At 28.8% G+C, this 144,179-nt stretch overlaps 4 protein-coding genes across 7 annotated transcripts; 2 read left to right on the plus strand and 2 right to left on the minus strand.

Annotated features, from left to right (window-relative positions):
• Positions 1–25,147: 25,147 nt before the first annotated feature.
• LOC119666201 (transcription factor SPT20 homolog) lies at positions 25,148–42,336 on the plus strand. The gene is made up of 3 exons (XM_038075485.1): positions 25,148–25,776; positions 33,646–33,992; positions 40,313–42,336. Exons 1-3 carry the CDS (start codon positions 25,740–25,742, stop codon positions 42,293–42,295), a joined length of 2,367 nt encoding a protein of 788 aa, XP_037931413.1. The 5' UTR covers positions 25,148–25,739; the 3' UTR covers positions 42,296–42,336.
• Positions 42,337–42,703: 367 nt separating this feature from the next.
• On the minus strand, positions 42,704–50,941 carry LOC119666196 (transcription initiation factor TFIID subunit 2). The gene is made up of 12 exons (XM_038075481.1): positions 50,817–50,941; positions 50,703–50,757; positions 50,479–50,642; positions 49,786–50,407; positions 49,199–49,726; positions 48,691–49,139; positions 48,378–48,627; positions 46,913–47,075; positions 46,618–46,828; positions 46,169–46,561; positions 45,548–46,112; positions 42,704–43,012 (listed from the first exon to the last, which is right to left on the minus strand). The coding sequence occupies exons 1-12, from the start codon at positions 50,864–50,866 to the stop codon at positions 42,776–42,778; spliced, it is 3,687 nt and encodes a 1,228-aa protein (XP_037931409.1). The 5' UTR covers positions 50,867–50,941; the 3' UTR covers positions 42,704–42,775.
• A 3,595-nt stretch (positions 50,942–54,536) lies between these two features.
• LOC119667429 (type 1 phosphatidylinositol 4,5-bisphosphate 4-phosphatase) lies at positions 54,537–68,112 on the minus strand. Of its 2 annotated transcripts, none has more exons than XM_038076719.1 (6): positions 68,008–68,112; positions 67,230–67,522; positions 58,329–58,510; positions 58,062–58,271; positions 57,821–57,985; positions 54,537–54,915 (listed from the first exon to the last, which is right to left on the minus strand). In XM_038076719.1, the coding sequence occupies exons 2-6, from the start codon at positions 67,336–67,338 to the stop codon at positions 54,799–54,801; spliced, it is 783 nt and encodes a 260-aa protein (XP_037932647.1). In that variant the 5' UTR covers positions 67,339–67,522; positions 68,008–68,112; the 3' UTR covers positions 54,537–54,798. The 2 variants fall into 2 exon arrangements, with proteins under 2 accessions (XP_037932647.1, XP_037932653.1); XM_038076725.1 differs by lacking the exon at positions 68,008–68,112 and adding an exon at positions 67,715–67,856.
• Positions 68,113–70,458: 2,346 nt separating this feature from the next.
• On the plus strand, positions 70,459–80,897 carry LOC119667441 (nuclear distribution protein nudE homolog). Of its 3 annotated transcripts, none has more exons than XM_038076737.1 (7): positions 70,459–70,559; positions 70,991–71,277; positions 71,349–71,502; positions 75,461–75,734; positions 75,795–75,995; positions 76,626–76,732; positions 80,443–80,897. In XM_038076737.1, exons 2-7 carry the CDS (start codon positions 71,198–71,200, stop codon positions 80,857–80,859), a joined length of 1,233 nt encoding a protein of 410 aa, XP_037932665.1. In that variant the 5' UTR covers positions 70,459–70,559; positions 70,991–71,197; the 3' UTR covers positions 80,860–80,897. The 3 variants fall into 3 exon arrangements, with proteins under 3 accessions (XP_037932665.1, XP_037932661.1, XP_037932666.1); XM_038076733.1 differs by lacking the exon at positions 70,459–70,559 and adding an exon at positions 70,709–70,836; XM_038076738.1 differs by lacking the exon at positions 70,459–70,559 and adding an exon at positions 70,709–70,836 and having other exon boundaries at positions 80,560–80,897.
• Positions 80,898–144,179: the final 63,282 nt, after the last annotated feature.

The raw sequence follows: 144,179 nt of genomic DNA on the forward strand, positions 1-144,179 counted from the left end.
TTCTTTAGGTTTTCATTCATTATGCCAAAATGTTGAGATCTGAAATTTTAATGAAGACATTTAATTTATAAGATCTATCCGAGTGGATTGTTGATAGTTACAAAGAAATTCAGATATTTATCATGTTTACACTTTTATTTCAACTCTTGTAATATCATTAATTTTAGATTGACACTTCATTTCGTGATTTGCAGAAACTACAATTATTACATTAATTTTTTCCTATTTACATGCATTCCGTGAGTCTGAGATATTTTCGTATCTCATATCTTATTTTGACAAAAGCATTTTGAAAGAAACTATGTTTGAATAAAATTAGAGTTTTTACGATTGTGGGAATATTCATATATGTAATTACTTTAAATGTTTTATTAATTACATTCCCGTACTGGCAGAAGGAGCATACGACTCCTTCTAGGAGTTAAAAGAATTTATATACATATATATTAGCATAACTAAAATTGAGGAATTAGTTGGTAATGTTAATGGTAACCAGCTTGATCTATTGTGCACCGCTCTGTATTTTACCAACTAATTCCTCACTTTTAGTTATGCAAATATATATATAAATTCTTTTAACTCCTAGAAGGAGTCCTATGGTCCTTCTGCCAGTACGGGAACGTAATCTCAAAGTAACGAATCCGCTCCTTTGGAGGAAACTTTCCTCTAATTAGTGTGTACCTAAAATTGTGTGTCTTCTATGGCCTTGTGCATCATAGTTGGTGATCGGATGACCCATAAACTCTTCCTTAATTTTTTACAGATCATTTTTTTCAGATAATTTTTTTCAGATTTTTTCAGATAGAAATTTTCAGCTAATATTCCCTACAAAAAACGAACGGAAAGGAAAAAACTGTGATGCAAATTATGATATCTCAATCTATACGAATGACTCGAAAATGTACTGCGTGGTAGGAACAGGAATCTTTGCGCCATCTAAAAGCATAAACAATTCTTTTAAACAACCTAATGAGACCACCGTTCTTCAGGCTGAAATCTTAGCGATTAGAGAAGCATATCCTAAATTACAAGTCACATAAATGACAGATGTAGTGTTGCCATTATCATTGACAGCCAGGCAGCAATCAAAGCTCTTGAATCATTCACCACAAAATCAAAGATAGTGAAAGAATGTTGAGAGGTAATCGATGATCTCAACCGATTGGCTGGCATAACTCTTATAAGGGTTCCTGTACATAGGAACATCAAAGAAGAAATAGGTTTTTAGGAAGATACTTCCTTGACTGTGAAAGACGAAGAACCTATTAAATTATCTTAGTTCAATGGGTTGGATTTAATATATACTCTTCTAACTTAGCTGTTCTTGCGAGGAATGTGGTGGCAAAACGGCGAATACTCGCTAATTGAGGTACATGGAAGTGGCCATTACCTGTCACTGCAACCAACCAACCAACCATATTTAACAATATCCATCTATCTATGTCTATGTCCATATATAGGTTAGTCCTCTTCAGACCTCTTCAATCCTCTTCTTAGGCCACTTTTAGATATTATTGAATTAATCATTCTTTTTAGCATTCACGGCAATAAGTATTATTAACTAAAACTTCGTATGATAGTTTCGCATATTAAATAGATCGCTAAACAATATAAATGCCGTGTATATTAGTATAATCTTATAATTATAATTCTAAGTTTTTTTTTTAAATTAAAGTGGAGATCTCTCATTAATTCAGTCTATTTAAAATAGTTGCTTACAAATGTTAATGCAAACGAGGTGCAGCTGGCTGGGGCTACACAACTTAAGTTCAGAAATAATTTATTACTTTGTAAAAATTTACAATAATTATATTAAATAATCATAGTGCAATTTTTATAATAATTTAAATAAAATTGATTTTTTCATTGTTATTAAATTAATAATCAATATACATTATATTAAAAAAGTAAAAAAAATTACTATAATAAATTATTTAATTGTTTTTAAGCACATTTGTCGCACCCACTCGTATGTGATTTTCTCATAAATTAATTTATGTAAACTTAGCATTTTCATTTACTTAAGATAATTTGTCAAAATACTTATAGTAAAATGTTATAAATAATTTACACTTTTAATGAAACAAAATTCCAAAAGTCAATAATTGCCGCATTCACCATTTAAACAATGAAGAGTTAATTTTTTGTTACAAAGAAATCTCATAGATGTTTAACATAATTTTTAAAAGAAATAATAATAATTTCAAAAAAACAAAAAAAAAAAAATTAATTTTAATACTTGGAATTCACTTCCACTTTCGTTAATTGGAAATTCATAAATTATAAAATTAATAATGTATTACGTGTTAAAAGTTACAGGTGGACTTTGGCGGATATAACTTAGCAAAAATTAGCATTTTGCATTATTCGATTTTTGTTTATTTCTATCTTTTTTACATTTCGAATTTGTATAAACTATTTTTGCAAAATCTCTATTATTTATGTGCAAATTTTTTACGAATCATTAGTAATGGTTTGAATTTGTCAATATATAATTAACACCCTACAGGTGGTGATACTTCCAATTTGAATTAATACCAGTGTTTACATTAAGTATATTGTTCACTTAGCAGATATTTATGAATTTTTTATTGACACCCTTTAAACTACTATGAATACAGGGTATATTAGTTTCAGTAAGATACTTGCAACGTAATGGAAGAGATATGTGAGACAACATAAACTATAAATGAGATAATATAAATCATATTATATATATTTCTGATTAATGGATTGGCCTATATTTGTATTTCTGTCTATTAATTTGCAAACTGGTATTCCGTTTTTTTAATCAAATGGAACAAAACTTTCCATAGGAACTTTTTGTAAGTCCAGATAGATCAATTAATACATTTTATTTAGTCTAAAAAAAAATGGTAAAATAAAGAATAGAGTTAACGTTAGATTACCAACTATGAATCCTCCTCTTACTGTATGAGTTCAATAAGTAAATAATGAGTTAAAGATAAAAGATGTATAAATACTATCCCTTTTCAAAAAGATAATTTTCTTTATCGTAATACACAGATAATTGCAGATAAAAGATTTATAATTACTGCTGCTTTGCAAAAAGATAATTGTCTTTCTCTTAATACATAATATATAAAAAGTGTTGCTATTACTATTTGACTATCATAGTTATCTAGTTAGTTAGTTGAAGTAGAGAGAGGAAAGAATCCTCATCAATTAGCTAAGAAAGCCGTATTGAATTCACAATTCCTTGTAATAGTGGATAGAAGAAGGTCGAACTAGAACCAGCCAGAAGTATTTACAAAGGCAAGAGTCTGGCCAATGCTAATACTAGAAAAATTGCTGAGTGTGTTAAAGATGGAAGCCCCCAAAAGCCTTAGCCAAGTTCTGACCAGGCCTGAACATAGACACAATAGATGTTCTGGTGCCCTTTCTTCGAGAGTAGATAGACATGCGTTGTAGGAGAGGTACCACAGGGTAGGCCGAGTCTAGTTCCATGCCATCCTATGGTCCAGTGCTCTATAAATGCAAGTATTAACCTAGATTTTAGTATCACAGTGTTTATATAAAATATCTAAAATAGCAATTGATTTTATGTTTACAAATATATACATTCTCAATTTTTGAGTTATTAAAAATAATATAAAATAATTAGTTAAAATTAATGAGTTAATAAAATAATATAAAAATAATATATATCTTAAGTAAATAGATTGAAACACATTTTTAACATAATGCTGTATATAGTATACTACCTTTAGTTACCTAGCTAGAGAGGGCGTTGTATGTCATTTATTAAAAATATTTACTAAAGATACAAAATTATTTTTAATAACTCAAGAATCTAGAACAAAAATATTTTCGAATAAAATCAATTAGCTATATCCGCTGGATATAGAACTTATTTTCTGGGAATAAAAACCGATGACTAAGATTTTGGCCTTTCTACAAACCACAAGAGCGTGTTAAAAGAGTGCGGTTTTGATTTACTATATTACTAGAATTAATTTATTTCGTCTAAGGAATTAATCAAATTCGTCTAAAATTATTTAAGATGGAACTAAGGACCAGTTGAAATTAATTTCTGGCTTGCACTCTGGTTGTATTGTACATATAATATATATATGTGCTATATAACATACTGTATCCGGAAAATCTATTACCCTACTAGTGTGAAGTGACACTTTATTTTTATTCTGTTCTATTATTTTCAGGAATTCTAGATATCAATTACATTTAATTTTGTTAATTCTTTGTGTGAGACTATATCTGATCCCAAGTGTTTGTTATTTTTTCTTTATTAGAATACATAGAATAACTTTTAGTAACAGGCTAACAGAACTGGTGACAATATTTGTTTAGCACTTAGATCAAAAGCGGCATGACCTTCATATTTTGAAAGCAAAATATCGGATTAAGTTCATAGAAGTAAATCAAAATTATCTATGATAATATCGGTTCTAAAGGGATCATAGAAAAGTATAGAGCCAGGCTGGGCCTGACATGTACTACTTATCTTTTGTACTATATGTCTATCGACGCTTGAGGAAGCGACACCGAAACTGTTGTTGTGTATATGCCTAAGCTTATCCAGAACCGGGTTCAACTTTTTGGGCGCCCCATTCTTTAATTCAATCAGCAATATTTCCAATAATGGTACTGCCTAGATACTTGCATTTATCAGTGTGTCCGCCTAGTTCTAATTTACCTAACTCTTTACCCACATTTACAATAAATGTGAAATCAAAATCGCTTTCTTAGCTAATTACAGAGGATTCGATCCATTTCATCTATTAGTACAGAGTAATATTAAATCTTATTCAGTTCTAGTTTCACTTTTCGTCTTAGAAAGTGTACATGATATCTTAATATATCAGAGATATGAGAACCTTTTGTACTAATGAGTGTTTTATAACTTTTTTCAATTATTATGTACTTCAGTAATAATTCTTATTGAGTTTGTAATTCTATAGGAGTAATGATTTCGACGAAATGAAAACAATTTCCTTAATTTGGCCAAAAATAGTATTTTTTGTAAACAATCTATAATAATATTTAATATTTGTGTCAGTTTCAACCATTTCCTATTGTACCTCACCGTGGAATATTTATGATTATTTTGATATCGGCATCGACATCATTACCATTTCGATACGCACTACATTCGTTTCGCTTAATTATCACATCAAAAGGTGACAAACAATAGCCGTTGAAATGTGAAAAAAAAATACAAATTATATACAAAAATTAAAATATGATATAATAATAAAAAAAAGTTTAAAATGAAATACATATAATAATAAATAAAAATTAATTGAGCTCATAACTTGAGATTAATTTGAAGCTCATAAAAAAGTATATTGACAATATTTACAATTGAGGAAGTCAAAGTTATTGCAAAAATATTGGATAAATAATTGTATATTTGTATTAAATATTTTGAAAAAATAATCGACTAATTTACTGAATGTTTAGACAACAAACGGCACATTTCAATGTAACTCAATGTTTCATATAATTAACATATATATACAAAGCATATATACAACAATCACATGCCGGATATTGACATGAAACAAAACTCCTGGTAAAACGTACGTCTGCTTGATTCTGGTACAACTGTGGTGAGTGCCTACTCAATCTGATCTCTATCAATTCTGATCTATGATCTCTTGTTTGAGTAAAGTTTTTTTGTGGTGTACCCGAAATCCAGTAAAACCATGGATACCATTACTTATCATTACTTGCTTAGATGCGATACACGTTACCCACGCTTGGAGGATCATCGATCAATGGAGAAATTGTCCCTTATTATTTCACATTCACTGATTTATCTAAATCTATAGTTTGGTCTGCAAACACAATCTAAAGTTAATAATGAACACTCTAAAAATGCTAAATAGCAATATTTCCTTACATATTTTACTAGTGGTATAGCTATCACATCTCCTTCATTCGTTTCAAAGCCGAGAAGCTAGTTTGCATGCAATCAATAAAATACTTCGCAAGTATACTATATAATAATAATAATGCAGATATAATAAACAAAGCAAAGCAGAGAGAAAGAGGGATGTGAATTGAAATCAATAAGTTTATATACACTTTTAATCAACTTAAAAATATACGTATGGAAGTGCGGCCATATATTCATCTCTACAAAACTTTCTATATAAAATACCAACATAAAGGCAGTTGTATTTTATGAAAAGAAAACATACAGTACCACTGCAGTCCAAGACAATGACAAACCTTAATTAATCAATATCTACTACGAATCTTACGTATTTAGTGAAACAATATCCAAAATTGAGCTATAAATCCAGACGAGTCAAACTGGAGTCAGAAAAGGGTTTCAGAAAAGCAAATGGAGCCAAATAAAGCACACTCTTAGAGGACCAAATAGCAATTATTCTTGACAGACACTGAAATAGAGTCTGGATTCCGCAGAATTCCAGACGACTCGGCCGATCATGATGCTGTGGAAATTGACTATGGATGCCATAATTAGGGGATGCAAATTTTTCAATAACTGACTATGCTCATAATAATGTTTAACTTAAGTTGAGGGACTGAGACTGAGCTCGAGAGACTGTAAGATATGAAACAAGATATGTTATCAACTGAATTTAGATCATATCATCTCACTGAGGACTATAAAAAAAGCAGATATTTGCAGATAGATGCCAAAACACTTGTTTGATTTCATTAACAATGCTTTACTATGCAACACTGAAAATAATTAATAATTTTTTGCTGCTACAATAATTTGGAATAATTTCTTTCACTGACCGACTTTTATAATATATTTTTGCGTGTAATTAATAAAACAACTACATCGTCATAAATTCACTCCGCAATTAAATATAAAAATTAATATTAATATTAATATTATTAATATTATTAAATTTAATAAAAAATATTATCAAAATTAAATATTATAATTGTAAATTAAATAAAGTTTATGGCTCTATGGAATTATATGCTACAGTAAATAGCAAGGTGGCTTACTTCATATAGAGTTTGCAAGATTTGTTAATAAAGATCTTTATAGATGACCAAAAACTAGTGTCACTGACGAAAACATAGAATGAGTGTGTCAGATGATGTTGCATGATCATTGGAAAAATATGAGGAGTTTGCTGTGAGAATTTCGCTTGATTGCTAAATCTGTGAGCTTTTCGCTTCATCGATTTTTATCGGCTATTAAGTGAAGAAAAAAACAGGAAATGATCTCCAAATGTGAGAATCAATACTTATATCATCCTTTTATGATGATATTTGTTTTTATGTTACTTTTAAAGCTTTGTAAATATATGTGCTATTTTTCTTTTGCTTAACCAAAATTTCTGTTTTTCAATTAAGTTTGAAAAGGTATTATTTTACCAATAAATATAACAATTAACAAAAGTAATTAACTAATTATTTAGACTATAAGTAGTCTTAGGCAAGACCAAGTACATGTCTTTTGTATAATCTGCAATGCCTCAATATTCCTAGACTTCGTCGTTTTTGAAGTCTTATTGACTACAATGCATAATACAATATTTAACAAAATTTATTTTAATTATTTGCACTTAAGTCTAATTTTTAGTGAATTTATTTATAGACAAATTACTGTTATTATTTCTTTGGCTTGTTTAACTTTCAATGCTTGTCAACATGCTTAAGATATTGTATAATTCTACGCAAAATTTATGTCTCAATGAAAGTTGCGGTATTTGCACTTGCAATTTTGCTCAACATTAATTGCACATTTTACTCCATTCAGACATAGAAATGCATTTGTTAACTCCGAAAATGCAGAAGTTCAGTTTGCAGTTTTGACAACAATAAAATAAAAAACTGATTTGTTCATCTATCACGAAAACAAATTATGAAATTAGATTTTAATTGACATTCAGTCACGCAAGGAACCAAAGCCAAGACGAAGTAATTTCGTTGAATATTTTTAAAGTTGCATTTTGGATTTTGACAATTTAACTTTATATTTTTCTTTATTTCCTCAACGAGTATAAGATTGCATATAAAGGTTATTGAAGAGCGAAAAATATACAAATAAAAAAAAAATTTACATTAGCTTTTGAACATACAATGAACTGTTGAATGCTCCTTAATCTTTGAGATATGTTTCAGAGATCTCTGCTCTTAACAATTTATTTCGGTATTCATAATTTAATAAAAAAAACAATTTTTTTATATACCTTCTGCTCAAAAAGTATTCGGATTTTGTAAATAATTTAAATTTTATTCCAAATTTATTTTATCTCCTTCAAAATATGCTCCTTCTGAAGCGACACACATATGCCAACGCTTAATCCAATCTTCCACACACTTTTGGTAGGCCCGTGCAGATATGGCTTCTTAGTTCATTCGGCGAATTCTCTCTTACCGATTCAATCGACTCAAAACGCTTACCACGAAGGGGCAATTTGAGTTTCGAGAACAGGAAAAATTCGCACGGATCCAGATTTGGCGAATATGGTGCCTGAGCGATGACAGTGGTGCCGTGTTTGGTCAAAAAATCGCGTATAACAAGAATTTTCCATAGTAAAAATCGCTAAATGCACTTGAGGTAGTCTCACATTAACAGCTGCTGTAAACAAACCAATTGACAGATGGCGCTCAAATTTGTACCATATGTCAAGAAAGGGTGTACCAATATAACAAAAAAAAAGGTCTATTACTTAACGACTAATTCATAAACAACCGGATACTTTTTGAGCAGGTGATTCTGCGTCCTATTCTCAAATAATTTCTTTAATCAACTTACAAGAAATATCTACTCACACTCAGTTTTATTTTATTCATATAATTTAAAAACAATTGTTTTATTATCATACTACATTTATTTTTTTATTTGAAACAGAATACGTACAATAATATAAATACATGTTTCAATTGACTACGACTAGTTTAAGGTCAAAGAACTATCCAGCACTTCTATTATATTTCACAATACTTTTTACAATTGTCAAGTTGTCAAAGACTTAATCCTAATAAAGTAGTATTCTAAATTATTATTATTAGACTACTAATTCGGGAGTAGATCTGAAGGCTTACTTCATTTAAGTCTCTTCAGGAGGCCAGATGTATTAGACAGATGTCCCGTTTTGGTGCTGTTGTAAGCACCAAACTTAACCACAAAATTTTATAATACTTCATTCACAGATTCGATCTTCAAGTCCCGATGTAGGTCAATATTCCTAATAAACCACGGAGCGTTGACTAAATTTCTTAAAACTTTTTTTTGGAAATTTTGGATGATTTGAATTGACGATTTTAGTGCACACCGTTATAACTAGATTCCATACGTCCACACCGAAGGTAAGACTTACTTGTATATCATTAATTTGTTGCTTAGAAAGACGGGTGATTTTTTCCCAAGAAACCAATATAATTTTTAAAGAAACGGCTGATTTTTTCCTAAGAAGTCAATATAATTTTTTGTATTTTGATTCTAGTTCAACTCGTTTTTTCTTTATATCTTCTAAGTTCCTGCCAAGGTATTTAGCTGTATTCGAGCACTGGATACAGTTATCGGTAAATACTCGATTTTTTTGTTTATGAAATTTATATGGACGGATTTCGTTTGATTGAGCTTAATTTTCCATTTTTTAGTCCAACTCATAATTTCATTAATAGAATGAATATGACACGCAATAGTTTTAAAAATAAATAAAAGCCATTAATCTTAATGCATATGAAACTCTTACATTTTAAACTTTGTGATGCCCTCAAAATTGATAGCATAGGTGCGATCGAAACTAACCATTGTTTTCACTATAGCTTTATTTGGTATTCTAGATAAAGTTATTATTATTGAAAAATAAGGAATAGTGCACTGCTACCTAACCGATCTATTCGAATTAGAGTGTTTTTCCAGGTCCGATTTCTTTAATGAAAGACAGTATGGAGCCTATCTAGATAAAGTTAAGAAGATCCTTTTCTATCTCTGCTAGGTCAGTAAAAGAGCGTCTTCGCAGACATTGAAGTCCTTACATTTCTCTATATTTCTGGATAGTCAAAGAGATTAGTAAGTTATATAAGGGTTATATAGAGCTTATTCAGAAGATATTTAGTGAATAGATCTCCAGTTTTACAGAATACATATTACAAAAGTTAATCTCTTAATTACAAAGGTAATAAAATACTACTATAGATTACTAATTTAAAATGTATTCAATTCTACCACTTTGCTATGCCAACGACAAAGTCAGTAGATTTAAGATAAATCCGTAAAACAAATTGTTGTTCATCCAACTATGTACACGGAGAGACGTCTCATAATTTTGAGTTATTGGCATTATTATAAGACCTTATCAATTGACTAGTGAGTAGATGTGACAAGTTTTTTCAATTGCCTTTAGTTGATAATTTCGAAGCATTTTTTTTGCATAAGGTTAGGTTAGGTTATACCGGCGATCCCAGGGGGATCCACTTAGGCCAATTGTGCTACTGTATTATTAAAAACCCAAGGGCTAAAACCATCTAGAACTTTTAACAAAGCTTATGATGCTAGTTAAAGGGAGGTCTCAAAGTTCGCCAAGATCCTCAAAAAAGAAGGTCCCTAGGGGAGATTTAGTCTCCTATCATGATTACCTAGAATGCAATGACCTGTTAGTAAACCTACCATAAGACTAATATCTCTGCGGGGCATCTCTATGAATAAGTTCGATTTTCTTTTGTTGGTATGTAGCCATATTGCATACAGATGCCTGCATATCGCGGAGTCTTCCCATCTTTTAGTAAAAAGTTCAGCACAGGAAGAACTCAATCCCAATTTGCATGATGTCAACGAAATGCCCAGATTGTTTAGGTGTTCCGAGTGGTTTCCTGCAGTACGTCGTCTTTTTTGCATAAAGATTTTTTAATATTAATTATGCAGGATTTGTAGCTCTTAATATATATTTAAGTTTTAATGTTTATTTGTTTTTTCTTTTAAATAATTTTGCTTACAAAAATCTAAATCAGTGACGAAATAGCGTTTTTAACAATAAAAATAATTACTGATGGTCATGAATTCTTTGAACTAAACCAAATAAGACGAATATTAATTATGTTGAAATGTATCTAAAAAACCAACAAAGAAAACAGCTATAAGACTAAAAGGTAATCTCTTATGGTATAAAGTAAACATCGCATCGCATTTCAAGTCAATCATTTAAAATTTAAAAGGTGCCTAAATAAGATATTCGCATGAATATTAGTATCGGAATAAAACCGTAACAACCCCATCACCTATGTTCCGCAAAAATGTTAAGGTTGAAGTATTGTATCTGAAATGTTGCAAGTCACTTGCGATTGGATGTGTACGACGTTTCTCTCAAAAATTGCATTTTGCAAAAGTACACGTACTTGAGTTGCTAACATAAATAACACTTAACATGCAAAGCAAACCTAATAAAAACAGAAAAGCTGCGAGACTGAAAAGTGAAAAAGCTAACAAGCCGAATCTAATGCAAATGTCAGTAAAGTTGCTATTATGTTAAACGGACAGCAGCACCAACAATACAGATATTGCAACAATACGGCAACAGTAGCAACATAAACAACCGCACCAACAACAACCCAAGTAGCTAAAAGATTCATTGATTTAAATGAAGTCAACAGCAATAAACCAAGACGAGCAACTTAAACAGTTGCACTTTATTGTTAAACGTACTCGTACTCGTACTCTTGAGTCCAGCCAGCAAAGCATTCGCCGGAGTTTCCATAAAAAACTTTAAAGATACTTTTTATGGACGTCTTTGATTATGCGTTATTGCTCGTTGTAAAGTTAGCGATGAAGATAACCGTAATTACAATGTTACCTTGCCATTTTGCAAATTATTCACAATATCTATGGTGTTAAAATATTAAGAGACTACCGCACTTTTTATTGCTGAATGAAATGCTAAGATGCACTAGCTGGGCGCAGTAATTAATCGAGTTCGGCTCTAGTTACAATATATATATATATATATTAAATCGCTTAAAATATTTTATAAAATTTTTAACACTGCCTCCGCCTTGCACTTATGCATAACAAATATTGCATGATCTTTAATAGCTGAACTGGTCCAAATTTTAATATTTCTTGATGTCTAAAAATATATTTATGAGTAGTTGTTAACTTAAACTAAATGATCTTATCATATACATTTAATATTTTTTATTTAGTTATCTGAATTTACTAGTAAATAATACTTAATATAAATACTGCATATCTGTTTTACATGATTTCAAAAAATTAGACAACCATCACTTAGTGAGTAACTCCTTGGAGGAGCATAGTGCCGCAACAAATAACTTTCACTCGGTACGATTGGTGGCCAACAGCTTCCACTCTCGCCAGCCTTTCCGCATGTGTGACATTTCCGTGCCGGTTTGTCTTCTCCAGTTGTGAGCAGGTCTGCCCCTTCTTCTGCTACCCATCGGGTTTCACTCAATCGCCCTTTTTGTAATGTCACCAGTCGGTCTACGCAAAGTGTGACCGATCTATTCCCATTTACGCTTTTTAATTTGGTTTCTCATAGGTGTTTGCTGAGTTAGAGACCATAGACGATCGTTTGAAATTGTATGACTGATTTAAAAAAACTTGTAGTGCATTGTTGCTGTTTTCCGTAGTATTCCAGGTTTGGCATCCATATAGAAGGCAAGATTTTATGTTGGACTTAAATATTTGTATTTTAGTCCGACGCGACACTAAGTAATTAGTAAAAAAACAATAGCGACGTTAGTCATTAATATCGGTTCCTTAAACGGCAATATAATAATTGCAATACTATTCTAACTTTTCTTTGATTCATTATAAAACGATTTAGAATCTTTAACCACGTTTTGGATAGGCCTTTATTTCTACGTTAGAATCTCATTATAGCTGCTTTGTAGCAGCCTTTTAAGATGAGGTTCTAGTTAGTATAGGCGCATTCTAACAAAAACTGCCATTGCTTCTAATGTGGGATCCAAATTTTATACCCATTTCAAAAAACACTTTTTATTATGTAAATAGCTTTTGGAGTTGTATTTGCAGGTTTAAGGTGTATACTTATACCTATATATACCTTTTATAACATGCGAGGCATAGGCTTAATTCCTAGTGGACTAGGATTAGATGGACTAGGTATTGCAAAGATTCAATTTCTTTCAATTAAGAAACTCGATGTCAATACGCATGTATCTACCTTACCAATTAGCAAGACAATAGTATATGTTATAATGGAAGAGAATAGAGACAGAGGCTTCCAATGAAGCAGAATTGTAACAATAGATATTCTAAAACAATTTTATGTTGAGAGTTCAGTAATTTCGCTGACTTTCAACGAATGTGATGAGCAAGAGACGAGAAACTTAGAAAGATGCCACATGTAATAATGACAACTAAAGATAGTCTTCGCGTTATTCTCAGAACTAGCTAAACCCGCCACAAAAATGGTTCATAAAATTTTTGAAGTACTCAAAAATTCTAAATAACGAATGATCTTTGTATTGTATAAATGGTGTATTTTTCATATTGTTATATATTAGTAGTGTATATCCGTATCATGTATTTTATACCTAATACTAAATTATAATGTATTTTTATCAAATACCTAATATGCAATTACACTATCTGTATAATGGAATGATAAAACATCAATATATCTTAGAAGTAAAAAAAAATAATTTGTAATAAAAATCCCTTCTTAACTACCAGAGAAGCTACTGATAAAATTGATGCCATTTGCATTATTTTCAAATATGAAAAGTTTTGCACATAAGATGTATTAAGCAAAATTTTATAGATAATTGTTAAATTTTGTTTAATTAGAAGTTGCTTAAGAGTTGCTCAATGGACCAAAACTGTATAATTATGATTAGATTCATAATTTACTGTATATACTCCCATTAACTTTAACAATAATGTTCAATCATCCATGTATCGGAATAGTGCTACCTGAAGCAATATGGTACAATGGATTAAGCCAGCTTCTTCTGACTAATTTTTCAATAAGAATATTTGAATCTCACTGCCTACACTTCTTTACGTGTTAGGAAAAAAAATTACTATTCCCAAAATCACAATATTGCATTCTTTTTGTATTCGCTGTCGAATTATACCAAAGTCAAAAATATTAAAAAAAACATTCCTTTCAAAAGTAAAAGTCATTAGATAATTCAAATTCATATATGGAACCTTTTATTTCAAATATTTCTTGCATATTGTATTAAAATATAATACCATTGTTGATTTGATTATAATAGAAATATTTTTTAAAATAAAAACCCAGAATATGTCTGGGTGGGATAGAATTTTTCAATTACAAACTATTATTCCTTACAAGTAGTGTACCAAAGTTTCACCTTCGAAAAACTAACGTGGGTATTCTTTACTGTTTTAAGATCCTGTAGATCTCAAGAAACAACTGAGAGTACAATTTATTTTAAAGATTTCTTGCGTATTTAACAATGCTTGGTGAATAACAGCATCAATGCTGTTTCTACTCTATTTTCCAGACATGACACCGTGAGACTTTCTTATTTCACTATTTTCAAACACAGAACAGTCATATAACAACGTTTTTAATCCATTGAAAAAATATTGATGAAATCGTAGAGTGAAATTAAGACCATACCTGGTACGTTTACCAACAATGTTTCTCAAACCACAAAACTGATTATACCTTCTGGTCTTGGAATTATTTCTTATATTTAATAATTCGTAAATAATTTATTTTTTGAGACTTTAAGTACCAAAGGTTGAAATCTAAAAGCCACTTCTTTGCTTTAGGAACTTTACCCAGCTCCGATCACTGACATAATATCACTGCTTAATGTCATCCAGCTCCCCTCCCTGGATATAATAATCGCCCCAGCAAGGATGTCTCACACTAAGTTTTTCCAGTGCACCAACTGTCAGCGGTATTGTCATACAGCTAAACTCTGCAACCACTCAACTCCAGCTGCCTAGTACACTTCCGAAGTGTAGCAATTGTGGCTAAACTGGTCATCCCGTTAACTTTAGGTACATAAAATTCCTTTGAGGAAGACTGGAAAACCTCCTTATCTTAAAAATTCCTGGAATTTACTGAAAGATCAATGGACTATATGCCATTCTCTTAACTATCAACACAACCTAGCTGGGTGCAGAAATGCATCTTGCTGAACTCTTCGTAAGTCTGCGCCTATCTCACTTCATTCGCAATAGTACCTCACGCCATATTACTTAGTCCATACTTTCTAATTCATTGTCAAATGGCTTAATAGAAATAGGTAAGAGTATTTCCGCAAATCTTTTACTGATAACTTATCAATTAGCTTAAGATATATAAAAAATTCACTTTATTTTAAGAAGTTCTTATTTTCACATCATAGCAGAGAGTCAGCTGAAGTACACACGCTACAATGTTTGTTAATACTAAAGTAGTTAAAAGTAAACTAACGAGTAGTATAATTTGCTTACTATTAGATAATCTCCTTCAATACATATGTGGAATGATTAAAAATGCTGTCCGAAAAGCTGTCACCAATGACTTTTTAATAAGCTTTTGGCTTACATACGATGCACTTTCTTCTAAGGATTTTCAACATTATTTTATTGTAAAGAATTAAGAATGTATGTATTGTTAAATTGTTTCTTAGTGATGTGATGTTTTCCAAGTTAGTGCATCTGGGCACTTTTACTTTTTGATAGCTGGGGGGTTTCTGCAGATTTCCACCCTTCTCATTGATTTATTTATGTAGTCCTCAAAAGCTTCGTGATTATTCAATGACTGATCTAAGATCTGCGCACCACCCCGTGCAGTTAGTGATTATTCTGATATTAAATAGTGCTAAGTAGGGTAGCCAGTCGGTTTTCAAATATAGCTTCAGGGCTCTGTCCCTTAACTATTTTTTGACCAGATCTATTCTAAGGCCTCTTAGCATGTCATTGGCACTTTGAAGAGCCTAACGGAAAGCCTGACTTTGAGCAACTTTTAGCCTCTGCATAGTAGAATCGGCAGCTTTGCTATACGTGACACACCCATAAAGTAATAAATTAATGATTAGTCTCATTTTGATGTCTTTAGATAATTTCTCTTTATGTGAGATATACATAAAATATAATATTTCCGCAAAATTGTCAGTAATGGCATCTTAATAAGCTTCAGGGTTACATACATTTCACTCTCTTTGAAGGATTTTTATTTATTTTATTATTTTAATTTTTTTCAATAATCAACTAGTTTATTATGGGTTTACTAGTACTTTATTTTGAATACCATAAGGCGATCTTTTGCAAGGACTGACATAATAACAATAAAAATAATCGTGGTCTTTCAGTTATGATAATGCAAAATTGTGGTTATCATGTTAACAAGTCTTTTATCAGCTGTTGTGGTCACTTCCACCAAAAAAAAAAAAAAAAAAAAAATTAAAAGTTTTAATTGCAAACATTTACTTTTAGTTCACGACGAAATATGGCAAAACTCATAAAAAATACAAGTTATGTCAATAAAAAATATTTAAGTAGAAAATAAATAATTGCAAAATTGTCTAATTTTGCCTTCCAGTCCAGAGTCCAATAGATAAAGCATCTAATATTATTAAAAAAAAATTATGCTAAGCTTACTATACTCCCTTTTTTGCCCCCGAAGAACTGTAAAAACACCTTACATAACTGAAAAATAAATACTTTCAAATGAAAGAGAAGCAAATGAGGTACTTAAATTAAAAGTTTAGTACCACAACTGCCCACCCGTCGAGTGTAGACAATCGCTTGGCCGATGTTCACTGAGTACATAAATTTTAAATGCTTTTCATTTTTCACTGACTTCAATCCTTCAATACGTCTCTAATTTACAGTATTTGAGTTATGGACTTGAAATTTATGAATTTTTGCGGTTCGCTTCTTATGTTAATAAAACTCCCGCTAAAAGCCGCAATTAAAAATTGTTTTGCTTTCAAGTGATTTGATGAACTGTGGCGGTACATCTTTTACTTGCCACGACTCGACTGTTGTTCCAAAACAAAATGGTCGGACTTGGGAGTACTACCATACATGGGTGCTCCACTGCTCTACTGCTCCAATTATGGTTATGTTTTGTTGTTGGAATGGAAAAGTTTTGGTTTTTTTTATTACCTATGATGATGGTCACATAACTATTGTCATTAAAACAAATTGTTTCAAAATTAAATAGAAAGAAAAACGAAACAGAAACAGACACAGACACAGAAATTGCAAGACATATTGAACAACTGAAGTTACAATAGACAACAGCCGACGACATCTTCACAAGCGGCGGTAACCTGTAATTTAACACGTTACCCGGTATTCGTGCTGACGTGAGGCTAGGCGATCCATTGCGGTGCGACGCGATGTATCTTCATTGCGCAAACCCAGCATAGTGAAAAAAAAAATATTAAAAATAGTTGGAATATAATTGTAATTATGCATTTGAAAAGCTAAAAGAAAAAGTAGAAGCTGAAGCTGAAGAAAAAGTAAATAATTCAAGCTTAATTTAAATCTTATTAAGATTTGCTTGCCACTTAATTTGCTTTATCGTAATCAAATAAAATTTGAATGCAAAGTATCTGCGACTACAATGCGCGAGATTATGTATTCGTCTAATCAGACACATGCCTGGATGCGGGCATTCCGCCGCTTGTTGTGGCTATTGTCTTGGTTGCCACAGATACACTTACTCGTATCTTGTTGATTGGAACTTTTGCTGTTGTTATTGTTTCCATTATTATTATTATTACTGTTGTTGTTGCTATTGTTGTTGTTGTTGTTGTTGTTGTCTATGTGATTGTGATTATTAGTTGCGTTGAATCTAGGAAATAACAACGAAATTTGTTTGTTTGATTGAAAATCTTTACTTCATGCAGCGGAATAAGAGTTCCGCATGTAAAGTCTGACATGACGTCAACTTTGTTAACTGCTTCGCTTAAATATTAGCTAAATTTAGAAATTTACACGTAATCACATAATCACAGATTAAATATTAAAAATTTTAAAAAATTAGTAATAATAATAATGAATTTTACAACTGTTAAATAAATAAACTAAAATATCCGAAAAGATACTAATAACTGTGCATTCAACAAAAGTACCAAATACAATACTTAAGTTGGAGACTTAATGGGAAAGGAATATTCATGATCTCGCGTAATATTTGTTCAATTTTAATTTGCTGTTCAGATCTCCAAATCAGCAGACTGGAGCTCCGCTACCATCATACCTTCTGGCACTGTGTCACCAGCATATAGCTCAGTGCTGAAATTTGTATTCAATAGCTCAATCAATCATAGAAAACTCACATATAGCTATCCGAGTGTGTCTACTTTATCATCACGGGTCACATCCCATCAGCCTGCACAGTTTTGGATATGACTAGACTGAGTGAGTCTTCTAATGTAACTACTTTTTTAACCAGCTGGTGGTTTTATGATCAAACCTAGATCACTTTTCCTCTCAACCCTAGATCATTCAACTCATTCCTGTAGTTTAAAACACTTTTTGATGATAATAACATATGAGAGGTTATGGGTTTCATTGAAACCTTTCTGTACTTACCTATTAACCCTAAATCACTCAACCCTCTCAACCATAGATCATTCAACTCATTCCTGTAGTTTAAAACACTTTTTGATGATAATAACATATGAGAGGTTATGGGTTTCATTGAAACCTTTCTGTACTTACCTATTAACCCTAAATCACTCAACCCTCTCAACCCTAGATCATTCAACTCATTCCTGTAGTTTAAAACACTTTTTGATGATAATAACATATGAGAGGTTATGGGTTTCATTGAAACCTTTCTGTACTTATCCTATTAACCCTAAATCACTCAACCCTCTCAACCCTAGATCATTCAACTCATTCCTGTAGTTTAAAACACTTTCTGATGATAATAACATATGGGAGGTTATTGGTTTAATTGCAACCAGGATGTCGATACATATATTGTCGATTTTATTACTTATGCAGCAAGCGTACCCAGTAATTTTTACTTTTCCTCTCAACCCTAAATCACTCATCTCATTCCTGTAGTTTACAATACTTTTTGATGATGATAATATATACGAGATTATTGGTGTAATTGCAACCATGATGTCGATATATAAATTGTCAATTTTATTACGTGTGGAGCAAGGGTACCCAATAATTTGCACTTTTCATATTAACCCTAAATCACTAATCCCATTTCTGTAGTTTACAACACTTTTTGATGATGATAATATGTATATGCATATATATGAGATTATTGGTGTAATTACAACCTGTCTGTCAATATATATATTGTCGACATATATATTGTCGTTACATATATTGTCGTTATATATATTGTCGATATATATATTATCGATATATTTTTGTCGACATATATATTCTCGATATATTGTCGACTAAGGCTTTAGTAACTCTGCTGCCTTTCACAAAGCGACGATTTCTGCTTGAATGACGCTGCTGTGATTTGACGCTTATATGACTTATATATTTTTATATATTTAATCCCTAATTTGGAGTTGTAAACTACTGCCTAAATATATATTACAGTTTAATGTCAAATTTGGCTGGGTACGGGTTCGACTCTTGATACTTACCGTCTCAAGAAAACTACTTACGAATAATTAAATATAAGAAATAATTCCAAGATCACTGATAATGAGTATTTGGCAATACTTGAAACAGCTGTATTCGAATATTCAGCCAGAAATTTAATTAATTTAAAATAATAAAAAATTTTGTTGTTGCAATTTGACTACTGTTCGTTAAAAACCTCTCTATTGATAATAATAGTTTATATTAAGAAATAAGTTTCTTTAGTCAAAAACGGACGTTAAAAATTAATTTAATATAGTTTAAAATATATTTTATGTAAGAATTTTGAAGAAAATAAAAACAAGTAAATGCAAACTATCATTTTAACCAGGGCTGTCCAAAGCACGGCCCACGTGGCGATCCCCGAGTTGATTAAAAATTAATTTTAAGTTAGACATTTGCGAAATGGATCGCGTTTTGACTGAACAAAAATGGAAAATATTGAAAATATAGATTAATTTGTGCAACGAGTCCATTAAACTTGGTCTCTATTGGATAAAATAAATCATTCACGACCGTATACAATGCATTCAACCGAATTCGCTGGACACGTACGTGGTGTTGATTTTATTGATTGTGACTGAGCAATCATTAAGATCTACTCGTCATAGTTCTCAACAATTGAACATTTCACTCACTTCTTTGAGAAGAATTTTCCATAAAGATATAGATATGAGTTCAATTATTTCAAGAGCCGAAATAATCAGCTCATTATTTTATAGTAATATTTTATATATAATGATCAGCGTATGATCATAAAATGCGAAGGTTTGTTCAGTGGGCGGAAGACCGCTTGGTAGATGATAAGCAGTTTAACCCGAAAAATCATCTTTTTATTTACGCCCATATACATCTCGGAGGTCATGTCTTTAAACAAAATTGTCACTTTTGTTTGTTAGGAAACTCACACGTCGTCAGAAAAAACCCAATACATCGAGAACGATGTTCTGACTTGATGAGTGTCAAGTGCGATTTTCGGTAGGACTCCAACATAGGATCTTATGATCTTAGAATCGAAAGAAATATTATGTTATAGTTAAATAAATTATATGTAATTAAATTTTGAATGTATTTATCAACCTGTTTTTTTAATAATGGTTTCTATATATATTTTTTATATTTTTATTTATATATTATTTATTTATTTATTTTTTTTTTGTTGTATATTTTTTATATTTTTATAAAAAAATTTTATTTCTTAGGTTAGGGTTAGCATTTTATTTCCGCTGTTAAATTTAGTATTTCTGATCTGCACTGATGAAACTCCAAACTTTTGAAAATCTTTGAAAATTTTTTTTTCAAAAAGAAGCACAAAATAATTTAAATAAAAATACGAATCCGAAAACAATTGTTCTGAAATGTTTTCCAAACTAATTTTAAAATGTCATTCAACTGCTGAATTCATTTATTTATGTATACTCGTATAAATGTTTTACATTGAAAATTTGTCTAACAATAAAATTTTATGCTATTGTGTAAATTTTTATTAATTGAACAAATTTTTTCCTCCACAGTAAATATAAATAGAAATAACAAAAATTTAAAGAACAATAAACAATGCAAACATTTCAATCCGAAGAAGCGTTTAATTTGCATAAATGCACTCCGAGTCTCTGCGAGTATCTTCTGGTCTCACTGTATCGCTGTCTCGCTGGAAGTTGCTCGCTTAAGTCTTTTGTTTGCTCAGTTAAGTTATTGTCAATGCTTCAATGTTTTATGTTGTTAACAGTGTCGTAGACGATTTTAGATAAAAGTTTTGTAAAATTGTGCATCTTGCATTTAAAGTTAGTCGCTTAAATAACTTTTGAATTTATTTAAAATTTTATGGATACATATAATATATATTATTTACTTACATATTCGCGTAGAATATGGTTTCGAACAATAACTTTGGCATTTAAGAGGCTTCATTCAATTGAAAATAATATAAAAAAAAACTCATTTAAATATGAACAGTTTAAAACTAAATAGATTTGTTGAAAAAATCTTTTGAAGTTGAAGTTGTTATAACAAAATGCGTGGGCATTCCTTGAAATATCTTTTTCATTCATTTTCTTCAATATTTTTTCGATAATAGAATTTGAGAAAAATTTTCGCACGATGTGTCCGAAATGATGTTTCTATGAAAATTTATTGCACTTTGTGGCTCTGTTAACTGCTTGTCTCTTTATTTTCAGTTTTCTCGATTGCTTGTGACGAAACAATATAAATTATGTTAAATTTAAAGCTGAGGATTTAATTTTATGGAGTACGAATATATTAAAATATATGTCTGCATAATAATTTGTTTTGAAAAATAAATTAAAAAGAGCATCTCGGATATAGTTTTATTGTTAATAAGTTATGTTGATTATACAATTATCCAGCGCTATTCAAAAATTAATTAGTTTTTTTTTAATGAATGCAGAACTCATAAACTTGCTCCACACTTTAGATTTACAATATTTTCAATTTAACTGTGTAAATAATATATTTAAATTAATTTTTATTTTTGATTTCACATATATAACTAATATAAGCCATTTTCACGAATATATTTGCTGTAACTTGTGCAATAATATTTAGTCTATAACCAATCATTAAAAATTTGAAATGAATAAAGTGAAGCGATTATTACTTTAAACTATATAATAGGTATAGTAAAAAGAAATCCATTTGCATGAAATTCAAGACTTATTTAACATAGTTGGGATAATCCAATTTACGTCAAAATTGCGCCATTTTGTTCAATAACTTGTTGGTAATTTTATTATATCACTCTCAGAGAAGGCCTAGTCCTTATTGGCAAAAAATTGAGACAGGCAATTTTCACAAGCCTTTGTTGACGTGAATTTTTCAACAGAAAAATCGTTTGCCACAACCAACCTGACAGTTCTATGAATTTGGCTAAGTTCCTAATATTGTAGGATGACAGCTCAGTCACATCGGTAAGGAAAGAGGTTTCCATAATTTTTAATCTTCTCCTAGCTAAAGATGGACACTGACACATGAGATAAAACACAGTTTCCTCTTCATTCTCAGAGCATAGATTATAAGATGCATAAGTTTCATACGAACTTCCTAACCAAACTCCCGAAACTTTTGGCAAGTCATCGAAGTCATTATTAATGTGTGTGGCCTGGCGTTGTCCTGATGATGGCAACTGCTTCCTTCAGACCGTTCAACTGTTGACAGTACAGTTCCGTATTAAAAGATTTGCCATAGGGTAGCAGCTCATAATAGACGATTCCCTAAAAATCCCATCAAACACACAAGAAGACATACTTCAAACTCCTTTTTGTGTCCAATCGTATGCGAATGGTTCCAAAGGGATTTTGTGCAATCTTTAGCTCTTGGGCCATTGAAACAGTGTTTACATGACTCGAACTGGTCGGACTCGACCAGTGCGTGTTGCGTAGTTCGATCTTTCACATCGAAATTACCAGAAGGAAATCAACTAACTGAGTCTATCAATTACCAAACTGTCAAAAGTTTGTTTAGAACGAAATCTCATCTTTCTAACGCCGTGCAGTGTAACCTAGTCGGACTTATACAACATAGGATACGAATAATTAAAGCCATAGTTTATGACTATAGCGATAGTCATAGTTTATATATGTTATATATATATATTACTGTATATGATTTATGGCTACATATAATGTATGATTATATATGAAATATGACTATATATGATATATGACTATATATGCTATAAGACTATATATTATATAAGACCACATATGATATATGACCATGTATGATATATGACATATGACTATATGTACCATATTTTCTGTAATAATACTGATTATTTGAAATAAAATAAGTTATTTGTTTATTAATAGCAATCAGTTTGTTCCAGATTCGATTACTGTGTTCAGTACGAATAACTTCCCAATAGAGCAGTTCATAAATTCTCAAAATGATCGTGATTTGAGACTACGAATGGCCACCCGAAGTAATTTTTCATATTAAGTATTGATGCTTTTCAATCGTTTTCATAGAGCCTAGTGTCAAAGTCAATGCGATTTTTTATCGGAAAAATATTTTGAAAGTTGCTTTAGAGCCGTGGGCTCGCAAAGATTTCGGCTGTAGACCATGGACGCTCCAACAAGACTCGGCACCGTCTCATAAAGCTCATATGAACTAAGAATGGTTAAAAAGTTATGCTTCACATAATGGTTTTCAAATTCACCAGATGCAAATCCGATGGAATATTCCATCTGAGCCATTTTGGAGCACAAGTTGAGGACTAATAAAATGCCAGTATGGATGCGCTGAAGAAAGCCATTGTTAAGGAATGGGCCAAAATACTGGAAAATCACATTCGTGAAACATCCAACGGATTTTTTAATCGTTTGAAGGCCATCGAACTAGAGTGAATGGATTCTGAAATTTGATTATTTCTACAATTTTTTGTAATTTGAATCAATAAAGAATAATTTCACACAAAAAATATATAGTCACTTGAGAGAGAGAATAGGTAATACTTCACCTAAATCTTTATAACAAATATAATATACTACTTAGTATGTTAATTGTGTTAGCATTTTTTTAACAGATTCCGTTTATTCAAAATTCCTTGCAATTTTCTTCTCGAAATTTCTTCACAGTTTTGCTTATAGTGCGTTCAGATAAAGGATTTTGTTGACCATTACCTCCTAATAATGTACGAAATATAACGACTATAGGCGCATAGCTTTTGTAATAAATTTTAACAATTTTAACGCGTTAACAGTTGTTAAATAATATATATAATAAACTGATAAATATAAACTAAACATTAGATTTTTATTTGACATCAGGACCATATATCTACTACATCAGGACCACAAAATAGATAACCATTTATATCGAAATAATTGATATATTATTGTGTAAAATAAATATCCAATAAAAATTAAAAGTCATGCTTAAGAAATAATGTGTAATAAAAATAATAATGTATGAATAGATGATACTTGTAATTAATACTAAATTACTTTTAATCTGCAACCATAAAATTAATGTCTTTATTAAGTGCCATGAAAAAATTCCAAATATAAGCAAATTCGTTTTCATCACAACACTTACACGATGAATATCGTTTAGAAAAATCTATAAAAAAGCATTGCAAAAATAAAACTTAAAACAAAAGATATTAAAAAAACATAAGCATTAACTAAATATGGTATTTCCTTACAAAAAAAAAATGTAAACAATAAAAACTTTATTTAAAGCAGCACAAATGAAATTCATTATTGTCACAGATTGACGAGGCAATACCTTTTGACGCCAGCTGCGCTGCAAACTGGAAACTGCAGACTTACAAGCACCAGCTACCCCATGCGCAGTCGCATTGAACTGACATAGATGGCCTTTCTCTTTCCCGAAGATAGTAGCACGAAACGTCGAAAACCCAGCTTTGTATCTTCACTATTCAGACTGCTATCTGACTGCTATGAGATGAACCTAACTTAACGCCAACGACAACAACGCTCAGAGCTCCTAAGACAAAGCTTCAACGGCGAGAAAAAAGTGCCACCAACGGCTAGAGTCGGCGCAGTGCACTTTGTTTTGGCGCAGCGTTAGGCGTCAGCGTTGGTTTTTTGGAAGCCAAACAAAAAATTTTTTATAAATGCCAGTGCCGCAACTGAAATCAAAAGATTCGCTACTCGAACGTGCAACAAAGCTGAAGTCTTACTCGGCATAACTCGCGCATTATTAACTCCACGACATTCAGATACTTTGCATTGCAAACGGCAAGCAATTGGTGCACATCGTTATAGACAAATGAACGTTAAAGTCGTAAGAGACTGAAATTAAAATAAAAAAAAATAAATTAAACAATTTATATTAAGTATCTCGGTCAGTACAAAAAAAAAGAAAATCATGACTTTTATTAATAACTGAACTCAAAGAAAACAAAAAAAAAAAACAAAATCATCTGTGAAAGCCAAAACGGTTAAATTCAAATTGCGAAAATCGTCGTGAATTTTTGGAAATTTTCGCTATCGAAATCCATCTTAAGACATCACAATTGTGCAATAAAAAAATCGTTTTGCCCTATAATTTTGGGATTCAAACATAAATTAAATTATGAAAACGTTTGTTGGTAATTTGTGAAAAAAGAAATTAAACGATTTTTACCAAAATAGTGAAATTAACCATTGCACATCATTTTTGTGCTGTATTGCAGCATTTTACTTCGCTAGTCCTTTTCTTCCTTTTACTTGTGGATTAAACTAAAACAAACAAAATGAAACTTAAACTATTTGTACTTTGCTTTGTAATTGGTAAGTGCAATTTAAGAATAAATTAAATAATTAATAAAATATATGTAAAAGTTGATAAAAATACAACTTAAAAATTCAAACTTTCAAGGATTTTCCTTATCTAATTAACTTGTGTAACAGCAAAAACAATACAGAAATACATTATGAAATGCCTTTGTTATATGGTGGACTGAAGACTTGATTTGAGACAATATATTTTTTTAAAAAATTTATAAAATTTATGATTAAGGCCTCAAACACTACTGTTCGCCAGCTAGAAATAGCGCAAAGCCAGGCTCTGAGAAGACTTTTCAATGTACCATGGTACATTAGAACGAATGACATTCTCAGTGATCTGAGTTTAGTTACTGCTTAGCCTGATGAATTGATAAACAATAATCGAATTAAAGCGTAGAAAGGGGTTATGAAGAAACCTTGCAGTTAATAGAGAGTAAAAGTGCTCAAGTACACTGACTCAACTAACCTCAACATAATAATAAATTTATGTTTATGAGTTATAAATAATTTATTAAATTAATGTTTAATTATTAAATTTTATTATTTAAATATTAAATATTATTTAAATATTTTCTAATAATTATAAAATTTATATAAATTATTATTAAAAGGGACAAAATTTAAACAGACAGACAGTATATTTTCAGTGTGTCAGCATGACTATATAATTTGACATAATTGTCCTGAAAAGTCTGGCATATAATAGCTGATTCAAGGATAATCATTCATACAGGTTTCATAATATATTTTCAATTTTAACAGATAACATTTTTTTGTATATTTCAAAGATATTACATAGATCAATTATCTAGTTATCTAATAAATCACAAAGCAGCAAATCACGCTCTGCAAGAGTGTTTCTTTTTTTTTAATATACTAAATACTAAAACAAAAGCAAAATAAAATATTAACTTAAATATTATCTGCTAAATTAGAAAATATATAATGGAACCTGTATGAATAGTAATCCTTGAGCTATATTAAAAAATGTAAAAGTGACTACAATTTTTTTCTGATATATAAAGAAAAATATATAATTAATTCTGTATGAATGATAATCATTGAATTATAATATGTAAAGTAAAAATGTTTAAAGTTTTAACTGCAAAAATCAAAACAGATAGTTAACACTGTATGAAGTATAATCCTTAAGTTATATAAAAAAAACAAAGCTGTACAAAAGCTAATTCTTAAGTTATATTAGCAAAAGAAAAAAAATCTAAAGCCTTTGTCTGGTAAATCGAAAAATATATACTCACTCCAGTATGAATAGTAATCCTTGAATTATGTCAGGAAAACTAAAAAGGCTAGAAGTTTTATCTTAAAGATAAAAAATTTAGCCAACCTCGTACGATGAATAATTTTTGACCAATACAACATAAAGTAATAGTAATTAAATCTCTTACCCAGGAAATAAAGAAAATATATAATCAAACCTTTATGAATAGTAATTCTTGCACTGTACTAAAACTATATAGGTATGAGGAAATATCTTTCAATTATAGGAAAAAGTAAATTTGACAGCAACTTTTATCTGATATATTAAGGAAAACATAATCAACCCTACATAAATTAGAATTCAAGTATTTAATATATCTAATAAATCAAAATAATAATCTATTTTAATAATAATCCTTGATCTATACTAGGGCTGTCCGTTTTAATAATAATCCTTGATCTATACCAGGGCTGTCCAAGCAGCATGTGGCCCGCATCTAATATTTATACAATATTATTATATAAATTACAGTGCCACATCCCCTAATAATAATAATTATATAAATTATATATATTCAAATTATATATATAATAAATATATATATTATTAAATTATATATATTATAAATTATATATATAGTATAAATTATATATATAATAATTATATATTAAAAAAATTAATATATATTATAAATTATATATATTATAAATTATAAATTTACATATATTATTTAATAATATTTTTTTAATTTACGACAATTAGTTAAGTTTTTCTTTATTATATTTTGGTAATATCACATTATTTTAATTTTATGGCATCCCAAATAAATTAATTAAAATGTTTTAAATAATTAATTACACTTCACGTTAATTTACTTAATTGATAAAGAGTTTAGTATAGATTTTTTTTACAACTTATTCAAAAATCCGGTATCGTAAATCACTACATTTAAAATAAGATATTTTTTGTAAGACCACAACTAATGTTAATAATGTTGATATTGAGAGAATTGTAAAAGATAAATTAATCAAGATTTAATAAATGTAAATTTAATATTTTCATTTCACTCCAGCGAAATTATGAACTTATCTATTCATTGCTGCGACCCTCCAACCTATTAGTGATTTGAATTGGGCCGCAATCTTATCTGGTCTGGACAGCCCTAATAATTGCAAACAAAAATAAAAGCAACAAAAACTATTACCTAATAAAGAAAGAAATATAAAATTGCAAAATATTGCTAATATGATCAAGTAAAATATCTACACCCTGACCAAGTTCTCTAATTTTTATGCAACATTCAACCAATACCATCTGATATACATATTCGTTGTTTTCTTGAGTAATGCTAGCTTTTGACCGCCCAGAATGATCTTCACTGTTACATCCAAGATTAAATTCTTGGCAACGAATAATTTTTAAGGAAAAAAATTCTATTATATCAAGATTACATATAATCCCATTTATGTTATAAATACACAGAATAACAGTTTAATGAAATATAATTCTCAGTTAGTTCAATTTAATTTTACAATAAAAATATCAAATAAGGAATCATAAAATACACATAGCATACGCTGAATTTAATATAATATTGGAATAAAATTATAAAATTTTGCACTTATACATTGTTTAAGCACTATCTTTGAATTAAGTATTATATTGTAAAAGGAATTGAAAAAGTTATTTTGTTTCATAGTAAACTTTAAATTATAATAATAATCAAATTATATGAAAACAATTCGTTCGTTTGCATTCAAACCTGCGGCTTCACGTTTTGGAGTCAAGTACTCAGTCACTAAGCCATATCATTCTTAGAATTTCATGCTTTTATTTTTGGATTATATCAAAGGGAATTAAATTTATAAATATTTATATATGTACATAGCTTTATTTTATTTCAATAAGTTTACTTTATAATGGGGACGTTGGCAATGGGTGATTTAAATTAAAAGTAAATAATACTAAAAACTTGGTTTTTGTTGTTTATATAAGTTTTTCTATAATTTCTTTTATATAATTTTATTTATTTAAATAGGTTTTAAATATAAGATCCTTTTAAATCTTTGCTTAAAAAATAAATATTTGTATAATATACTTTAATCATATCTTATCTATTATTCAACTTTGTACTGAGATATTTAATTGAGCCAAGCTTTGCAATCTGTAATCTGCCCTAGTAATTATTTGGTTAATAAAAACAAATTATTACTATTTTATATTTAAAACAATATCCTATTGATATTTTAGCGACAAAATCAATAGAGCAAATATCAATCCTTAAAATATTTTACTTCTTCCATATGCGATATTGTTTTTTTTTTTAAATAATGGTATAAATTCGCCCAACAGCTGATACTGTGACCAAAACAGTCCTATTGTATCAAATTAACTATAATTGCACAAAGCCCTTTAAAGCTTTGCGAACAAAGTCCAGAACTAAATCTGAAAACCAGCACTTAATCTGTATTGGTAACAGGAGTTCCACATGAAACAAGTTTTTTCTGTGCGTTGTTATAGCTCGATAATTACAAAGAATATGCTTAGTTGTGTCCTCATCTTCGAGGCATAATCTGCATTCCGGATTACCAGATAATTGAAGTTTTTGTAGTTGTTATTTCTGGCCATAATGAAACCCGTTAGCAATCTTAAATCACCTCATCAGCATTTGAAAATGTTTTTGTAGGAGTATGGTTTGACCAGTGCTTGTCTGAGTCCAGAAAAATCTTCCTAGTACACCAGACGAAAACGATTCTCCCTATACCTGATCTTTAATAATATAAATACAGCTCAAGATTAAGTATAGTTGTTCTAACAACGAACTATAACCTTTTAAAACTGAGAATTGCAATGTAACTAAAATGAAATTAATAGGCTTTATAGCAAGAGAATGAGTGCGTCAAACTCGGCTGAACATATAACAGTTGGTAAAATATGGTCTCCCAGTGGGTGCACTCTAAACACGAAAATAAAAGTTTTTAACCATGAGTGCTTTCCGTCCTTGGATATTTTTCAATCGCTTCAATCGCACATACTTGCCGAACAGAACTACAAATCGAAAATTGTGTTTCAAGACAAATTTAAGGTTCGTATACATGGATAACCGCAACCGAAAACTTGGATAAATTCGACATTTGTTAAAAAAATCAACACGTAAAATATCAGAACCAACTTTCAAATATAATCCTTTATTGCAAAGTTGGAAAGTTATTGGAAAATTTGATGGGTTGGAAAAAAACAACCTAAAAAGGATTAACTATGAATAAAATCAATTCCTTTCTACAATCTCAGAAAAGAAGCATAAATAATATTACTGAGTTAAAGCATTTAACTTTGAGACATAAAATCTGGCGACTCAAAATCAATAACGTTAAGCAAAGCCTTTTATTTATATCAAAGTAGATTCAATATAACTTAGAGAGATAGCAAATTGGAGATAGGAATTTAGAGAAATTCTCTGAATCTATGAAGGTGACACAATAGATCTCTGGGCCGATGAGCAAAAAATAATATAGACAATATAATAAACTAAGAAATATTTGAAACATTTATAAGGTAGGTAGGTTGGAGTGGCAGCCTTGTTTCCAAATAGTTCTATAAACTTGGCCAGGTCCCCAACATTACAGGCTCACAGCTCAGATCGATGAGAAAGGAGAATCCGAAGATCTTTAATCTTTTGCTAGCTAAAGAAGGGCACTGACACATGAGATGAACCACGGTCTCCTCCTCATCCTCAGTGCCACAATCTCGACAAAAATCATTATAAAAATCATTTTTAATTTAAAATAATAATAATGATAATAAAAATAATTTAATTCAAGTTTTTTATTATGGTATATATATTACATAATTTTTTCAATTTTATATACAATAGTTTATCTTGTTAAAAAATATTGTCAATAAATTACTATCAAAATCACTTCACTTATGCGAATGAAATATGTTTTTATTGAAAATATATAAATAATATTATATAATTTTTATTTTTATTTTTATTGATTCCATATTTCTAACTACCTGTGTTTCTTTTTATAACTTTTATTTTTTATCATAAATCGATTGCGTTATTATATTTTATTGTCAATGCTAAAGGCATTTCGCCAATAACCTCCGGGAATCATTTCTAAATTTTTTTTAGATTATATAGGCATCTTTACACATTTCCTCTATATTTCTAGTTATATTTTATTTATATAAATTGTAGCTGATTTCCTTAACTTAATTCCTATGGAATTAAATTTTTATTTTTAATATTACGTCATAGCTACGGGCTTTGAAAATCGTGTGGTCTTTGTTTTAACTTTTTATTATTTCTAAATTATTAAATCATACTTAACAATTAAATTAGTGAACAAGTCATTAATTAGCAGTACTTCACAAGTCATTAATTAGTGCTTCGCTTCAGTGTTATTCAAACACTATAATTATTAACGACAAGATTTATATTGTTTTAAAATATCTTATAAATATTGTTGCATTTCCTATTTTCATAAATATTCAAAATATCCTGGTAATTATATATTTTCTAGTATTTAATATTGTGTTTATCGTTATACAAACTTACAACAAAGAAATAACTGTTCACTAATGAGACTGAACTATAAAAAGTCGTGGAGCCAGGTCGGACAAGCCCTATTTAGACTCCTGTACGTTGTGGTATTGCCCAGGCCTCTCTTGTTTAAGATTCATCTTTAAGCATCTGAATGCCAAAATGTTTAATTCACACTACAACATCTCCAGTCTAGAAGATTCATCCTTAAGCATCTGAATGCCAAAATATTTAATTCACACTACAACATCTCCAGTCTCCAAAATATTTAATTCACACTACAACATCTCCAGTCTCCAAAATATTTAATTCACACTACAACATCTCCAGTCTAGAAGCGGGCTTATGGTTGGATATAAAACTACCTGCTTTTTTTTTCCTGATATGTGAGGAACATGAAATTCATCAACACATTTCATAACATAGGAGTTGGAAACTGAACACTTTCTGTTGTATGCGAATGTATACGAATCTTGATATTAAGATTATATCAATGTCAACCCAGACAATATTTTGGAAAGTGCTCTAAAGCCGTAGACAACAAAAATTTCTATTGCAGAGAGTAGATATTTTATGCACCATAGAAATTAACAAGCGAATTCCAATTACTGAGTACTAAAGTTCTACACTTTATTTAGACAGAAGAGCAGCCATTCACGCTCACCAGTTGAGAACCCGCTCAAATTTAGGATCAGTCCTAGAAAAAAATAAGAGATAAGCATTGCGTGATAAATGAAATTTTCTTCGTAAAAAAAACTTGCAAGATGAGAGTTTAAAAGATTAACAAATATAGGACACTTGTGATATGTCGAGGCTAATGTGACTGATACTTGATAAGAATATTTCAAGGGATCTACTACTCAGTCTACTAACAGAAACCATCTCTAAGATCGTTGCATGTATAACCGATCACTGAGTTTTAGGCTAGGAGTTACCTTACCTCTTATGAGTATTAGAAATTGTGGATATAAAGAGAGAGAAGCAACAATGGAACTCTTCTTCTGCAACTTCCAGGCTATAGCTAAAACCAGGACAAACTGTTTAAACAAGCAAGTCGCTGGCTCTTCTTCACTGAGATGCCTAGCACTTAACTTAAAAACTCCTATTTATATATAAAACAATTAAGGTCTCATGTTAAGTAGTAGTTTCACAACGGACACGTAGTGTCTAAGTAAAAAAAACAAAAAAATTTTACAATGATTTTCATATACACATTTTTTACAAAAACGTTCGATAATTGTCGAAAAAGAATCGACTTTAAAGCAGCAAAAATCCGATTTATTTTATATATAAATGTATGTTTAGCAACAAAGAATATTTAATGGATTAATGACTCCTTTCATATAATACTATTTTATTTATTGGAACTATGAAACCATTTCAATAAACCACAATTTTATTTGACAGTCTGTACCTCGGTTAACATTCTTTTATACGATTTCTTTGACTCGACTGCTGACCAAAGGTATAGTTTTTATTTTTGGTAGAGATTTGATAGGCTCTCCCTCAATAATCACTGAATGGTTCATTACCTTTCATACGTTTTGTTGGCAGGCTTGATTGCAGGTCAAAGGTAGAGTTTTCTTTTGGGTAGTTTTGATAATCTGTATATCAGTAACCATAGAATGCTTCACTACCTTCCATACGATTTCTTGACTGGCTTGACTGCAGGTTAAAGGGAGAATTTTTTTTAAGATAAAATTTCGTTTAATAGTCTATATTTCATTGAATAGTTCACTACCTTTCATACTATTTCTTTGGCTTGACTGCTGACCAAAGATATAATTTATTTGGATAGAGTTTTGATAGTTTCTATCCTACTGAATAGTTCACTATTTTTCATACAATTACTTAGCTGGAAGTCAAAGGTAGAGCTTTTTTTTTGGTGATTTTTCTTTGATAGTCTGTATCCATCCATACTATACTTGGTCTAAGAATCAGTTCCTGCATTTCTGCCATTGTTAATAATCTCTATAATAAAGTTTTGTGTCGGTTTCACAATTATTTTTTCTTATAATTTATAATAAATCTTAAAATATAATATAATTATATTAATTTATAATCTTATATTTCACTTTTTTGTAATATTTTATTATCATTTTAGGTCTACTAAATACCAATGCAAAAGAAAGCAGTGATGATACAAAATCTACTACAAAAAGCGTAGAAGATAAATCTACTACCCTTAAGGCGTCATCACCAAAAGCAGTTGAACCAACAGAGACAATATCCAAAGACAAAAGACAAATTGGTGCAAAAGAAACTGCAGTGTACCCAAATCATCGTTTGGAAGCAAATATTGATGATCCAGAAAATCCACAAGAAACGATTTATGGACCAAAGCCCAGTCAATTCATAATAAGGCCAATTGCAGCACAGCAGTCACAGTTGCGCAATTATCCGGTGACAATACGACCACACAGCACTCAACTACTGGAACAGAGTCAAGAGGTAAGTCACTCAGGCTGCTTTGCAACGCCAACGACGACAACATAAAAAAGGTTAATGATTCACTTTAAGCTTGAAATATTTTTTACTATCGTTGCAGTAAGAAATCACAAATCACAAGTCACAAACTGCAAATTTAAGTAAATTTCTGCTTAAAATTAAGTAAATTACATTCACCGAATCTTCGTCGTAGTTTATGCGCAGCTGAAACTCAGATGCAGCCACATCTCAGCGGCAGAAAGCTGCTGCATTTAGTGCAGTTTAAAATCTTGCACTTTATTTTTGATACTTGTATAATTTGTTCACGAGGTCGACATCGTGACTTGTTTAGTGTTTAAATACAACCATTTTTTTTTTATTTTTGTTCAGAAGATCTCAGCAAATGACACATTGTTGTGCCTCAAATTCTAATTCGTTACAAACCTCAAAATTTGCAGTTTTATAGCGTTTCACGGAATGTTTATGAGATTTGAGATTCGTATTGCTTGACTCAAATAAATTTTAAATATTTTTGGTTTAATGTTTTATGCAACTAGTGAAATACTTACTTAAATAAAATATTTAAAAAAATATCATCTCTCTTGTAAAAATCTTGCTATGCTAATATATCTCCAGAAAAAAACCATCCCAAATCCAAATTTGACACGTATTGTTGAAATTATTTTGAACGCCAGCTTAAATGAATATTTTGAATGACTCAATTCATCAATATTTTTACAATTTACAAAACTATATTATTAATCTCTTATTTTTTGTAACCAAGATGCAGTCATGGGCGTAATCCGGCAACTGCTCCTTATTTAAAAAAAATAAAATTTTCAATTGCAACAGAACTGCCGACACATACCCTTTCCACCCATCCAATTATCACATTTGAGGGGAATATATATGTCGGGCATACTCTTTGGAAAATCACCATCTCATAAGCCCCTCTTGGATACGACTTTGTATTCAGCTTGTCTTCTCGTGTAATCAAATTCGTCATGTACTGTAGAAGCTAACATACCACACCTAATACTTCTAATTTTATGATTTAATTACTTTAGTCTCAATGTTGAATTTATTTAAATTTTTTAATTTATTTTTATTCAAAATTTTTTTTTCTTTTTTTAAAATTAAATTAAATCTTGTTCTTGTTCTGTATTGCAAATGAGAATTGCAAAAAAAAAACACGTCAAAAATCAAATAACAATGCCAGTCCCTTAGATAAAGTACTTTGACTTCAGTTGAGTTAAAAAATTGATGCAATCTTCTCAAATCTGTTAAGACACACACAAGTCTATTATAAAACTTCTGACGTAATACTTTATAGTAGTTCCAGGAGAGACTTTCCGCCCGGAATTGAGGACATATTTTTAGCATTAACTTAGGCTTTTGATCCTTTTGAGTCCTCATTAAAAAAAACCATTCTAAAGATTTTTTGAAAATAATTTTGAAACTAGTGTTGTCTTTATAGTTATCCGGTAAATAAATATAACAAATGTGGTTGACTCCTTCCTTAATTAGCAGTTGACATACTAAATTCGCTCGGCGTGATACCATATGATCTTAGTAGGACGTTACAAGGATTAAACCCTCGTTTAACCATCATGTTGATGTAATAAACCATAATTGCTTTACGAAACAAATCGCTGACAAAACAATGAGATACTCTCCAGCTAATAAGTACCTAACGTTATCATTCTTTTTTATGATGCGTTGGATAGGGTCATAGGAAGTGTTTGATAGGGATTAATCCAATTTAAAAAGCAATAGAACTGGTATATACAGAAAGTTTAAGAAGTGAGTTAATATTGGGAAAAGATTGAGGACAGGATGTGAAATAAAACTGATGGAAGTACTTAATAGTGCCCTTGAAATAGAATTCTACTGATTTATTCTTGTGTTTTGTTTTTGCAACTCAATAGAAAAAATCCATTGTAGAAATAAGAAATTGGACATTTTATAATACTCGAACTTAATCGAAACTGCGACTTATCAGGCCCATATTATATAAGTAGATGTCACTATCTTATCTTATTCTTATCACTATTTATCTAAATAGTTTAGAACCCTTTATAAAATATAATTTCTGATTTATAAAATTGATCAGGGTTTAGTGAACAAAATACATAAAAATAATGTATTTTTATTTTAAACAAAGAATATTGTTAAACTTTAATTTTGTACTTACTTAATTGGCCTATACAAGTGCATATCGTATTTCGCAGTACCCATTAATCTTGTCATCCAGCCCGACGCTTTGCTTGCTGTCTCCAATTTTACCTAGTGATATCACATCATTATTATGATTATGATTTCCGAACATCACAATTCGACGATGAAGCCCCTCCAGACCACCCCTCTACCTTGGCTACGTGCCTTCCACAACAACTTTTTATTGATCGTTGTTGAGCAATCAATAAAAAATGCTATATTCTAGTTGGTGCCAGATTGCATGTGTAGTGTTTTTTTAATATGTGTAACCAATTAAGAAAGTCGTTAATTATAATCTAAACCCGATATCTGAAGAAGCTACATTCGCATTTAGTTTGGTGAATAAAAATGCTTAGAATATTGAAAGTCACTAAAATCCGTTGCCAAGTTGTGGCATTCGTAACATCCGTAGTTTTATACACAACTTGGATTCATGTCCCAAATTCCATTAAGCTGAAAAATATATCTATAATACTATGTCTACATGTACTTAAACTCTTTAATATTTTAGCATAGATCTAGAAAAATATGATCTTCGATTCAAGTACAATCTTACCAAATACGATAGCTTCTATTATGTGACTAAGTTATAGCTACTTTATTTTTGGCCAGTACTAATTTCTTCTTGATTTCTTAGAATATTATCTTTAGGTTATCAATTTACTTGTTCTCATTGTTTTTATAAAGAAAATAGGACAACCTTTTATCTTTTAAACAAATTCTTCATTATATGTAATGATTTATATTTAGTATCACAACGATTATAAGAACGTCATAATTCACTAATTAATTAATGTTTATGTAGTTTTTAGTTTAATTTTCTCTAATAGGGATACAAATTTAACTTCTAATCGCTTATGTACTTGTGAACATATAGTACTTCTCTCATAATCATAAGTCAATAATTACAGAATTATAAACATTTTATTGTACATATATTTTTATGATATCTGTAGGTTCGATATTATCAGATCCTTAGTAGTTTAGCCAGAATTCTAGTCACTGACCCAAATAATTCCGGGAACAAGAACGGTACCAAAAAATATTCCATTAGTTACATTTTCAATTTTTTTTTAATTTAAAATGTCATAATTTTGATCTAACTTCATTCTATATACGCTAATACAATTTTTTGTAGTGGAAACTCGTGGAACTGCCTTTTTCAATGTCTTCTTTTCAAAATTTGTGTTTGAACATTTACACAATGTCCCTATTAAAAACAGATGTATATATTACTTTCATACAACTAGATCCCTACTAGCCCTTTGTAAATATTGAACTAAATAGTTTTGTTGTTACCATTTTTTTTATTGTACCTCGTGTTGGGAGAGGGTAAGCGATGTTTGGATCTCAAAGGATGATTGTCTTCGGATTGTAGTTCCGGCCATTCTTCGTACTCAGAAGAACATAGAGCTGATCGTTTTATATTTAGATAAAACTCCCATCAAAACTAATAATTAAGCTATATGTTGTTCCATTTTCTTCTTTATTAAAAATTAAACCAGACATTTTTGTTGTTCTTGTAAACCAACTTTAAATGCGTGACAGATTTTTGATCGCTTAAAAAATCGCCTGAAATTGGGCATTGACCCCTACTGTAAACCAGAAGCATTGCCGTTATGCTCGGAAAGTGTGCAATATTTGTTCGTCTGAAAAGATGATTAAATTTGGGACGTAAACTTGCTTTCTTCTGTAAGCTAGTAACCTCACTCTCGCGCGAAAGGTTTTCGAAATATTGCCGAGGTAAAACATGCCTGCCGTAAGAGGTGAATAAAATCCCGGCACCATCCGGCACTATTTAAAGTGTAAATGGTAGTGAGTAAGTTTTGTCTTGCGGCGCCCGACCAGAGATGTATATCTGGCACCACGGGATCAGTGCCCGCAACTTTGGCTGTTCTGACCAACTGAGGTTCGCAGTATTGTGGTGATTGTGGATAAAACCAAACTTACACGGGTAGATATGGAGTTACCCAAAGATTAGCAGAAGAATTTAGCAGGTCTCACTCTTTACCAAGGAGAAAGTTATGCTAAACATATAACTTCAATTCTTACCAGTGGTCATTTCTCGATATTCCAATGTGGCGTCTATTGGCGCTTTGTGTTGATAGGTGTGTTGAGAACAACATGGTGTTGAGCCTTCAAGGCAGGTAATCACGTAAAACCTTTTTTGGGCTCTGTAAGCTAGAAACTTTGCTGTCAAAAGCTATACTCCGAATGGGTGAGCGATACTTGATCGTCTGAAAAGACGGGTAGATTCGGGAGGTAGACTCGGCCTCCCTCAACTACTTGCTGTAAACCGGAAGTATAACTGTCGGATGCTATATCAATCTGATTTAATATTATAACAAACATTTAGATAGGATTCAAATCTAAAGACTTTGAATATTATGAATTAGAACTATGAAAATTTTGAAGGCCAACTTCAACACCTAACGTTGCATATATCTATTTTTTTTTTTTTAGTTAATTTTATACGGTTTTCAGTTTATCTGCAGAAGATAAACTTAAGAACGACCGACAACTATGATTTTGTTACAAATTTAATATTTTTTATGTATATTAAGTAATGTTTCGTCTTGGTTTATACGGTTTTTAACTGGTACATAATTTAAATATTTTAATTTGGGGTTAACCACATGTGTAACGTACATAATTTGAAAATTGTAATAAAAACCGAAAAATTCGACATAAAACCGCATTTAACCTTAGAGACGCCCTCAACAAAATTGAAGTTTGTCGCTTAAGTCTTTTTGGTCGGCTCATTAAAAGCGGTAAATAATGAGATTTGTAAAGAGATATGTGTACTTTGAAATAAATACAATACTAAATAATAAAAGAAAATTAAAATGTGTATTTGCTGTTATCTTAATTCAACAATTATTCGCTAAATCACAGACCTTGACCGCAATCAAAGTAATTTGTTAATCTAAGTACTGCAATTGTTGAGTACAATTTAAGATTAAAAACTAAAATTAAAAGAAATATTAAAAACAAAAAAGAAAAAGAAAAAAGGCCATAAATTAATTAAAAGCCAAACAAAACGAAGTAATATTATTACTTATTTTCAATTGAAATGGGAAAAAATATTGTAATAATTGTACGCAGCGGCAACAGCAGCGGCAGTTGCAAGCAGACAATTAAAGTCTAAGTAAGTCACGATCAATTATAGTAACTGGCGATGGAATAGCACACCGACCCAGTAACAAACTTACAACATTTCCACAAATTTAAAAATATTAGAAAAAAAAATGCTGTCCACAACGTAATGTTTTGTTCGAGGTGATTTCTTCGGCTGCAAAACACGCATTCCAGCAACTAAAAACAATGGCTGACGTGGGAAGAAAGTTATCTGCATAACCATAAATTTTTTTAAAACTTAGCAGAGGCATTGGTAGGAACCTCATTCTCATAAGGGATACCAACAGCGTCACTTATGCGCTTACATGCCACCACCGACAATGCATTGCTATAGTAAAGTTTGTTACCTTTTTTTAATTAAAATTTCCATAATGATTATGTGAATTTGATTTAACATGAAAGAAAAAAATGTGTTTTAAAGAAAACCGCGACGGTAATTGCAACATCTGCTGCAACTGCATAAATATATTATTTTAATTTTTTCACCATACATTATATAATCTACAAGCAGCTGCACGATTCTCATACGATTTGACTTTTGTGCTTAATAAAAAAATATTGTTTGCATAATGCGGCGGTACAGGAGGTGAAGTGCTTTGGCATATTTCAAACATAATAATTAACCGTATAGCATAATGCGAGTTACTGTAAAGGAAACACTTAGACTTCTCACGTACATTGCATTAACATGTCAGTAACCTGCTTTAAGTACCAAAGTCTACGCTTACTCAGCGATTTATTAGTCTGCAATTAAATCGATATTGAAACTGGTACATCCGATTTTGATTTTGTTTATTAGGCTCCGCTGTTGCACAAAAAAAAACCAATTACATTGCATTACTTTTGGTTAAAAAATAGGCAAAAAACTTCAGGCCAAGTAATATTTGATTTGCGATAACGATGTCGTAATTCGGCTCATGATTGACGTACAATAATTATTTTTGATTATTATATCTTATTGATTGCTTTATTTTTTCTTTTTCTTACAGATACAGCACTTTGCCTACTTACAAGATATTAACAGAAGCCAACAGCCAAAGTCTACGCAAGACAAAGTGCAAGCGGCACAATCAAAAAAAATAGCAACCACAGCAGCCACACTAGCACAGTCACAATACAATAATAACGTCGATGAAGCCGAACAACGTTATACAATAGCCATACAACCACAAGCACATCTGCGTCAATATCCATCCGCGCAAGCATTTCAAGCACAAGTACCAATACCACAACAGCAGCAACTACAACAGCAACAACATCAACAACAACAACAGCAGCAGCAACACCAACAGCAGCAACAACAACAATACCAAATAATACCAGAGGAACAATTTCTTAAATTGATTGAGGAAGAATTACAAGCGCGTGCCTATCATGAAGCACAATTCCGTGAACAGCAACAACAGCAACACATACAACAACAGCAGCAACAACAACAGCAACAGCATCAGCAGCAACAACAACAACGACAGCAACCCGTGACTGCAGCAACACATCAAAATGATAGAATTGGTAAAGGTTTGAACGGCTATCGTCAATCACCCATCGAAGAACCGACTCCACAACAATATGTACAATATGTGCCACAGCATCGTGGTGGACCAAAATATTTGCCACTGTCACAAAATCAAGCACAAATTGCTGATTCACAATTAGCAGAACAAGAGTTGGAACAACAAATACCACCACAAATCGCTTACTATCATCCACAAAACTACAAAGCATTGCCAAATCATCCGCTCGCAAAATCATCATTAGAAAAAGAAATAGAAAAATTATTAGCCACTAACAAGCCATCTGCTGCAGCACTACATTTAATACCAAATATAGAACCACAACAACAGCAACTTCATCAACAACACATACAACCCCAACCACAATTACAACAAATTCATCATCAACGCCCGCAACCACAATTACAGTTGCAACAAACACGCCCCGCACCACGACCACACGTACAACCAAAAGCATTCATAGCCACCACACCCAATTCATTACTTGATGCCAACAATCAACCATTCATACCTTCACTATTCAAATTTAGTAATTTCCAAACACCTACACCAGTTTATCCCACATCTGTGCCACAACAAATAATAGATGCCAAAAAGTTAGGTCCTGTTGTTTATCCCACTGAAACCAGTAACCAACAACCAGCACAACCCTCACAGTATTACTATCAGGAAGCCGCACCTAATGCCGTCAAGTCCAAACCATATCGTGCTAAACAATACAGCAACAAGCAATCAACTGCTGCACCAACGAAACCACGTCAAAAAGAGGTCAAGCTACAATCAGCACCACCCAAATATTCCCAACCGCTCATATATGATTTTGAAAATCCAACACATCTTACCCCCGGTCAATTCTATCCAAGTCAACCAGATCCAATTAAACCACAAAGCACACCACAACCAACACATGCTGCACCACCACACAATCAACCACCAACAGATTATCGCCCATACGCCTTACCTAATCCATCACCCTCACAATCCAGCATATACGTATCGCAAGGCACGGGCATTAACACACGGCAAACCACTATAAAACCCAAAACCGTAGAAGACGTTAAACAATTACGTTTACCACAACCTGGTGGAAAGCCACTAACACAAGCCGAATTTCAAGCTTTAGTCGATGCAGGCTATCCAGTAACAGCTGTACCCGTGCCAGTGCCAGTACCATATGAGCAATTCATCAAAGAACATCCCGACTACCGCAATCAACCTATAGACTACAATGCGCAATTGGGACGTTTCGCTCAACAATATGCCCCACCTGCACATGGTCAGCAGCAACGTTCTCTTGCGGCAGCCTCCGAACCAGCTGTGAAAATTATTTCACCCGGCCCAACAGAACAACAAAACGATGATGAGAGTGCTGCATACTTGAGGCAATTGAATGCTCAGCAGAAAAGACGTCCACGCGATGAGAAGGAAACTGCAGTGTCCGGCAAGAAGGAATCATAAGTTATATGTTTTTTTTTTCTATTGCATTTTTTGCATTTCATTTCAGTTAAACTAAATTTAAGTATTGTAATTTTTTCTTCTCGTTAAGAAAAGGATTTTTCAATATTTTCATTTAAGCATCTTGAAAAAATTTCCTTTCATCCTCCTACCCACATGTTTGCATGTGAAGTTTTGTAAATAATTGTGGAATCTTAAAGAAATCATTCCAAATTTCTTTAAAAATACAAACGTACACATCCTATAATTGAAAGTGTTAGTGACACTGACTAACTTAGTAGCTGACTTAGTGTAAATCATATCAACAATCATATCAACACATCGACTAGTTTTGTAATTATTTAAAAGTTTACGGTTTCGTCCGGAGTATTGTAGTTTAATTTTCGTTAGTTGCAAAAATTAGTGCTTAAAATTAATTATTTTTTAACTAAAAAATATAACTAAAAACAAAAAATAATTCCTTACTTTGTGTTTTATTTACGCTTATAATGAGCTTACTAAAAACGGGGGATTACTGTTACTATTGCTGCTATCAGCTGAGCTGAGCGTTTCCGGTGTAGCTTCCTTAACTTGTAGCCTTGAAATATTTGGATCTCTTTTTTCCTTCTTTTCTCGTTCTTTTTCCTTGTCCTTATCCTTATCTTTCTCCTTATCCTTATCTTTATTATGTTTGTGTTTATGTTTATGCTTATGTTTCTTCTTATCCTTCTTCTTCTTTTTCTGTAAAGATTAAAAGTAGAATATTAGTTTATATAAAAATTACTAATATTAATTAAACACTACTTGACTCTCTTTCACACTTTCACTGCATATACATATGTTTTATTTAAAAAAATGATCAATACTTTCTACCCAACCAATAAGTTGATACATTTTATAATAATACCTCCTTCATAATTTTTCCATTTACGTTATTTGTGTCTCTTAAGAATAGTGTGTGAATACTATTTACTAAACCAATAAAATGGTATATTTTGTAAAATCTCCATGATAATATATATATTTAGATTAGGTTGGAAAGGTGTCCTTGCACATTTGAGTCCACTTGAGCACAATAAAAACAATTAACTGATTTGATACTACGCACAAAACGTTGCTTATACGCAAGATCAAGAGATCCACCAAAAGAGGTATAAAGAAAAAAGTAGTTGACACACGGATAACGTCGACGAGAACAGGCACAACATCCCTATTTAAATAGAAATGAACCAATCGCACAAATCTATAAAATTAACTATATCCCCAATATTAAAGAATGACAGTTTTGTGAGATTGGTAAAAAAGAAATAGGACCCTATATATATACAATCTTCTATTGACCACAAGTCCCATTGAATGTCTTCCAAATATGCAGTAATCTATCAGCACCAATACCGTAGTACCGAATAGATTCCGCTTTAATTAAAGCAACTAACTGGAACGATTCTTGTCTAAATGGAACAAAATAAATATTAAAATCTGACAAAATTCCTCACCTACATAGGCTTTTCAGCTACCCTAAATATTTTCGGGGTACATTATAAATAGATGTAAACTCTGAAGTACATTAAAACTTTCACCGATTATCTATATGTCTATCTATATCTATCTATCTATATATCTGTTGTTTAGGTATTCCGAATGGTTTCCTGAAGCACCCCGACGGCAATATCTTTATACTGTGCATTCCTCAAAAATGTTCAGCACTATTCAAAGACAAATTGAGCCATAGACGTAAGCTATGTGTATATCTGGTATCTGGCCATAGAGGTATAGTAGGAAATTAAAAGATTGAGATCTCTAAAATTGCCACTAAACTTACAGAGAACCAAATAAGGGAGATACGTAAACGACTGAGCGATATATAGAGATAATATACAAAATTGTCGGAATAAATCCAATTTAAGTTATTGATAGATCGAAAACAGTACAGAAGCCTAGTTAGCATTTGAACAGGGTGCTGTATGTGCATAAGCTAAAAATCACCAGGAGTGACGAATACAGGAAATGCAAGTATCCGAGCAAGTGTCCTATTTCTCTTTAGTTGGTTCTAAAACTCGAATAAAAACCTTTAGAAATAACAATTTGGATGGATGAACTTCTTCTATAATGTTAAGTAGACTAATTCTTTATAAATTTTCGTTGATGACACACACATCTTAAGCAATGTGTACGACCGTAAGCTGCCTTTAAGAAATCTAATCAGGTATTGCAACGGAACCATCAGTTCTATGCGTGTTCTCTGCCAGCAAACTATATCAACTTATTTAGCTTTTACCAGCATTAAAATAAAAAGCGCGATACTATCTGATATTTCCGGTAATATTAAAGGCTTTGTAAACATACCTACAATTCTTGTTCACAAATAGCAAAATATTATTAAAGACAAATTCTACAAATTCTATTTAATATCTATATATTTACTAACTATTTTTTAATGAAATTGGTAACATTCAACACCAATGAAAAGTATTGGATAATGATTTTTTATGGATGATGAATGTATAATTTGAATATAGTTTCAGACTTCACAATAAAATAATGAGTTAAAACACCACAAAACCAAAAAGTCTTACAATTTCTTTATGTTTTTAGAAAAGGTTTATGTGAATAAAATAATTTATATTTCTTTGTTTTATTTTATTTTTCTATTTTTCTGTCTATTTCTATTTTTATTTTCTATGTTATTTTTCTATTTTTATTTTTATTTCTATTTTTCTTTCTATTTTTATTATATTTTAATTTATATTTTTCTTTCTATTTTTATTTATTTTTATTTCTATTTATTTCTATTTTATTTCTATTTTTATTTGTATTTCTATTTTTATTTCAATTTTTCTTTCTATTTCTACTTTTCTTTCTATTTTTAGTTTATTTTAATTTATATTTTCTTTTTTATTTTTATTTTTCTTTCTATTTTTATTTTATTTTAATTTATATTTTTCTTCCTATTTTTATTTTCTATATTATTTTTATTTCTATTTATTTCTATTTTATTTCTATTTTTATTTGTATTTCTATTTTTATTTCAATTTTTCTTTCTATTTCTACTTTTCTTTCTATTTTTATTTTATTTTAATTTATATTTTTATTTCTATTTTTATTTTTATATAGTCGTCTATATAAATATCGCGGACGTTTAGTTTATTCACATAAACTTTTTCTAAATACACAAAAATATTTAAAAAAGTGAACTCACAACTATTCTAAACACACCATTTGATTTTTTAAAGGTATTTTGATTATTAATCAATTTTGTAGTTAAGAAAGTCTTACCTTAATTGGATTATCTGACTTATGCTTCACTTCGATATCTGTTTTATTTGGCTCATATCCACTCTCATGTTTGTTCAAGATATTTTCACTATTTTCAATTATTGTTACTGAATTCTCATCGTCGCTATAAAACTCTGTTTTAATTCGTTTAGATTCAGGTACGAAAACACCATCATCAACAATGGGATTAAAAACTTTAGTCTCAGTTTCTACTATTGATTCCATTTTTATTTCGTCATTTACTAGAGTTACTTCCTCATTAGATTCAATCTTGATGATATCGTTACCATCAGCAAATGCCTGGGTAGCAGTACGTTTTATTGTAGTTTCAACTGGTCCCACTTCGACAGTTTCAATAACATTTTTGTTGATGATATCGATTAAATTTGGATCAGATTTTATTGGTACTGTTATAGCAGGCTTTTTATTGCCAATTTCTTTAAGTGTTTCTTTGACGCTACTACTTGATTCTGTTAGTAAGCAAACTGGACGTTTCGTACCGTACAATGCGTAATATAAGTCTACCATATCGCAACGTAATTTGGTATCACAACCGAATTTTGTACTATTAAAGGAAATAGATAAGTATATACAAATGAAATATTATCGTAGAGGACTTACTTGATTAAGTCATACAAACGTTCTACCAATTCTGGGCGATCTAAACGGCTTTTTGATTCTTTCATAAATGGTGGATCATCTATGAGTAATTGTGCTAAAGCATGACGTGCAGCTGGATCTGGATCGGTTTCTAATAAAGTAATTAAATGATCTAAATCTTCCCAACGACCATCGACTTTAACGAAGTCAACTAAACACTCCATAGCAGCTATACGCAAATCAATGTATTGCCCATAGGCAGCATAACATCGATAGATTTTCGGCAGCGACGGTAGGTGACCACATTTTTGCAATTTTCTTATAACTTTTAAACATGAAACTGATACCATATATTTATACGATGGTAAATTCTTCTCCAAGTTCAATAATCGGGTGACCTCTTCTAGTACAAGTCTAAAAAATAACAATTATTATGATGTGATGTTTTCATCAATATGTTAAGCGCTTACTTAGCATCCGCTGAGAGACTGTCAGATGTTATGAGTGTACCACGTAACGCTACTGAAACTACGGGTGTTATGGAATTACCCAATGCGTCCACCAATGCTGCTCTATAGTAGACATCGGAGTAATGATTACGTGTATTGTCATTGTATTTAAACAAATCCAATAGAAAACGTATTACATCTGGTGGACATATACCATGTGAAGTACGTAAACCTATAATTAATTAATTTTGAATTGTTATTTATTGAAAAAAAATTTATTTAATTTCATTTTAAATAAATAAATCAATTTTCTAACCTGCCATTGCAACGGGTATAATTTTTATCAGGAAGTAATGTTGAAAGTTGGAAAAATTATTTTGTTTTATAATGTGTGGTGCACTGAATGAACCAAACAATTTGCGGAATATGTTTAACATGGCTGGTGGACCACTCCATTGCGTTACCATTTGATTCGCTACCTATAAATGAAAAGAAATAAATAATTTATAAAGAAGGTAGTTTGTTTGAAGTAAATATTTTTAACCTTTCAATATTACTAAATAGAGAATACTATACACCGCACTCAGACGATCAAATTTTTTAAATCGAAATATCTTAATCGATAATCAGGCTTTTAACGTACGGGATCACCCTATACTGTAGAACAACAACTATGTCACCAACAATAATAAGTTTACTGCTGCTCAGTGTTGGACATTCACAAAGTATATGTTCGAACGATATACAAAAGAAACAGATATTGCTCACTAAGAGGACCGTTTTATTTGATACCTTGAGCAGTATGTCTAGTTTAAAATCCATTAAGAATTGTAATATACTCCCTACTCAGTGCAAGCATTATATTTAAGACTGTCTTGGAGGGATTGAGGTATATGCAAGCATACATTCTGTCTTCATTTCTTCAAGCAGTGGAGAGTAAATTTTAATTTCTCTCATTTCTTAAGTTTTTCCATAATGTTTCTTTCGATAAAATCGATTCATTTAATTTTAATTCGATAAAATATCTTCAATTAATGAACTATGTCGTCAATATTCGTCTTAAAACCCTGTCGTCGGACCAAGTGACCGACGATTTGGGGGTGCTCAGTACTACCAACTGGGAACACCAAGCTACTAAATGGGCTGACTGACGAAGGCTACTCGATGCAGCCAACTAAGTAACTAGATTTAAGCATAGATATTGTTTTTAGACATCAAAAATTACCTCAAAAATAATCTGAACAATCAAAGTTATAAAAAGTATAATAAGAATTATAACTTTTATTCTCAGCATAAAAAGATTTTATAATTCTCACATAGATTGATTAAATTGATTTATAAATATTAAAATTATGTTACTGTTAAAGTGAAAATTCTTTTAATATAATTATTGAAATAATTAAAGGTTCAAAGGTAGCAATGTACCTAATGAATTTTATTTTATTGTAATTTGAGTTTTGAATTAAATACGAACTATCCAAAAGGACCTTATTTGAATGTACTTTCAATATTTCTAGTTTGTTAAACTAGCTTCACATATATAATATATATATAAGTGCAGCCAGTACATTACAACGCGAAATTTTTGTCGTTGTATTAACCCGCTGGGTACTGCTTGTGTAACCTCTTTGCTGAACGGCACTTGGTCGTTGAAATCAAAAATGGCTTCGGGACGTAGACTCAACCGTTCTTGGAACCCGCAAAATAATTAAGTTATCATCCCAGATTGGCCATATAAGAACCCCAATCAATTAAATCAAACAAATTATTTTAAAACTTACCTTTGTTAAGCAAAGAGCTGCATTACACCGCACTTTATAGAAGAATTTTTCGTTTTCTATTGTATCTGTTAAAGCTAAACGAGTAGCATTTGTTGAATAATGTTCCAATGCATGGATAGCCTGAAACTGTGCCGTAACGTCACGTTCATGGCGCAACTGATATTGCCACTGAAAATCTGGTTGCTCAATCAACAAATCACGTATTAAAATCATTTCCGGATCTAAACGTATCCACAACACAGGCGAATCACTAAACAAAACAATTGAAGAATTAGTTACATAAAAGAATAAATAAACCATTGACTTTACTTACTCCATAGCAGATAAATCCATATCCACTTCCTCTCCAGTGCAAAGTGGAATTTTCTTTTTTTTATTTCTCCTACTTTTTGAATGACAGGTAATATCAGCTTTCACCACAGTATTCTCAATCTGTAAGGTGTGCTTAAATGTGCCATCCAACTCCTGCAATTGCACCAATAATGGACCATTGTACTTTTTAACACCGCGTTGATTAACAAAATCTTGACGTATTTCCAATTCAATTGTGTTACGCTTACGATTGAATACCGAAGTTAAAGAAAATTTTGCATGACCACCTGTGCGTACCCATTGATCCATAAATACCGACATATCTTTTCCAGTAACAGTGAAAATTGCTTTTATAAATATATTTGTAGAAATAAGTAGATGAGACCATAAGCCAGCACCAATTTTCGTTACTGCTGCATTTGTGGCTAAAGCCAGTTGTTTATTGAACACCTAATATAAAAGACATTAGTAATATTTCTTAAATATACAGTATATGAACCTTTTAGTACCTGTAGCAGTAACTGCTGACCAATACGGTGCTCCAACATGCGTATAACCAGATGAGCCTTTCGACGCATAGCTTCAACATATTTCGGTGAAACAGTATGTAAACTTTTTATTGGAAAGTGGTGTATGATTTCTTGCTGCTTGTTTGTGGAATTTGCTGGATTTGTGCTTGACACGGGCAAAGGTGCGGGTGGCTGACTACAATCCAGTATTATACCACCATACTGTTCTTCATACTTAACAACACGATCTAGCTCTTCTTGTATCCATGTACGATACTCAGATATACCGAAGCATTTGCGAGAATATAGGCCACACAAATATTCGGCTATACCCTTAGCTAGCCAAGTATCAGACCAATAATGCGATGTTATAAAACAACCGAAGAATTGCTCAGCTACTGCACGCGACATAAGAGTACGTGATATATACGTTTGATCAATAATTGCAATTGAATGCAGTAGATGTACAGATGCGATACTCATAGTAGCGTAGGCACTTATCTCCGTATCTAGTTCATCTACAAAAACCTGTAATATCAACATATATCAATTAGAAAAATATATTACATATATATTATAAATATTACTTGTTTGTAGCAGGAGAAAGGATAACGAGTCGATAGCGTTTCTTCGAAAAATTCAAATGCTTCATGCAAATAACGTACTGTATTCTTTAACAGCGGCATGAGTTGCGGCAAACAGAAATGTGTTACTTCATGCATATGTGTATCCACATATATTTCAAATGGACCTACTGCTAAAGCTATATTTGGCGCACAGACTGGCGTTGATAATGTATAATGATAAGTCTTGGAGCGCAAATCTGGTGTCATTACTATTTCGACTAACTCTCCGCATGACACTGCTGTTAAATGTTTTTCAACCGTAAACTCCAGTTTCCAAGTGCATGGATCTGCAAAACTATCAATGCAAGGAAACCACAGTCGCGACGAATTTTCATATGCATATGTAAACATATGTGCGCTATTTGGCACATTTTCATCTTCACTTGGTGGTGGATTTACAAAATGTATACCACCTGTTGGATTCTCTATAGAAAACTCAATTGCTATACGTAAACCACGACCTTCCTGTATCATATGATACGCTGCTGGTGGTACTATAATTACAACTTCACCTGCATTTGCATCTGGATCTGTAATTTGTGCTGCACGCAGGTGATGTTTCGATATATCTTCTAGGGCACGTCTATCATTTTTAAAGGAAATAAAAATATGTTTAATTATTTAGACAACATTAATGGAGTGTAAAATATATACGTTTTATCATCCTTTTGACATAGATTTAAAAATGCATCATAATAGTAGAAATCCGTATTGCATACGTCATTCAGTACGATGTTGTATATGGTACATTGCTTGGCGTTTAGACGTATAATGCGTAAGTCCTCCTTTGTTGGTACAATTGTCAATTCCACAGTGCCCTGTTGATATATTTTACTTTTTATTAATTTTCATTTATGATAGACTTTTATTATACTTACAATTATGCATTTTCTTTCCAAACTAATGCCGGTGAGACTCACAAGTTGATGCGCCGTGCTGTTCCAAAAAATTTATTAATTTTATTAATCTTTCATATATTTCAGTATACTTATAATTTAAATGGTCGCACTGGTGCACTCGGCTGCTCCAAATTATTATCCATATTATTTTTAATTCAAATTATTTATTTTTTCATATTTACAAATAATGCGTAAACCCAAACTATAACAAAGAACTGTCAAACAGCAAAGCCTAATGTAAACACACAGTGGTGGCTAAAAAAAATGTTGCTTTTATTTATATTCAATTTGTTAATTCACAATAGAATAAAATGTGTGTGTTTGTTTTATTTTTAAACAAAGAATACAGTATTTTTTACATTTAACCCTATATAATACAGTTTGACTTTTATAAATATTTCACTAACATTTTTATTAGTATATTCATACAGCACAAGTAATTATAGTTTTGATTGTTATTTTGCTTTTTGGATTTGCTGCGCTATGTTCACACATAAAATCTTAATTTATTTCAATGCATTTTCTTATATCATTTATTTGTTTTATTTGCTATTATTTATTTATTTATATAAAATTGTATAGTCCTCTATATAAATATCGCCGACATTTCGAAGTGTCTTTGACTTCTTCCTAAGGACGTGGTATTATTACAACTGCTCTTGAATAAGCGATTATTTATATTGGAATTTTTTTACAAATTCAGTTTTAAATAATAAACAATATATTAAATACTAAACAATATACAATAAAAAATATCCAATTAAGGTTGTAATAGTATATATGACGCCATCCTCAGAGCGGAGTATTATTACAATTGATTATGGAAACATGTAAGGGGGCTATTTATACTGGAATCTGTTTCTAGTTCCTACATGATAAACAATACACATTGATAATTTCGTTTTGCTTTAATTTATAAAAATAGTTCAAAAAATCGCTTAACATTTATAAATTACAAATTTTTTTCAACTTAATTTATTTAAAATTCAATTGTATTATTATTATTGTTAGGGAATGTGGTACCGCGATCGTCGGGTCTATTGTGCCTCACCTGGGTTTGGATTAAAAAGTAGTGTAGAACCTACTTTGCAGAGTTTTATTGTCCAAATATAAAAGAGTAGAGAGTAAATCCATCCCGTTAAATAATTTTATAGGTCTCTTGTCTTCATCGATGAACAGTCTGATAGACTGTCAAAGAGTATCTTCCTAGAAACCTATTTCTTCTGGATGTCATTTTTAACTAATAAACATGCTTATTTTCTATGGTTTTAGATTTACTCTTATTATTATTTTGTTGCCCAATCCAACACAATCACATTTTATTTGTCAAGTCATAACAAACAGCTGTGAATTTTAGAGTAATTTTACTACTCTATCAAAATATCTAGAGTGTTATAAATTAATCTTGAGTGTTACACATTTTGCTCAGAACTTACCATCGAAAATGAAAATTGCACTAAAAGTGAGGCTCGATTGAAAAATTTGCTCTAGTTATCAATCGAAAACGTCATTGGTTTGATATTTATTGTAATCATATATATTACTTTTTAGTTAGGTATTCATATATTAATTTTATTTTTATTATAAGTTAAGAACTTATGACTATGGCTATTTTAGCTTATTTCGTATTACACCTTCACTACTGATTTTTATTGGGATGATTGTGGTCGCATATAAATTTCGTTTTGTTTCAACAGTCAATTCCTGCAACACATCAATCAATATCTACAACATATTTCGAATACTGTTTAGTCAGTAATCTTTGTCATTGGTACTTCTACTTTTATAAGGACCACCTTCCGATTTCTGTAATCAATCAGTGTTATGCACGACCTTTAATGTAGTTTGTAGTGATTGGAATAAATTTTTAGATCATTGCATATCTTTACTTAAACAGAAGTAAATCGAAAGTTTTTAAGATATTTTTAGAAGATCGGAAGTTCTTTCTCAGCTTAAGAACAGAGCGATGTGTACCTTTTAGAAAGGCATCGACATCTCATCGGATTGAGACAGCTTTTTCTGCATAATATATACGTGGTAGTTTTTTACATCACACTATACAAATTAGTCATATGGCGCGATGACATTTTACGGCTATTGCGGATACAGATTGATGATAGTTTTTGGTCATGGCAAGCATACCGTCAACAATAATACTTTGTTGCTGCTGTAGGGATAGTGTCATCGATAACACTTTGCGGTCATTGCAAGCATAGTGTGATGACACTTTGCGACCATTCCAGGCATAGCGTTATAAATAAGACTTTGCGGCCATTGCAGACATAACGTTATTAGTGACACCTTGTCGACGTTGTAGACATAGCATTATCAATGATACTTTGCGGCCATTGCAGGGACAGTGTCATCGACGATACTTTGCGGTCATTATAAGCATAGTGTGATGACACTATGTGGTCATTGCAGGCATATCAACATCAATGACACTTTGCAGCCGTTGTAGACATAGCATCATCAATGATACTTTGCGGCCATTGCAGGGATAGTGTCAACGATGACACTTTGCAGCCATTGCGGGGATAGTGTCATCAATGACACTTTGCAGCCGTTGCAGGGATAGTGTGATGACACTTTGCGACCATTCCAGGCATAGTAATAAAACTTTCCGGCCATTGCAGGCATAACGTCATTAGTGACACCTTGCAGCCGTTGTAGATATAGCATCATCAATGACACCTTGCAGCCGTTGCAGGCATAGTGTCATCAATGACACTTTGCAGCCATTGCAGGCATATTGTCATCGATGATGAGACTTTGCACACATGTCATGTAGAACGATCACATTAAACGAAATCAATATGCTTACTGCCTAAGAAGTTGTAAGAACAAATTAAGTTGTTTTTATTTCAATTTATTATTTACAGTGTATGTAATATAATATAATAATGTTCTAATATATATTTAATGTATAATAATTTCCGTAATATTTAATTTAGTTGTAAACATTATATTTATCTTATACGTCATAAATACAATCGCATATATATTGTAAAATAAGAAAAAAAAATAATTTTGAATTTAGTTTTTGCATAATTCGCATTTTAAATATTTTGCGCTTTAATCAAAGACTTATTTATTAATACAAGTAGCGATGGGTGTGTGTGTGTATTTGTTATAAAAAATCATATATAAAATGGAAGAATATGTATGAAGATGAATTAATTGTGAAATATATGAAATAATGAATTAGCAATTAATGCTAAAATACAGAAATTGAGAAGAAAACTATTTATGATTTCTATTTTATCGATTTTATTCCGATGAAGTGCAGATTTACCAATAAAATAAAAAGTGTGAAAAATTAATGCATTTTAATAAAGAGAAAAAAAAAATAATAAATGATGACGTTATTTTATTTATTTATGTTTTCTTCGTACCTAAATAAATCAAACAATTTAACCATATATCATTAGCATATATACTTTCTGTATAAATTTATATATTATATATTAACGTTCATCAATCATATCATGTTTGCATAAAGTAAACAGTACAATTTTATTTAAGAGACAAATCACAAAGTTAAATAAAAAAATATATATATTATTTATATATTATTATTTTGAATATAATCATAAAATGATAATTACATATAAACAAAATCGAAAAACTTAAGGCATTAGGGTCAATAATGCAAGCTCAAATATAGAAAAGTTAAAAAATTTAATTATTATTTTTTGTTTCGAAATTCATAAAATTTTACGAACAAAAATCTTTATAAATGAAACGTTTTTAGATGTACTAAGATTTTTATCTATAATTGCTAACATTTTTTATATCTTTGCTGTTAGAATTTAGCACATAAATTACAATTTTTTTGTATATATTTTGTTTTTCTATATTATTTTTTATTGTTCCAATACAATTGAAAAGGATTTTTGCGTTATTGCGTTTGTTCTTTGTAATGCAAAACTTATGCGTTTTATATTTTTTTTTTTTAGTATTACAATCTTTTATTGAAATATTTTGGTTTGTTACTTTTGTTTTAATTAATTTTTTTTGTTTTTTAATTGATTTAATATCAAAAGGAATGATACAAAAACTATTTGAAGCGTTCTTACATCGGTCCGTCAATAGCGCTCACTTTAAGCCTGAAATAATACACTGAACGACCGAATAAAAATGCTGAAATCAGAAAAATAGCGATGTATCCCAAATAGATTATGCCATGATCCTGAAAAAATAAAACAAAATAATTATATATCAATTAAATAATTGTTATAGATTACAAAAAAAAAAAATTAATTGTAATGTGTCTAAAGTGCGGTGCAGACTATCATTTTTAAGTGTCATTCTAGAGAGAAAGTCATTCTTAAATGACATTCAAAAATGATAGTCTACACTTTTTGGTGAGCACGTCATTCAGTTTCTCGCCAACATGTTGTGAATGATAAGTCTGTCACATGCATTCGTTCACGTGGTTGCACTAACACACTTACAGTTTGCAAAATACATTTACAGCGTGCGTAAACACCCTTATTCTTCAAAAATTTTACTTGAATGACAGCTTTTGAATATGAGCATGTTCAAGTTCGGTCGTTAGAATAAATTTGAATAAGAGAGAGCGCAACTTAAATGACATTCAAAAATAATAGTCTGCACCGCGCTTAATGTCACATACAGACTATCTCATTTAGGCGGTTTTGACCATTATAGCCACTAATGAAAATGATTTACCAATGAGCTAATTATCAATAAATCTACACATTTAGAGCAAAAAATGTCGAATGCAACCCTTAAAAAAAAATTTCCCATAAGGGAAATCCCCAAAATTTGGAATATGTGTCATATTAAACTGTTGTTTTTTAAACCTCTCCCTAAAGCCTTATCTGTGGTTTGTATTTCATCCAAATTAGTGCAAGAATGGAAGGAATCTATCAATACAGTAAAATAAGTGAGAGATCCAAAGTAATGCTAGTTTGGGTTCCTGGAAATGAGCGCACAGACGAGCTTGCTAGACTAGGCGCCTCTTCCACGGATACTCCTATTTCCATCCCTGCACCTGTCAGCATGCAAATAGTAAGTGGTCATCTGGACCTGGCCGCCTCAACAGCCAGGTCGAGCGTACATGACAATTCTATTTCAAATGTAGAACCTCTGACTTAATACACAGAAGCAAATCAGAGATATCTAGGTTAATATATGTCTTTATAGGGCACTGAACCATAGGACGGCATTGAGCTAGACTTGGCTCAACAGAACACCTGATTTGTCTATGTCCAGGTTTGGCCAGATATAGGCCTAAGTTTCTGATAGCCCCCTTCTTCAACACACTGGCGGAATCTGTAGCATTAGCATTGGCCAGATTCTTGCCTTTATAAATGCCTCTGACTGGTTCTAGCTTGACCTTCTGGGTAGCTAGCTATTACGAAGTTTCCTGAATTCAACACGGCTTTTTTAGCTAATTGAGGAGGAGGACTCGTTCTTCCTTCCACCACAACTAATTAACTAACTATGAGTCTCTGTATAGGGCTCAAAATAACGACATACTTCTAAACACACAGTATGAGAAGGTACCAATTACTTTAGTGGAGAGTTATAACATTAGTTATTCGTTTAATTAAGGAGGAATTGATACTAATCATATCTACCTAATGTAGCCCAAAATTAGTAGGTATAATAAAAAAAGATGATATGAATATACAATATTATGAAGTTTTTAGCTTCGACTTTAATAAATAGTGTAAATATTATCACAATAAACCTATAGACTTTGAAATATTATCAACAGTAAGTCTATTACTTACATCCAATAACATTCATTATCTCTAAAAGTATGTATATTCCGTTTTAATCTTTGAAGCATATTAACTATATCATAAAATTGTTTACCATATTAGCCAACTTATCTCATGAGAAATATTTTAAAATTATAAAATAAACGATAGTAAAACAAATATTTTGCGTTGCTGAACTCAGAAATAAACTAAAAAAAGGTAATCAAACTTTTTGAATAAAATTGCTTCTTAGGGAATTTAAACAATTACAGACACCAATTTAAAGAGTAAAAGTTATCTGACCGCTTAGGTTCATTCTATCAGATATAAAGTATATATATGTTGTTGACATTACTTGAAGAGACCAGCATAGCGGGATATGACACCATAAATTTGTGTATGAATGGGAACATATAAACAGTTGAATGACATCATGATGGAAAGAGCTCTAAGGTTCGCAAGTGTTGGAAACTAACATATGTACATATGACAAATTTCTATTTAGCAGATCCCTGTATCTTGAACTCAGGTGTGCAAAAACCTCAAGTAATCGTCCTCAAGTAATTATTCAATGCGTCACTATACCTTAGCCTCAATTGGATATACAGTTCTCACTGTATAGGGTAGATGTTTTTTATTTCTAGAGATCTTCGGTGAGATCTATCGCCCCTATCTTAAAAGGGGACAAAGGATCTAGCAGTGCAAATAATAATAAAAAACAATAAAAAAAATTAACTGTTATTAACTTATTAAGTAATGCCCAAAGCATTACAAAGTAAATATATTTTTGTAGAACTAAGCACGATTAAGCTAGTCACTGATAATCAGAGAAATAAGAAAACTGCGTCGGGACATTCTGCACCTCGAAACGTGACGTCTGGCACTGTTAAAGAAATTAAAAACTTCATTATGCTCTTAGGAATTAAAGAAATTCGTTCAGTGTCATATTCGCTGGACCAAGGTAGCCGTATGATTTCTGGCCGTTTCCAAAAACAAAAAAAAAAAAATAGAGTGAAAGGATCTTCAGAAATAATGAAAAGATAATTAATGTAGTTAATCTCGAAGTTGTAAACCAAAAAAATCTGATTTTGTGGACTGTTTTAGAAAGCGAACTTCTGGCGTCAAAAATGTATAAAAATTTATGAAAATTTCTCTTTTTCTTATTCTCAATTTTTTAAATTCATATTATATGTAACTGAAATTTCATATGTGACGTCACTATGACTCTGCCTGCCTCTCTCTCTCTCTCTCTCTCTCTCTCTCTCTATCTATCTCTCTCTCTATAAATATGGCGTCAAGCAAACTTTTATTAGTCCCATCGTTCACACCCATATTGTCGCATTGATAATTTTTTACACTTACCTCAGCATATTTTATTGTTCCAATCGTTATACAAACACCTCCAATCAAAGATAACAGCCCAAATATGGCGAGTAATATACCACGTCCACAGGCAAATCGTGAACCCACAGACGATACTTTCCGGCAATGTGGACAACGTGCCAACTTATTGTGATAAGTGTTAAACTAAGGAAGAAGTGAAATTATCATTAAATAATTGAATAGAGTAAGAGTAAGAAGATGAAGAAATATGAATGCTTACGAGAAATGTATCAGAACAATGGCCACATGTGACACGGCACATACCAGGCATCGCCGGTACGGGAGGAGTGACCGGACTAGGTGCTAAATTAATAATTCGCTTGCAATTAGAGCGTGGGCAAGCGATACGCTGCGATGAGCTTTTACAAATCAGCAAACAATTACATGGGCAACGCACATACTTTTTACCAGGTGGTGCATTCCGAATGGGCTGTAAAAACTTCCATGAAAATCTATATTGTAGTAATGTAATACATTCTATACTTACAGTTGCTTCATTGCAATGAGTACATTTAACCACATGTTGTTCCCGCTTAGTGGTTATGTCTATCATATTTTGACAAACACGACATGTAACCATGGGTACTCCACCGGCACCAGCACTTTGCTGGTATGGTGGAGGCACTTCGTCTGGTCCAATAAATGGCACATTCGCCTGCGATACACCACCTTTAAAAAAAACAATAAAAACAAATTTTAATAATATTTTGTACACGTTTTATTTACATGTAAATTATTTATTGTAAAAAATGTAAACCTTTTTGATAAAACAGATACATATTGTTAGAAAATCACATTTGAACTGATTGCAGTAGACATAAACCACAAAGTAAATTGTATTAAGCTAAGATGAATGAAACCATTGATCGTGGTAACTGCGGCAAGTCTAGTATTCGCGTTTAATGTGCATTTTTATTGAAAGTATTAAAATGATAACTAAAATATGTCAATGCTGAAATAACAAATGCTATTGCCTTTCATTGCTGTTCATATTTGTTAAGTAACTAAATAAAACATAAGATCTTGATTAAGAGACATAAGATGAAACACCGAAGACCTATTATTGAATGCATTCATTCTTGAGAAATTTCAGCGAGGCTAGAAAGTATAACAAACAGACAAAGCAGCCAACTTTACTCGTTTTCTTTAGACATTTCTACTCCATCTTAACTGTGATTTTATATTTCATTCAAGCATTTTACAATCTATTCTTTAAGTTAGTCTTCACAGGTAAACTGGAATTTTGAATCAAATAAAATTTATGCTAGTAGTACTCACATTGTGAGAAATTCACTCTCCTATTCAACTATAATTATAAATAAAAATTTATTTAAATAAATTTAAATTTTATATGTCGAGAATAATAAAAACAGAAAACCATCCTTGAAGAAAAAACTTATTTCAGAAAAAAGAAGAAATAACTTCTTTTTGAAAAAAAAATAACTTTTTTTTGAAAAAAGAAAAAATAATTTCATTGAAAAAAGAAGAAATAACTTCTTTTTAGAAAAAGAAGAAATAACTTCTTTTTGAAAAAAGAAGAAATAACTTCTTTTTGAAAAAAGAAGAAATAACTTATTTTTGAAAAAAGAAGAAACAACTTCTTTTATAAAAAAGAAGAAATAACTTATTTTATAAAAAAGAAGAAATAACTTCTTTTTGAAAAAAGAAGAAATAACTTCTTGTATAAAAAAGAAGAAATAACTTCTTTTATGAAAAAAGAAGAAATGACTTCCTTTAGAAAAAAGAAGAAATAACTTCCATCTTTTTCAAAATGTAGGTTAGGTAAGGTTGAAAGGGCGCGTGCTGATAAAACTCTATTGCCTAATATAATGCTTTCAAAAACCTAACCATTGTTATCTCGGTGTACTATTCTTGTTGAACCATTTAGTCTTCCCAAAAAAACTAAAAATATTCGACAAATACACTATCATTAACTCTGTCAGATAAGTAAAGAAATAGTCTCCCAGACATTGAAGCGCTTCGTTTCTAGTCCTGCACAATAACATAGAAAGTGGCTAGTGGATTCTACTAATGACTAATAGATTGAATTTAGACACGTACCGTAGGTAGCTGAAGAGGAATAACGATGAAGTCCTCCTCAGTTAGCTAAAAAAACCATTGTCATTCCATATTCCTTGTAACTATGGGTAGAAAGTTGAACATATGGGAACCAGCCGGACGGATTGATAAATGCAAATATTTTAAAACTAATGGAAATATCGCTAAGACAACTAAAGAATTTCGGGAGCGTACAACAGTAAGCCTGGAAAAGCCGAGATATAGACACAATAGATGTTCCGAAGTCTTTTTCTCAAGCGCTAATAGCCACTTAGTATATAATACAACAGTGCAGGCACAGTAATGCTCCATACCTACCTATTGTCAGGCGGACTAATTTTATTATATATACTACGGGTTTACTTTTATGGAATAAGTTAGAGATTCTACATTTGGAGTTTGAAGATCATACCGCTCTTGGTCTGATTGGTGAAAAATGTTAGTTTTGAATTTCGGTTAGTCTGCCGCAAAAAATTATCAAATGTCAACTTTCGACTGCGGCTGGCAGGAGCAGGAAGGAAGAAACAGGAGGTTGGAAATACATAACAATTGCCATTATTCGGTGTTTAATAATTGCTTAAATATGTATTTAAATTATCAACACAAGTCTCTACAACTTATTATAATTTTATTTTTAGCAAAGAATTTCCAATTTTGAGATAATAGTTTCCAGTTTTTCTTTCGACTTCCTACTTAGAAGAAGTGAATATGAATACTTCGATGAATACAAGAACGATAGAACTAACTATTCAAATCACTTTAACAACATTACGACTTCAGCAACAATTTTATTATTGCGAAAAAAAAACTGAACATTTGATGATTGATCGTTTAAATATCAATAAAAAAATGTGATTAATTATATTGATAATAGCACTTATTTACATATATGATTGCTGTGACATATAGACAGCACAAAATTTTCGATTTTATAAGGTCTACAAAGTTGGGAGTACTATAATTTGTGACTAATCATTTGAATATTGAACAACCTACTTAAAACAAATTCAATATCAAAAGGAAGTATAAAATATTAACAACGAATATATTAGTTCATGCACAAACGTATTGGATGGATGATTTGCGATTTTCAGTGGCTTATATGGAGCAAAAGTGTTATAAGCAAATAAATATAACTAAGTTATTTCCAATTTTATTAAAAAATATAAACAATCACAATTGGTTGATAAAAAGTGGGAATATCTGAGTTTAATTTATTTCCTTACAATCCCATAAATAAGCCATATGCATTTCTCAAATTAATAATAAGTCATCAATGAAAATTGATTAATTTATCCTAGACATAAATAACCAACCCGATAAATATTTAATAAATTATAAATAAAGATAAAGATAAATAAAGAAATATTTATAAGAAACAATTATGTTTAAATTTAAAAAAAAAAATCAATTTATAATAGTTAATTAAATTGATATAGCTATAGTTTATGTGGTTTATGTAGTTCTAAAAATAACTCAGTAAGAATACCGTAAAATTCTATATCTATTTTAAAAAGATTTCTTTATCATAGAAAATAAAAATCTTAATTTTTAATTATAAATATTGATGGAATTCTTGAACTGGCGCCACCATTGCAGAAGATTAAGTTGGTAGTTAGAACTTTGCATGATATATATAGACAACTAAAAACTTCTTGATAAAAGACAAATGATATGGTTCTTTGGTTGGTTGCAGTGGTATATCAGCAGATATGTACTGCCCATAATTACCTAAGAGATAAAAAGAAAAACTTAGACCACTCCATTAAATTTAGGTAATATAATAGATCTTTCGTCCTTATCTATAAACACACTGATAACCTCTTAAAGAATTACTTCCCTAAAAACTGTTACATGTGAAAGCCAAAGCTATGTACCTCCAGCTCAAAAAGTACCCGCATTTTGTAAATAAAACACACAAATTTAAATTTTATTCATTATCTATTTTATCTCCTTCAAAATATGCTCCTACTGAAGCGATACACATCGCTGTATGTATGGCTATGGCTTTTAGTTCCTTCGGCGAATTCTCTTTTACCGATTCAATCGACTCAAAACGCTTACCACGAAGGGGCAATTTGAGTTTCGGGAACAGAAAAAAGTTGTACGGCGCCAGAGATGGCGAATATGTTGCTTGAGCGATGACAGTGGTGCCGTGTTTGGTCAAAAAATCGCGTACAACAAGAATTTTCCATAGTAAAAAACGCTAAAAGAACTTGAGGTAGTCTCACATTAACAGCTGCTGTAAACAAACCAATTGACAGATGGCGCTCAAATTTGTACCATATGTCAAGAAAGGGTTACCAACATAACAAAAAAATTTTTGAAAAAGGTCTATTACTTAAGGAGTAGTTAACAAACAACAAAATCCGGATACTTTTTGAACAGAAGGTAGTGATAGAGAAAATATTACTTCATTGTTTTTTTTCCTGTAAATTTTCACAACTTCTACAATAGGTATCAAAAGGACCACATAGTTTATCTGCGTTGGTGACAGTGATGTAACTTATCTAGCCGTAATTCGGAAAGAGCACGTGTAACTACATATTCGATGAAAAATATATTAACTATGTTTTATTGTGTGATTCAAGAAACTATAAATCGCTGTTGGTTTTTTAGCTGAGCACTAACTGCTTGCAACACATTTGCTTACATGAGATGTATGTTACTAGCAATAACAAATGCAAAAAATACCAGGCACTGGTTACTTAAGGACCTTTGCAAGATATACTGAATTTTTTTAAAACTTTAATCAACTTCTTTAGAATTTCGTTCGTGATTTTGGAATAAACTATCACTTAAAATTTACTTACATACATACATATTTAAATTACCATCATTAACTGTCCTTAAAGACTCTAATCTGGTATCAATGTTTTCGTACGTTTACTTTTGGAACCTCAAAATAGATAACCCTGTATAATATGTGTATGCAAATTATAGGTCATAAGTTTTTCCCTACAGCAATAAAAGTTTTAATTATTTACATTAATAATTAAAGTGAAATGTGTTTCATTTAAATTGTTTGCCGTTGATTTTCATAATGTATGATATAATGAACATTTTTTATAGAATAAAGATTTTCACTATTCTGGAAACTAAGAACTGATTAAAAATGAATATATGTATGTACAATATATATATATATATATAGAAACTAAACTGTGAAGTATTAATATGCATGTTTTCAGTGATATGAGTGAATATAACTCAAAGAAGTTGTTACTTTTCATGTACAAAACCACTTATAACTGCAAGAACCAGAGCCAGAGGAACTTGTTCTTTGTTTAATATTTAAAGAAAACTTTTAACAATAATCAACAATAAAATATATATATGGAATGATAAAACAACAAAAGAAGAAAAAAAAACAAAAAAATACAGAGACCAATACCATTTAATTCATTATCAAAATTTAATCAAGCAAAAGGCACAGAAAACCTTCTCTTGTGGCAAAAGATAGAATGCATGATGACTCATGACTGTAGTTTCGGAATAAGAAATATAAACAAACATTTCAACCTAAAAATGACGATAATGCGAAATAAATAATTTTGTTTAATATGAATTGCGATTTGACTGATATAACAAATTTCTGAATTTACATTAAACTAAAAACAAAAAAAAAATGAGAACAAACCGTACATGAAAATATTTTTATTGATTTTTTACTCTATAAACTGTGTTATGGTGTTAGAGATAAACAAAGTTCAAGGGAACTTTAGGTATAATAAGAGGCAACTATTGTTTATTTTCCGAAGAGTGTAGATTCAAAATGTTTAAAATGAAAATATAAACCTATGTATGTTTTTGGAACTGCTATATTATGAGTCAACATAAAACACTTCATAAATATACAAATGTTATCCTAGTTTTATAAGTACGATATAGTATTATATATAGTGTTATAAGTATTATGGTATATGTTTTTCGCTACACAAGTTACTTTCAAAGTAAACACGATGTAATCGTCATAGATGGTTCAAATAAAAGCATCGCTAAGGTAAACCCTACACTAACCTAGGACATAGTAGTATTAAAGTTCTTCGCTACCAAGTTACTTTCAAGTAAAAGATGTAATTGTCATAGATAGGTCATAAAGCATCGCTAAGGTAAACCCTACACTAACCTAGGACATAGTAGTATTAGAAGTTCTTCGCTACACAAGTTACTTTCAAAATAAACACGATGTTATCATCAATAGATAGACTCACCACAAGCATCGGTAAGGTAAACACTCGCCCTAACGTTTTGACAAAGTTTCAAGAAATTTGTACGAATGGAAACAGTCGATACATGGATAGATGTCTTCCAGATTTCTTCTTAATCCATATAACGATTTTCTTTTATCGGTATATGCATTCTTTCGAAAAGGTACAAAAGTCACTGGTGCACCTAATCAGGTGTATATGGAGAAGGATTGAAAGCCCAAATGCAAAATAGTCACAAATGCGTAACGTTAAGAGCAATTTTTTTGTGACTCAACTTGTGTAGAATAAATCGTGAATAATATTAAAGAACTCTACAATGTGGTTGTGACAAACATTGTCAACGCGACACCAATTTTCCAGGCACATCGATCTGAGAACGGAACTTAGTAGATATTATGATATGATGATATATACTTGCTTATATATCTTACTTCTCGGAATACTAACGGAATAAAACTTTATCATCGAGCACATTGTTGTTATCTCCGTTGTAACAGGAGTTGATGTATTACTCAAACTAGGAAATGGAGGAGGGTGAGCTCCTATAATGTATGTTGGATTTCAATATGTGTGTCATGAAAGGAAAAATTGTTTTGACAGAAACCATTTTCCTTAACAAATAGCATTTTAGATTTCATATAAAGCTATTTAACATATGTTGACAACCATTTATAGTTGTCTACACATGTAAGTGCTGAATTTTGACATAATTGGAGGTTATTTCGGTGTGTCTCTTAGAATTATGAAGTCCATACTGACACAGAAAAGGTTATAAAATGCAATATGTAGAAAAGCTATAAGCTACAAAAATCAAGAAATAGTTTTATTATTATCAAAAATTTGCTAAAGATTTTAGTAACGCTTAGTTTCAAGTGCCACACCCATAGGATTTTTGTTTACAAAAATAGCAACCTACAGAGACTAAAGCATTGAAGTGCTTTACCTCGAAACAGGTCAAGTTTAAATAAAATCCCATCCATCAATATCGCCTCAACTTTTACAGTTCTTTCGCCTAACCGCGTCCTCACTCATTTACCATAGTTGTAATTCGTTTCAGTATAGCTAGTACATATATCTCCACGGGTATAACAACAACAAACATCAGTTCATGTTAAAACTATCCCTATAACAATAATAACTATGACACTATTTCATTTAGTTGCCAAAATTTCTTCAGCTTAGCCTGAGTAATTTCAATCAGCCGTATCACATCTCTATCCGCCGTCAACTTATCTTCTACATTTTTTCCTATACTATTTTTGCTCTTTGTTTGTCTTCTAATTCATTTATCTTTCTTTCAGAGTCAATTAGAAGACTGCACCTTGACCTGCAGTAGTTTAAATCAACTCATTCACCTTCCTACCTCGTCTATGCTATCTCAGCTCTTACGTTTGTCTTGTAATTCATTCCAAATTTTACTTTCAGGGTTTACTTTTACCGTGAATAGTATCATTCACTCTATTTGTTATCTATATCATCCTTAGCTCCCATAATTTTTGCCAACTTTAATCCTATCTCAGCTCTTGTGTCCTTTAATTTATTTATGATCCTGCTTTTTTTGGAAGTTCATAGAAGGATTTCATTTTGAGGTGCAGTAGTTTCAATCACCCTATTCACTTCTTTATGTGTTTTCCTCATATCCTACATTTTTCCCTAACTACTCCTATCCTATCTTATCTCTTGCATTTATCTTACAATTCACTCCTGATTTTACTTTCAGGGTTTACTTTTACTTAAAAGTGTGTTTCAAAACACCCTATTTACTCCTATATCTATTTTATCTGCCACATTTTCCCCAATTTCTCCTATTCTATCTCAGCTTGAAATTCATTCTTATCTTAAAATTCATTCATGACCCTTCTTCACGGTCCATAGAAGGGTTTCAACTTGACCTATAGTAGTTCTTATCACCTTATTCGCTCCTCTATCTGATTTCATCGTATCTCTCACATTTTTCCCAAATTTTTTCTATCCTATTTTTGCTTTTGCGTTTATCTTGCAATTCATTTATGACCCTGCTTTTAGAGCCCATACAAGGGTTTCAACTTGACCTGTAATAGCTTCTATCACCTTCTTTGCTTCTCTATCTGCCTTAACCGTATCTTCTAGATTTTTCCCAAACTTCTTCTATCCTATTTCAGATTTTGCGTTTATCTTGAAATTTATTCATGACCCTTCTTCACGGCCCATAGAAGGGTTTCAACTTGAACTGTAGTAGTTCTTATCACCTTATTCGCTCCTCTATCTACCTTTACCGTATCTCTCACATTTTTCGCAATTTCTCCTATCCTATCTCAGCTTTTGCGTTTAACTTGAAATTCATTCATGGCCCTGCTTCAGGATTTCAGGGTTCATAGAAGTATGACACTAGCAGTAAAACTGCGTCATCAATTTTAACAGTAATTGAAATATTGCCAATTATTGTTTTAGTGACTATGTATTTTCAACGCGATTTTGATTAGATCAAATAAAATTTAATTTATTTATTTAATTAGTTTATAATATTTATATATCACCCACAATTCTCAATCAAACATCTAACAAAGCTAAAAATAAACATACGAATTCATTAAGAATAAGAATTGTCATTATGACTCAAGTCGAGTCGAGTCAAGTCAAGTCAAGCCAGTGCAGCAATCAAAAGGCATTTACGTACTGGAATATCTAAGACCAACTATGTGTGGAAATCTCGGCATTCAGTTTCAATTGCAGCAACTCAAGCGGAGGAATGTAATTGAATCTATCAATTATTTACTTTGTGCATATTTCAAATGCATAAAGAGCCAAGCCGAGCCGAGCAGATGAGGTGAAGTATGACACTTAGTGGGTTTCTGTATGCACCCGCATGCATAAATCTTTAAGTTCATTTATAGATTTTAAAGTGACACCTCAAACGAAAAGGTTTATGAACTTCTTTCCAAAGCAAAGCATGTGGCAGTACAGAATTTTTTTTTCTGCGTTGGCACTTTGGCTGCAGACGCACAATTGCATGACAAAAATGCGTCACATTGAAATTTATTTCTTATTTCTTTTTTTAACAATATACCACCATTACAATCATTAATTAAATTTATTTAACATTAAAATAATTATTAGTTTATATAGTAAGCAGCACTCACCTTCATTGGAATCGTTGGCTCCAATTACACTTTCTCCGCCACTAGCCGACGCGTACCCGGTCGTTGTATCTTCATTTTGCAATAAACTTTGTTTTTCTGGATCAGCCATTGTAACTCAATTTAAACGACACAAATTAAACAAAACCAAAACTAAAATTAATTTAAAAAATTCTACAAAATCCCGCAATTGCACTGGAGCGTTTAATGTTCCTCTTTCTTTTCTAATCGTTTTTCGTTTGTTTTTATCTTCCTTGCAATCTTCCGGCTATTTTGGAAATTAAAGAGAATCACAGCTGCAAATGGTACAAAAATTATTTTTCCAGAAAATGCGTTTAACTTTTTTATTCTATTATATTTCTTAAAATATATATTTAACAATTTAATAGCATTTAAATGAGCTTAAATCAAAACATTTCTATTTGCCTTGCACTCGAGGAAAACAACTCGTCATTAGAGCGAAACCCTCCCTTTTGCTCGAAACTTACTGCACAAATTTTCTTGCAAAACGAAAAGTAAATTTTCATTTTCCCTTTGTTGCATTTTACGTTCCTTTTATGCGTCTGCATATTGTTCGTATTGTTTTTATTTTTGATATTCACCCTTTTTCGTTTGTCATTAGTTTTCTATTTTCTTTGTTTCCTATCAATTATGATGAAATTATAAATCATTTTTCATGTGTAAAATAAACACTTCATGTAAATATTTTGCGCTCCAATTACACACAATTAATTAAATTCCATTTCTGTTATATTCCATCCTTTAAAAATTATTAAATTACCTTTTATTTATGGTATTAATTCCGCACCTAATTTCTAGTTTTCAGCAGAAAAATAGAATTGAGATGTTTCGCCGATTTTATAAAGATATAAACAAATGTCAAAATTAAGTGTTGCGATCGCCACCTGTACGTGAAAATTGCAGTTTTATATGTTCAGTGCAAATTTTTAATTTGAATGCGATTTTTGTTATGTTTACAGCCAGTTTTATAATTCACACCTGAGCGAATGTCTTTTGATTGGTAAATCTGGGGTAACATTTTTTGTCGAGATTCAATTTTAGTGTAATTTTCATTTTCGATTGCCAAATCTCGAGCCAAATGCGCAACACTCGAGATTAATTTATAGCACTCTACATATTTTACCAGAGTAGCAAGGTTACTCTGAAACTTACAGCTGTTTCATATGATTTTACAGATAAACAACTATGATTTGTTTTCACATGTCCCTAATTTGTTTATTTATATATTTAGCTGTCGTTATGACAAAAACGAATAAAATCAAATATAATAGTATATTTGGCTGCAAATACATTGTCATCTGACGAAATTTTAGTGTATCCTAAAAATGAACAATTGGGCAACAAAATTAGACAGTAAATTTAGATTGAAGTGTTCGAAGTTTAGGTGACTAAAATGTCGCATAAAATTTAAACAAATTTCACTTTAGTGTTATGTCGTTACTTAAGTGTCAAAATTTCGTTCTCAAATTATTGTACTTACGCAGCAAAATATGCCATTTATCATATGAAAATAAGCTCAGCAGGTTTGATATATGTAAGTGTAATTTTAACATTACAATAAAAATGTACGTTCAGCTCTTGCCAACATTAAGAAACTTTTAAAAGTAAAGTAAAAGTACTAATACTGTATTCCCAGTGCAGCTGAAGTAACTTTTGTTAATCATATTAAGATTTCGTCGTTTTCATTCGCATAAAATAATTATTGCATGTGAAAATTTACGCAAATTCATTTGTGTGACCCTTCTTTTTTATTGCTGACTAATTTTGTCCTACAAAAAACTCTATTAATATAATTATTTTATAGTTTAATACAAATACTTACATTATTCGTTCACAAATATATTTAAAAAATTAAAAAAAAGTTTGTACACATGGTGAAGTTAACTACAAGGAGATTTTTTTGTTAAAAATATTTGAAAAAACACACATAAGCAAAAAAGAGAACAAAATAAAAATACAACAGCCACTATTCTCAATATATAACATATCACACTTGTAAGCAAATATATGTTCAGACACACCTTAATTTTGTAAATATCTTAATTTCATTTTCGTTTCAGCACAATTAAGTTGATTTTTCTATATTAAATTCAGTTTTAAGGTTAGAACAAAATTTAGAAAAATGGCCTTAATTTCGTTAAAACGAAGGCTGCAATGCGTAAGATAAATTTTAAGTAATATATAGAACTAAAATAACGAAAAAGTAATATTTTGTTTTCAATAAATGTCAGTGAAGTTGACTTTCATAAAACCGGGAAAATATTTTGAAAGTAGTGCAAATTTTAAAATTTGAATATAGGGAAAAAAATTGTGACTGTTATAACTTTAAAATAGAGTTAAAAATAATGACACACATATCGGAAATCCACTAAAGCGAATAAAACTACTGATTGCCATACTTTATAGTTACAATAATTAATTTTTAAAATTTAGTTTTGAGCATGTAATTTTTAACATTCAATTGTAAGCAAAAGATTGTAAACAAAAACATATGATCTAATTAATTTGCAGAAGTATGAAAAATTTCCAAATTAATTTAATTTCATTTTAATGAAATTAAGGAAATTTGACTGTCTGAACATAGTATTAAGCGAGTAAGAAAATAAAAATATAAATGAATTATTACTAACTATTGAATAAACAAAAATTGTATTAAATTTAAATGCTAAACTGAGTTTATAAAATTTTTTAACAGCATTTTATGGTCTAATCGATAAACTTCTACTGCTCAAATGTGACAGACAAATTTATCTATAATATGCTATTAGTTTGCAGTTCACAACACCAAAATTCGGTTTTGTCCATCAGCAATAGAAACTTGTCTACTGTCAGCGATAGACATTTTAAAAATAATAAATTAATAATAATAAAATAAATATATAATAAACTTATATATTATTAATATAGGTATAATAAATATATACATATAGAGAATTATAGTATATATGGAAGTTAAGTCGTATTATATTTATGTTTCGTGTATATAAATTTCATATGTATCTACTATGAACATTTTTCTTTATTTATATATAACCATTAAATACTTTATTTATAATATTGTTTTAAATTATTGTATTAAATATGTGTACAATATATTTTGTTATTGCAAAAAAATATTTCAATATTTTTCGCGTGCACTGACTGAACGTGCCCGCAATTTAAATGCCAACGAATAATTATACTGGTTTTTCTGATTAGTTGGCAATATTATAGTATTGGCTTTTTCCCAAACAAAATAATTCTTGCTCATTTTTATACTTTTAAGAAAGTTTACAGTTTGTACATATATTATATAAAGATATTTTTTAAATTGTAAGTGCAACATTAAACAATTCTTTCTTTGGGGAAAATATTATTAAAAAATATTTGAAAATTGTTTTTGTTATGCTTTATAAAAAGACGATGATTTCATTTTGCCTTGAGCGCTGGCTAGGGTTGTTGAAGTGTTTTGTATTGTTGTTTGGCGTGTTGTTCACCTTAACTGCTTATTTACGGAAACGCAATAGTTTTGTGTTAGTGTCTAAATTGAAAATTATAAATAAAATGTAGAGTAAAAAAAATTGATTTCGTTATCAGTGGAGACGCCGCCGTAAGTCGCTGAAGGAAAAATATTATAAAATTTGTATTAAAGCCAACAAAATTAGAAAGCACATGTGAAAGCAGCTAAACAAAAACAAAATGAATTATTTCTAATGTGATTATTAACAATAATTACGAGTTAATTGATTTTTCTCACTTTGCAGAAAGTTAAATCAGAAAACAGAGCACAGAGTTAAATACAGTGACAAGAGATACGAAACGAATCTTTTTATCAATTTTATTACGCGAGAATTGTACAAAAGGAAAATAAACGAAAAAAAATCGAAATCGGTGTGACAGACAGACAGTCAACAGTAACAACATTGTAAGCAGCAGCAGTAGCAGAAAAACTTGAATTGAAAGCCACAGATATGGAGTCTCCACCTATGTTCAACAGCGTCGAAGATGAATGCCGATATTGGAAAGAACGTGCTAAACTTTATCACAAAGAGTATTTACTTCCGATTATTTGAAATCACACACATCAGTAATGAATTTTATTTAATTTTATTAAAAATAAAGGTGGACAGATGTAAAACAAGAATACGATGAATATGTAGAGCAATCAAGACAGATGGAAGCGGAAATGGATGCTACAATCGATCAAAAACTGGCTGTCATTAAGGATCTCAAAATGAAAGTTAATGTATTAGAAAAAGAAAATGAATCATTAAAGGTAAATTATAAAATTAAGTCAAATTTAAAAGCAAAAATTTTAATTATTTATAAACAATTATTTTATGCCATATAAAGGGGAGGATTGTTTTTATGCTAATGATTATATATATAAATATATATATATTCTTTTTTTTTGCCTTACAAATTTATTAAATATATTACAATAACTTCTTATATTATGTTTAGTATATATAAAATTATCAGGTTGGTTTACCTTTACCTAATGGGGGAGTCGTTATCTTCTTCAGGGTTGATCGTTTACTGACTTTCTTGTCTATGTACGAACCAACGTTCAAGTGAACTTTCTTAGTACACAATGCCGCCACTCCAACCTTACACATGTTAAGTAAACATTAAGCAAAATCAAATCAAAGATAAATCAAAGATAAAAAAATTGTTTAATTCTGTGGATGCTCACATTAATTTAGAATTGCACTCTCTTAAAATATGAAATATTATGCCATAAAAAAGAGATGTTCGGCCTTAAAATATACTTCCGTGATAATAACCTAATAAGTTATATTTCAATAGAACACTAGTTAAAATGGATTACCTAGCTTAGATAAAGTGGAGGGAGACACAAATGCTCCTCAATTAGCTAAGAGATTTCATAATTTCTCGCAATAATGTATAGAAGAATGGTTATGTTAGAACTACCCGGAAGCATCTGCTCAATGTTAATACTGGAAATATTGCCGAGTGTTTTAAAGAAGGGGGCAACCAAAAGCTTAAGTTTGGTTCTAGACAAGCCCGGATATAGATACAATAGGTGTTCTGGTGTGTTTTCCTAGACATGTACTCCAGAAAATACTACAGGGTAGACCTAGTTCGGCTATATGCCGTGCTATAGACCAGTGCTCTATTAAAGCAGATGTTTGGTTACCTAAACTCCTTTAATTTGTGTATTTTGATATTCGAAGAAAAGATACCTAAACATTTGTTGTATTATTGTCCATGACCCACATTAAAAGATAACAATATACTAACATTAACTTGCTTCAAAACATCTCTTACATTATAATCAGTGAAATTTTCACATTTATCTCACATAAATGCTAGAATTCTTTCTAACATAAATAAGTTCAACGGATAACTGAAAATTCGCTGAGTTACTGTCCAGCTTTATATTAATCCGGACTTAAACATATAGACACACTAATCCTTAACTTACTCCACAACTGCTCTAAAATAAATATCAGCCAAACACTCATGTTCTGCCATACGTCTGGTCAGTTATTAAATAATAGGATCATTTGAGAATTGAAGAGGTTTAATAGCCGTCTTCTTTACCTAACTACGTACGTACCATTATTAGTCCATTTTTTCGCATCATGTTTACATCGACACTAATTGCAATAGAGCTGATACTGACAGTGATATCAAATGTAAACGAGAACTAACATCCCTCTACATTGTTGCAGTTTCTTCTTGTAGACCACGGTTGCATAGAAACACAGCTTAAAACAGGATTCCGTCTAATATCCTCAGAGAAGAGCGTTGGCTTCCATGTGCAGAAAAACTGTCCTAGCTCAATTACAGTCAGGATATATCCATGTTTTAAGTAGTTACTTCTCTCATATAAAGGCACACTTTGATTCACGCTATTCCTTTTCCACATTTTTCCTTCTACCGTCCTTATTATTATAAATTAATTTTATTTTTATAACCATTACTAATCGATCAACTTAGTAGTTATCTATCAGATGTAACGAATGTATAATACCAGCATCTAAATCAACCAGTACGTGTGCAGTTAGCGATTAGACGCATTGAACTAATAATATCAAACTCTCAGTGTATTTTAACCAGGTCTGTAAATCGGTTCCAAATTAAATCAGTATTGAAGAGGAATTGTCGACAAATGTGTGTTGCTTTTTCGAAATTCGAACTGTAGCATGTAAATTCTGCCCGGAATCAATAGTAGAAAAGCTAGATAACCCCACAATTGAACCGTATCAATAATTTAAAGAATTCAAGTGTTTCATTAAGCGGTTTATTGTCGTGGATTTCATTCAAGCTATATTTCTAGTTTTTAATTTAGCTTAATACAATTTTATATGAACTACAATGAATTTAAATTATATCTTTCTATAGTAGAAAAATTAAGCTATTATTGTACACAAAATATACGTGACAATTCCATAATTAATTTGCAATCGTTTTAAAATTGTACTATGATATCATAGCTGAGTAATTCATTGGATCGGTTTTTCGAACAAAGATTTAAAAAAAGCACGTCTTACATAATATGTGTACTGTTATATCAAAACATTATTTTCTTGTTTAATAGAATATATATTAAACGTAATATATTAATCCAAGACATAGTGAAAATCGTGTATAAATATAACGTGATGAGATTAGAAGGTTCGTGTGTTCAAACTTGATTTCATTAATTTCCTGTCCATTTTTTTATGAAAATCCCAAAAACCTTTTGTATCCCATCTTTCACAAAAATTTTAAAGCTAGTTCTTAATTTAAAGATGATTTAAATATGTTAGCATATTTGCCAATATTTAGTTAAGTTAAATTCAGTCATCTGTCAGTAATAGTACATGAAATTTTATACTACTGCTTGAAGTGTTTAAGTGTATTCGAATTCGAACATATGGATTAAGCATATCAAATAATCGAAAGTATCGAACCTGTTTAAAGATGTGCGAGCTACTCGAATAACAAGTTTATTTTATCTTATTTTCGTTTTGCTCTATGCTAAACAGGTATAGTTCGAACTAGTTTTTAAACATTTTCGAGTGAATCGCTGTGCTTGAGCAGAAGCACACTTAGACATTAAATTGTTCGAAGTTTTCGAATAGTTCGTGTTGGAGTACTATTTTATACTTGACATATGTGGTTATACTGCAATATTTATTCATGTATTTAATATTTGCTAAATTTATGTTAAAGAGAGATTTCGAACTGAACTGACTTACAACAAAAATTTTTCATTATTTTAATTAATTGAATTTTTGGCTGACCATACAGTTGTTTCGAGTATTCCCAAATTAAAACTAAATTTATGTTCTGTAACAGAATTTTGAAATCATTCAATTCAAGAATTTAATTTATTTAAATAATAAACTTTCCCAAATAATATATAAGAATAAAATAATTCCTAATAATGAAATTGTAGATCAAATAGTTGAAATAACAGTTCATATAGTATAATCCTCAGGATAATCTGAATATCGTCAGATTTCAAATATATTTTCAAATCAATAAAATTGATTTTGTTTATTTTGAGTTTAAGATTCAAGTTGAATTTTTACCTAAGAAGATAGTGATTCAACAGCTCGAGTATATTCGAATTTGAAGATTTGGATTCAATATTTTGACTGTTCGAAAATTCAACATCTTCAAGCAGTCCGAGTAGCAATTCCGCTTTGTTTTATTTTATTTTAGATTTGTTTTTTATCTACAACAAATGTTTTGTTATGTGTCTACAAATATTATAAATAAAAATAAATTATTATTATTATGATAAATATAATGGAAATTCATATTATCTTATGTTTTTACAAATAATATGAAAGTACACATGTACAAAGTACATGTTACCGGCTGTAGATACATTAATGCTCAAGTGCAACACAGATATTGTTCGAGTATTTTCGAACATTTGATGTTCAAATACGTGTGCTTGAACATCTGATTCAAACATCGAATTCCTCGAAATACATCGATCGGTTCCAAGAACGTCCCGGACCCACTCGTCAATTCCGACGACCAAGTGTTTTCGCCACCCTCAAAAGCGATTTTACAAACAGATCCGCACAACAACAACAAATGTTTCGATCAGTTCGAATTATTTTTAAAATCTAAGAAGTAATATTATTGTTAAATATTTATATCGAGACTATTAGTCAAACATATAATAAAATGCTTAATAATTAAAAAATTATAAATATATAATATATCTATTAATTTTAATATATAAAATTCATCTTTTCTTTCAGCTCAAAATTGATTCTCATAATTTAGATTTTGCAAATGTAGAAAAGCAATTAGAGTCTGTGAAGAAAGAACGTGATTCCATGAAAGAATATTTAAGGCAGTTGGAACAAAAGAACGATGATTTAGAACGTGCTCATCGTATTTTAAACGAGAGCATTGTAGATTTCGAAAAAATGCTCGATAAAGCCTACGAAAAGAATGCACTGCTCGAATTGGAAGTGGATGAAAAAGAAATGTTACAAGAAAAACTGCAAAGACTAATGGATGAAACGAGAGGTATTTTAAAGTTTATTATTTTATTTTTTGAATCAAGAAATAATATATCTCTTATTTTAGACTTAAAACAAGAGTTAAATATTAAAGGACGATATTCACAATCAAATGGCGCGGTTAACAATGCAATTAATACATCAACTGGAAGTATACCAAATGGTATAGCTGTAAGTTTAAGTGATCTGAAAAGTTATGAATCATCTACTACAATTAACAGTGGCTCAATGAACATTAACGAATTGAATGAACAGCAATCGTTAAAAAGTAAGATTTTATCTTCACTTAAACAAACCAAACGTGCTTTTAAATTATCTAAATCAAAGTCTACTAGCAAGTAAATTAATTATAGATTCTTTAATATGATCTTATCATTTTATAATGATTTGTTAAAACTTACTTGCATTATGCAGGACTACACAGAAACACATTTATAGTACATTCATAAAAAAAACTATGCATTTTCTACATAAAAGCATTTATTTCCTATTTTAAGTATTTTTTCTATTGTAGTATTGAAATTAAAAATTCTAATTCTAATTTTATTTTTATTTTAATTATTATTTTTTAATGAAGTATTTTTTTAAATTGCATATTTTTAAATTAAGTTATAATTGATGTAATTGTGTAAACAAAATGTATTATTTTTGTAAAATTATATAAAAAAACATTTTGCATTCCATTTTTGAATAAAAATCATTTACATACATCATTTTTCTACTATCTTTATTATTATTAATTTAATTTCAGAATTTTAAAACGATTTGTTAAATGTGTTTTGTGTACGTCCGTAGACTTGATTTATGTATTAATAGTATTACCACTTAAAATAATTAATTTATCCTTAAAAGTATGGTTGCTTGTTAACTAATTTGTATGTTAAATTGTTTTGTTTAGGAAAAAGCTATCAAGATCCTGATAATCTGCTTAATGGCAATGCAATGACTGCAAGTTCCCGCACAACTGCATTAAATATTGTCGCAGATATGCTAAGAAAATTAAACGTAAGTAAATGCTTTTTTAGTTGTCATTGTTTATTGTTTATATTTCTTTTATTTTATAATATAAATTTGTTTTGTTTTATAACATATATTTTTGTTATATATATATACTGTGTGTGCTAACATAAAATTGTGACTAACCAAAGTTTGTCATTCATATTTAAATTCTTTAACATCAAAATATAAAAATTTTTATTGTAGTTCCTAAACTTGCTCAACCGCTTTCAAGTAAAATCTAGTGAAGTCATATCAAATAATATAAAAGATATAAATAGTGTTAGAATTTCTTCTTTAAACTTATCCGTGGTAGTATTTTAGAAGCAGATCAGGAAAGAAAGCAAGACTTTGCATTTATAAAAACTAATAGCAAAAAAAAAAGAAGGTTATTGAAATGAAAAAAATCAACAGCTATCTTGGCAAATCGAATAAAACGACAACTTAATTTGAAATAAATTACCATCATTGTCTTGAGCGTGAAGTAACGATTTGTTAGAATATTATAAAATTAGGTTTAGAAATAAGAAATTCTATAGCCAGTTATAATATATATGATGTATAATATGCAATATATACTGACAGCAACAGCTTCAAATTAATTCAAGTGAATTAGAGCGAGATTCATCAAACAAAAATTATTGAGTGAAATCCTAAAAAACTCGAATTTTGTAACAGGGTTTGAAAACAACAAAACTATGTCCAACAACAACAGCTGCAGATAGTTAACATAAGTAGTTAAGGAAAATTATCTGATATAGTTTGAATTGGGTATAGTCTCAATAAGATAGCTTGCGAATCAAACGCAGTGATTATGCAGTTATTGGAAGAAATGGTTATTAAGGGCGTGTGCGAGTTGTTCTAATTTCATGCTAAACTAAATGCGATTTTCCATGGGGTATTTTGTAGCGCACACATTTAGCAACAAAGTTCAAACAAGTGTGTTGGCTTATTTATATTATCATGAACGTGAGATGAACTTGACGACAACATGACCTTTCAATTCAGTTTAAACTGTCATGAACTCTCATGAGTGTGAAATTTGTTTTGTTTTCTGTAAACGTATAAAATGCTTGTGTGTAGTAGTGCAGAGCACAGAAATTCAGAGTATTCAACATTAAAAGGTAAACATAAACATAACATTGCATATGTATGCGTGTCAAGCTGAAGAAACGCAGCAAATTTCATTGCGTGAAATTCATGAACTCACATCACACTCTCTTCCCTTTGCTTCCCTATCTGGCTTCAATTGTTACAGATAACTGCACTTGCACGTGTCCTTTATTATTGATCTATCTTATTTGGGAGGTCGCAGAACTAATGCACTCTTTTTCTATGTTAAAATATTACTTCCTCCGTCATGATTAATTACTTGGCTACCCCCATGAATATATTGTAGTTGTAATTCATAGTTTCATTTTTTTGCTATTAAAAATTTATGTAAACGGACTTTATTCAAATATTTAGTCACCAACTATTTCATTCGTGTATATCATTTAATCTGTGTGAAGAAGCACAGACACAATAAAGTAACTATTCAAATCTATTTATACTCGAAAAATAATCTTCATTTTGCAACAACAACTATGCTGTCTTGTGTTGTATGAAATTTACTTAGTTTAGGTTAGATTAAAGAGGCGGTCTTGTAGAGCAAAATTCACTTAAGGTCAAATAATGGACCATTGTGATACCAAGGTTTAACGTTCTTCATACGCTGAACAGAATGACCACCAAAAGGAGTGCAGTGGTCAATGAATAAACAATTCTGAAAAGCACGACTTCCTCTTCAAATAAAAGTTAATAGTGCGTAATGAGAAATAGTAAACTGAACTAAATGTTTTAACTTAATTATTTATTTAATTGCTTTATAATTTTGTGTATGAAGGGTACATCAAGAAAAAAAATTAAATTCACATTTGCATTCACAGATTTAATTGCTCTAATAAATGCTGCTGAGAATTTATATCTTAATCCTTGATGAAAGCAAGACATAAAAGTGTGTTTTATTTTAAGCACATGTATATATTCGTTCGTTTGATTATTTTATGGAGATATATCATAAAGCTATATGTCATATGCGTCATGTCCGTATAAGCATATACAGAAAAATATATTCAATTTTTGTATGGACGATGGCAAATATAAAACAATTTAAATTCTTATAATTTTAAACTGCACAGGTTTTTAGTCTTATTTGACTTACTTACCTACTCAGTTGCTCATTGCAGACGTGAGTCGTCCTTGGCCGCGTCGAATAGCCTCCGCCAGTCAGTCCGATTAGTAGCTTGCTGACACCATTTGGTAGTACCGAGCGCCTCCAAATCGTTGATCACCTGGTCCTTTCACCAAAATTGCGGACGTACTCTACCGCGTCTTCCACCTGCGGTTACTGAATCAAACATTTTTCTAGCTAGGGCACTAATTTGATAAATATGCGTTTAAAAATAAAACGCTGCTCTTATATCTGTTACTATATATGAATGCTTTTAGATTTCATGGAAACTTGGGAAAGCCAAGTTTGATTTATGCCAACCAATATATTAAATTCAGCACTTAAAATATCCTAACCATTATCAGTTTAAATACACAATATTAATTTAAATGTATCAAATATTTTTCGAACTGCTCGATGCTTCAGGTATTTTGTTGTTCGAATAATTGAAACGAACAAAGCTAGCCATTTCAAAAAATTCGAAGATTGTGTATGATTATTTGCGGTTATACCGATTTATAAAAATAAAATAAAAATAAAATGGAAGATATAGCAGATAAGCAGTTCGAATAGTTCCAACATGTTCAAACATCTTAAAGATATAGTTCGGAATTTGATTTAAATATTTGAAGTCGAGCATACTTGAATTTCTCGGGTATTTTAATGAGCAAATACGTATATATTTGTGTATACAAGGGCGGTTTCATAAGTCAGTGACTTTTTGAATTTCCCGCCTTATCTACCAGTGGGCAACTTTTTAATTTTGACCAAGTTACGTCGTTCAGTTGGTGTTTGATAGCCGTTCAAAGCAGACAACCTCGTGAATTTTTACGAAAATCCACGAATTGGGATACGAACTGCTGCTCCATCCAGCATATTCTTCAGATTTAGCCCCCTGCGATTATTTTCTGTTTCCAAACCTAAGGAAATGGCTGGGCGGTAAGAGATTTGAGTCGAATGAAGAAGTCATTACCGAAACAAACGCGTATTTTGAGAGCTTTGAGAAAACATATTATTTGGAGGGAATAAGAAAATTAGAAAAACGCTGGACTAAATGTATCGAGCTAAAAGATGATTATGTAGAAAAATAAAATGTTCATTTGCCGAAAAAAATTTGTTTTATTCAAAAAGTCACTGATTTATCAAACCGCCCTCGCACATATAATTATATTTATATTTAAACTATTGTTAGAATATTGTAACATTTTTGGGAAAATATAAAAAATGCTTACAAATATTTTAAAAATTAACTGAAATTTACTTCCATATGTCTTTATTATAAATGGTCATAAGGTCATATAGTTTAAACTTCAATCATTTTCCTGCATTGCTATTTCATAAACTTTTATGCTTGCACTTAACATTACTTTCCATTAATTTATAAGCCAAACTTTCAAACATGTTTGAACATGCATAGACATTTCGGTACCTACTACCTGCACTTAAATTCATTATTTTAAAACTTAATTGCATTAGCAACAAATCTTTTCTATATGTTATCTTTCAGTTGGATAAAGCACTTTTGTGTCCTCATTGTGAAAAGTTTCGTTGCATTTGTGATCGTCCTACAGCCACTCTAGATCAATCCTATTCTTCACAATCCAATTCTGTTTCTAATAACCAGAATCGCTTAAGCCGCAGTTTTACAAAACAATTTGGTAGTAATCACTCGGTCAACACACATACGAACACATCCATAACACAACTAACAGATGATGAATCTTTAGGGGATTCCTCTGCCAGCGCATCTGCTGCTTCGCTACGTAGGACCTCAAACCATAATAGTACAAATTTAAATTTTGGTACAAATATTTTTAAACGCTTTGCTGAACGTATGAGCGGGAATTCGAATTTATTTGCCACATCAACGACGTCAAATAGTACGAATACGAAATACAAGGACGATTCCAAAAACGATACATAGAATTATAAATATACAGCTTTTATTTATTTATTTAAATTTTACGCTTATTTATATATACATATATAATTTGTTTGTGTACGAAATAAAATTAATTGGCTTTTATACATTTTTGTTTAGATATTTGTTTAATTTTTTTTTTGTGTTATTTAAAGTTGGTGTGTTGATGATGTGTTACTATTAGTGTTGACTAAATTGAATTAATATTAATATTTTTTAGTAATTGTTTATATGTCTTAGATATTAATTTTTTATATTTTACTTGATTTATTTTAAATTTTGCTTTATGCTTTTATGCAAGATTAATATGCCCAAAAATCAACTAACGTGTAGTCATGACTTTATATCATTAGATTATCGTTTATTTCGATTTCTAACATCAGCAGCACTCGCACTCTCTTGCTGATCTTAAATTGACATTATTATAGTAGAGTAAATAGCGCCTGGATCTATTTCCATTCGCAAGATGGGTTCTGGTCGCACAAAATGATCAATATTTGGATGACTAAATTGAACGTTTTAATTTTTGTCCAACTAAATAATAGGTGTAGTAAAATGAATTCAATTATTTTTGCATAAAATTGAAGGCTTCTTTATCATAGTTAGAATGTTCCGATTTACGTCAAATATATGCCATTTTAATCGATGCGATCTTTGTTGCCATTTTGAAGGTAATTTCATTATGCCTCTCTCATAGAAGTTCTCGTCCCTATTGACAAAAAATTAATACAGTTGATTTTCACAATCCTCTTTTGAAGTAAATTTTTTATTAGAAAAATCTTGGGCCATTGACAGGAACAGATGGTTATCACTTGGTGTCAGCTCTGGACTATAACATGGATGCCCCAACCAAGCTCCAGGAGCTTTGGCGTCGATTGCTATTATGATAGCGTGGCGTTGTCCTGATGGAACACAATTCTACTCCTATTGCCCACAGCTGGTCAATCTGTGAGATTGCTTCTTTCAAATGGTCCAATTGTTGGCAATACAGTTCCGAGTTAAGAGTTTTGTCGTAGGGAAGCAGCTAATAGTAGATAAACTGTTTCAATCAGCTCATCGCGATTCGATTACGACCGTTTTCACTTGATGTTGTCTTAAGTGATCAGTCACCACTTTTCATCAGCAGTCACCTATCGCTTCAGGAACGGGTCGATTTTGTTACGATTCAGCAGCGATTCGCAGTTGGAAATTCAGTTTATGAAGTTTTTTGCGTTAATTCGTGTGGCATCCCTACATCTTCCACCCATATTGGGTGGGATACGAATAACTAAAGCCATCTATTGGAAAAATAATGGATACCTTTTCCTACACCTAATATATGTATAATTAATTTGCGTTCAAATTTGACTATAAGAAATATTATATCGTACAACCGATGAAATTAGAATGTAGATTATCGTGGTTAGAATACTTAGCCACATTCCTCGTTTCAAAGACGACGAAGGCTTAACTATGCTTTCATCTACATTTATAGATCCGATAAAAATAAAGCATAACTTCTTTTATGTTTAAACTTTTGCGAAAAAGATACGTTTTAGGAAACTAAGAAAAAAAAGCCAAACAGATTGCGGATTGTGGTTTATTTTTAATATTTACTACGTTGCTCTTACCGAAAAAAACATTCACTCATAATTATATATTGCAATAATGGTTTAGAATTTAAAGTATATGAACTTTTAATATACTTAAATATAAAGATGAATATCAAAATGACACATCAACGAGTAAAGTTATTTGCATTCTCTGAATCTATCATAACGCAATGCGGAAACGATTTCCGACGTCGGCTACAACCAGAAGTTTCGATTCTATAATAGATGCAGTAACATCTTCAAGATCTCACTTTCGCAGTAACATAGTTTCAAAAAGCTTTCCGTCTATTATTTCTCAGGAAATAATACAACTGTATAAGAAAGCGTTACCATTCCGGATCAACTAAGGCCAGAGTATTGAAATATGCTTGGCATTTTTATATAAGTTAATAAATGAATATATTTTTGACTTGTGCCTAAAACTAGAACTTAACGTGACATTATGACTTTCAATTATCTATATGTCCCATTGCGCACATATATTTAAGCTCAATCAATTCTTCGTTTCACCGAGACATCAATTTTTAATTTTCCCAACTCCTTTACCACATTATTTTAAATCTCATGACCACATTTGTTTTTAAAACACAATATTTCTTAAGATCTCTCTAACATGACAAGTCAACATGTTATTGTTAATAACATGTTATTGGAGACTTCAAAACTGCCAAGTCTCCACGGCCGGGTACAGAAAAAATAAATTTGTGTAAATGTTCTTTCAAAAATATTTTTGATATAATTTACTTGTAATTTATAACATTTTTCCAATATCGGAATATCCTTTATTTCGACTGATATCAACTGATAAACAAGGATGTTTCTCAATGTTGTTGTAGCCAACAATCAGGAACAGAAATGGAAAGAGTTACTTTAATTGGGTTATAAATAGAGTAGATATCTAATATAATGAATTACCCTATTTAACAGGTGTTCTCTTTAACGAATTATAAAATTCTTTCATTGACTATTCATTTGGTACATAGAAAAGTCTATGATTTAACGAATACTACCGAAAAAAGATCATCCATATGAAAACGAAACTCTCACTGAAATAATTCCTAAATGAAAATAATACATTAAACACGAAAATCATGATCTTATATGACTTACAAGAAGAAGTATATAAATATATATATATATAGTATATACCATAGGTGGTCCATTTCATGTCTTTGAAAAGTGACATTTTAAGCCACAATTTTTTTGTGAAATTAGTTGTGAAATTCGTCGCTTGTGTTAAAAGTTATATTGATTAGTAAAACATCTGACTAAATACTCAATGTAATGCTTTATTACTTAAATAAGTTGAAATTACTGGAAAACGTGCTGAGAAAATTTCTGCGGTTTATGGTAAGGATACTGTGAATAAATATTGGCTACTGAACAAGGACTTTGAGCTTCGACATTTGGTGCTTGCAATTTCAGAAAATTAATTACAAATAATTAAATACAAGAAATAATTCCACGATCACTGTTGACGAGTATTTGGCAATACTCGGGTATTTAGCTGTATACTCAGGCAAAAATGCAATTAATTAAAAATAATAAAAATAAATTGTAGTTTTTGCAATATCACTACTGCTCAATAAAAACCTCTCTATTATAAACAACTTATTTATTATTAAGACTGAATGTGGCACTGCGACCATCGGGTCTACTATGCCCCCTTCTGCGTTTAGAGTAAATCTCTAAGCCCTGTTGCATCAATAAAAATTAGTATAGAACCTACTTTCCAGAGTTTTATTGTCTCTTCCGTAAGGATATGCGTTAGCGCATGGCATTCTAATAGCATAATGTGGCTGACTCTTCATTCTCTTCGCAGAATTTACAGTTTGCATCTGTATATATGCTTAGTCTCGTAAGGTGATACCATATTTTCGTTTACAGTGACCTGATTCCGGTGATGATTCTAAGTCCATATATTTCTAGTATCTCCTATTGTCGTAGGCACCAATAAATGATTTGTATTGTGCTAATCCTGCAAGATTATCACAGTAATCGTTTTTATTTTAATTTTCCTTCATTTTTATGAGAGAAAGGGTAGAAAGTGCGTACTGTGAGCTAGTCCACAGAAAGGTACTGACCCTATCAGTTGTTTCTTTCCTGGCTAGTTTGTCTGCGTATTCACATCCGCGTACACCAGTATTTCCCGGTACCGAGAGAATAGACACCTAATTAAATTCGCCGAGCAGGTTCAGTTTTCAAGTTATTTTTCAGCCTTGAGGTTACCTGATCGTATGACTGATACTATGCTTCTTAGTATGCGATATTTTTCTGATTTCGTTTATTTGGAAATAGATTATTGAATAATATATTGATATTTATTATTATTATAATCATTAGTTTATAATTAAAATTTAGTTTCTTTTGCCAAAAGTCGACGGAAGTTAAAAATCAATTTGAGCCGTGTACGAGTTCGAGTAAATTGATAGTAAATTGGAGGAAATAGTAAATTATATCGGTATGGCAGCAACTGTTGGTATTTACCAGAATTTCAAGTAGGGTAAATTAGATAAAAATTAGGTAAATTGAGTGTTACAATTGTGAAAATTTTATAAGATATTTTATTTATGTATTTATTATTTAATAAATAAATAAATTTCAAAACTTTTACTTTACCTCAATTTACTCGAACTCGCATACGGCCTTAATATATAATTCATTATTTAATTTACTCATATGATATAATGAATGGGATGTGCTAAGTATCATTCAGTCAATTAGTTGCCATTTATTTTTTCATGATCAAGAATTTTAACATAATTATAACCAATACTAAACAATATATAAATTTATGAAGAATATAGACGTGTCATATATGCTAGAGTTATTATATGTGACATAAACTACAATTTATTGCAAGAATATTTTTACTAGTAATGCGTTTAAATTAATTGCAGTAAATCTGGTAAATGCATTGCAAATATGCTTTGAAGTCCTTTTATTATTATTGTTGTTGTTGTTGTTGTAAAAGTGCAATAAACTTTTGGTAAACCGCACATGAACACAAACTTAATGTTGTCATTTCTCTTGCAGGCAATGGAGACAAAACTGAAAACCTACCGGGAGCATGGGCCAGCAATGCAACCACGACAATGACAACCATTCAGTTGCAGTTCAACAGCAACTTTTACCGCTGCAATGGCAGCAAACCAACTAACAGCATCAGTAGCAGCAACTGATGACCCAACAGTAATGGCAACCATACCAACAGTATCAGCTAACACAACAGCAATGGTGGACTTAACATGCATCAACAACATAATACAACCGATCGTAGATAATTAATATGGCGGTAAATTGGTTTATTTGTATTGGTTTATGCTCCAAGCAGGAAAGGATTATGTAGCAAATAATATGTTTATTTATGTGTAAGTTACTTTCGTTGTGCGTTAGTGTTCCGTATCGTGTTGTGTTGTGTTGTGTGCTGTATTGGCACGCAATCAAATGTGTGCAAATATCTATGTGTTAGTGTTTGTGCTAGTGCATTTCTCAGTACAAATTATGCTGACCAACTAAAATGGACGAATAACTTTGTTTAAGGATGAATTCGCATTGATATTAAACTCAGAATGTATACTCACCGCCTCCTCAACACAAACACACACACACACACACACACCATTTCAATTTTAATTTAATTTAAAAGTCACATATTTTCAAAATGAAAGTAACATAGTTCTGTTAGCTTTTATAATTAAAGTTAATAGTTCTTATATATTTAAATTACTTGTGATTACATATAATTTTATATTTTCTGTTATATTATTATTTTATATTTTCTGTTACAATATTATTTTATAGATTGTTTATTTAAATTGTTTATATTTTTATTTTTATTATTTTTATTTTATTTTTAATTAAATTTTACTTTTACAACATACACTTATTTATTGTCTTTAAATGCTAAAAAGTAATTTAAAATTGCCTTATTTGTTAGTACATATATATTACTTAGTATATAAATATTACATAGTAAGTTAATTAAATTATAAGATGGAACAAAAATTGGGCTTCGTGAAGGACATTAAATGTATTAGAGAAAGACACATATTAAATATCTAACAATAGTAGCAAATTAATAGAAAAAATCTTTGTGAATTTGAGTTAATTAAAGTTCATTATTTAGTATATATGATATAAATTTTAAGTTTTCCAGTTAAATGTTCATTGAGTTATTACAGGTTCATTATACAGTATACATAAGGTTAACTTTAAGTTGATCAGATATTAATATATGTTCATTTTAACGATAATTTTTGTTAGACATAAATTTGTTCTAAGGTTACAAATGATTAGAAAAACGGTAAACAAAATGGGCGGAAACTCTCTCAATATTAATAGAGATAGTAATAGGATATTTTTCTACCAAAAATAAATCCTTAAAAGTCATGTTATACTGATAATCATGGTCATATTAAATATAAAACTCTTGTTTTTATTGTAAGGTTAAAAATTGAGAATAAAAGAAAGAGAGAAATTTTGATTAAAATTTGTTCACAGTGACGATGATTTCTGTGCCTCATCACGTTGGTCAAAACAGTGTTGCTGAGTAATAAATGTCAGAATTTCCTCATGCCACACTTAATTAATTTAAGAGGCTTAATATTGGTGCATTAATTTTTGATGCTTGCTACACTTAATGAATTCTGCAGATTGAAAATTCGTATACATTAATTCTCTGTAAAAAATATTTCACATGTTTTGGTTTTATCAACTATTCAACAGCATGAATAAAATTTCAATCCACTAAATGCAGTAAACTATGTGAAAACTGTGAGAAAAAATAATTCTAATCCTCAATTTTACTCAAGTGTGGCATGGACCATTAGAAATAAATATGTGTAACAAAATAACAGTAAATTGACAATTGTGGTATGACTTTCTGTATAACATGCCTTTTAATCAAAAAGAGCCTATAATTGACGTGACCATTCTTCATATGACTGTCTATATAACATGGAACTAAAAACAAAAACCGATTTATAGGAAAATGGTCTATATTTGTTTATATTATTTTTTTATTATAATAATCATGAAATAATTTAAAGTCACTTAAAAGTTAACTTAGTTATTTACAACTATATTTAATATACTGTTCAATTATTTTTAATATATTTTCAATGTGTTCTATTAGTATTGTAGTTAATTAATACAGGTATATTTCATTGCATAATTTATTAAAGTAAGAATAGTCAATTTGAAAAATAATAGAAAATTTTATGTTTTATAATTAAAAATAATTTATTTTTATAAAAGTTAATTTGAAGGTAATATTAAAATACATAAAGTTTTAAAAAAACTAATGGTAGCATATGTAAACTTAGTTCACAAAACATATAAAGTTAATATAGTAATAGAAGATGTTATATTAAATAATTCAGATTTCAATAAATCAGTAAAAACTCTTTTAAGCAATAACTTTGTTAAATGGAAACAACTTTAGGTTTACTTTAAATACTCTTAGTTTTACTAAAAAACAAAAACCTTTTAAAGGATATCCCTGTTGAATGGTTACTCTGTCGGGTTTTCTTTATATAATTCTGATTTTACTTAATATGCGAAAACTGTTCTAAGAAATATCCTTGTTGAATGGTTACTCGTTTGAGTTCACTTTAAATAGCCAAGATTTTATTTAATCGGTAAAAATTGTTTTAAGTGATATTTCTGGTGAATGAATATTCCCTTAAATTTACTTTAAATAACCCAGATTTTTTTTAAATCAGTAACAACTTTTTTAAGGAACTCACTCACTCACTTTAAAGAATCAAGACTTTACCTAAACAGTCAACAATCTTGTAAGGAATATCCATGTTAACTGGTTACTCCTTTTGATTTATTTTAAATAATCCAGTTTATCTGATCCGTGAAAAATTGTTCTATGTAATATTCCTGTTGAATGGTTACTTATTTGGGTTTAATTTAAATAACATAGATTATACAGACACACTAAAAATTGTTTGCAGGAATATTTCGGTTGAATGGATATTTCTTTGGGTGTACAATTTTTCTACCCTTTCAGACATTTATACCTTTTGAAGAAAAACAAGTTGGGTGAGTTTTTACTGTATAGACATCGTATCTATTTGTATGTATTCTTTGCCCGTCCATCAAACTACCTGCTAGATTGATTAAAAAAGAATCTAGAAAATAATTCTAACACAACTGCGTAGTATTATATGCGGGTAGTGTGATCTCGAATCTTATTAAATAAACTTTAAGTTATTAGACTATGAGTTCTTTTAAACGATTGCAATCAATCGATTGCATTATCTTAAATTCACAGTATATTAAAATTAAAAATAAAATACTTAAATAGTTGCACACTCTTCTGATGTATAAAATTAAATGTTAATTAAAACAAATTAAAATTATATTTAAAGAATTAAAGTTTCATTTAATTTAACAAATAATATTTAATTTAACAAATAATATTTAATTTAATTTATAAAATTTACATTATATATAATAAATATTTTAAAATTTTTAAATAATTACAAAAATATATAAGAACCACACAGAATATATGAAATTTTATTACACAATAGAAAAAGGTCCTGAAAATAGGTATCATCCCATCGTTTTAGAGTGTTAGTTTTAAAAATTGGGATCATAAGTTAATATAAAAACTTATATTTTTAGTTAAATTAGAATAGAATTTACTAAACACATATTATTCGTTATATAAATTCATAAAGTATATAGTGACTACTCCAAAAACATATATGTGTTTTACGGTTGTTTTTAAGTCAAAATTATAATGTATTTTTAATGTAATATTACTTTGGGCTTCTTTGTTAGGCACTATAGAAGCTATACCTAAGGAAATCGAATATTACTAATTATTATAAATTCTATATATAAATTTATTAAAAATTCCGTTCCTAATACTCTTTATCTGTCATGTCATTTAAATTGCAAATTTTTCTTAAAATAAATTAAATTAAATAGTCTTTTTATCTATTTACTGTATTAGTTATAAAGTAATTTAGATTCACAAAGATTTTTCCATGTAATTTATAGTATAATTGTTTGTAGTTATAACACAATAAAATATAAATATATATTAAATATTAATATAAAGAATATATATAAAAATATTATACTAAATAAAAAAATGTTAAGATACGTTGTACCATAAAAGTGTAACAAAAACATTCTGTTGGAACTTGAACAAGTCCACCTTTGTCTCTCAGTCTTTCTTTATTTTTTTTTTATATTATAAAGATTAAAAACTATTTATTTTTTACTATACATAATTATTAGCATAATTATATATACAGAACATAATATAACTTTATATATTTTTTTAAAAAGATCAAATAAAATTTTATAATTAATTTCTTGGAAAAGTAAAAACAAAAATAATTTATCGAGTTTTTCATACTGACTTCGATTTTATTTTAATTTTTATTTATAAAATGCAAATTAAATAAATACAAATAAAATTGTTTTGAAAACTACTAAATTGTTTATATTAAATAATGTTTTAAGTATGTCAAGCTCCTTAGGTAATGAACGTCATAACTGAAAACTTTTTAATAAAGTTAACATATATGAATATTAATTTCTAATATATGGGAAGCATCAAAAGAATCCACGGGATCATGCTTTAATGCACACCCCATTCTAAGCCGTCTTAAGTTTTACCTCTGACCAGTGGCGTAACTACAGGGAAGCGACTGAAAGCAATGCTTTCGGGCCCCCGAACTTAGGGGGCCCCATTATAAATTTATGTATTCATTATAAGGTTGGATTTGTAATTTTAAGAAAATCTTTAAAGGATCCTATTCAAGAAAATAGAAGTTTCAATGCTTCATACTATTAATTTAAAAACAAAATATGGAACAGTGCCACGACTTTGGTTATACTATTTAAAGTTAATGGATTCAGTATATTGTAAGCCGTGCTGGTTATTTTCTTATCAAACAAATCAATGGTGTTCTGGATTTCGGGATTGGAAAAATTTGTCAGGAAAAATAAAAATACATACATCTATAAGAATTAGTAGGCCAATTTTAATCAAATGAAATGGTGAGCAGTATGTGTGTAAAGTTTCATTCGAAGAGTTCAAAAGCTGAGAGAGTAGTTTGAACTGAAAAAGTATATACATATATACCTACACATACTGATATATACTTTATGGTATTTTCGACGTTTCCTTTATTGCGTTACGAAAATCTTGACAAGTCTAATATACCCTTTTAACACTTTTTCGTGTAAAGGGTATAAAAAGATGTTAGTAGGAGGCCCTTAGTTAGAATTTGCTTATGGGCCTGAAAAATGTAGTTACGCCACTGCCTCTGACCCATTGCAGGAGCGAATTTTCTCAGTCATCCATTTTTTATCCCAAATGATCCGTCTTATTCTCACTTACCTTCTACACAATCCATATCCTAAGCCATATTCATATGTAGTAATTATTTTAATATTTCCTGCACTGTAGATCTCTTCGTGATACAATAATAACAACAACGCATATATATGTAATAGATTCTAGTAATTGTTAAATTAAGATCCGACTGTGGATAAAAATCTCATTCCTGTAATTCAAAGACAAGCTATACAGAAGCTTTGACTATTCGAATAAGTTCCGATGCCGCTTCAGTATACTTGAAGATGGGGTATATGAATTTGTTATTATAGAGTGAAGACTCAGGATGGGTATGATGAATGCGATCTGGTCAATGGCCAAAACTTAAAAATTTTTCCGCATTTAATTGTGTTTTAATAAATAAACTCTAAAATGTAGGTAGGTAGACAAGTAAAGTGGTAGTAAGTCGAATCTTCTTTTCAATTAGTTAGAAAGCCTTTCTAATTCCTTGTAATTTTATAGAAATGATTAGGTGTTTAAAACTAACCCATCCTAATTCTAATCTATGATGTGCTGTAAGTTTAAAAGTAGGGCGTCAATATACTTAACTTGGGAGCACAACATGTTCGGACTGTAACAGGTGTGCTGATGTCTCTCTTCAGATACCATCTAATACATTCTACTATAGTTGTGATGGGAAATAAATCAAGGTTTCCAGATTTCTATTAATTTCCCTATTTTAAAAACGGATTTTGAAACCACATTTTTGCAAGAACAGCCAGATTAAGTTTAAGAAATATTTTTTGAAAATGTTATTAATAATTATTAAGGTTTGTTTTTTGATTTTCTAAGTAGTGGTACAGAAGAGATATAGAATACTCACAAATTTATAGCTGTTGCATATCTTCCTACTTGATTACATGTACTTTGATAATATTTTCGGGCTATTTTTTGCTCTACTATCTTATAAAATACAAAGTTAATAGATAAAGTTTGTATAACTTTTTATCTATGTATTTTTATCAACAGATCTTCGTTCCATGAATCTGGAGAAGTTTCTTCGCTCCATACATTTTCCAAAATACGGAGGCAAATATCTGCCGTTAATTCGGGACCGATTTAAAAAAATATAGTACAGATGTTATCATTTCCGGGTGCCTTTTCGTTCTTCAGGGCTTTAATAGATGCCTCCGCCTTCGAAGGAGGGTTGGTATTGACACCATTTAAATAGGCTAGTATATTCGGTGGGCTATCATTCGCAGGTAGTTTATCTATGCCTAGGGGGTTGCTGAGCACTTCCCTGAAGTGTTTTGCCTATCTGAGAAACTGGTCTTATGAGGTGGTGAACATATGTTCCTTTTTATTGCGGGAGGATTGGGCTGTATAGATCTGTAGGATACAGTTTTCGTAATATCATAGAGCTGCCTTGTGTTTCTTAGCGCTGCTACGTTTTCTGTTTCTTCTGCTAATTTGTTAAGCCACGAGCGTTTATCTTTTCTGAAAAACTTTTTGATGTACTTGCAGAGTTATTTGTATTGGGTTCAAAGTGGTTTAGTTTGATAACTATATAGGTTTGCTTGCAGTAGTTGTTGTTTCACATTTCATCGTTGCTTAATAATATTCCAAGTTTCCTAACTTATCCATTGTTTACGTTTTTTATTTTGGCAACCCAAGTATTTTTTACCTACTTCTTAGTATAGGGGTTAAATAGACTTTTTGTTGCTTCACTTACACCTTGAGCCTGAATTTGTTCAGCTTGCCTATGGTGCTTGCTGCTTAACATCTGTTTGTACAAAACTGCTGTATCAGGATGTTTGAGTTTATTTACATTAAACCGACGTATCGTTTTTTCTATTGAGATATTAATTGCTGCATTTTTAATGTGGAGAGTATCTAGAAGTAAATAATGGATCGCTCATCTAAAATTGAACTTCTGCACTTTTTGTTTATTAATAAATAGTCTATTTGGGTGCTTGTTGCTTCTAACACCTGACTAACTAATTTAAATTAGTAAATTTAATATTATTTAATTATATTCTTATAAATTTTAAAATATGGTCCTTAAACTTATCAAAATTGATTGTTTCTTAAGTTGTTGATGCCTAGACATTGATTCAAATACCGAAGGAAATCTGTCTCTACGACGTAATCGAAGAGGTGCTAAATTCCACACCGAAGCTGCAGATGGCACAGGACTGCGTTGCCTAAATTTCATACCCAAATATCAACATGTTGAATTAAACCTCAACAATAGACCAAAACCTTGCACTCAAACTGCAACAATAACAGTATATATTCCAGAAGAAATACCTACTAACGGAATAAATCGGTCGATGCGAATTGCATCCTGAAATGTACGGACTTTATATGAAAGTGGTAAACTTGCTGAACTTTGAAATGAGATGTTTAAATATAAAATTGATATTCTTGCCATCTAAGAGGAGGCTAGATGGAATTACAGCGGAGGTAGACCAGAAAACGAACATCATATGGAAGTAGTGGCAACTTTTATATTTAAGGAAATATATAGAGGTCTTATTGAATGGTTTCCAATAAACGAACGCATTATTATATTAAAATTTAAAACCAGGTCCCGCTAGCTTCTTTGAATAAACCGCTACGCGAGCATAATGAGGTACTTGTCAATGCGTTTGATCTTAAATTTCTTCTAAAGAACGGGGATTAATTCAGCCTTTATTCAAAAATTTTATTAAAACAATATTAAACAGAGTAAAAAAATTAAAGGATTCAGAAGATAAATACTTAATGACATTTGTAGGATTATTTTACACATTGCTCAAGAGATGGCAGCTATTATTTAACAAATATTACTATTATTTATTATATTATTATTTATTGATTCAAAAAAATTCATACAGCACTTACAAAAATTATAGAATTTTACTTAAAATCTAAATTGACAATAACATATTTGTTGTGTGTCAGATTGGCATACAAAAGAAGGTGCATAATATTAACATTATTATTTATATAAATTCTTCAATAATTAATTTTCTGTAACTCAAAACACTTTTCATAAAATTATACAGTTTATAAATATTGCTACCATTTAATAAGATTTTCACTTCTTCTTCAGACAGAAGTGCTTTATCAAAAAAACTACGCCTATGTTCTCTGAAAATTGGACATACACCAATAATATGACATATATTTTCTATTTCATGAAGATTACATATAGAACAATCACGATCAGATGTATTAAACTCTCTACCGTTCAGATTAAAAAGACCGCCTCTACATTTAAAAAGTAGGCTCGATATGTGCTGAGTGTTTTCGAAATAAAAATTATGCATAATGTCATATTCTAGCTGTGGGTACATGTCATGAGATCCCGACCTAGCATTCGTTACAAAAGAATCGTGTTCCCTCCGTTCATATAAAGTTATAATATTTTTGTGCAATAGTTTAAGGTCCATTCTCCTAAAACTGGTTATTGAAACACCCAGTTCTAAACACATATTTTCCCAATCTTTGGTCCAATATATACCTTTACTAATTATAAGTTCCGCTAATAGTCGAGGAAGCCTTGTGGGGGGGAGATTAAGAATTTTTCTTACATATGCGAAATGTATTTGTATTGTGTCTAAGAACTGCGTCGGTAAACCCGTTTCTAAGTGGAGCATATAATTGGGGGTGTTAGTGGGTAGAAATAGTATCTTTTTTATAAAAAATCTAAAAAGTTTTTCCACTTGATCGTAGTGTTTGTAACCCCAAACTTGGGCACCGTAAAATACAATCGAACGTGCTGCCGAGTAGAAAATTTTCAATTTATTTTTAAAAGTTATTTTAGGATTAGACAAATACTTTGCCCATGTCGAGTTAATTGCACTTTTACCTAAGGAGAGTTTAGAAGTCAAATGTTTATTGTAGGAAAGGTTATACGTAATTAATATTCCGAGATATTTATATTCATTGACAATTTCTACTTGCGTTTCCCCAAATTTCCACGACAACGAATTACTTACTCTAGGACCTTTTCTGAAAATCATTATCTTAGATTTATCTAGATTCGCGATAAGTCCCCATTGCGAACAATACATAAATAACTCATCTATCATAATTTGCAATACATCAGGTGAATCCGCAAGTAGAACCACATCGTCAGCATACAAAAGCACTTTTATATTAGTTGAGTTAATAGGTACTCCACCCGTTAAAAAGTCATGCAGATCATTTAAGTATAGGGAGAACAAAATCGGGCTGAGCAGACATCCTTGTTTTACACCTTGAGTAACTTTAAATGAAGAAGATATAAGATTACCGTCCCTTACGCAACTGCTGGTGTTCGAGTATAATTTCATCAGTGTGCTCAAAAACTTATGAGACAAACCTAAAGAAGCTAATTTGAAAAATAAGGCATTCCTGGGTATAGTGTCAAATGCACATGAAAAATCCACAAAAAAGGCATATGTTTTTTTATTGTTACTTAAATTTAATTGTATAATAGAGGTTAGATTAAAAATATTATCAACAGTTGAGTAAGATCTCCGGAATCCAGCTTGGTATTCATTTAATATATTATTGAGCTCAACCCAGCTATTCATACGCGAAAGTAGTATACCAGTAAATATTTTATATATAGAGTCCAGCAATGATAATCCACGATAATTAGTAACTATATTGGGATCTCCTTTTTTAAACATGGGTTGAATTATCGATTTTAAAAACGAAGAAGGTATGACACCGTGAAGAAATATATAATTATATAGCGTAAGTAACTCGTTAAGGAAACCAACAGTAGCATTTTTGTAGAACTCATAAGGAATACTGTCGTTACCTGAAGCTTTGTTAGATTTGGTGTTTGCAAGCACAAGCTGGAGTTCACGAAATTCAAAAGGAGAATCAAGGAAAGGATCGAGAAAAGGTGGAAGACACCAAGAGATAACTGGAAGGTCGGAATTGCATGTAAGCAGGGACTCATAGTGAATACGAAAGTCTTCACATTGTAAAGAATTAGCTACTTTGAGAGGACTGTTTTTCAAATTTTTTGCTAGATTCCACCAGTCAGAAGCATTTTTAACAGTATTAAGTGCTTCAATATTTTTTAATTGCCATTGCAGTTTTTTATTACGGCAGAGGTATGCATATCGAGATCTGAGTACAAAGTAAGAAGTACGATGGGTATCCAGATTGTATTTTCGAACTAAATTAAGAAAATGAAACATATTTTTTCTAAGTTCATGACACTGGCTATCAAACCATTCATTTTTTGGGTCAAAACGCTTTTTCAAAGTCTGGTTTCCCCACGCATCGCGAACTTTTTCAAGGAACATATCCAATTTAACATCAATCTGCATGTTAGAACTTATATAATATAATCAGAACAAGTAGTCATTTCTAGCCGTTCTCTGTATCTACCTGCCATCGCTTCTTTCCAACGCATTTTTTTCGGAACTTGTACGTTATTCGGAATTACTTCCAAACTTGATGGAAAGCGGAATTCAATAACCAGCGGCATGTGGTCAGAGTATGATTTGTAAAGAACATGTAAAGAGCTTATGTATCTAAGTAACTGAAATGAACAGATACAGAAATCAACAACAGTTGACCCATTTGGACCCACATATGTAAATTCTCCATCTTCATCACCTCGACACCTGCCGTTAATTATAACACCACCGATGTCCTCCAGAAAGCCTAGAAGTTTTCTTCCCTTGGTATCAAGTTTCACATCTTTTGATACTCTTCTTACCGCAATAAGTGGAGAATCAGATAATAAATTACCATCAACTACTTGATTATCTGCTACATGGGCATTTAAGTCGCCAACAATACAGTAAACGGGTTTATTAAAATCGTTTAAAAATTGTTCCAGCTTAGAAAAATCTTCCTCCCATTTTGTGCAATTTAAATAACGTGGAATGAAGAAACAATCAACTTTGTTAACACAAGAATATAGTACAACATTATCACCAAAGTTTAGAAATTTAAAAGAATATATCTTCTCTAAACATTTTTTATACCCATAAAGACAACCACCACTCGCTCTACCAGCATTATGAATTTTTGACGCTCCCACCCAACACAATATATAATCTTGAAAGAAATAAGTAAAGTTATTTTGGTTTTCGACCAGTACATGTGTTTCAAATAGAAAAAATATGTCATATAAGTTAACAAAAGTGAAAAAGTTTTTATGATTAAATTTACTTTTTAAATTAGCTACGTTATAAGAAAGCAAATGTTACTATTAAGCAAGCTTTGTATTTACTTGAGATACATTTTTTTTTTGTTGTAATATGATTACCAATAAATAAAGTAGAATAAAAAGTGTATCTACGCATAAGATATAAGAGCCTATCTGCTTCAATCTATCTTCCTTGATTTCTGGAACAAAATTTCCATTTTGCTGTGGAAATCCATTCATTCCTATAAGAGGTGGTTTTAGAAGGTTCAAGTCTCACACTGTGGCTTTCGATGTTTTCCAACTATTACAAAAAAAAACAAAAAAAAAAAATATGTAAAGTTTTGAAAGTTTTCAATTCATATTTTTGAACCACAATTAAATAATTTTAATTATGATAAGCTTAAGCTCTTTATTAATAGAGATTTTAACATTTTGAATTAAAAACTGTATTTAAAATTAAGCTAAGGAATCACATGTCAAAATTATGAGTTATAATTGCAATTATTATACGTTGTTAGCTGAACAATTTTTTACAGTGTAGCCTTATCCTTCAGTTTAACTGACATTGAAGCCATAAAATGTGGAAATTAGGCCGCATTAAAAGCTTTCCGTATTCATTACTCAATGCGCAACAGTTTGAAAAGATGCTTTCTCCAATAATTTCCCTAAGAGAAATTCCTCTCTATCTCTCTCTACTGCTTACTGTTCCGACACACCAGTTGCAAATTTAGTACTAAATTTATTTCCCCTCCATTAGAAAATAAAATATAATAAAAATAAAAGTAAAACTTTAAATATTTGAAATCCCACCTGTTTACTTTCAATGTCAACGGCACAATCAAGTTGAGCGAATCGAATGAATATGTTCTGATGTTCTGGAATATAGGTTTTCTATTTTTTTTTTTTTTGGTGCTGTACGACCTCCAAATTTGCACATAAACCAAGGTGACTTCACTGACTATTGAATTTATAGTTATTAACTGATTTTGAAATGCTTTCTACTTTCTGTTTTCTGCTCTCTACTTTCTATGGAAGAAAACTTTGATAGACACGAAACGAAGTTAGTAGGTGTCTGCCTAAACGTATTGTGGCACAAAGTTCAATGAATGTTGCAACAATAGAAAAATTTTATTATGTCTTTTACGTGTTAAGACGTCTTCACTGGAATTTATTAAATTTGCGAAATTATTATTCAACGTACGAAACGCTTGTGTCTGGCCTGTCGTTAAACGTAAAATTGCAAAAATCCAAGGTTGAAAATTCGGCGTACTCCTGTGGTGTGGAAGGTATCTGTGCATGGAAACAACGTATCTTTATCATATCACACATTCATACATATACATATACATACAGATATGTGTATATATATATAAAAAAATATCTACATATACGAGTATTTAATACATATATGTCATATGCAATGGTTGATTACTTGTAGAATAAATTCAAATATGCATCCTGCGTACAAGGATTATAAAAGTATTTAAAAGAGATGTGTATATGTATCGATATAGCAGAAGATGTATATATATATATATATACATTATGTAGTTAATAATTTATTTACGTTGCAGATTGAAGTGAATATGTGGGTTGAAGTTGGAATGTTCACTCGTCACTCGTGCATTCAAGTGTTGTTATTTTTATAGTACAAACCAGCAAAATTAATATCTTGAATATTGTGTTTCATGTTTTTATTTTATAAAATTAGCTACGAAAAACAAATATTCACACAACACGTAGGTGCAATACCGAAAGTGCGTAAATATTATATTTCACATGCAATCATTTATAGATACACATCTGTAATTTATAAATATAAATATTTTTTTTTTCTCTAAGAATTATAAATATAAGAAACTTATTTACATTTATAATAAGATAGAAGCACATATCTGAAGGCAATTTGTTTAGTTCTTAATTAAATTTATTTAGAAAAAAAAATTGAAAATATTAGTGTCTATTATAAAATGTCTATTGGTAGACAATAGACATTTGTAATAGACATTTGTCTACTGAGTTGATTGGTAGGTATATTTCGTATTAGAGGTGGAGATAGTTTTCGATATTATGTTAATTTCAATACAAATATCTGTTCAATTCAAAAAATCATGTTTTTTTTTTAAATTTCAACTAAAATTTAATTAACATGACCCCTTTTTATTATAATCCATTTATTTTATTACAATCTGTCAGGTATGAATGACAATAAGTAATATATATCAACATGATTCGTAATAATAGTTATTACTATCTAAAAAAGAAATTCACGTATGGACTACGTCCAGTGACATATCCATATATAATTAAAATAAAAGTGTGTGACCTACATATACATATCTAAAACGTCTCTAGATGTTTTTCTTTTTAGCCTTGTATAAGTGTTGGAGGCGAACATCAGGTGTGTAACCAGCGGGTTTGGATGCATATATATGCGATGAGCGTAATTCTTTGTAATATGACACATTTAATCAAATTTTTGGAGATAATATTTTACATAAATACAATAAAATAAAAATTATAAATTTCATTTCCTTTTTTTGAAAATGTTGCTATTTTAGTAACCAAAGATTTTTGTTTAAAAATAAAATCATACGAGGGCGGTTTGATAAGTCAGTGACTTTTTGAATAAAACAAATTTTTTTCAGCAAATAAACATTTTATTTTTCTACATAATCACCTTTCAGCTCGATACATTTAGGCCAGCGTTTTTCTAATTTTCATATTCCCTCTAAACAATAGGTTTTCTCAAAGCTCTCAAAATACGCGTTTGTTTCGGTAATGACTTCTTCATTCGACTCAAATCTGTTATCGCCCAGCCATTTCTTCAGGTTTGGAAACAGATAATAGTCGCTGGGGGCTAAATCTGGAGAATATGCTGGATGGGGTAGCAGTTCGTATCCCAATTCGTGGATTTTGGTCAGTAATGCTTAATCAGCACACCAAATTCATTTTTTTCCATTTTCGTAAAAAGTCACGAGGTTGTCTGCTTTGAACGGCTATCAAACACCAACTGAACGACGTAGCTTGGACAAAATCAAAAAGTTTCCCACAGGTAGATTACAGCTGACGCCAGCACTGTTTCGAGTAACTGCGCGGGTAATTCAAAAAGTCACTGTCCTCGTATTGATGTTTGTTTTCTTTCAGGTGTTAGGCGATCTGAAACTACTTGTCCAACTTTACTGAACATGCGCTCGGACTTTACTGAAGTAGCGGGTATACAGAATCATTATTTCATCATTACTATTTAATAGTAATTTAATGTGAACATGTTTATCTCTGTGATGTTTTTAGAATTAGAATTTAAAATTCACTTTACGCCTTGACAAACTACAGATGCCAAAAGTGCGCTTTTTTTGAGAAACGTTGCTATGACAAATTATCGTAGACTATCGGTAGTCTAGCACTACCAACGATGGCGGATCGATAGTGGTAAACCATCGATAGTGTCGATAATGCCATCGATAGTTCTCTACCTCAATTTCGTAGTATGAAAGTTGATAAACGAATAAGTGCACTATTGTAAATTATCTGCTATATAATAGCGCTATTTATATAGGCAATAATTATGACAGCACAAAGTGTAATGTTTAGCAGCACAATTTCTTCAACCAAACGTTTATCTAATAATGTTGGAATATTAAATATTTGTGTGAACTTTAATATGAAATACTGAAGTTGAGTGAAAAATCCAAACTTAAAAGTATTTACAAAGATATTTTAACTTGCTTATGTTGGAATGCAATTCTGTCTTGAAAACAAATAAATTTATGCGATAAATTTATTTGGTAAAATTTTTGTATTTGTGTAAACGAATTTTTATACAACATTTGACACTTAACTCATAAAGAAAATAAATTTATACGTTTATTAGGTTTATAAGGCATTTATTAGTTAAGATGAGTACCCTTATTAACATTTGCAACATTTATAAATAATAAACAAACTCTTCTGTTAACAACCTTTATTCTCAATATATACGAGTATGTAAAATGTTACACTTGAAAGCCGATGAAAATGAGTTATTACTAATTATTGAATAATTAAAAATACAAGGCAATACTCGAAACAGCGTTGTATGGTTATCCAAATTTTAATAAATTAACAAAATTTTTGTTCTTGTCTTTTCTTTGATATTCGAATCCGTCTAACATTTAAATAGTTTCTTTTCGTCATAAAGACTCCTCACTCTAGGTAAGAAAAAATTAACATTAAAATTAATATTTAATTTAAATGCAAAATTGACTTTATACAGCTTTTCAACAGCATTTTTTTTTATCTAATTAACAAACTTCTATTGCTCAAATGCAATAGACAAATTTATTTTTACAATACCAAAATTCGGTTTTATCTATCAACAAATAGAAAGTTTTCTGTTATCTATTGGGAATAGATAACCCATAATAAGTACTATTATATCAATTGACATATGAAATTGATTTTTAACGTCCGTTTTGACGAAAGAGATATTAAATTCTTAATATAAACTCTCTATTTTTAATAGAGGGGTGGTTTAAACAAAAGTAAATCAAAACAATAAAATTTTTTATTATATATTAGTTAATTGAATTTTTGGCAGAATACGATTTTGGGTCAATTGACTGATGAAAATTCATCTAATTAGTCAGCCAAAAATTCATCTAATTAGTAAATAATTAAATTTTATTGTTTTGTTTTTTTTAATTGAGATAGAAATTAATAAAATACATTTTCTCTGGGTGTATGAAAAACAAGTAGCTTGATTTGATTTTCATTCGTCTTTATTGATTTTATTAAACAGATTTTAGTAATTTTTTAAATTAACTTGTTTAAATTTTGGATTTAACTTAGATATTTACACATCCCATCTCCGGACCCGATTTTTAATCAATTCACCTCAGCTCTGACTTACGTATTTATACAAAACATGACTTGATTCAGAGTTTAATTTATTAATAAATCCTACTTTAAGGCATGCAATCTAATATTAAGGAATTTCATTTCATTGCATGTATTCGTGCGTATCTATAGAGTCTCATAGAAGATGTATACCGATAGAATTATTAGAAAGTTAATTTAAGCGTACTTTGGTAATTCGAAGCTAATGAAATGCGGTTTGTTACCTTGAAGCAAAAATTTTGAATTGAAATGGCGGTCATCAAGTTTATTCTGACTTATTGAAGTGAAATAGGAGAAGTGAAATCAAATGGAATGACATATTTACTGCATATTCACTTCAAAGAAAGAATAATCTGAGTATTTTGACTCAGAAAAAACTCATTTAACTTGTACTTTCGTAATGAACTACGCGAACTAATGTCATTAGATTGATAAGTAGAATGATTTTAATGGCATGAATGTTTGCAAAATCTAGAGTACAGAGTGAAAAATTAATTAAATACTTTTAATTAGGAGGATGAAGATTGTAACCAGGATATGGTTACTGTTATTTATTCAAGTCGTTAATGCCAACATAAAGTAATATAAATATAATAAATAATAAAAGTTTGTGGTAGTATCAAAAAAAAAAAAAATGAAAATTCAAAGTATAGTATTATTTATCATATTTAAGTATATTTTATTTTAATTTATTTTAATTAATGAAATAAAACACAGAAATATAATAAAATAAAAAATGAAAACAACGTAGAATTAAGAACGGAATAATAATTTGATGTTTTAACGGATATAATCTTGAACAGATGTTCACCAAAACAAGAGACTGTCGGAAAGATAAATTATCCACTGAATTATACACTCAAATGTCCAAATAATCAATAATCATTTGAAAAAGCTTTCAAACACAATTAATGTTATTATTTGGATCATATATTAGGTGATATAAAATGTATCGATGGTTTTTTGTCACTATAGATGATGTTGGTAGACATATATTTTGCAACATTAATCCGTTTGTGTCAAACGAGCAGATGTTTGAAAAGGGACATTGCCCGCTACTTTTTTTTTTGAAGACAGTTGTGTTATTCGTTGCTTGGGTGAAAAGTAATATTGATTTAAAAATGATTGAAAAATTTAAAAAACAAGTTATGTGATGTTCTATTATTATTTTACCTTTACCTAAAAAAGGTAAAATCACTGCAAAAATATGCCGAAAATCATATGCAGTTTACGGTAAGGACGCCTGGTTTACGGTAAGGCCTGGTTTGCTCAATTGAATTCTAGAAATTTTAATGTTAAAGATACACCATGGTTTGGTCGTTCAATCACTGAAAAAGTCGATGAAATTTTGTAACTGATGAAGCAAGATCGACACGTAAACTGTCAGAAGATAGCGGAGGCATTAAACATCAACCACATGACAGTTTGGAATCATTTAAAAAGAACAGGCTACACATGGAATCTCAATGTGTGGGTTCCATATATATTACCGAAAAGAAGCAAATCTTTACACGTGATATAAAGTGGTTTAAATACTAAAATATCCAATGTAAGTGATTTTAGCCAAAGACCGGGGACCCTTCACAAACGATTTCAAAGTCTGAATTGATGATAAATTAGGTTTTGTTAAGTGTTAGGTCGGATTGGAAGGAAATTGTTTACTACGAGTTACTCCAGCCTGGTGGAATGGTTAATTTCACTGCTTCACTGCTCATAACTCGACCATTTGAAGCGATCTGAAAAAGTGCACAGAATTGACCAACAGAAAAGAAGTTGTGTTCCATCATGACAATATCAGGCCGGTGATGACTTGGTACAAATTAACAGAATTTGATTGGGAAGTTTTGATGCATTCATCGTATAGCTCGGATTATCAAAATTAATAAAATTGTAATAATTACCTTTTCTTAAGTTTTTAAATTAAAATAATTTATTCGTTAAAGTCATTTTTAAGAGAAAAAGAGTGAGTCATTGGTGTGTCCACTTAAGCGATTATTAACATAATTAGAGTGGTTAATGTTTTTTCAACTTGAAAACTACATACGGTTTTAATCTACGACTTTTCGTTCAACTGCTGGTTCAAAAACGTTATTTATTTAAGCCAGCGAAGTAGCTGTTGTGGTTCATTCAGATGCAGTAGTCATCGTGAATTCTTGTAGGACCAAAAATCTTACAGGAGCTTTTTTTTCGAAATTTCCGAACATCATTTTGAATAGCGTGATATGTTGTGCACTAATATGCTTTTTAAATAACATCTGATATAAAAATTATTATACGTACATCAATTATAATACGAAGAATTTGTCTGTGGCTACGTAAAAACTGTTTTTAAAAGAAGAAAAAAAAACTTTTTTTCCATTATTATTCCCTTTATATGTGCACTATATAGTGTTATGTTGTACCATATTTCAAATAAATTTGTTCATATTTTTAGTGCTTATTTATTTGTGAAGTAAACAAATTTTGTTGACTTCGCTGCTACAATTATATATCAAGTAAGTTAAATAACTTATAACATATCAAATTTTTTTATAATTCTCAATCAGTTTTATTTAAAGTGCCGTTAAGTATTGTAGCTGTCCTGATTTACAAATGTCTTTTTAATATACATTCTGGTTCAAACCTTTTGATGCATTGAAATAATTCTGTAAAGAGTTGGTAATAGTTTTACTTGCAAAAAAAAATTTTTAAAAATGTTATAAGTAATTTGTTGTTAGATTCTGTTAGTTTTTAGGTATTGCAGTCCTCTTTAGACGTTTCTAAAACCAGCGTGCCTCTAGCTTGAAAAACAGAGAGTTTTGTAAAACGTATTTATTCCTCTAATCATAAACTTGCTTTATTTTACAAATATGAAATTTCTTAAATTATAATTAAATTATATTATTTAAATGAATTAAGTTCTTTTACTCTAATTTAATTCACATTTTAGTTGTTTTTTTAATTTGATTTATTCTTTCTAATGAACATTTATTTTAATTTGAATTGGAAATAATTTGTAATAAATAATTGGTAACTTTAAAGCTTAATTGCCTTTGTGATATATCATATGTATACTTTTGGTGTTGATCGTTATAAAACATTCAAAATAATTCATTCAAATTCAATGGAAAATATAAATTCTGAATATTTTTATTAGAATTAATAAAATTGTAATAATTACCTTTTATTAAGTTCTTAAATTAAAGTAATTTATTCGGTAGTTATTTTAAACAAAAAAAGCATAAGTTGTTACTAATATATATCAAATAAGTTAAATAAATTATAAAATATAAAATTTTTTTATAATTCTCAATCAGTTTTATTTAAAGTGCAGTTAAGTATTATAGCTATCCTGATTTACAAATGTCTTTTTAATATACATTCTGGTTCAAACCTTTTGATGCATTGAAATAATTCTGTAAAGAGTTGGTAATAGTTTTATTTGCAAAAAAATTGTTAAGAATATTATAAGTAATTTGTTGTTATATTCTGTTTCTTTGTTTTGCAAACTTATTGAGGTTAAAATAACTATTTATTGCATATTCAGTCGATTTAAACGGTTGTTCACGTTTCGGATTCTTACGTGGTTAGTTCTTAGGTATTTACTTACATTCTTACTTACTGTAGCTACTGCTATGAACTTTAATATATAATTTGAAACTTATTATAATTCTTTGCAGTTGCATTTAAAATTTAGTAGGAAATTTTAGAATCAATAAAAAAAATTTAAAGAAAGTGGATTTGAGAATATGAATAAAATATATTGAAGCAAATGTAATCTGATAATGCAATGTTAAAACTTAAATTAATATGGTTATAAACTATTTGAACTATTTTATATTTCAGTTATCTGTAGATGAGGTATGACACTGTGTGACTGAGATACTCAAACACTGTATGGGTAAGGAGTTGATATCATCTTATTCATTCAGAAAGAAGAGAAAAAAAAAGAGAAAAGTATACTCGGACAATATGCTAGCCTATCACAATCAAAATTGGACTTTGATCCTAAAACAATTTTGGGATCGAATGTATATAAATAAAATTAATTTAAGAATCTTTACGGACTTGTAAATAAATGCAAATCATCCGAACTGAATGTACATAGAATATGAAAATAAAACCTTTAAGTAAATGTGTAAGAAAACAATTCTATAATTTATAAGCTTTCAAATACATGACCTTTGTCATACATCGAGTATTCGAGGGGCTTCTAAAGAAGCAAACATTTTTCCTGACTACATTGGCTCATCCAATATAACATCAAGTTAATATTGCTAAAAATTTTTCATAATAACAGTTATGAGTACACTGAGTAGAATTATTAGAATTATTTGTCTTTTAAGACTTCTGTGAATCTAAATTCTATTTAATTTTTATTTCAAATAGTTATTATGTATATAAACATAGGCAACGTTTCGAAGTTTATTAGACTTCATCGAAGTTTATTGAAGGCGAAGTTTTATTACAAATGATTATAGAATAATGCAAGGGGGCTATTTGTACTGGAATCTGTTTTCAATTTTAGTTTTAAATTTGGAGTTGAAAACAGGTTTCAGTATAAATAGCTTCCTTAAATGTTTCCACAATTAGTTTTATTTATATTTAGCTCTGAGAAAGGAGTCAAAAACTTCATGAAAATCACTTGGACATGTTTTTCGTCAATCAATCACAGAACTTCTACACCAAAGATATTAAGAAGCTGACCAAAAAATTACAACAGGTTGTGGATAATAACGACCAGTACATACATAATTAAAATTAATTTGCAATAAAGAAAATTCTTATTCAAAAATATGTAAAAAAAAACTGTAGGCACTTTAATATCTAATAGTAAATATATAACATATCGGTTTTAGGACTGAAATCAAATAAAATACTTTTATTTTCAATTTTATTTGGAGACATGATTATTTGGATCGTCCATACAAATACTTCGCTTCGCAGCTGCTGTAAATCTCATTGAAAAATCAGAAGTGGACACAAAGAAAGCATATTTAAGATTAGAGCTATTGATAGTGATGAGTATTTCTCAATTCTTCTTACTTAATCAATTATTTAGCCGGGTTTCTTCCTAATGCAGCACTCCTCTTCAGACGCTTCTAGACCTGCGTGCTTCTAGCTTGTACAACAGAGAGTTACGATTTTGGATGTAATAAATAAAAAGCCATAAACTTTTTAAGTCAGTTTTGTAAAACGTATTTATTCCTCTAATCATAAATTTGCTTTATTATACAAATATGAAATTTCTTATAATTAAATGATATTATTTAAATGAATTAAGTTCTTTTACTCTAATTTAATTCACATTTTAGTTGTTTTTTTAATTTGATTTATTCTTCCTAATGAACATTTATTTTAATTTGAATTGGAAATAATTTGTAATAAATAATTGGTAACTTTAAAGCTTAATTGCCTTTGTGATATATTATATGTATACTTTTGGTGTTGATCGTTATAATCCATTCAAAATAGTTCATTCAAATTCAATGAAAAAAATATAACTTCTGAATATTTTTATTAGAATTAATAAAATTGCAATAATTACATTTCTTAAATTAAAGTAATTTATTCGGTAGTTATTTTAAACAGAAAAGGAGTAAGTCGTTACCAATATATATCAAATAAGTTAAATAAATTATAACATATAAAATTTTTTTATAATTCTCAATCAGTTTTATTTAAAGTGCCGTTAAGTATTGTAACTGTCCTGATTTGCAAATGTCTTTTTAATATATATTCTGGTTCAAACCTTTTAATGCTCTGAAAGAATTCTGTAGATTTGGTAATAGTTTTACTTGCAAAAAAAAATTTTTAAAAATGTTATAAGTAATTTGTTGTTAGATTCTGTTAGTTTTTAGGTATTGCAGTCCTCTTTAGACGTTTCTAAAACCAGCGTGCCTCTAGCTTGAAAAACAGAGAGTTTTGTAAAACGTATTTATTCCTCTAATCATAAACTTGCTTTATTTTACAAATATGAAATTTCTTAAATTATAATTAAATTATATTATTTAAATGAATTAAGTTCTTTTACTCTAATTTAATTCACATTTTAGTTGTTTTTTTAATTTGATTTATTCTTTCTAATGAACATTTATTTTAATTTGAATTGGAAATAATTTGTAATAAATAATTGGTAACTTTAAAGCTTAATTGCCTTTGTGATATATCATATGTATACTTTTGGTGTTGATCGTTATAAAACATTCAAAATAATTCATTCAAATTCAATGGAAAATATAAATTCTGAATATTTTTATTAGAATTAATAAAATTGTAATAATTACCTTTTATTAAGTTCTTAAATTAAAGTAATTTATTCGGTAGTTATTTTAAACAGAAAAAGCATAAGTTGTTACTAATATATATCAAATAAGTTAAATAAATTATAAAATATAAAATTTTTTTATAATTCTCAATCAGTTTTATTTAAAGTGCAGTTAAGTATTATAGCTATCCTGATTTACAAATGTCTTTTTAATATACATTCTGGTTCAAACCTTTTGATGCATTGAAATAATTCTGTAAAGAGTTGGTAATAGTTTTATTTGCAAAAAAATTGTTAAGAATATTATAAGTAATTTGTTGTTATATTCTGTTTCTTTGTTTTGCAAACTTATTGAGGTTAAAATAACTATTTATTGCATATTCAGTCGATTTAAACGGTTGTTCACGTTTCGGATTCTTACGTGGTTAGTTCTTAGGTATTTACTTACATTCTTACTTACTGTAGCTACTGCTATGAACTTTAATATATAATTTGAAACTTATTATAATTCTTTGCAGTTGCATTTAAAATTTAGTAGGAAATTTTAGAATCAATAAAAAAAATTTAAAGAAAGTGGATTTGAGAATATGAATAAAATATATTGAAGCAAATGTAATCTGATAATGCAATGTTAAAACTTAAATTAATATGGTTATAAACTATTTGAACTATTTTATATTTCAGTTATCTGTAGATGAGGTATGACACTGTGTGACTGAGATACTCAAACACTGTATGGGTAAGGAGTTGATATCATCTTATTCATTCAGAAAGAAGAGAAAAAAAAAGAGAAAAGTATACTCGGACAATATGCTAGCCTATCACAATCAAAATTGGACTTTGATCCTAAAACAATTTTGGGATCGAATGTATATAAATAAAATTAATTTAAGAATCTTTACGGACTTGTAAATAAATGCAAATCATCCGAACTGAATGTACATAGAATATGAAAATAAAACCTTTAAGTAAATGTGTAAGAAAACAATTCTATAATTTATAAGCTTTCAAATACATGACCTTTGTCATACATCGAGTATTCGAGGGGCTTCTAAAGAAGCAAACATTTTTCCTGACTACATTGGCTCATCCAATATAACATCAAGTTAATATTGCTAAAAATTTTTCATAATAACAGTTATGAGTACACTGAGTAGAATTATTAGAATTATTTGTCTTTTAAGACTTCTGTGAATCTAAATTCTATTTAATTTTTATTTCAAATAGTTATTATGTATATAAACATAGGCAACGTTTCGAAGTTTATTAGACTTCATCGAAGTTTATTGAAGGCGAAGTTTTATTACAAATGATTATAGAATAATGCAAGGGGGCTATTTGTACTGGAATCTGTTTTCAATTTTAGTTTTAAATTTGGAGTTGAAAACAGGTTTCAGTATAAATAGCTTCCTTAAATGTTTCCACAATTAGTTTTATTTATATTTAGCTCTGAGAAAGGAGTCAAAAACTTCATGAAAATCACTTGGACATGTTTTTCGTCAATCAATCACAGAACTTCTACACCAAAGATATTAAGAAGCTGACCAAAAAATTACAACAGGTTGTGGATAATAACGACCAGTACATACATAATTAAAATTAATTTGCAATAAAGAAAATTCTTATTCAAAAATATGTAAAAAAAAACTGTAGGCACTTTAATATCTAATAGTAAATATATAACATATCGGCTTTAGGACTGAAATCAAATAAAATACTTTTATTTTCAATTTTATTTGGAGACATGATTATTTGGATCGTCCATACAAATACTTCGCTTCGCAGCTGCTGTAAATCTCATTGAAAAATCAGAAGTGGACACAAAGAAAACATATTTAAGATTAGAGCTATTGATAGTGATGAGTATTTCTCAATTCTTCTTACTTAATCAATTATTTAGCCGGGTTTCTTCCTAATGCAGCACTCCTCTTCAGACGCTTCTAGACCTGCGTGCTTCTAGCTTGTACAACAGAGAGTTACGATTTTGGATGTAATAAATAAAAAGCCATAAACTTTTTAAGTCAGTTTTGTAAAACGTATTTATTCCTCTAATCATAAATTTGCTTTATTATACAAATATGAAATTTCTTATAATTAAATGATATTATTTAAATGAATTAAGTTCTTTTACTCTAATTTAATTCACATTTTAGTTGTTTTTTTAATTTGATTTATTCTTCCTAATGAACATTTATTTTAATTTGAATTGGAAATAATTTGTAATAAATAATTGGTAACTTTAAAGCTTAATTGCCTTTGTGATATATTATATGTATACTTTTGGTGTTGATCGTTATAATCCATTCAAAATAGTTCATTCAAATTCAATGAAAAAAATATAACTTCTGAATATTTTTATTAGAATTAATAAAATTGCAATAATTACATTTCTTAAATTAAAGTAATTTATTCGGTAGTTATTTTAAACAGAAAAGGAGTAAGTCGTTACCAATATATATCAAATAAGTTAAATAAATTATAACATATAAAATTTTTTTATAATTCTCAATCAGTTTTATTTAAAGTGCCGTTAAGTATTGTAACTGTCCTGATTTGCAAATGTCTTTTTAATATATATTCTGGTTCAAACCTTTTAATGCTCTGAAAGAATTCTGTAGATTTGGTAATAGTTTTACTTGCAAAAAAAAATTTTTAAAAATGTTATAAGTAATTTGTTGTTAGATTCTGTTAGTTTTTAGGTATTGCAGTCCTCTTTAGACGTTTCTAAAACCAGCGTGCCTCTAGCTTGAAAAACAGAGAGTTTTGTAAAACGTATTTATTCCTCTAATCATAAACTTGCTTTATTTTACAAATATGAAATTTCTTAAATTATAATTAAATTATATTATTTAAATGAATTAAGTTCTTTTACTCTAATTTAATTCACATTTTAGTTGTTTTTTTAATTTGATTTATTCTTTCTAATGAACATTTATTTTAATTTGAATTGGAAATAATTTGTAATAAATAATTGGTAACTTTAAAGCTTAATTGCCTTTGTGATATATCATATGTATACTTTTGGTGTTGATCGTTATAAAACATTCAAAATAATTCATTCAAATTCAATGGAAAATATAAATTCTGAATATTTTTATTAGAATTAATAAAATTGTAATAATTACCTTTTATTAAGTTCTTAAATTAAAGTAATTTATTCGGTAGTTATTTTAAACAAAAAAAGCATAAGTTGTTACTAATATATATCAAATAAGTTAAATAAATTATAAAATATAAAATTTTTTTATAATTCTCAATCAGTTTTATTTAAAGTGCAGTTAAGTATTATAGCTATCCTGATTTACAAATGTCTTTTTAATATACATTCTGGTTCAAACCTTTTGATGCATTGAAATAATTCTGTAAAGAGTTGGTAATAGTTTTATTTGCAAAAAAATTGTTAAGAATATTATAAGTAATTTGTTGTTATATTCTGTTTCTTTGTTTTGCAAACTTATTGAGGTTAAAATAACTATTTATTGCATATTCAGTCGATTTAAACGGTTGTTCACGTTTCGGATTCTTACGTGGTTAGTTCTTAGGTATTTACTTACATTCTTACTTACTGTAGCTACTGCTATGAACTTTAATATATAATTTGAAACTTATTATAATTCTTTGCAGTTGCATTTAAAATTTAGTAGGAAATTTTAGAATCAATAAAAAAAATTTAAAGAAAGTGGATTTGAGAATATGAATAAAATATATTGAAGCAAATGTAATCTGATAATGCAATGTTAAAACTTAAATTAATATGGTTATAAACTATTTGAACTATTTTATATTTCAGTTATCTGTAGATGAGGTATGACACTGTGTGACTGAGATACTCAAACACTGTATGGGTAAGGAGTTGATATCATCTTATTCATTCAGAAAGAAGAGAAAAAAAAAGAGAAAAGTATACTCGGACAATATGCTAGCCTATCACAATCAAAATTGGACTTTGATCCTAAAACAATTTTGGGATCGAATGTATATAAATAAAATTAATTTAAGAATCTTTACGGACTTGTAAATAAATGCAAATCATCCGAACTGAATGTACATAGAATATGAAAATAAAACCTTTAAGTAAATGTGTAAGAAAACAATTCTATAATTTATAAGCTTTCAAATACATGACCTTTGTCATACATCGAGTATTCGAGGGGCTTCTAAAGAAGCAAACATTTTTCCTGACTACATTGGCTCATCCAATATAACATCAAGTTAATATTGCTAAAAATTTTTCATAATAACAGTTATGAGTACACTGAGTAGAATTATTAGAATTATTTGTCTTTTTAAAGACTTCTGTGAATCTAAATTCTATTTAATTTTTATTTCAAATAGTTATTATGTATATAAACATAGGCAACGTTTCGAAGTTTATTAGACTTCATCGAAGTTTATTGAAGGCGAAGTTTTATTACAAATGATTATAGAATAATGCAAGGGGGCTATTTGTACTGGAATCTGTTTTCAATTTTAGTTTTAAATTTGGAGTTGAAAACAGGTTTCAGTATAAATAGCTTCCTTAAATGTTTCCACAATTAGTTTTATTTATATTTAGCTCTGAGAAAGGAGTCAAAAACTTCATGAAAATCACTTGGACATGTTTTTCGTCAATCAATCACAGAACTTCTACACCAAAGATATTAAGAAGCTGACCAAAAAATTACAACAGGTTGTGGATAATAACGACCAGTACATACATAATTAAAATTAATTTGCAATAAAGAAAATTCTTATTCAAAAATATGTAAAAAAAAACTGTAGGCACTTTAATATCTAATAGTAAATATATAACATATCGGCTTTAGGACTGAAATCAAATAAAATACTTTTATTTTCAATTTTATTTGGAGACATGATTATTTGGATCGTCCATACAAATACTTCGCTTCGCAGCTGCTGTAAATCTCATTGAAAAATCAGAAGTGGACACAAAGAAAACATATTTAAGATTAGAGCTATTGATAGTGATGAGTATTTCTCAATTCTTCTTACTTAATCAATTATTTAGCCGGGTTTCTTCCTAATGCAGCACTCCTCTTCAGACGCTTCTAGACCTGCGTGCTTCTAGCTTGTACAACAGAGAGTTACGATTTTGGATGTAATAAATAAAAAGCCATAAACTTTTTAAGTCAGTTTTGTAAAACGTATTTATTCCTCTAATCATAAATTTGCTTTATTATACAAATATGAAATTTCTTATAATTAAATGATATTATTTAAATGAATTAAGTTCTTTTACTCTAATTTAATTCACATTTTAGTTGTTTTTTTAATTTGATTTATTCTTCCTAATGAACATTTATTTTAATTTGAATTGGAAATAATTTGTAATAAATAATTGGTAACTTTAAAGCTTAATTGCCTTTGTGATATATTATATGTATACTTTTGGTGTTGATCGTTATAATCCATTCAAAATAGTTCATTCAAATTCAATGAAAAAAATATAACTTCTGAATATTTTTATTAGAATTAATAAAATTGCAATAATTACATTTCTTAAATTAAAGTAATTTATTCGGTAGTTATTTTAAACAGAAAAGGAGTAAGTCGTTACCAATATATATCAAATAAGTTAAATAAATTATAACATATAAAATTTTTTTATAATTCTCAATCAGTTTTATTTAAAGTGCCGTTAAGTATTGTAACTGTCCTGATTTGCAAATGTCTTTTTAATATATATTCTGGTTCAAACCTTTTAATGCTCTGAAAGAATTCTGTAGATTTGGTAATAGTTTTACTTGCAAAAAAAAAATTTTTAAAAATGTTATAAGTAATTTGTTGTTAGATTCTGTTAGTTTTTAGGTATTGCAGTCCTCTTTAGACGTTTCTAAAACCAGCGTGCCTCTAGCTTGAAAAACAGAGAGTTTTGTAAAACGTATTTATTCCTCTAATCATAAACTTGCTTTATTTTACAAATATGAAATTTCTTAAATTATAATTAAATTATATTATTTAAATGAATTAAGTTCTTTTACTCTAATTTAATTCACATTTTAGTTGTTTTTTTAATTTGATTTATTCTTTCTAATGAACATTTATTTTAATTTGAATTGGAAATAATTTGTAATAAATAATTGGTAACTTTAAAGCTTAATTGCCTTTGTGATATATCATATGTATACTTTTGGTGTTGATCGTTATAAAACATTCAAAATAATTCATTCAAATTCAATGGAAAATATAAATTCTGAATATTTTTATTAGAATTAATAAAATTGTAATAATTACCTTTTATTAAGTTCTTAAATTAAAGTAATTTATTCGGTAGTTATTTTAAACAGAAAAAGCATAAGTCGTTACTAATATATATCAAATAAGTTAAATAAATTATAAAATATAAAATTTTTTTATAATTCTCAATCAGTTTTATTTAAAGTGCAGTTAAGTATTATAGCTATCCTGATTTACAAATGTCTTTTTAATATACATTCTGGTTCAAACCTTTTGATGCATTGAAATAATTCTGTAAAGAGTTGGTAATAGTTTTATTTGCAAAAAAAAAATTTTTAAAAATATTATAAGTAATTTGTTGTTATGTTCTGTTTCTTTGTTTTGCAAACTTTTTGAAGTTAAAATAACTATTTATTGCATATTTAGTCGATTTAAACGGTTATTTACGTTTCGGATTCTTAAGTGGTTATATCTTAGATATTTAATTACATTGTTACTGTAGGTACTGCTATGAACTTTAATATATAATTTGAAACTTAATATAAATCTTTGCAGTTGCATTTAAAATTTAGTAGAAAATTGTAGAATCAGTAAAAATAAAAATTTTTTGGTCACTACATTTTAATTAATATAATTGCTATATATATAATATATTGTTTATTATAATAAGTTTTGATTTAAGTCTTTATTAATTTTAATTATTTTAATTTAAAATAATGTTTTCAATAATAATAGTAATATTTATTTACATTACAACTTATAATTTAATCTAGGAATTAATTTGTCATTGTATGAGATATGAAAAATATTTATAAAATATAATTGTTAATTTGATATCAATTATTTATTGGACAAATTTTGCTGACATTTTTTTAATTTAATGTTTAATATTGTTCTGCCTATTAAATTTTCATATATTTACATAAAATATTTTGAAAATTTCAGCGAATAACATTTGTGCGTTCACAGTTCCGCTTGATTAATTGGGCTCACATGACGTATGAGTAACGGCCAAAGCATTAATTTATGCAAATTCAGTTCATGCGTATTTGGCAGCATTAAATTTACTAAATCAATAAAAAAATTTTAATATACTACGTAAAAGTTCAAATCATGTGATCAAATTATAATTTCTCAAATTAATTAGCCCAAAGTGCAAAATTAATTTTCAGTGAAATTTTCAATTATGCGCCACGCATTTTACATGAAAAATATATGTTTTTATCGCAGCCTTAAATTCAACTTGTTGAAATTTTAGAATATGAAATATGTTCATGTGAAAATCAAATTGAAGCCATAGAGTAACGGATGACTAGTTGGTGGAGTAGAAGTTAGGAATAGCATGACGCTACACTGATAATTTACACACGGAAGTTGCATACACGCAACGGAAGCTGCGAGCAAAATTTCAAACGCACGCTTCAATGTACTAAACTTTGTTGAACACAAAATCATACTAAAGTCGGGAGGCATATTATGTACTCGTATATAATTTCACTGATTTATAACGTTTTTATGGTAATATGTCAAAACACGAACGTCACATAGATTTGCATGGTAATTGTTAGAACAAAATACTGAATTTGGTATAGAATTATGCTAAAATTAGGTGTAAAATTTTTGGTGTAAATGCTTGACTAAAGGATTGCAAAGGAAATGACATATTTAACTTGATTTCTTCAAATCCTTTTAAAAAATCATAACGCATTCAATAAACCAAATTTAATGCTGTAAAATTAAGCACCGCATTTTAATTAAGTTTGAACTTTACTTCATTATAGCAGAGAAACCGCAAAAATATCTACATTCCACATTATGGATTATTGCGGATGTAACTTGCAACTTTGGAAAACCCTAATTAACTCTCGTACCCAATGAAAAAGTTTGCCTAAAGTTCTATACTTTTTTTTGTGATACGAGTATACGTATATATATACGTGTTGGTATATGCTAAGAGCAAACTTTGATGTTATGTAAATGTAAATAAGTACAACAAGCAAAGGCAGTTCGTTAGTATATTGTGTGTAAGAGAAATTTTAAATGGAAAAAAATATTAGCGAGCTTCATGATGCCAATGAAATGCTAAAATCCTTACATCATACACAGCATAAAGTACACTTACATATATAAATAAATATATATGTAAGTATGTAGGTAGGTGGATACATATCTTTATGAAAGCTTCCCAACATGTGTAGGTTAGGTGTGAAAGGCGCGAATCTATTTTTATGTAATTGTTTGCTGTTACAACAAAAAAACATAAAGAGCGTTTACAACAATTGCGGTATCGGTATGGCAAATTTTTGTTATTGCGGCTAAGGAAGGCGCTTGTGAGTTTTCTATGCCATATCGGATATAATTTTCATTTACATTCAGCATAAAAAATGTTGGCTGCAGGAATCTTTAAGCGAATATTTGTTACCTAAATGGAGTAAACATCAATAAAACGGCATCAATGCCAGCGGAAGCATCGTATTTCCGGTACGGCGGTACGAGTGGTAGTACATCAATCTAATGTTAGTGCAATAAACTGAAAAATCGATTGATCTACTTTTGGCCCAAAGGTAAATGACAACAGAACTAGAAATTAAAGTGAAAAAGGAAGACGAAATCATTTAAGTTTAGATGATGATGACAGCAACGGTTGTGATGATAAAAATGTTTCCGTTATTATTGGTAATATTGTGCTTATACTTCTTGTGTTGTCAGTCTTACTCATCAAACTATGATACTATTGACTACAGATACTTCCTTAACATACGGGCATAGATAGGTACGTGATACTACAACAAATTATCTGTATGCCAAGATTTTTCCTTTTAGATTATCATTTAATGAGGTAGACATTTACACAAATAAGTGTACATATGATACCGTATATCTATCTATTGATTTAGTGAAAAAAAATTTCGACTTTTAGATACAAATAAATGCTTATGTATACATATATAAGTATTTTTATTGTACGTGCACAAATTGATGCGGAAGGATGCCAATTTAGCACAAAAAATAAAAATTATTTTTTATTTATTGTATTTTTTTTATTTTTGCTGTTGTTTTTCTTCTTCGGATTTGATGCGTGCTCAAAAGAAAAATATTTTTGCAAATACCTATCCTGATGTGCACGTATGGCAACCATTTGGAAACAATTTAAATTCAGTATACCCATAGGTGAACATGTGAAGTGCTTCATTGCCTTTGTCTACCAGGGATAAATGTCCTTTTTGCTTTAGCCAGGTGGCTTAAATAATGATAAATTAATGTGCGTTAAGTCGCACGGATCCAGATCTGACGAATATGGTGCCTGAACGATGACAGTAGTGCCATGTTTGGTCAAAAAATCGCGTACAACAAGAATTTTCCCTAGTAAAAATCGCTAAATGCACTTGAAGTAGTCTCACATTAACAGCTGCTGTAAACAAACTAATTGACAGATATCGCTCAAATTTGTACCATATGTCAAGAAAGTTTCTACCAACATAACAAAAAAGGTCGGTTACCTGAATAGAAGGTATATGAAATTTCTACCAAACGACTTTCATTATATAAAGTTAAAGTTTATATTATGTTTATGAATATTGGTATTAACCTTAATTGTTAATAAGTATTTGATTTTTGTCTGGTTTTAGATCGGCTTATACTTAAAAACAATTAATGTTGATATTAGTATTTAAAAATATAGAAAAATGGAGCGCACGCCGCAGTAACAATAATACATAAGGTCGAAATCAAGCCATAGCTCGATAAAAAATAAGTAATTTTATTTATGCATAATTAAATAGTCCTTAAATAAATTAAATAATTATATAAGTTGTTAATTTGAAACAAAATAGTTAATTTATTTGTTCAGATATTTCGGTGCAGATACATTTTAAATCAATTATGACAAAAGAACCAATTGGTTTCTTCGACTGATAAATCTGGGATAACCTTTTTAATCGCGATTTACTTTTAGTACAATTTTCAGTTTCGGTTAGTGAATATGCGTGACAGTCGAGTTTAATTTATAACTCTCGAGATTAATTTGTAAATTTCGAGATTAAATTATAACACTCTAGATATTTTTTTAGAGTAGCAAGTTTAGCCTGATATTAACAACTGTTTTACATGACGACAAATAAAGTATGATTGGATTCGATATATGTATTTATGAAATATATAAATAACTACTAATAACAACTATAAAAATTAAACGATTAATCTAAAAATGTTCGATTGGTTGACAGATCTAAAGTAAATCCAGATTAAACTCAGATTTACCAATCAAAAATGCCATATGTTTCTTAATATAAACTATTGTTTTGATGGAGAGGTGTTTTGAAGAGTAGTGAATTACAACAACAAAATTTTTTTTATTAGTTTATTATTATTTATTTTGGCTGAACGTACAGATATTTCAAATATTGCCAAATACTCATCATCAGTGATCTTTTTGGAAATATATCTTGTATTTAAATATTTCTGTTATTTAAAAATTCAAATAATTAATAAATAATCTGCAGTGTTATTTCAAGACCATACACACTAACTATAGCTAGAATAAAACAAATATATAAGAATAATTTTTATTGCAGTGTTAAAGATAACAATTGAAATTTTAAAGATGCACTTAAAAATGTTTGTGGATCAAACGGTAGTGATTAAATAATATTGCTAAAGAATATTTAATTTTATAAATAAATATTGAAAATTATTATTAAATTATTTTATTAGTAAATAACACATCCAGATATACAAATCTCCAAGTCATCATACGAATTACTTTAATTTTAGAAGAAGTATTCTTTGTAAAATTCCACATCAATATGTAGTAGAGATTGTTGTGTCGATTTGCATTTTGAGAGTGATCAAAAATAGAAGAATGGATTGCATCTCCATAAAACGATATTATTATAAAATATAATATTCGCATTTTTTTTTTGTCTATGAGTAAAGTGAAGATAGTTTATTTTAATATAGAATGTTCTCATTCTCTGATAATGTGTTAGAGCTGTATATAATTTTAAATTTGTGGAAGTAGAAATAAAAAGTTATATCACAATTAAATTCTATTTATAAATACACTATATCATTGTGATTTGGTACTGATTTTCAAACTCCAAAAACATTTTTCACTACTGAAAACAGTGTCTACAGATTACTTACTGAGTTAATAACTGGAAATTTATTATTTCTTAGAGAATTGAAGAAATGTATTTTGTCTGATAAAAATTTATTTTTTTTTCATTATAACAAATGCTATTACTTCATTATTTATTTTAATTATTTAATTAATTAAATTAATTTTTGTTTAACGTCTTTATGACGGTAGTGCTTATTTTAGTTATTAGAACCTATTGTATTGAAAAGATAGATTGCGAACAGTAGTGAATTCCAACAACAAAATTTTTTATTTATTTATAATAATTAAATAATAATAAAATTTTTTTTGAGATTGTAAATACCAAGGGTTGAACTCGTACCCCGCTAAATTTAAAGCTAAGAGTAATTGTTATTTTGAATTTATTTTTAATTACTTAATTAAAAATACTTAAGACAAAATTTAGTTTGCATTGCATCTGTTAACAGGTGCACATCTATTAATTGTGAAAATTGTGGCAGATTGCAAAGTGATGACAAAATGTCAGTCAGATTTTAGAAAGTGACTGCAGGATTAGACTTTAGAAAGAAACTTAGTTAGGGACTTTAGCCAGAGTCTTTAGACAAAGATTTGTCAAAGAGATTTAACAAAGAGACTTTAGCAAGACACTTTAGCAAGAGACTTTAGCAAAAGACTTTAGCAAGAGACTTTTGCAAGAGTCTTTAGCAAGAAACTTAAACAAGAGACTTTAGCAAAAGACTACCAAGATTTTTTACCAAGATTTACGAAGATTCCTTAGCAAGAGTCTTTAGCAAGAATCTTTAGCAAGAGTCTTTAGCAAGAAACTTTAACAAGAGACTTTAGCAAAAGACATTACCAAGTTTTTTTTAGCAAGACACTTTAGTAAGAGACTTTAGCATGAGTCTTTAGCAAGAAACTTTAACAAGAGACTTTAGTAAAAGACTTTACCGAAATTTTTTAGCAAGACACCTTTGCAAGAGACTTTAGCAGTAGTCTTTAGCAAGAAACTTTAACAAGAGACTTTAGCAAAGGAGACTTGTTTTTTGACGCACTTGGAAGTGGTCAAACACACCTATTGTATATTCTTTAACATATCCTATAGCATTGAAGTAGTCGCTTCTGTATTTATACCGTATTAGTTTTTTCGAATGCAATCAATTTAACAGCAGAAAAAAATTTGAATTGAACAGACAGACGTTCTACTCTTCACCACAATAATGCTTTACATTTGTGAGGTGGATTAAGTTCACTGTTTTCATTTTGTGCATGTAAATACATTTATCCATGTATATGGCTTTGTGCATGGGTAAGTGCGTGTGCTTGTTCCTGTTTATTTATCCAGCGTACATAAAAAATTTATTACAAATAAAATTTAAGGTGAGCTGCTATATTTGTTGCTGTTTTTATTTGCTTATTAAGTCGTCATAACTTGGTTGTTATTATAGTCACATATTCACACAATAATTATACAAACACACACACACGCACTCCCGCACATATGTACATGCGCGTACATTAAAGTATGAATGTACGGATGTGAGTCGAATGGTTTACCATGGCATACGCTATATGAGCATATATGCACTAATACACTTATACATATGTATGTGAAAATATATTTAAAATAAAAAAAATATGTTAGTTGTACTTACAGGTAGGAATAAGGACACTTTGCGCTTGATATGTATGAAATCTGCTAAAAGAATTTATTCTTTATGGCGGGAGCAGCAGACGTATTAAAAGCATTTATGACATTCTTTGTAGAGAGAAGTTCGTTGAGGTTGAATGTCGGTCGGAGGGTACGGGCGTGCCTTGAGTTTTGCGAGCATTTAATTTTTATTGTTAAACCAAGAAAAATAAGCCATCTTAGGGAACAACATTACACGTACAACATAACAAGGTTAAAAATTGTAATATACGAGGTATACATTTATTTCAAGTATACGACAGTACATCTGTTTTATATGACCGGGATTTTAAGTTTATATGCCTATATGCTTATACCGGAAATTCATCTTAAAAATTTAGTTTTATTGCAAATTTACTGTTTAGCATAAACTTAATAAATGTTCTTACTAAAAGCTATTGAACAACATTTTTTTTATTGTGGTTTAAATTGAGAATTATGCACATACTGCATAGTATATTATAATATAAAATATATGACTGTGTAATATATATGACAGTGTAAAGATTTTTGTTTTCTTTCCTTGAAATGAAAAATTTCCAAGCGTTGACAACAATTTGGCATTTAACCTTGTCTGTCTGAGAATTTAAACTTTGTGTTTAAGTAGAGCTAATATTTTTTAATTTCATTTAAGTAATATATAATATCATAGATATATAATGTTAAATTATTAAATTCCTGTCACCTTAGGGTATAGGTTATACAATTACAAACAATTTTTTGTTTTTGTTTTTGTTTTATGACAAAAGCTCGAAACATAAATCCACCTCCAGCACTTGTTACACACAAAGCATTCCTTTGGAGTATGGTTTACACATACTCACAAAATATTTATGCATAACAAAAAAATACACAATTACACATTAAAGAAAATCACTCATATTCAGATGTACATACGGTGTGAATATGTGTGTGTGTGTCCGTTATGCTTCATGGTTCATATGATGCTAACACGTGCATTTTTATTGTATATATTTTTTACTTTGATAAATTGACTTTATTACGAAATGAAGCATTTTCCCAGATTCGTTTCAGATTGAGATTCAGATTCAGATTTCGAATCAGGTTCAGAATTTATTTACGAGATACAATAGTGTTGATTTGTTTAATGTTGTGTTTCGCATTCATACAATTTTAGTATCGGAGACACAAAAAGATTTACTTGCGATTGCCACATACGCTGTAAATATGCAAATTAATTAAATTGAATTGAATGGAAAGACGCCTTTCTCGAACTTTTTTCAGCAAAACGATTGTTTTACTTATACCTAGGGGAATATTAGAGTGGGACTACATTTTAAATTACTTAATTTTCACACTTTGAGTATTAACTTTTTTTTATTGAATTCCGCTCATTTCCGCTCTTAATACTATATAAATGCCTAAAACTCTGTAAATTGGTTAAGTTAATTTCTTGTGAATGAGATAATTGATTGTATTCAATAAATTTTTTAATAATCTTTATAACTACTACTTTCTAAACTAAATCGAACAATTAGTCTTACTTGAAGTCAGTGAAAAAGCAATAGGTATACTTGCGAGTCTGTGTCGTGAGAACTGAGTGATGCGGTTCATTACACATAGCAATCCGAGAAGGTGATTTTAGTCGATTAAAGTCTAATACGATTTCTCTTTAATAGTAAGCATTAAACCTATTGAAAAAATAAAAAAAAAACCTATGCAGTTTCTTAATCCTTTATAAACTAAAAACTGAAGCTTCAGATAAACTACATAGGTTTTTTTGTGGTTCCTATAAATGTGGATTTCTTACTTTTTTGTTTCTTAGTTCAAATGAAAAAATATTTTTTTATAATTAACATATAATTATATATAATAAATAAGTAATAATAAGTATTACATGATATATTATATTTCAATTATTACTTTCATCCAAAATAGGTATTAAAAATAGAATGCAACTTTTTGTTTTTTTTTAAACCTTTAATATGGCTAATTATTGAAAATTATTAAAAAATTATTAAAAAAATTTTATGGAAAAATTCGATTGCATTTTTGGAGTATAGCAGATAGAAATGAAAGAGACCATGAAACAATGACTGATTATTTACATATTTTTACTTATCAAATTTTGCTATTCATTAGAATTGAGAATTTTTTAATTTAATTGAAATTTATTTTGCTAAAAATCAGCATTTTCCAATTAGCAGTAAAAAAGTTACATAGGTTTAAAGTTGACTCAATTCTTGCGAAATTGCAATATTGCTAATATTCTTAAAATTGCGAAAAATTTAAAAACTAATGTGTTTGTAGTTTAATGTAAATAAATCTATACAGTTTAACATAAAAGTTTTTTAAAAAATAATAAACAATTAATGAAAAATAATAATAAATAATTTTTATAAAAATTTTGTATGTGGGTAAATTGATTTTTTATGTTAAATTTTTTGAAGAGGTTCCAGCAATTCATCCCAAAAATCATATATATTTGAGAAATATTTTTATTGCAATATCTCTACCTGTTCAGAATATACTGAATTTTAACCGTCTAATTTTAATTTTAATCGTACAAGATCATTAATTGAAATTTCACAACACATATATTTTTATTATAATGAACCTATAAACTAATCACTGTTTATCTAGTGCGGATAATATGAGTTACCCGAAGAAAAGTCATACTATATTATGTTTCATTATTATAATTGTAATTTGGTTTTCGTCAGAGAACAGAATATTAAAAAAAAGAGTTCCTACTAAGGAACACGATATTTTTAAATGTTCAGTGATTTTGAAACTAAAATACGATTGTCAGATTCAACTGATGATTTTATTGAAAAATTGTTGTGCTTCTACACAATTTCTTAAAAATTTTGTAGCCGTACAATGTTAGTCTCTTTCTGAACCTAATGACTTGGTGGGTAAAGTGTGTTTCGATTAGACATATGAATTTATGAAATAAAAAATCTATATCAAAAATATTCGGTTGGACAACACAATTTAATTGATTGAGAGTAAATCTAGATTGAATTTAGATTAAACAATCGAAAACGCCATAATTTTTTTACCTAATTTTCTTAACATAATTTTCTTGACATATCTCGTTTAACATAAACGGATCTTAACACTACCAAAAACATAGAAATATTTTTATTTCTATGTTTTTGAACTTACTTTCTTAACATTAAACTAACTGTTAAATAAATATTCTTTATAACGAACTTGTGAATTAAAATTTTATAATTATATTTTTTTGTAATTTTATTTGCTAATAAATTTTGTAACATTTTAAATAAACTTTTGAAAAAATTAAATATTTCTTCAATTTAATTTAATTTTACTGATTTGTTTATTTATTGAAGCTTAAAATATTATTCAAATAAAGTTTATTATACTCAGTTCTTATCGAAATAATCTGATTTTTTTGTTAGTTTGTATTTGAAACTGAATTTCTGTAACAGTTGAAACCTTAAACTTGAGTATCCTTGTACGTCAAGGATAAGAGGAAAATGTTATAATTGAAATAAGTAGAAAGCACAACAACAAATGTAAATTGCATTTTAAAATTGACAACCAAACGATACACATATGAAGTTGACTAAAATTCATAATTGACGGTAAGGGTTGAGTATCAGCGAAATGCCCATAAGTGATTCAAATATGGAATTTTGCATACAATAATAGTTGAGAGGACAATATATATGTGTACGCTTAAGCGCTATAAACAAATGTAAAGACTCCTTTGTATCGAATCCATTCCTCGCTAAATACGCCAGTGACAATCGTCTAAATATACAATCGTCAGTACTCACATATATATTCGAACGCAGCGCAAACGAACGAAGTAATAATGACGAAATGTAGTAAGTTGTGCATAGAAGAGAGTAAATTGTGTCTGGGTTTTTTGATTTGTGCCCTTGAAAAACTTTTACCCGAATTTATTACTCATACTCCGTTCGCATAAGTACACATTTATGCGTATTCATAAATGAAGTTGTTGCAGTCAACACAGGATATATGGGATACGTGTATGAGTATTCTAAATGGGCTGCAACAAAAAATAAAAAACAAAAGTAAAAGCAAAACAAAAACAAAAATCAACCAATAATACTTAACGTACTTGAAAAGCTTAGCATAACTATGCTCTTTAGTTGCTTTTTTATTCATTTTTCTCTCTTGAACTCGAAGTTCAAACTTATTCCCCTCCTTCGGATGTACTAAAATGGGATTTTATTTACATTTAATTGCTTAAATAAGCCGCCACAATTGTAAATCCTTTGATGAATGAGTAGCACGTTACTGTGCGGCGTTGTTGGGAATTTTACATTGTATTGTATTGTATTTGTATTTTTGTTGGAGCAGCCACCAGTTGCAGAGTGTTATGAGCAACAGGGGAGCTGATTACGAATTTGGCTTCTAATTCAAACGACTGTGTGTTTAGTTATTGTAATTTAGCACTGTGCGTGTCTTGTTTACTTGTTATAAATGGAAAGTTGAGCGGTGGCTGTGGTTGGGGTTCGCCTTTGCTTGTTAACATGAAAAATGTCGATAGAACTTAAGTGTGTTACTGTACTGGATTTGTATGTACGAGCATTTTTGCTGTCATAACAACAACAACAACTACTACTGCTACAACAAGAATAAAAACGAAGGTAAATGCAAATTGGGTCGAATCCTGTTTTGAAAATAGGTGAGTAAATTGATTTTTTTTTTATGTTTTGTTACTCAATAAAAAAATTATTTACGTTCATTTTATTGATATAATAATTATGTAGTATTGTCATAACAAATAATAGTTGTATTTATAATAATCTATTGTTAAAAAGTTAATTTAATAAACATTTATGAAAATCTTTAATATTTAATAATTTACTAGCTAAAGGATTTTAATGAAGTTTTAACAAAATATTCTTTGAAGAGAGGGAATATGATGGGTTATATTTAGACCCAATAGATAGGACCGGATTGCAGAAAAAAGGCAGAAATGGTTTGCTCCAAAACAGAAAAACAAATAATGATGATATGAGGAAATATTTAACTACTCTCTTCTTTAAATTATTAATATTAATAATTTAATGAGGTGAACTACAACAACAAAAAATTTATTTTTTATATTATTTTAATTAATTGAATTTTTGGCTGACCATACAGCTGTTTCGAGTATTGCCAAATATCCATCATCAGGTCTTGGAAATAATTCTTGTATTTAATTATTCGTAAATAATTATTTTTTGAGACTGCAAGTACCAGGAATCGAACTCGTGTCCTGTCAAATTTGAAGCTCAGAGTCAGCGCACCTTAACGAACTGACCCAAAGCCGTACTTGACTTTTATGTTCGCACATTTTTCTGGAGTTTCGTTACTTTGTTGTGAAAGTTTTTAATAACAAATTCACTTTCTGTGTTTGTACTAGAACGAAATCATAAACTGACTGTAGAATAATTGAATTAATTAATGATATTTTTAATTAATTATATTTTATTTAAAAAAATTGATATTTCACTTAAAAAGATGTGCTAGGAGAAACGCAATGACGAGACCAACGGAATTAACAATTAGAAATTAAACAAATTGTACTAACGAGGGAAAAAAAATCAGAAAGAAAGATGTAATAATCATTGATAAGATTCCAATGGATTATTCTATAGAACAGTACAAAAAAAGTAGTAAAAGGAAGTATATTCCAGTTCCACTTAAGCAAGTTTGTACAGATATGTGTCAATTACAAGTCTCAAAATTAGTTAAATCAATTTTGTAATTAATTATACTTACTAACTTAAATAGCTGTAACGATATGTTATGACGTTTCGGCATGGCGCAGCACTCCACTATTTTTACTATTTAAAAAATATAAAGTTTTTTTCGTAAATATTTTAAATAAGTTACTGGTTATGCATTTGTCTTTATAGAATATAAAAAATTATTACATGTGATTGACCTATCATCCATATTTATCAAATTTTAATGTATTATGTATTAGCTTGCAGGAGACCCTATCTAAGATGTTTGTATTAAAATTTATATTAAATAAAAACTAATTTTTTATAGTTATATATATAGTATAGTTATAAAAGAAACCGATGAAATTTTGTAATTGGTGGAGCAAGATCGACACTGAAGCATCCAGAGTATAGCTGAGGCAGTAAACGTAAAATTCTAGAAATTATTCTTGAGATAATGTTCCTAGATAATATTATCGATTTTGGAACACAACACTCAACTTCCATCAGTTTGGATTACTTTAAAATTATAAAACATCTGAATATTGCCTCCCGATAGGCAAGGTTATTCATGATGTTTCTGAGATTAAAAAAATACTGCTGACATCCAGATCTTTCTTTTAAATAATTGGCATACTTTCAGATTTCAGAGATGATTGGATGAAAAAATGGAATATTAGGACTAAGACTAATTACTATTAACCTTAATTAATAATTAGGAAGATTATTAAATTAAATTACGAAAATCTTACCTATTATAATTTTATTAACGGGTGATTGCTAAAATTATCAACATAGAAATCTTCTTAAACAGTAGTGTTAATTACTTTAATATATACCTGAGTAAAAGATTGACTTGCAAGACTTACATTCGGCCATAATAAAACCATTAACGTTAAAGACAATAAAAATGTTTTGGCAGCTTAGTTCTCAGAAGGAGATTTAAATATTTGTTACAGCTATGTATGAGTTACAGCTATGAATAAAAATGAGTAGTAAAAAATTTAATATAAAATTAAAATATATGTTAAAGATAATTATGATGATTTATAAAACTCTTTGGCTTGTAAGCTACAAACTAATAAATAAATGTATACTTATGGTCCTACTGTCAGAAATGAAATTAAAAAACTAGTACAAGATATGTAGACTTAGTATTTACTTTAATCTTTTACTAATAACTTCTAAGTTTCTATAAAATGTTTTAAAATTTAATGTTATTTGCTTAAACAAATTAAAATTGTTTGTCCTTACTATATATGTATATGTCTACTAAATATTCCGGTAAGGAAGTAGAGCTCTAATGAAACTGCTACAAATAAATACAACCTTTTTGTATAATGAATATAATTCGTATTTATTTACGAACTATTTGTACTTTAAATGACATGTGATTGTTTAAAATTATAATTTTTAGATTTAATTTTTAAATAAAATAATATTTTTGTGTAATTACATAAATATTTTGTGGAAACAAATTTAATTTATTTAATTTAAAGTAAATTTGTAAAATTTAAGAACTCTACCCTTTCTTAAAACCCTCTCAAATACATATATTAACTTTAATTACGTATAATTTTCTATTTTAAATTAGTTTATATTAATAAAAATAATAATCTTCTAATAAAATGATTTAAAATAAAGAATTGGCTAAAATTTTTATTTGCTATTTAAAAAATATATTGTCACATAATTTATTGCACTCTAATGGCCGATTGTAGACAACGTCAGTGATATCATAAAACTTGAACGTATAAAATATATGGCCCACAACCACTCCGGCGCATAAACCATCAACAAACTGTTGCTTTTCAGCTGATTTTAGTACAAACATACCTTCAAAGTGCCTTCAATATGTAGAAGCGTTTGTGAGAATAAAATTTCCCAAAGTAACAAAGTCAAGTAAATTCAGGAGTAGAGTTGTTGGTGTTGGGAAATTTTCCCCTACAATGAAATTATCAACGAAGGAGCAATACTTAGCAGCCGTGTGACGACGGTCGGCATCTTTTTATGCCAACAATCAAACGAAAAAGGTGTTGCAGACTACAACGCTGTTGCTTCTGAATCAGTCTGATTAGTGGCTCCATTGTGAACGAACGTTTCCGGTCCTCGAAATAAGAGCACTTAGAATATCTCTATTGAAATATATACATAGTCTAATCAACACAGAGGCCAAAACATATCATTAAATATTCAGTACAAGTGTAAATTGTGTTTTACTGTATTTGCATTACAAATTTGAAGAGAAAAAAAATTCAAAGGAATTAAAAAAAAATATTCAAAATTCATTTATAATTTATATTTGAAAACAAGGGAAAAAATATTTATTTAATAAAATATTTTACTATTTTGTTATAAACCAACTAACTACTGTTGTGTGTGTACTTTCTTCATATTTAAAAAATATTAAATATCTACTAAACCTTCCGAATATCACAAACAATAAATATAAATAAAATTTAATCATTAAAAAATTAATTAAAAAGAAAAGTTTAGAACAAAGAAGCTAAAGAAGTTTTAAAAAATATTGAATTCTGACTATTTAATTGTTCAGCTAAAGGTAAGATTTATGAAACTTATAAGAAAATAATTTATTTTTATTAATTGATGAATAAATAATTGATTTTTTTATAAAAAATCAAACAACTAAAATATAGAAATAAATTTTAAATAAAGCTAGAAAAAAATTTAATTTGAAATATTTCTATTTTATTTTTTAAAGTTAGAAAGTATTTAAAATCATTAAGTATTTAATTTATCAAAGCGAAAGAACTGATTGTTAAATAAGTTGCAAATGTTTTTAAAAATATTACAAATTTTGAAATATTTAATTTTAGTTAAATTTAATTTAAATAATTTTGAAATATATAATTTATAAAAGTGAATAACTTCGACAAAAAATTCAAAAAATAGTTGATAATGTTAAAAAAAAAATTTTTCTTACAAAAGCTTAAAAAAACTTTTGTTGAAAATTATTTTTTATCGAAATTTTATTTTATTGAATTTAAATTTTTTATATAATAAAATTTTATTATATATTTTTTATTTTATTTTCATTTAAAACAATTTTCTTGAATATTGGGATATTAGGTTAATTTATAAATTCCAAATAATATAATAAAATAATTAATAAAATATTAACAATATAATAAAATAAATAAATAATTAATAATAAAATTAAGAAATATTATTAATCAATCATAATTTTTTTTTGAACTACAAAAATAAAGTAACTAATATTAATAATTGTAATAATATATTATAATTATAATACTTCTATTATTAAATTAATAAAAATGATTTTAATATTTCATTGAATATGATTTATACAAAATCGTTTATTTTATGATAAATAAAAAATTAATTTTATTTTAAAGTTTATTTATGGGCAATTTTATTTTTTGTTTAAACACAATACAGGGTAAAAGTGTAATCTTGATACTTGCAGTTTAAAAATTATTTACTAATAATTACATAAAAAAAATATTTTTAAGAATTCAATAATTAAATATAAGAATTTTAATGCTCTAATTCATTACTGATCAAAATACCTTTCTATCAAAATACATTTGGTTCCTAAAGATGGTCCAATTATTTTTGTAAAAAAATTAAATTACAATTTATGTATAAATAGAACCAACGCATTTTGTTTCAAAATAAAAAAAAAATTGTTTTAACTTATAATTAATGAATTTTTCATTATTTAATAATATGAGTTCTTTTTCAAACTTAAATTGTTTTTAATTTTTTTATATTTAAAAAAAAATTCATTATTTCTAATAGAAATTTATATATTCATTTAAAAAAAGTATGTTTTATTTTTAACAAATCACTAATTATTAAAAATCTTCATTAATTTAACTGAATAACTGAATTAATAATAGTTTTTAAATTATCATTATTGCTATTAATAAATATGTATTTATTTAAATAAATATAACTAATTATTATTAAATTCCTGTTTATTAAAAATGCTATTTTGAAATAATTATAGTATTATCGCTCTTAGTATTAAATCTGCAAAAGCTCGAGTTTAATTATTAACCGCAATCTTAACATTTTTTTAAAATATTTTATAAAAGAATTGTAAAATATTTATGTGTTATAATAATTTTATTTTAAAGTTTTATTTGAATTAATGAAAAAAAATATTTATCTTTGTTTGTATAACATTTGTATATAGTAATATTATATTCAAATAATATTTAACATCAGATAAATTTTAAAATTATGTTAACAATAGCAACTATACTTTCACTCGGTTTTTTAAGATATGCTTACTATTATTATTACAATACGTTTAACAAATACAATTACTTTAATAAGATTAAAAATTAATCATTTGATACTATTTTAAAATATTTTTATATATTCTGCATTTAAATGTTTTTATTCGCACGTTGAAAGCCCCAAAGCATTGTTTAAATGATTTAAAGAAGCGGAATTATAATTACGAAAAGTGAAGAGTACAACAATATATAAATAATCAATATATTATTACATTCCAATACTAAATAAAATTTTATACACAAGAATTTACATTAAACGAAGTACAGTTATTTAACCACTACGGTTTAATCCTTATATAAAAATTGAATATAAAATTATAATAATAAGGAAATTTCACTTTTGATAATTTAATTTCTTGAATTCTTGTTATATGGTATCAATTAAATTTTAACAAAAACTGCTACCGCCGACATTAGAAACTCTGAAATCGAACAAAATGATGATTCTGTAAAAATGAGTAAGCTGCTTGAAGTTGTTAGCAATGGGATCTTCCAAAACGCCACCTACTATTTAAACAACTTGAATTATAATCGCTAAGGTTAAGAAACTATCAAATTCTGCACTTTATATATTCTACATTAAACGCTGTTTATCAAGAATTACATTAAACTATATATTAGAATCAATTTGGGTTATAATTGATTTTTATAAATAAAATTTAAACCTAATGAGAATTATAAATTAAAGAAAAATTAATAGTAAAAGTAAAAGAAAGTTCAGTTTTGAAAAGCTTGATTTCTATCCACTGATTATATGTTATAGGACATACAAATTTAAATTAAAAGAGAGTAATCACATTATTGGAATAAACATATGTTTGATATTATTTCAAATTAGGTTTCAATGTTCGCATTCTGCTATAGCTCTTATTATCATCACCGTGTCATTTGTTTTTTTTTTTGTTTGTGTGGTTTAATTTTAATAAGTATTGTTAGATACTTTATACATTTTATATTTCTTTTTTAATTAAGTATTTTGCTTTTATAAGGCTGTAAACAATATTTCAAATTCAGTAAATAATTGTTTTTGTGTTCTAATCTATATTTTTAAACTATTGGGACAGTTGTGACAATTTTATTTTTTATATTATGTATTATAGTTCTTGATATTATTGTTGCTTCCATAATAGCTGATTACTTTTCTTTTCTTTTTCTATTTATAATTAATGGTCTATTGAATATTAAGCATTCTATGTGGCATTACTTCTACATGTTAAAAAAACCTATGCTCCGTTAATACAACTTAATAATTATAATTTAACTATTAACCCAGATATTCAAAAATTTATACGTAGTATTCTAAGAATACTCGTACGCTTAGGAGAGCAGGTTGGTGAGATATTATTGTGGTTATTTGTGGTATTGACCGACTTCTGTTTAAGTTCTCTCATTAAATACTTTATTATAGTAGAATATATTACCTAGATATTTACAAGTTCTAGGTGTACTATATACGATGTATGACATATAAATCACACGCTATAAATACTAACCATATATTATGATGTCAAATAAATTTTATTTATAGCTATATTGATGTATATCTACCTATATCATATATCTTCACAAAGAATTATCAGCTGCAGTTTATTATTGATTAAAATATTTTTAAGTAATAACTTGACAAATTATTAAAATTTATATTATATAAAATTTACATATAATTAACTTAATGCTTATTAATAATATAAATATATTAATATATTTTTTACATCTCTATGTATTATCATGTTCACGTAAAATATTTGTATATAACTATAAAAATTTTTTTTATTATATTATTTTTATACTGTTCCATAATCACTTCTCTATTAAAATAATAGATTACTAAGAATTTAGTTTCTTTCGTCAAAACGGATATTCAAAATTTAATATAAAAAAAACTTTTTTAAAAAACTATTTTACTAGAAAATTAGTAAATTGAAGTAATGACAATAACAAATTTTAGTTTTTATTAAAAATCGATTAATAAATATAAAATAGGTAGCTGATGGAAGATCGAATCCTCCTCAATTAGCTAAGAAAACTGTTTCGATTCTACTAGATTATACTTATTTAAATTTAATATTTTTATTGAAATATATTTTCAAATTTGATTATTTAAATATATTGAGATTGAGATTGGTCTAAATAATTCATAAATATATAAAAATTAAAATAATAATAAATCACATAATTATATTTATAACAAAATAAAAAAATAAAATCAATTAGAATAAAATTAAATTAAATAATGAAATAAAATAAATATTAAATTTGGTTTAAATCTAAATAATAAATTAATTTGGCATTCGTATTAAAACGTTTTTTCAATTCTGTTTATTTGAATATATTTATTGAGGCTGGAGTGAATAATTCAAACATATATATGAATTTAAATACTAATAAAGTACATGATTATACTAAATATAAAAAAAAAATTAAACAAAATTATACAAAATAAAAATTTTAAATAAAATAAAATAAATGAAAGTAAAATAAAATATTAAGACAAAAGAAATTATATTAAAATACAATAAAATAATAAAACGAACGAAATAAAAAAAATTGAAATAATATAAAATAATAAAATAAAATTAACACATAATAATATTGTTAACAACTGTGAACTTTAAATAATGCTTGAATTTAAATTTTGTTTAATATGAAATAAATATTTAATAAATTTGAAGTAGTTTTTATTAAAATGCTTGCATTTCCATCATTAAAAACATTTTAGTTTCATTAAAAATTACTATTTTAGATTAAATGATTCATTTGCGATATATTCTCACAGTGCAGTATATAAAAAACCAATACAAAATTAAAAAAATTGCTTTTCACATAGTTATAAAATAATAATATACCATTTAGATCACGTTAATTGTAGAGCTTGTATTAATTGCAAGAGTAAGAGAAATTGCAATTAATTGCAATAAAAAAAAAAATAAAATTAAAAAGAAATTATTTAAATGGGTTTATTAAATAAATATTTACTGTTATTGATCTGCTTTCAATAGTGCATATTTAGGTTTAATTGGCCATGCATAGAACAAGCATTTGTATTTAATTTTTTTTTTAATTTTTTCGTTGTGCATTTTAGGAATAAAAAACAAATTTAGTTGATTAAAATTAAAAATTAAAATATCACCACAAACTATAAAATTCCCTTTAATTAAATTTTAGTTTCTGATATTATGAATATAAAAAAATAAATTATTAATATGTTTTTTTGTATACACTTTTAGTAATAATTTTCAAAATTTTTTAATAAGTTAAAATAATTTCGTCAATTACTTTAAAATTATTAAAAATCAATCAATTGATGGTATTTATAATTTTTTTTATTAATTTTTTGTTTGTTTTTTTTTTGTTGTATGTCATAAGTAAAAAATGAATGAAATAATGATGAAAATCATTTCAAAAATAATGAATATTTTATTAAGCTGAACTATTTAGACTAAGCCGCTCTGAAATAATAAAAAATAATGGAAAATTATGATTTTAAAGCTTTAAAATAGCACAAAATAATATATTAATTATTTAATAACATAATTGCTTTAATAATTATTTTAATATATAATGTGTGACTTATGGAAAAATTTATAATAATAATTTATTAGCGGGTTAATCGGAAACTGTAGTTAGTCGAAATATCGAAAAAATATTTTAATAAAATAGAAATTGTTTTTCAATAAAAAACAAATTATAATTTTTTTATTTAAATTTAAATGACCAATTAGCCCGCTAATAAATTATTATATAATATTTTTGGGAACAAATAAAAAAATAAAACATTTTGTAAATATTTTAATATAATTAAATATAACTTCAAAACTTATTCACTATGTTATTATATATTTATCACAAAATTTATATACTGGTATCAATTATTGGTCTATTGTGATTATATTGGCACTTTTATACACATATTATAGAATAAAAGAATATAATAAAATATCTGGGCATGACTCTTTTAGAAAATTCAACTGGAAAGACCATATTAGAGAAAAAAAATTAATGAAACTTGAGACTTCATATTTGGTTTCAATTTGATACGAAAATTAGTCTTATGATACGTTCCATCAAGATATATAATAAATACTATATGAAATGTTTGACGATTTTTTAATGCATTATAAATACTATCATATATGATATATCGATATAGCAAGAGAGTATTACATATAAAATCTCAAATATTGTTTTTCGGCAACTGTATAGCCATGTACTTAATATTTATATCAGTATTTAGGCTTTCATTATAAAAAATTATAAATATTAGATCTAAATGAAGCTCATAGTCCTATAATGTTCTCTAAACATAGCTGAATCAATTTATTTTATGTATGAGAACCATATAAGAATTGTTCCATTCATAAAAACTTTTAAGATTCGCTTAAATGATATTGAATAACGAGCACTTAATTTTGGGAGAGGTTATTAAACCATTGGCCGTTGAGTAGTTGTCAACGACCAATGTTGTCACATTAAGTTAGATTATTTAAAGCAGTGGAATTATAACTACCAGAAGAATATAACAAAATATAAATAGATCAATATACTAGTGTATTCCGATATCATATGGTATTTCATGTATAAAAATTTATATTAAACGAAGTATAATCATCAAACAATTAGAATTTAATTTTTATTGTAAATAAAATTTAAATTTAATGAGAATTATTTGACTTTTGAAAATCTGATTTCCTCAATGCTTGTCGTATGGTATCAAATTATAAATAAAAGATGAATTTAAAATGTTTAAATGTAAATTACCTAAATTACAATTTCTCTACAAAGAGTGAGTATTAGTTTACTAGACAGCCAAAAATATATAAGAACTCCTGTGAAAACTGTTGCCGTTGATATCTTCCAAAGTACCACCTATTGTTATTTGCAGTTATTATATTATAATCGTAAAAAGTTAAGAAACTATCAAGGATACTATCAAGATTATACATGTGCAATATATTTCACATTTACAAAAACTTGTATTAAATAATTACAATTATATACAATTACAATTGATGTTTTAATGATCTGAGCCTATTGTGTTACCGCATATTTGGGAGAGATTCAGGGTTCAAAACCACCTAGAACCTTTGACGAAGCATAAAATGCTATTTAGTGTTAGGCCCTGTAACTGGTCCAGGTCCTCAAGAAAGGGGCTCCCCAAGTATTTAGTCGCCGCCGTGCATGAGCTGGACAAAAACACAATAGATGAGAGGGACTGTCATCGTCTTCCCCACAGCTACGACAGGTTTGATTGAAAGGAAAACCTATTCTACTCGCATGGTTCCCTAGTTTACAGTGGCCTCTAAGTAAACCTACCATAAGACCAATGTCTTATGGTAGGTGAGAATTTTGGATTTCCTTTTATCGAAAAGAAAATTTCAATTTTCAAATTTCAGTTTGAATTCTATTCACTAATTACATGTTATAGGGCATAAAAGTTGTTATTAAAAGAATGTGATCAAATTATCTGGATAAACATTTGTTTGATGTTTTTGTTTCAAATCAGGTTTCCCTATTGGCATTGTGCTATAGCTGTTATTATCATTATGTTATTTGAAAATGCTAAAGCAGCAGTTTTTAGAGTTCCACAAGCGAATTTTATATCTGATAATTTTTTTTAAACGAAATCTTTAATATATGTCACTTTCAATTATTTATTTCGTTCCTAGGAAATTGCCAACCGTATGCAATGTTATACTAATAAATAAAATATTCATATGTATGTATATAAATATATATATTTAAAGTAGTTTTAAATGTTCAAGCAAGTGAATAAATATTATTATACTACTAAAATAACAGTATTTAACCATAAATATCTTGATTAATTTAAACGAAGAGAAATCCTTAGATAGTTTCATAAACATTTTATTCCAATAAATCAATTAAAATATTTCAAAATTGCAGAATTCATCCTATACAAGTATAATTATATATATGTATATACATATATATATCTATGTATATGAGTCCATAAATTTTAGCAAAAAGCAACGAAAATTGAATTGAGCAAGACTGAAGAATTTCAGAGGTAAAACTTACAAATATATTTAATATTTCGTATTCAGTTTTGTACTCAAATCTTGTTACCTAGCAAAAATTGTAAATACAATGAAGTTTCGATGCCAATATGCATTTGAGCAAAAGAAATCAAAATAATAAACGGAAAAGGAATGAAATAAAAATTTTAAAAGGTTTTATAAGTGCTCGGGGATTTTGTTAATGCTCGGAGCTGCAGCAGCTCCGGTCGCAAAAATTCAAAGGTAAATTCTTTGGATTAATACCTACGATGTAAATCTTCAACGAAAGTTGTTTGTGAAAAATAAGTTCCAGAGGAAAAAAACAAAAATTAGTAATATGATTAAACATATTAGCTGAAGGAAGAGAAAATTTTTTGCAATATTTTCATCTTCTACTTACTTTGCGAACACACAAAGGTATTATACCTTATAAATAATTTAAATCAAAGGAAATGCAATTTAGATGTTTTGAGACAGAAGGTTGTTCATTTTTTTACGTATGTAGACCGTAGTCTACATATAGTTTATTGGGCTATTAAAGTTTTCTTAAGAATTTTAATTCAATTATGTAAAACTAATAAAATTCAGTTGTTTATTAAATTACAAAATTGTATTCTATTTTTTATTTCTTAAGAAAAGAAGAGTTAATATTCTTAATTCATATAAACTTAACACACTCCTGCTTTACAGTCGACATTATATTAAAAATCCGAAAATCCATTTTAATTTTAGTATTTTAAATTACAAATGAAAATCATTCTACGGACGTGTGCAACTTAGGTCGTGTGCGAGTTAGGCTAAGTTGCGTTCTAAATGAGGGAAATTCTAAGTTGTGTCGATAATGTATTGATGTGTCGATACGTGTTGATAAATGGCAAAATGTGTCGTGTGCGAGTTAGGCTAAGTTGATGCTAAACCAAATGGGAGATTTTTTGGGATTTTTTGCACTGCACACATTCAGCCATTTATCAACACGTATCGACACATCGCTACATTATCGGCATAACTTACAACTTCTCTCATTACCAAAACAATATTGCCAAGTAAATGAAAAGAAATTCAATTATTTTTTTGGAAACAACCACTATAATAAAATTTTATCAAATAAATATTTATAATATTAAATAAATGTAATAAAAATTTTAAAAAATACAGATATTTACAAAATTTATTGCAAATGGTCATTAAATAATGAAAAATATATGCACAAAGTGATAAAGTTTTCGGTTAAAAGTTTTCTTATAATGATGATTAATTTTTTTTTATTACAAATAAAACAAAACGTTTTAATAAAATTGTTTTTTATTGAAAATTTCTATATTCATATATTCATTTAAATTCACATATGGAAATATTATCTTATGAAAATACTAAAATGGCAGCCCTAGCGATTTAGTCTCGACTTAGCCACCTCGAAAATATGCTAAGTATCGACACATCAATACATTATCGGCACAACTTACAATTTCCCTCATTTAGAACGCAGCTTAGCCTAACTCGCAAAACGTCGTGTGCGAGTTAGGCTAAGTTGATGCTAAACCAAATGGTACTTTTTTTGGGATTTTTTACACTGCACACATTTAGCCACTTAGCCCAAAAAAGTGTGCGAGTTACATTTTGACAGCTTATATCAGCTGTGAATATGTTTTGATTTCAGTATTTTGTTTACATATTTTGCAATAGCGGAGCAAACTGACGAAGCATTTTTATTTATGCAATTTTTTGAATTAATTTAATTAAATAATCGTCGTAAGATATTGATAAAGAAATTCTTAGAAGAATATCCAAAGATAATTATAAAATAATTTCAGTAAATAACATAAATTATCAGTTTGATTATTTAGCGCGAGCTTTTATGCCAAAATGGATATTTTTCCGAAATATTTAGAGCTTTTTATTTGTTGTTAAATGTTATTATTTACAATATATTTTTTATAATATAATACAAATTTAAATATACTTCATTTAAAAAGAATTCATTGTGAATTAACTTCAAAAATTTTATATAATTTATTGTACCATATGTGTTTAATTGTAAAATGAGAATTTTTCAAAGATGAAATCTAACTTTTAAAGTTGAGTTAGATATGAAATTGTAATGGAAGTGATCAAAATTTTCAACATTATTAAGTAAACTAATTAAGTCATACATTTAAAGCTGGATTTGAGTTACCTTATTAAATCGAAGTTCTTTCAATTATGACGAAAATCTCTATAGACTAAATTAACGCAAGTAGTCACTAACCAATATAGTACATGTATATATATATAATAAAAATAAACAAAATTTAGTGACTTCAAACCCATATATGTATGTATTAAAATTAAATTTATTTTGATGTGCATTAAAATACATATTTATACTTTAAAATAAAAAAGTACAGTGTGAATTAGTAGCATGAATAAATTTAAAATATAAAAAGTTACTACATAACTGCGCTAAATAAAATGTTATATTGAAAATGTCATACTTAACATGAAGTTTCTTACTAACTAGAGTTAATGTTACTTACCAAGTAAACTTTTTAACTGAATGCATAGAAGAATTTAATAGTCAAGTTACAATTCTTGTAAATAACAAACATAAGAACCTCTTTATAAAATAAATATTAAATAAAAATATCATTGTCACATAATTACTAACCACATAAATACTAAATTGTTTCTAAGTTTGTGGTTCGTTAGCTTATATATATTTACTTACATATATAAATACAGTGGATATATTTTGATGAAGTGAGTTTTATTCTTAACATGATATAATGCATTTAATTGCTGCTAACGTTTTGACTTAGAATATATATATATATGTATATATATACACTTACATATATATTATATAATATCTAAGTCTAAATATTAGCAGCAATTATAAATATATATGTGTATATGTGTATACTTTTTAATTTGTAGTGTCGTAGTTAAATAAAACTATAAGTTATATGGTACATATCTTGTCATAATTTAAATAAATTATATAGTAGTAGTATTAATAAAGTAGACTGTACTAACAACTTAAGACATCATCACAAAAATTAACTAAATATTATTACAAATCTGTTTTTGTTAAAATAACAAATTTTAATTAAATTCAGAAATTTTAGTGTATAAATATGTAATATCAATATCTTCAAGGAAAATAATTTCTTTGATTTAGATAATTTAAATTATACTAAATTATAATATTGTTTGTGGAGAAAATTGACAAAAAAATATATATTGAAGAGCTATTACTAACTTCCTTTGGTCTATCAGTACCATTGGCTTTTGATTTTAAAATTACTTTGGTCCACCTTCTCTAATATTTACATAAAACATTATCTAAAACTCTTTATTCCTTGGCTTTATTTCGAATTGCTTAAAGTTAATATGCAATTATATATTCATTGTTGCTATAAGCTAAAATTCGGATTTCTAAAATAAACCAAATGTAGGAAGCAGCTTAAATAAAGTAATATAAAATTTTAATTATGTTTATTATTCAGTATTATAGGGAATACCGATTAAACTTATATTAATTATGTGGAATTGTATGCAGTGTACTTGGTATTATTGCACACATTTTAGAACAAAAATTTACATAAAATAATATTTTTAATTATCTTTGAATTAATATCAAAATAACTTGGATTCTCAAACTTTTTTATAAATATAAAATTATTTTGAATTACTAATTTAAATAAACTCATTTATATTTAGTTAGCTAAAGCAATTATATTAAAATATAATTAATATCAAACTACATAGCACATGATATGAAAATAAAATATTTGCATTTGCTAAAAATAAATCTTAATTAGTATAACTAGTGATTAGTAAAAATAAAATATAAAAATAAAAATAAATAAATAAATTTAAAAACTTTTAACCAAAAATAATAAATAATCAATATTTACATAATTGCAGTGCAAAAAATCTTTAGGAAATTTCAATTTATTTTACTTCAATTTAAACAAATTCGTATATGGCCATTATATATTTTCAATACTCGTATATAGAATGGTTTTCATTTGTAATTTAAAATATTAAAATTAAAATGGAATTTCGGATTTTTAATAATATGACAAAAATTTTCTTTATAAACTAAAATGACTTTATTTAGCTTCTCTAATTTAAGTATAAATAATTTAATAATAAAAAATTAAATTTAAAGTTGCTGTTTACTTGTTGAAATCAGTTTAAGGAAATTGCTTACTTGTGCTTCAAAAGCATATTAAAATCCTGTTAAAAATTTATATCTATACAAAAATGTAAATATTTATATCTAAATTTGCACAGCTACTTAAAGTTATTGCAAGAATAACATTCCAAAGGACACAAATGTACGAGTGTAACGTCAATGCTGGTAACGTAGAATCCCTAGCAACCTTTTTTAGCAAAAGATATGAAAGATGTGGGATGGCACGTCCCTGGTAACCCAAAAGTACGTAGGCAATAAAAGTAGCTAAGCAGTGGCATAGTAAGCAGTTTTGTTGAGGATTTTGCGGTCGAGAGGCCATACCGTAGACGCTATCTAAAAATACGGGTACACGGTTCTTACTTGTTGCTAATCAGTAATTTATTGTAAGGAAAGCGGTACCATGGTTCGGCCTACCACTACAGCTCTGTGTATTGGTTGTTATAATTTTTTGTGTGTGATTGTAGTTGTTTTTCTTTTGAAATGCAAACCATTACACAAAAGTATGTGTTTGTATAATTATGTTTTGTGTTTTTGTGTTTTTTTTGCTTTTTTGCTTTTTTGCTCTTTTGCTTTTTCTTTTGGTTTGTTATTTTTTGGTGATTTTTTTTTTTTGGTGCGTTAGTGTAGCACAACAACAATTTTGAGGGTTTTCATTGCGCCATATTTTATTCGTGAAAGATCAAAAGCGACACCAAAGTGTAAACATGAAAAACATTTTTGTTATTTCAGTGCGTTTTCCTTTAAAATATGTTTTACTTTATATTATTTCATTTTTTTCTCCTTTTATTTTTCTTCACAATTGCTGAATGATGTTGATGGCATCACTCGATTTTGTTATTTTTGGTCTGTTGCCTTGTTTGAATCCTTGAGTCCTGTTGTTTAGTCAGTTTGCATACAAAACCAACAAAACAACAAAATCAAAATACGTTACTTTTCACCAAAAGTAAAAAGTAAAAAGTTTACAAGTTTTTAACTTTATTATTATTTTTGTTGTATTTTTTTTTTGTGTTGTGTTTTTTTTGTTAGTTATTTAAATAAATTGCCTGTAAAAGTGAATTTTTGTTTTCATGCATAATAAAGTCCTTGCGACTTTTAAAATTATATAAACTAAAGTGAAAAAAATCAGTGAAAAAAGATTTGAAAACCTTTTTTAATGATGTCGTTTTCAGCAAAAGTTAAAATTTTTATGTGACAAATTTTTAAATCAACTTCACTTTACGCACTAATTTGAATTTTATTTAAAAAATTAATTTTTTTCTAGTCTTTTTGAGCAATTTTAGTAATTTAAATTAGAACAGGCGGAAAATGGTTTTTTAATTACGTTAAACAATTTTTTTTAAGTACACTTAAAAGTATTTATATTATAAAAGAAAAACATGTCTCAAAAAATTATTTACGTATAATTCTCATACCACTGTTGATGAGTATTGGGCAATACTTGAAACAGCTCTTTCATAGAGCATACAGCCAAAAATTCAATTAATTAATAAATTATAAAATGTTATTATGGTAATTTACAATTGTTTCAAACACCTCTCTATTAAAAACAATAGTTTATATTAAGAATTTAGTCTCTTTCGTCCAGAGGGACGTTAACACTCAAGGTACGAGAGTTCAACTCTTGGTACGTGTAGTTCATAAAATATTATTCATGAATAATTAAATATAAGAAATAATTTCAAGACCAGTGATGGTGGGTATTTGGTAATACTAGAAATAGCTGTATGAAACAGTTAAAAATTTAATTATTTAATATAGTAAAAAAATTTTATTGTCATAATTTAATATTATTCGAAATACTTCTCTATTGAAAAAAATAGTTTATATGAAGAATTTAGATTCTTTTGTCAAGAGAGACGTTAAAACTCAACTTAATAAGAAAAACTAGAAATTAAAATTTTTTGAACGTCGAAATGTAACAAAAATTTTGAAAATTGTATATTTTTCTTTTCCATTATTATAATATTACTTTTGTATATAAGATAAATAAGATAACATATAATTTATAAAAAAATAATAGATAAAATACAACATGTATAGGTATAACATTTCAAACCACCATATTATGAGTTGAAAAGGTCTAAGTATCTGAACTATCTACTACCTTCCATTAATAACTGTAAATAATATACTTTTACTTCAAAAAGTAAATAAAAAATTAATAAATAGACAAACAAATAAATAAATTAGTTAATAAATAAAGAATAATGGAAATTTAATTATAAACAATTTAAAATAAAAAATATTATTAAGTAATTCAGTTATTTTAGTTATTCAGTTATGGTTTATGATTTCGTTCTAATATACTACAGCAAGTGTATTTGTTAATGAACTTTGACAGCAAATTGACAAAATTCCAAGTTCGAACATACAAGTCAAGTAAGGTTTTGAGTCAGTTGGTTAATGAACGCTAACTCTGAGCTTCAAATTTGGCAGGGTACGTAGTTCAACTGCTGGTACGTGAAGTTCACAAAATATTAAATATATATAGGAAATAATTTCAAGACCAGTGATGATTAGTATTTGGTAATACTAGAAACAGCTACATGCTCAGCCAGAAATTCAATTAATTAATAAAATAATAAAATTTTATTATATTTTAATACTGTTCGAAATAGCTCTCTATTGAAAACAGTAGTTTATATTAAGAATTTAGTTTCTTTAGTCAAAAAAGCCGTTAAAAATTAAGTAAATAAATAAACATATAAATAAAAAAATTATTAAACAAATCAAAAAAATAAATAAGAAATAAGTAATAAAATAAATAAATAAACGAATAGAATAAAATAAATAGGGAATAAATTAATAACATAAATTAATAAATAATTAATCATATATAAAAAGTAGTATAATAAAACACAGGATCTATGGAAAATTAGGTGAAAACGAAGCGTAAATGTAAGTGCGGTGTAAACAATATAGGTGCATTCTTAGGTGTATCTATAGGTACTTCTTAAAAACTTCCAAAATAATACAAATTTTAATTGTTTATTTATTAAAAACTTATAAGAAAAG

The sequence above is a fragment of the Teleopsis dalmanni genome, chromosome 1 (genome assembly GCF_002237135.1).
Source record: "Teleopsis dalmanni isolate 2A chromosome 1, ASM223713v2, whole genome shotgun sequence".
Lineage (NCBI taxonomy): Eukaryota > Metazoa > Arthropoda > Insecta > Diptera > Diopsidae > Teleopsis > Teleopsis dalmanni.

Coding starts and splice junctions, on each gene's coding strand:
- LOC119667429 (XM_038076719.1), bottom strand. CDS start 67,338: ATGGCTGATCCAGAAAAACAAAGTTTATTGCAAAATGAAGATACAACG. Junction 58,511..67,229: donor AGCCAACGATTCCAATGAAG/GTGAGTGCTGCT, acceptor TTTTTTTTAAAG/GTGGTGTATCGCAGGCGAAT. Junction 57,986..58,061: donor ATTGTTCTGATACATTTCTC/GTAAGCATTCAT, acceptor CTTCTTCCTTAG/TTTAACACTTATCACAATAA.
- LOC119666196 (XM_038075481.1), bottom strand. CDS start 50,866: ATGGATAATAATTTGGAGCAGCCGAGTGCACCAGTGCGACCATTTAAA. Junction 47,076..48,377: donor CAGCTCTTTGCTTAACAAAG/GTAAGTTTTAAA, acceptor TTTCATTTATAG/GTAGCGAATCAAATGGTAAC. Junction 46,829..46,912: donor TATACCCGTTGCAATGGCAG/GTTAGAAAATTG, acceptor AATTAATTATAG/GTTTACGTACTTCACATGGT.
- LOC119666201 (XM_038075485.1), top strand. CDS start 25,740: ATGAAACTTAAACTATTTGTACTTTGCTTTGTAATTG. Junction 25,777..33,645: donor TGTACTTTGCTTTGTAATTG/GTAAGTGCAATT, acceptor TTATCATTTTAG/GTCTACTAAATACCAATGCA. Junction 33,993..40,312: donor TACTGGAACAGAGTCAAGAG/GTAAGTCACTCA, acceptor TTTTTCTTACAG/ATACAGCACTTTGCCTACTT.
- LOC119667441 (XM_038076737.1), top strand. CDS start 71,198: ATGGAGTCTCCACCTATGTTCAACAGCGTCGAAGATGAATGCCGATAT. Junction 71,278..71,348: donor GCTAAACTTTATCACAAAGA/GTATTTACTTCC, acceptor TTAAAAATAAAG/GTGGACAGATGTAAAACAAG. Junction 71,503..75,460: donor AAGAAAATGAATCATTAAAG/GTAAATTATAAA, acceptor CTTTTCTTTCAG/CTCAAAATTGATTCTCATAA.